This window comes from Arachis ipaensis, chromosome B9, assembly GCF_059453495.1.
Source record: "Arachis ipaensis isolate K30076 ecotype BB chromosome B9, ASM5945349v1, whole genome shotgun sequence".
Lineage (NCBI taxonomy): Eukaryota > Viridiplantae > Streptophyta > Magnoliopsida > Fabales > Fabaceae > Arachis > Arachis ipaensis.
Genome location: NC_142444.1, coordinates 136,902,020 through 137,046,198, shown reverse-complemented (window position 1 = coordinate 137,046,198; position 144,179 = coordinate 136,902,020). Strand labels below are relative to the sequence as shown.

The 144,179-nt window shown below is 36.7% G+C and overlaps 1 protein-coding gene and 5 pseudogenes across 1 annotated transcript; 2 read left to right on the top strand and 4 right to left on the bottom strand.

Moving 5' to 3' along the window:
• The first annotated feature begins 18,938 nt into the window (after positions 1–18,938).
• LOC148546496 (uncharacterized) lies at positions 18,939–20,315 on the top strand (annotated as a pseudogene).
• A 21,804-nt stretch (positions 20,316–42,119) lies between these two features.
• On the bottom strand, positions 42,120–42,662 carry LOC148546495 (uncharacterized). The gene is made up of 2 exons (XM_088499225.1): positions 42,540–42,662; positions 42,120–42,443 (listed from the first exon to the last, which is right to left on the bottom strand). The coding sequence occupies exons 1-2, from the start codon at positions 42,660–42,662 to the stop codon at positions 42,120–42,122; spliced, it is 447 nt and encodes a 148-aa protein (XP_088355351.1).
• A 20,333-nt stretch (positions 42,663–62,995) lies between these two features.
• Positions 62,996–80,260, bottom strand: LOC107616062 (protein DETOXIFICATION 14-like; annotated as a pseudogene).
• Positions 80,261–82,936: 2,676 nt separating this feature from the next.
• Positions 82,937–130,538, top strand: LOC148546493 (auxin-induced protein AUX28-like; annotated as a pseudogene).
• Positions 115,834–118,658, bottom strand: LOC148546494 (uncharacterized; annotated as a pseudogene).
• An 8,582-nt stretch (positions 130,539–139,120) lies between the features above and the next one.
• LOC148546492 (uncharacterized) lies at positions 139,121–139,660 on the bottom strand (annotated as a pseudogene).
• Positions 139,661–144,179: the final 4,519 nt, after the last annotated feature.

The window sequence follows — 144,179 nt, the reverse complement described above, 5'->3', positions numbered from 1 at the left end:
ACCAATCCAAACCACAATTGAATTGAGTTGTTAAAGATTATACAAACTTGCAAGAAAAGATGATCATAGGTGAAAACATGTAATTGAGCAATCGAACACTCACCAGATGTGTATACGCTCTATTCGCTCAAGTGTATAGGGTCGATCCACTCAATTCTCCTCTAATCATGCTTTCCAAGATTTATTTTTCTTCTAACAATCAACAATTATTTTATGCATGCATACAATTATCATGAGGTTTTTCCATAGGTTGTAATGGGGCTAGGGTAAAGGTAGGATGCATATGGTCAAGTGGACTTGAGATTTGAATCTTTGATCAACTTAAACTTTTCACCTAACCTATATAGCAACCTATACAAATTCAAAGCTAACCTAACTACCCATTCTTCACTTTTTCACATACTCATGCATTCTTCTTTTTTATCACAACTCATATGCATTGATTTTATTGAACTTCACTTTGGGGCATTTTTGTCCCCTTTTTATTGCTTTTCTTTTTTCTTTCTTTTTTTTTCATATACATTTTTTTCTTTTTATTTTCTCATTCTTTTTTTCTTTTCTTTTTGCAATCAAGCATATACAAGAGTTTCAATACACATGGTTTTACATTTGATTAACACATGAGTATGTACCCAATTCCTAATATTTTCAAACAAAAATATAACACACACCTTTTCCCAACCAATGTCCCAAGTTTCCCCACACTTGAATGATGCACACACTCACTAGCCTAAGCCACTTAAAGATCCAAATGAAGGATATTTATTATTTTTCGCTTTAAGGCTTGTAATGTGCTAAATTAAGAACAAGTGGGTTAATCGTAGGCTCAAAATTGGCTAACAATGGTTGATGAAGGGTAGGCTATTTGGGTAAGGGAGCTACATGAAATGATGGCCTCAATCATATATATGCATGTATACAAGGAATAATGGACATAAATAATCAAACAAATCAAGGATCACAATCATAGAAGGAGAACAATGCACACAAGAAGGAAGATAAGTGGTTTAAGATGTAACCACACCATTAAGGCTCAAAACTCACAAGCTTGTGTTCTTAACTCAAAACATGTTCCACAAGATATAATTCAAGCAAGTTCAATGAAAATTTTTTTACTCAAATCAATTGGGTCGCCTTATAGATAAATTATTGAAAATTTTTATTATTTTGACTAAGCTTATTATGTATACATATGCAAAATTAAGAAAATGAAACTAAAAATCCTAAAAGACCTAAAAATAAAATGCAAAAGTGTTGGGATTAGAAATTTGTCACCCAAAAGCACCGACTGGTCGGACGACCTCCCCACACTTAAAATTTTGCACCGTCCTCAGTGCGTTCAAAGATGAGCAAGGGGTACGGCGACTTGCCGGATTGCCACCTTCAGCTGGTAGATCAACTGGTTGCTGCGTGTTCTTTCTTCCGCTTCCATTTTAGCTGATAATGACTTATCCTGAAAATAGCAAACATGATAGTAAGAAAAGTAAATGCAAAAGCAAGGAAGCATACATTGTTGGAATGAGGTAATGATCACTAGAATCGAGTGAGTGAATTAGTGTGACATGGATAAAAGTAAGTGTGCATTCTAAAGTGCGCGCGGTTTAGAACACACTAGCATGGAAACTATGTCACAATTACATAAAAAGGAACATGCACTTCACTCATTCTAATGTGCTTGAGATGCTCTTAACTCGTAGGTATGACAACCGAACAAGCAATAAAGAAGCATGAAAGTATTCAAGCCAAAAATATATGGATGCATATGATCAAGAACTACAACGCATTAAGATAAATGCATAATATCCATCAAGAAATTTCCTAGTTAAAGAAAAGAATTCAAATCACATCGTGCAATTCAAAAAGATGTAGCATGCTTGAAGGCAGTGTTATTTACTTGGTGTTCATAAGCATAAAGTAATCCAACAACGAATAACAACAATGATTATGCTAAAATAGCATTCAAATAATAATAAGCAGCAATATATTGTAAACAAAATTAATAATCCAACACTTATTATGAAAGAGAGAAAATTAAACAAAATTTAAACCATCAAAATAGCTAACTAACTGAACTAACTAATGGTTGATGGTGCATGGTAGTGTAGGATGAGGTATAGGAGAAGGGAAGAAGAAAGGAGAAGAAAAAAATGGAAGGAGGAGAAGAAAAGAAGTGGAGTGAGACAAGGTGATCCACGCCTACGCGTGCATCGACGCGTGCGCATGGGGGTGATGCAATGGAGGCGACGCGTACGCGTCATGTGAAGTGAAGTGAAGGCAATTAACAAAAGCACTAAGAAGAGGATTGTGACCAAGCTACCAAGGACAACATTCAAGAGGAGGTCAAACACAAGCAATCCAACCCCTGGACCAATAGCAAGCAAGCTCAATCAAGCCATGTACAAAAGAAAGCTTGTTGAGAGGAAACCAAGACAGGGGGCAATAGCTGAATCTTCTCCTCTCTTGAAGTCATTCCTCTTAACAAACTGGAAGAAGAGGAAGAAAGTGAACAACATGCCAACCGTAGGTATAATTTCTCTTCTCTGCTTTGTTTTCGTTCTTTGTTTTGTTTAAATTCAATAAATTAGCTTATGATTACATTCTAAGTTTGGTGTTGCCCTGCAACAATTTGTTTTCAATCTCTTTGGATGATTGCATCAATTCTACATGGAAGTGTCACACTAAGACTCTAAGTTTGGTGTGCCACTTAATTTTCTATGCAATACATCCAGCAACATCACTTGTTTGCATAATCATAATGCCTTGCAGTGTTATCTTTCATTTAGTTAGACAATTTTAGTTTTCTTTTTTTTTGAGTCATTTTCTTGTTTTTAAATGCTTTCTTTTATTTACTGTGTTTGTTAATACACTACCAAGAGAGCTTTATTCATGATAGATTCTTGGCTTGGTGATTGTATTTAACATATAACAGTTTCTTTCGTCTAGTTTTATTTCAAATAAATTGACATGTGGTTGCATTCTAAGTTTGGTGTTGCTATGCAACAAAATTTGCTTCCAATCTTTACTAGATACTTGTATTGATTCCAGGTGAAAGTGTCACACTAAGTTTGGTGTGCCACTTATCTTTTATGCAATGTATTGTGCTCACCTTCTTATGTTTGCAATCACAATGTCTCTATTCCTCTGTGCCTTCATATCTTTAATTTTGCTTGCTTAAAACACATGTGCTACTAACATTTCATTGTATAAGACATTCATGATCCATCTTAGTCCCATAGCCATTGTTCTAATTGTTGCTTGAGGATGAGCAAGCATTCTGAGTTTGGCAAGGGAAGGAGGAAGAATAGAGGAAAAAGGACAACAATAATGAAGATGAACTACAAGGTTGTAGAGTTCCTTTTCTCCTCATTTGTTTCCAGCACTTAAAATGCATGATTGTCTTTATATTCTCTGTGTGCATGTGTGGTATGAATAAGCATAGCTTGAATACTGATTTGCAATATGGTGCTATGTCATTATGATTACCAACTTGAGTTTTGTGAATTCAAAAGTAATAAAGTATCATGATCATAAACAAACAAGGAATTAAAAAAGAATTTAGCATGTGCATACAAGTATTGGAAAGCTAGTATGATTAATTGTTGCTCAATTGCATTGGATTTTATTTAATTGAAGTTTTCATCTAGTACATTTTGTGAAATCTTTTGAAAATCATGAAAACCTTGAAGAAGCAAATACAATTAAAGCAAGAAAAGAAAAAGGGAAAGAATGAGAAAGCTGAAGGCTCTGAGTACCGATGGCAATTTATTTGCTAAGTACTTGTGGTGTTTATGTATCAAGCCAAATGCTTGAAAACAAAACATTTAGAAGTCAAGGTTAGGCTCAAAGTGCAAAAGCACTCCCTCAAAGCTCAAGGCTCTGAGCATCAATGATTAGAGAGTCAAGAAAAGAAAAGAAAAAATGAGCTTAATGAAGTCCTCTAATCAAATGCTTGTGGTGCTTATGTATCAAGTGGTAATACTTGAAAACAAAGCATTTAGAAGTCGTAGCTTTGTTATCAACTCATGGGGCAAAGCACCCAAAAGGAGAAGCTAATAAGAAAAGCAAAAAGCTTGTTTCAAGGAAGAAATATAAGGAAAAGATTTCATAAAATGAGCTAGATAGAAGCATCAATCATTTACATTTCTTTTGTAATTGTAGCATGCTTAGAAAACTAGCTTACCATGAACATTGAGTTGCTATTCTTCTTACCTTGGATTGTCAATCTTTATTGCATGATTCTTTTCTTGCTTGGGGACAAGCAAGTTTTAAGTTTGGTGTTGTGATGACATGTCATCATGTCATGTTTTTCTATGCTTTTTCCTTTGTTTTCAATAGGTTTTATGCACTTTCTTGAGCCATAAGTAAGCCAATTGGGTAGAATTTCATGTTTCCTTTGATTCAATCAACCTTGGATAAATTAATGCAATTTCATGAGATTTTGTGCTATAATTGTCATATATTATGAAAGAATAACAATCTCACGATTTTGAGCATAGCTTTGATGTGCTTGGTTGATTGATGATAGGTGAAAAGAGCTTTGAAGAAGGTTGAAGAAAGAAGAAATGGCAAGGAGCAAGAGAGAAAAAAAAGCTTGAGCAAAAGCTTGCCTCAAACTTTAGCTCAAACTTTTGGAAGAGTTGAATTCACCCTGGATGGAGCAAAAGCTTGCGCCAACGTTTGCCTCAAGCTTTTTGGCAAACGTTGGCACCAGAAAACAAACACCCTGGAGGAAAAAGCTTGCGCCAACGTTTGCCTCAAACTTTTTGGCAAACGTTGGCACCACACCAACATACCCAGGGGAGAAAAAGCTTGCGCCAACATTTGCCTCAAGCTTTTTGGCAAACGTTGGCGCCACAACATCCTGAAGGGGTATACTTCCAACAAGAATAACTTGAGCTACAGAGCTCCAAATGAGGTGATTCAAAAAGAAATGGAAAGTAGGAATCGAGAGCTTTCCAAGCATATATGGCACTGTATGGTGGACACTAAAATTGAGGGAGAAAACGGCCCCGCAATGTGCATAAACGAACATGGTGGCAACCTGCAGTGAGGCCAACTGACCTCTGCACCTTTGACGGAGTATAACTCGAGCTGTAGAGCTCCAAATGATGTGCTTCCAACGGTATTGGAAAGTAGACATTCAGGAATTTCCAACAATATATAATAGTATGGGGTGGACAATGCGTTTGAGCCTCCAGAACTGGCGTTTTCGACCACGTTTGAGGCAAACTTTTCCTCAAACGCTGCACACCAAAGCCAGCGACCCTGTCCTCTTCAAATGAGCATAACTTGAGTTGTAGACGTCCAATTGAGGTGATTCTAATTGGGTTAGAAAGCTGACATTCAGAGCTTTCTAACCATATATAATAGTCTATAGTGGGCATGAAATTGGCAACGTTGACAAGAGGACAAAGTAGCACCCCAAGAGGCATGCAAGAGGGATCCACGTTTGGCTCAAAGTTTGACCTCAAACTTTAGCTCAAACGTGGATGACAGCAAGGAAGGCTAGCTGATATGAAAAGCTTGAGCAAAAGTTTGCCTCAAACTTTTACTCAAGCTTTTCTAGTTCATGGCCCAGTTCACAAATGGGTTTCTCTCCAACTCCAAGAGCAATCAACAAAGGCTTTTGTCAGCCCAATTCCATCAAGAGCAAAGGCCCAATTCAAGGCTTGAAGATCATTTGAAGAGAGTGTATAAATAGCTTAGAATTTAAGTTTTTGAGGGAGCTTTTCCATTTTTAGTTTTTACGAAGTGATTTTGGGAGAGCTTTTGGTTAGGAGTTAATTGGAGATTTTGAGTTTTGGGGAAGGAGAATTGAATTCTCTTCCTCTTAGTTTTCTTATTTTTAATTTCATTTACTCTTTGTTTAAATCTTGGGTGTTGGAGAATTGAAGGAATTCTGTTTCAATCTCACCCTGAGATCTCTCTGTTTTATTTACTGCACTTTTTGAGAAACCAATATTTGAATTCCTTTCTTCTACTACTTGATCTTTACTTTTCTTGCAATTGAATTCTGAATTTGGATCTAGGAAGGCGTTGAGATCTAGACTTGGTTATCTAGTCTCTTGGGTCCTGAGATCTGGAGTTTTCATTTTAATTTCTCTGTTGGTTACCTTGAGATCTTTTGTTTGCTTTCTGCATAATTCTAGAATTTAAATTTCAATTCTGTCTACTGCTTCAAGTTCTCTTTTCTTCTGCAATTTACTTTTCCATTTTCAATTTGCAATTGTTCTTGTTGGATCAAGGAAAGATTTGAGATCTAGACTTGTTTTCTAGTCTCTTCCAACCTCTGAGATCTTCAACCTCTCATTTAGATTTTGCAATTGAGTTATATTTCTGTTTTGCTTCTTTAAGCAATTTTCCTTTTCTGTTGAGATCTATTGCATTTTACTACTTCCTCGGATTTATTGCTCTGCATATTTCCTTGTTTAATTGTGCATCCCAAATCCTAATTCCTTTTATTCTTCTTGCAATTTAACTTTCCAGTTACTTGATCTACTGCTTTCTTTTAATTTCCAGCACCCACTCCCCTTTACATTTAATGCAATTTTACTTTTCTTGCAATTTAAGATTTTTACAAATTTACATTTCTTGCTCTTTAAGTTACTTGCCAATTTACATTCTACAACTTTAAATTCATTGTCCTTTACTTTTTGTTGGTTACAATTTCACACAATTCACTTCAATGTTAGCTTGACTAAACTAATCACCCACTAAAGTTGCTTGATCCATCAATCCTCGTGGGATCGACCTCACTCACGTGAGTTTTACTACTTGATGCAACCCGGTATACTTGCTGGTTAGATTTTTGTGTTTGGAATTCGTTTCATTTTCCAAAAATACACATCAGTCATATGAAGGTGTTTGGTAAAAAGGGGCTTGTGAGTATGGTTGAGGGTTATGTTGAGGATAAGGTTCATAAGCATATGGTGGGCTTGTTGGTAACTACAAGGAGATCCATCATAGCTATTGGATTGATATGCATTAGGAGTGGAATTGTACCTATAAGAGACCGGGGGAGGTTGTTGCCAAGAAGGTTAAGCATATACTTGAGGATCCTCCCAACCTTGATTGTTCCACTCTTGATGCGCATTCTCATTGAAGCTTTCATTTTCTACAACATAATTGTGACTGCACTCATAGTCAAAGTGATGAGAATTCATGATAGCAAGAGAAAATAAAAACAAAGACTAATAAGAAATAAAGAGAACAAACTCCTACGACTACCAAAAACTAAAAAAGAAGCAAAAGGCAAACATATTCACAATATTCACATATATACAATAACCAATAACAAGCGCACATTTGCAATTCCCCGGCAACGGCGCCATTTTGATGAATGAATTTTTGATGGTATAGAACTTCACAATAAGTTCTCGTTGCAAGTATAGTTTCTAGACCAACAAATAATCCTTTCATTCAAAAATTTGGTTGTCACAAGTAACAAACCCCTAAACATAATAACCAAAGTATTCAAACCCTGGGTTGTCTCTCAAAGAAATTATAGGGAAGTGTTCTTGTTATTGGTTATGAGATGTATATTTTAGGGTTTTGAATAAGGAACAAGAAAAGTAAATTGTAAGAATAGCTAAGAAAGCTCTTGGCAAGGAATGAGAACTAGAAGTCCTATCCTCATTATCTTCCTCAATTGTGATATCAATTGTCCATTGCTCCCACTTAGTCAACCTCTATCTATGAAGGTAAGTCAAGTGGATAAATCAACATGAATCCTCAAGTCCTAGTCAACTCCTAAGCAAAGACTAGAGTTAGTGGAATTCAAATCAACTAGCAACTTTCAATTATCAATCAACAAAAGAGGTTGATAACTCAAGAGTATCCAATTACTCAACCAAAGCCAAGAGGAGAAAAATCTACTCTATAATCCAACCAAGCATTTTATCAAACACTTGGAAGGCATAAAAGTAAAGCAAGATAGAATTGCAAGAAAAATAGATCTATAACTACTAATTGCAAGGAATTAAACAACAACAATTCAAATCAACAATAAAGGAATCATGAATCATAAATTGCATTAAAGAAAAATAGAAAAACAAGAGTGCATCAACATAAAAGTAAAGAATTACAAGAAGTAAAGTACAAAACTAGAGAGAGGAAAGGTAGAGGAACAAGAATTAATAAAGGAAAAGTAAATCCAAGCATGAAATTAACCTAGATCTAAGAAATCCTAATCTAACCTAATCCTAATTCTAGAGAGAAGAGAGAGCTTCTCTCTCTAGAAACTAACTCTCACTAAACTAGAAACTAAAAGTGTCTAAAAGACGTCAAAAGATGATTTCTCCTTCAATCCTTGGTTCTTTTAAGCTTTTCACGCCAGAATTCCATTCAGAATTGGGCCTGAAAACCCTCGAAAATCGCTGGGCACATTTTCACTTAAAAAGGTCACGTGCGAGCATCAACGCGTACGCGTGGATCATGCGTACGCGTCGCCATGCGACCTCATCGTTTCACGCGTGCGCGTCTGCTGCGCGTGCGCGTGGAGTGAATTTCTCCCAATCCTTGATTTTCCATGATTTTTCCACTTTGCATGCTTTTCTCTTCATTTCTTTGATCCATTCCTAGCCTTTTTAACCTGAAATCACTAACACACACTTCAAGGCATCTAGGGGAATCAAAGGTGAATTAAAACTAACCAATTAAGGGCCTAGAAAGCATGTTTTCACTCTTAAATGCAAATTAGGGAGAATATATAAAACCATGCTATTTTAGTGGATAAATGTGGGAAAAGGGTGATAAAACTCCCTAAATTCAACATAGAATGCACCACCAAATAGTGGTGCATCAATGTGCTGAGCCGTTCGAAAATTTCTGAAAGGTTATCTCTAGATTGTTGTATTTTAGCTTCTCTTAATTTTCTCTTCAGAGTCCTTTCAGGTTCTGGATCTGCTTCCACAAGAATGTTCTTATCCTTGCTCCTGCTCATATGACAAAGAAGAAGGCACAGAAAAATAATAATAATGGAGATCCTTTATACCACAGTATAGGGATTCCTGTGTGAGTGGAAGAAGAGGGGGAGACAAAGAATGTAATATAATGGAAGAAACGCAACTGTGAGGATGGAAGAGAGGTGAAATGAGATGTTGGGATATGAATGAATAAATAGAATGAGATGGGGGAGGGATAATTTTCGAAAATTATTTTGAAAAAGAGTTAGTGATTTTCGAAAATGGTTTTTGAAAAATGTTAGTAATTTTCAAAAATTTTTGAAATCAAAAATAGAAAATAAAAATAATTAGTTAATTAAAAAGAAATTTTTGAAAAAGAGGGAAGATATTTTCGAAAATGAGAGAGAGAGAGTTAGTTAGGTGGTTTTGAAAAAGTTAAGAAACAAACAAAAAGTTAGTTAGTTAGTTGAAACAAATTTTGAAAAGATAGGAAGTTAGGAGGTTAGGAAAGATATTTTGAAAAGATATTTTTGAAAAAGATAAGATGAGAAGATATTTTTGAAAAGATATGATAGAAATTAGTTTTTGAAAAAGATTTGATTTTTAAAATCTCAATTAATGACTTGATTCATAAGAAATCACAAGATATGATTCTAGAACTCAAAGTTTGAATCTTTCTTAACAAGTAAGTAACAAACTTCAAATTTTTGAATCAAAACATTAATTGATTATGTTATTTTCGAAAATTTGGTATAAAAATAAGAAAAAGATTTTTGAAAAAGATTTTTGGAATTTTCGAAAATAACTAATAATTTTGAAAAAGATTTGATTTTTGAAAAAGATTTTGAAAAAGATAAGATTTTCAAATTGAAAATTTGATTTGACTCATGAGAAACAATTTGATTTTAAAAATTTTTGAAAAAGTCAATCCAAATTTTTGAATTTGATGAGAGAAAAAGGGAAAGATTTTTTTGATTTTTTTTTGAATTTTTATGATGAGAGAGAAAAACACAAAAAAAATGCAATGCATGAAATTTTTAGATCAAAACATGTGATGCATGCAAGAATGCGATGAATGTCAAGATGAACACCAAGAACACTTTGAATGTCATGATGAACATCAAGAACATATTTTTGAAAAATTTTTTTTAATGCAAAGAAAACATGCAAGACACCAAACTTAGAATTCTTTAATGCCTAGACACCAAGAATTTAAGAATGCATATGAAAAACATGAAAAGACACAAAACAAAAAATCATCAAGATCAAACAAGAAGACTTACCAAGAACAACTTGAAGATCATGAAGAACACCATGAATGCATGAGAATTTTCGAAAAATGCAAGATGCATATGCAAGTGACACCAAACTTATTATATGACTCAAGACTCAAACAAGAAACAGAAAAATATTTTTGATTTTTATGATTTTCTAATTTTTTTGTATTTTTTTTCGAAAATTAATTTGAAAAAGGAAAATAAGGATTCCAAAATTTTTAATATGAATTCCAGGAATCTTGCCATGTTAGTCTAAAGCTTCAGTCCAGGAATTAGACATGGCTCACTAGCCAGCCAAGCTTTCAATGAAAGCTCCAGTCCAAAACACTAGACATGGCCAATGGCCAGCCAAGCTTCAGCAAATATGGATACTTTTCAAGTATAGAACAACTAAGTGTGTGAGAATCTCTTCTTTTGTGATGGTAAGTTGAAACCCCAGTCCAAAAATTAGACATGGCTTATAGCCAGCCAGGCTTCAACAAATCATCATGAAACACTAGAATTCATTCTTAAAAATTCTGAATAAAATTTTTGAAAATATTTTTATATTATTATTATTTTTTTTTTCGAAAACAAAGGAGAAATTTTTGAAAGATTTTTTGAAAAATATTTTTTTTTTGAAAAGAAAACAAAAAGAAAATTACCTAATCTGAGCAACAAGATGAACCGTCAGTTGTCCAAACTCAAACAATCCCCGGCAACGGCGCCAAAAACTTGGTGCACGAAATTGTGATCTCCAGGCTCGAACAAATCCTGGTAATGGCTCCAAAGCTTGGTGCTCTGATCTTAATTCATGATTGTCACAACTTCGATACAACTAACCAGCAAGTGCACTGGGTCGTCCAAGTAATACCTTACGTGAGTAAGGGTCGAATCCCACGGAGATTGTTGGTATGAAGCAAGCTATGGTCACCTTGCAAATCTCAGTTAGGCAGATATAAATTGGTAATGGTGTTTTCGAATAATAAATAATAGAATAGGGATAGAGATACTTATGTAAATCATTGGTAGGAATTTCAGAAAAGCGAATGGAGATGCTTTCGTTCCTCTGAACCTCTGCTTTCCTGCTATCTTCATCCAATCAGTCTTACTCCTTTCCATGGCTGGCTTTATGCAAGGGCATCACCGTTGTCAGTGGCTACATCCCCTCCTCTCAGTGAATAATATGCTCACGCACCCTGTCATGGCACGGCTATTCATCTGTCGGTTCTCGATCATGCTGGAATAGGATTCACCCTCCTTTTGCGTCTGTCACTAACGCCCAGCACTCGCGAGTTTGAAGCTCGTCACAGTCATTCAATCATTGAATCCTACTCAGAATACCACAAACAAGGTTTAGACCTTCCGGATTCTCTTGAATGCCGCCATCATTCTAGCTTATGCCACGAAGATTCTGGTTAGGAGATCTAAGAGATACTCATTCTAGCTTAATTCATGTAGAACAGAAGTGTTTGTCAGGCACGCGTTCATAAGGGAGAAGGATGATGAGCGTCACACATAATCATCACCTTCATCACGTTCTTGGGTGCGAATGGATATCTTAGAAGCGAAATAAGAAGAATTGAATAGAAAACAGTAGTACTTTGCATTAATCTTTGAGGAACAGCAGAGCTCCACACCTTAATGTATGGAGTGTAGAAACTCTACCGTATGAAAATACATAAGTGAAGGTTCAGGCATGGCCGAGATGGCCAGCCCCCTAAAACGTGATCAAAGGATCATAAGGTAATCCAAAGATTGTCAAAAAGACTAGTAAAAGGTCCTATTTATAATAAACTAGCCACTAGGGTTTACATGAGTAAGTAATTGATGCATAAATCCACTTCCTGGGCCCACTTGGTATGTGTTTGGGCTGAGCCTGAGTGTTGCACATGCAGAGGCCATTTGTGGAGTTGAACGCCAGTATCTGTGCCAGTTTGGGCGTTCAACTCTGGTTTTGGATCCTTTTCTGGCGCTGGACGCCAGATTTGGGCAGAAGGCTGGCGTTGAACGCCACTTTACGTCGTCAATTCTTGGCCAAAGTATGGACTATTATATATTGCTGGAAATCCCTGGATGTCTACTTTCCAACGCAATTGGAAGCGCGCTATTTCGAGTTCTGTAGCTCCAGAAAATCCACTTTGAGTGCAGGGAGGTCAGAATCCAACAGCATCAGCAGTCCTTTTTCAACCTCTGAATCTGATTTCTGCTCAAGTCCCTCAATTTCAGCCAGAAAATACCTGAAATCACAGAAAAACACACAAACTCATAGTAAAGTCCAGAAATGTGAATTTAACATAAAAACTAATGAAAACATCCCTAAAAGTAACTAGATCCTACTAAAAACATACTAAAAACAGTGTCAAAAAGCGTATAAATTATCCGCTCATCAGTACACATATATAATCTTTGCAACCTTGGCTTCAGTGAAAAGTATCGCAAAACTTTTGTAGCTTCCTTCTTCATTTTCTTCTTAGGGATCCATCAAGATATACCGCAACACTGGCATGTATCTTGTAAGTTATCTGGATTGTCATCCAGATATAACATATAATCATTGGGGCAAACATCTATCTTAGTGTATTCCAGGCCAAGTTTGCAAATTACTTGCTTGGCCTTATAAAAACTAGAAGACAACTGTATTTGATCAAATGTATCTCTCAACGAATTCAAAATCATATTCATGGCCTTATCACTTACTCTACACAAGACCTTTATATAATACAATTTGAGTATAAACTCCAACTTTGTGCATTTACTGTTCTCGTGCAACTTTTCATTTCCGTCTCTTACAAATTCATTGAACTCGCTACCATTATCAACAGATGGCTCATGTAATATTTCATCCACGATGTCTTCATCTCCATTATGATTAACTGCATCATTCACTCCTGTTATACCTTCATCCCCAAGGTGGCCGAATACATCATTCATTAATGTTTCTAGCAGATTCTCTTGGTGTGGTGTCTCTTGCACTTCTATACTACTTGGCTCAGCAGGTTGTATTTCACCATGATGATTCCAAACAACATAGTTTTTGGGAAACGACTTTAACAGCAAGTGATCCTGAACTGTGTCTCTATTATGCCATTTTCCAAATGCACTTCGTGGACATGGGCAACATATTCTATTCAAAATGGCAGCTCTCGCGAAAGCTGTAACACCCTACTACATAGAGTTTTACGCTTAAGTCGTAGAACAGAGGTAGTGTGGTGTTACAGACCTCTAAACAGCATAATAATTACATAATAGAAAAGAGGGTAATATACTAGGAGCCTTGGAACAAGTCGGTAAGCAAAAATCGCGGAAACTTAAAAGCGCAACGCTCAACGGAAAGGATTACTTGCGTGCTAAGAAATCTAATAGAAACATGATAAAGACAAGCAAAAGAATAAATGACAGCCAAGGAAACAGCATAACTAGCCCCTGACTCAGCCTGCGAAGCTAAGGCTGGCCAGATGATATATATATATATATATATATATATATATATATATATATATATATATATATATATATATATATATATATATATATATATATATATACATAAGTGTCCCCAAAATACACCAACATATCAAAGTAAACTCCTAGCTCTCCCTCAACCTCTAAGATGAGCAGCATACATAAGTTACTTGGAGAGTAAGCTAAACTTATATATACATATGTACAACCAGAAACCAAAATACACCCAAGAACTACTTCGCTTTCCAGGATCCAGACGGCTAGCGAGGAGCCTCTCGACCTGCATCTGAAAAAAACCAATACAATATGGAATGAGACAGCATAACTAGCCCCTGACTCAGCCTGCGAAGCTAAGGCTGGCCAGAGGATATATGTATATATATATATAAACATACATAAGTGTCCCCAAAATACACTAACATATCAAAGTAAACTCCTAGCTCTCCCTCAACCTCTAAGATGAGCAGCATACATAAGTTACTTGGAGAGTAAGCTAAACTTATATATACATATGTACAACCAGAAACCAAAATACACCCAAGAACTACTTCGCTTTCCAGGTTCCAGACGCCTAGCGATGAGCCTCTCGACCTGCATCTGAAAAAAACCAATACAATATGGAATGAGAACTGGAGGTTCTCAACATGGTAAAAGTGCCACGCGTATAATAAATAAGGTCCTGAGAATGCCATAGGCAATCTTAGAACTCCGTTATTCAGTTATCCAACTTAAGTACTAACCAGAAGCCATAAGTAGAGGTAGGTGTTCTAGTTCTACCTAACTTACTCAAATTCAAACTTAACCTAACACGAAACTATTTTCTCCGTTCCCTCCATCCTTCCATCATTTAAAATGCAACAGAAACAGGAAACCAAATAAGTTCACGCACAAGTAGTGAGCAGATAGTACAAATAGCAAATAGAACAGATAGTAGGTGACATATAACAATTAGGCAAACCCAGGAAATGCATAGCAGTCAAACAAACAAATGCATATGATGCATGCCTGTCCTATGGCTGATGGGGCCCATCTGTCGGTTATCCAGCCAACCCGACAAGTCCGAAAACCTTAGACTGTCCCCCGTCGCGCATCCCCAAGAGTCTATGCATAGAGTTCACATTCATTTATCATATAATCACTCAATGGGGGCTATCTATACCCGGGAGTTTATACGTGCCCGGTCACCCTTACGACGTAGGGTCAACAGAGTATCGAGAATCGACCTGGAACACGTGGTGGCGAGCCACGGTTCTTACCCAGGAAAACTCGTGTCTCAGATATCTTTATTCATAAGCCAAATCATATTCATAATCATTCTTTAATCAGTCATTAAAGCCATTGCAGTTTAACCTCATTCATTAACAACTCCCTTTTTACACTTCTCCTCATTTTTACCTTTTTCTTCACTCCCAAGTTGCCCCAAACTCCCTAACTCTTGCTATTTACTAACTTACTAGTAGGGTCTAGGATTAACAAAGCAAAAGTAGGGGTTTTAGAGTTTAAAACAATGTTTAGAATAGAAAAATAAAGGTGCTGAAAAATAGGACGTGTGCATGCGCACGCACAGGTGTGTGCGTGCGCACGGCTGGAAAAAGAAAGCAGGACGTGTGCGTATGCACGTATGCGTGTGTGCGCACAGATTACTTGGTGTGCGAGTGCCCCACCTGTGCTGGCGCCACCAACAGAAGACTTGCCCTGGGGTGTGCGTGCGTATGTAAGAACCGCAACTAATCAACTGGTTAATTAAGTGATTAATTGCCCAAATTAGATTCTAAAAAGTTAGAGAGAGAATTTGGGGATTTAAAGGTGATTTTTGGACTCAGTGAGTCTTTCTGAGTCAGAAAATGTGCTTTCTACGAAAAACCGTGAAATATCGCGAACCGGCAGTTGAACCGGTTGAACCGGTTCAAGTCTGCCTGGTACCACACGAGAAAAGTGAAAACCGTCAAAAAACCTTACAAAAATATTAGAAATGGAAAACCGGGCTTTAATTTTAAAGATTTGGCCCGAAGTTAGGCCAAACGGGCTAAAAACGCTAACGGGTTGGACCGGGCCCAAGTTGGGCCCAAACCCAACATATAAATACACTTAAATGAACCCATTTCAGCCACTTTCACCCTCATAACCTAAACACAACAGCAGCTGAAGTGAGGAGAGAGGTGAGAGCTTTTCACCATTGTTACTATTCACTTCAAACTTCCCAAGCTCATATCTTGAGCTACGGAGCTCCGATCGTCACACCGTTTGCGGCTACGCGTTCCTTGTGAAGAGCTCTACAAAACCCACCCAAGAAACCCTCAAGGTAATCACGAAATTTTCCCTGTTTTTCTCTTCAAAATTTTGGGTTTTATTAGAGTTTTGGGTTAAATGGGTTTTTGTGATTTTGGATGTTTAGGTTTGCTCTAATCCTTGCTTAGCTTTGGATTTGTGTTATCAAATCTGTTGGAAAAGGTAAAAGCTCTTAAACCCTTGTGAGATTATGCTTATGTTGAACCCTAGGTTGATTTGTGGTGATTTATATGTATATAGTTTGATTATTGTGGCTTTGGGAGCTTTTGGAACTTATTTGTGCTTGTTGGAGTGGATTTGAAAGCTTGGATTGTGGTTGGAAGCTTGTTGGTGCTCATTTTGAGTTTGGGTGCATAAAGGGAATCGGCCAAGGTATGGTTTCGGTTTCCTCTATGTAGTATATAATATTCATGGACACTTAGGCTAGTTGACCCTAAGATAGGATTGAATGTTGTTGGTGTATGAATAATTATGTGTAAATTGATGTTAATTGTTGGTATCCTTGGAATATTATGATTAAGGATGATTATGGAGAATTGTCGGTAGTTAATGATTGATGATGAATAATGATGTTGTTGGAATTTAATGATTATACAGGTTGATGAGGGATGTATGATTTATTGTTGTTGATGAGGGTTTGTTGATGTAGTTGATAATGGATGATAAATATTGATATTTTTGGTAATTGAAGGTGAGTGTTGGGATTGTTGATAAATGGTTATATTGATGTTGATAGTATGATGTTGGAGTTTGATGTTGAAATTAATAATGATGATGGTTAGTAAGGCTATTATTATGTATTTGATAGTGAGAATTGATGATTATATATGGTGGAGTGGTAAATTGGATATGGAAAATGGTAAATTCTAATATGTGATAGAATTGATGTGGTTTTGGTTGGATTGGGTTATGAAAGTTGGTAAATTGAGATTCTTGTGAGTCTTGGTAAAAGTTGACTTTTGGTGAACTTTGTCTAATCATAACTTATGTCTTGGTTTTCAAAATCTATTGAAATTAGTTTAGCATTAAAGCTTATTGAAAACTGTTCGAATCGATATAAAGTTTGTAAAAAATTAGAATTTGGTAGAGGAAGTTATGATCATTCAAAGTTGGTGTTAAAAATCTGAAATTTTCCAAAGTTGCAGAATTTCATTACTTCTGATATGTGCGGGTGCACACGTCCTGTTTCTCAAAAATTTATTTGTTTTCAACTATTTTGCTTTTTCAACAAGGTTGTAAGCTTCTATAACATCATTTTAAGATGTTTGGGCCTAGTTTTGAGTATTAGAACATGGGATATAAATTAAGGGCTCTAGTACATGATTTTAAGGTAAATTAGAAAACGGAGGCCTAGGTTTCTGGCGTGCTGAGAATGGTTTGACGTTAGGTGAAGGATGATTGGTATATGAGATGAGGAATGATAGACTTTTGGTATTTGGAAACTGAGTTAAAAGGGACAGTGGTTGAGATGAGTCGGGGACTCGGATTAAAGTGATGGATCTATGTATGCTGAAAATACTTTTGAAAACCATTGAAATAATATTTTTACATGATATTTTAGGACGCTATGCGCTTGGCAGGGACGGTGGTTAATCCCGCCTATCGAGGTAGCGGCGGCAGCGTAAGGTCGGTGGTTAATCCCGCTTACGTTGAGATGTGAGGTCTGAGGCAAGAATATCCCGCTCACATCCCTTCGGATCTATAGGGCGAGCAGGCGCCGGTACTTGGACAGTGATCCGGGCACTATATCTCGGGGGTTCCCATATGAGAAATCCGAAGGGCGACGTCTCCATGGAGATGTGTCGGGTTGGCAGTTGAACCGACAATGTGATATCACAGCCAGTAGGGCAGGCATTCATCATATGCATTTCCTATCTGCTTGTATGCTTTGTCTACTTGTAATGGTTTGCCTAATTGAATAACATGCTTACTTGCTATCTGAATTATTTGCCATATATGCTACTACTTGTGCTTTACTTGCTTTGAACATTATCTGTGTTTTCTGCTGGGATTGAGGAGGTTCGGAAGGCGGTGGCGATGGGATCGCATGGAGGATCGGTTGGTGAAGACTGTGGGACAGCGGTGTTTGGTTAGAATAGAAATCCCTTAAGATAGATAACCTGGTTTATTTAAGTCAAGTTGGTATATTATGCTTAAATGTTTTAGAATGCTTTAAGTTGAATCTTGTGATTGATATGAAGCTTAGGATTGCCTTTGGCGTCCCGGGGTCTTATATCCTATATCACTGGGAACTGTTACCATACTGAGAACCGCCGGTTCTCATACCATATTGTTGTTGTGTTTTTCAGATGCAGGTCGCAACCCACCTCGGTGAGTTGCTTTGGTTGGTGACAGGAGCGGAGAATCTTGGATCATTTTGGAGTTCTTTTTGGTTTATTTTATTTATACATCTCTCCTTTTGTATTTTGTTTTGCCTAGAGGCATGTATTTGAGAGAACAAAACTTGTATAAGCTGTTTTCACTGTATGGTTTTGTATATCAGTATATGGCTAGCCGGCTTAAACTCCGCGAGTCGTGACTAGTTCCCTATGATATTATATACTTATCTTTTGTTATATCTTCTCTGTTTCTTATGCCTTAAGCTAGTAGCTCCGTTAGTACGTTTGTGCTTCGAAATTCTGTTTTTGAGCTATATCTTTCATCGGGCTTCTAGATTATACTATTCTTTCTATATATATATATATATATATATTATGTATGAGTTTAGAACTGTCGTAATCTCTGATTGACCTTGGCTTTACGACGCGAGGTAAGGCTTAGGCTAATTAGGGTGTTACATTTAGTGGTATCAGAGCGGTTCGTACTCGTGAGCCTGAGGGATGGACCGATTGTGCTTCATTGCATACTCTGTGTGTCTTTTCTTTGATGCTATTAGGTTATCGGTTTGATATATGCATAGCATGCTTGTTTGTGAGTGCCTGTTTGGGATAATTGAAGCACTAAACTTTTGATATTGAGACTGATCACCTTGATATCTATTGTTTGGTGTAGACAGGAATCCTACATGGCTACTCGCAGGCGAGGTTGAACGCGTACACGGGGAAGTAGGAATGAGCAACCAGCTAACAATCACGCCGAATTCATGGCGGCGATGGCGAATCTTGCTAACACCATGGAAGCTAATGCTGCTGCGACTCTGCAAGCAGTGCAGAGATTGGGCCAACCGACTGGAAATGGCAATGGAAATGGGAATGGGAATGGCGAAGGGAATACCAATGATAATGCTGAGGGTAACAGCGATAACACAGGAAGAGTTCTGATGACCCTGGCGACGTTCCTCAAGGTTCATTCGCCAACTTTTTGAGGATCCACAGATCCTATTGAAGTGGACCACTGGTTCCAGGCTATAGAGCGTGCTTTACAGGCGCAACATGTTCCTCTCAATCAATATGTAGAGTTTGCCGCTTATCAGCTAGCGGGAGAGGCCCAGCCCTGGTGGCAAGCTAAGTGTCGTTTGCTACAGCTTCAAAACGCCGACATTCCATGGGAGGTGTTCCAAACGGCTTTCTACAAGAAATACTTTCCTGAGTCTGCAAGGGAAGCAAAGGAGATGGAGCTAATGCAGCTGAAGCAAGGTTCCATGTCTGTGGCAGAGTACACCAACAAGTTCGAAGAGCTTTGTAGGTTTTCTTGGGTATGTCAGGGTGACCCGGAGACTTTCGAGAGCTGGAGGTGCATTAAGTACCAAAGGGGCTTAAAGGACAACATTATGATTGCTGTGGCTCCTATGGAGATCTGTGTCTTCTCCAACTTGGTGAACAAAGCAAGGGTAGTGGAGGAGTATGCCAAGACAGTGGCGGCATCTAAGGACACTCATGGAGGGAGCTCTAGTCGTGGGCGTGGCAAGTATTTTCATCCTAGAGGACAAAGCTTCAAAAGAAGGGGATATACTCCTCAAGGCCAAGGGGGCTTCAGAAAGAACAATCAGAATCAGTTTCAGTATACTAAAGGCAGAGGAAATCAGAGTAAGAGTTCTCCGGATTTAGCTTGTGATCGTTGTGGACGTTTTCACCCTTATGACTCATGTAAGATTGGTTTAGGTGGTTGCTTCAAGTGTGGGTTACCTGGCCACATTGCGAGGGATTGCCCTCGTGGGAGGAATCAGAATGCGGGCCAGAGTCAGCATTAAGGTCGAGTCTTTGCTGTGAATGCCAAGGATGCTTCCAAGGCGGATCCTTTGATGAAAGGTATATGTCTAATTGGTGATAAATCCTCAGTTGCATTATATGATACTGAAGCTTCGCATTCGTTTATTTCATTTGCTAAAGTTGAGGAATTAGGCTTGAAAGTATCAGAGTTACCTTTTGATCTACATGTACATACTCCGCATCAAACAGTTATGACTAGGTCAGGTTGTAGACAAGTAGGTTTCAAGCTTTAGGGTAGAGACTTTGTACACGATTTGATCTATTTACCAATGGTGGGGCTGGAGATGATTTTGGGGTTTGATTGGTTGTCGAAGAACCGGATTTTGTTGGATTGCTTTGAACGGACAATTCGGTTTATGCCGGAAGGAGAAAATGGAGCAGTGGTAGCTACGGGGTATTACCTGAACTCTGTAATGGTGCATTATAGTGGGGAGGAGTGTCAGGGTTATATTCTGTTGGCTGCTAATGCGTTGGGCGATGCCCAGAACTTAGATCAAATTCTGGTGGTTAGAGTTTTTCCAGAAGTGTTCCCGGAAGATATCCCTGAGTTCCCACCTCAAAGGGAAATTGAGTTTGCAATTGAATTGGTGCCGGGAGCTGGACCAGTATCGATTGCACCGTATAGAATGGCTCCTATAGAGCTGGCAGAGCTAAAGACTCAGTTGGAAGAGCTTCTGAATAAGAGGTTCATTCGACCAAGTGTATCACCGTGGGGAGTGCCAGTTTTATTGGTGAAGAAGAAAGATGGAGGGATGCGTTTGTGTGTGGATTACCGACAATTAAATAAAGTGACAGTAAAGAACAAGTACCCGCTGCCAAGGATAGATGACTTGATGGATCAATTGCAAGGACCTGGAGTGTTTTCCAAGATTGATTTGATATCCGGTTACCACCAGATAAGAGTGAAGGAAGATGGTATCCCTAAGACTGCCTTTAGAACACGCTATGGACACTACGAGTTTGCGGTAATGTCTTTTGGGTTAACGAATGCACCTGCTATTTTCATGGATTACATGAACAGAGTGTTTCGTCCCTTTTTGGACAAATTCGTGGTGGTTTTCATAGATGACATCTTAGTTTACTCTAAGACGGTAAAGGAGCATGAGGAACACTTGAGGATTGTACTGCAAATCTTAAAGGAGCAGAAGTTGTACGCTAAGTTGTCAAAGTGCGAGTTCTGGAAGGAGGAAGTAAAGTTCTTAGGCCACGTGGTGAGTAAGGGAGGAATAGCTGTAGATCCTTCTAAAGTAGAAGCGGTGATGGAATGGGAAAGACCGACGACTGTGACGGAAGTCAGAAGCTTTTTGGGTTTAGCCGGATATTACCGGAGATTTATCGAAGGATTTTCCCGGATTGCGCTACCAATGACAAAGTTGACAAGGAAAGAAGTGCCGTTCGAGTGGACGTCGGAGTGCGAAGAAAGTTTTCAAACGTTAAAGCAGAGATTAACTTCAGCACCTGTTCTAATCCTACCGGAACCGCGTGAACCATTTGAGGTATATTGTGATGCTTCTTTGAAGGGTTTGGGTTGTGTGTTGATGCAACATCGGAATGTAGTGGCTTACTGATGAGCGGATATTTTATACGCTTTTTGGGGTTAATTTCATATAGTTTTTAGTGTGTTTTAGTTAGTTTTTAGTTTATTTTCAGTAGCTTTTAGGAAAAATTCATATTTCTGGACTTTACTATGAGTTTGTGTGTTTTTCTGTGATTTCAGGTATTTTCTGGCTGAAATCGAGGGAGCTGAGCAAAAATTTGATTCAGGCTGAAAAAGGACTGCTGATGCTGTTGGATTCTGACCTCCCTGCACTCAAAGTGGATTTTCTGGAGCTACAGAACTCCAAATGGCGCGCTTCGAATTGTGTTGGAAAGTAGACATCCAGGGCTTTTCAGAAATATATAATAGTCCATACTTTTCTCAATAATAGATGACATAAACTGGCATTCAACGCCAGTTCTATGCTGCTATCTGGCGTCCAGCGCCAGAAACAAGTTAGGAGTTGGAGTTCAACGCCAGAATTGGATCCAAAGCTGGCGTTGAACACCCAAAACAGCCCTATACACGTGATTAGCTTAAGTCTCAGCCCCAGCACACACCAAGTGGGCCCCAGAAGTGGATTTCTGCACCATCCATCTCAGTTTACTCATTTTCTGTAAACCTAGTTTACTAGTGTAGTATTTAAACAACTTTTAGAGACTTGTTTTGTACCTCATGACATTTTAGATCTGAACTTTGTACCTTTTTATGGCATGAGTCTCTAAAATCCATTGTTGGGGGTGAGGAGCTCTGCTGTGTCTCAATAAATTAATGCAAGTAATTCTGTTTTCCATTCAAACATGCGTGTTCCTATCTAAGATATCCATTCACACTTCAATGTGAATATGATGAACGTGACAATCATCATCATTCTCCCACAAACGCGTGCCTGACAACCACTTCTGTTCCACTATAGAATGAATGAATATCTCTTGGATCTCTTAATCAGAATCCTCGTGGTATAAGCTAGATTGATGGCAGCATTCAAGAGAATCTGGAAAGTCTAAACCTTGTCTGTGGTATTCCGAGTAGGATTCAGGGATTGAATGACTGTGACGAGCTTCAAACTCGAGAGTGCTGGGCGTAGTGACAGACGCAAAAGGATAGTAAATCCTATTCCGGTACGATTGAGAACCTGCAGATGATTAGCCGTGCGGTGACAGCGCATTTGGACCCTTATCACTGGAAGGATGGATGGTAGCCATTGACAACGGTGATCTACCAACACACAGTTTTCCATAGGAGGACGTGCATGCGTGAATCAGAAAACAGAAGAAAGCAGAATTCCAGAAGACAAAGCATCTCCAAAACTCCAACATATTCTCCATCAGTGCATACAAGTATAATTTGTGTTCTGCCCCTTTTATTCCTTGCAATCAAAATTGATAAGTGAATTATTTTATTGTTTTCCTGACTAAGAGTTACAAGATAACCATAGATTACTTCAAGCCAACAATCTTCGTGGGATCGACCCTTACTCACGTAAGGTATTACTTGGACGACCCAGTGCACTTGCTGGTTAGTGGTACGAGTTGTAAAAAGTGTGATTTACAATTCGTGCACCAAGTTTTTGGCGCTGTTGCCGGGGATTGTTTGAGTTTGAACAACTGGCGGTGAATCTTGTTGCTTAGATTAGGAAATTTTTGTCTTTTGGGTCAGAGTCTTTTATTTTCTTTTCAAAAATTTTTCAAAAATAATTTTTCTATTAAATCTCGTGCCAAACTTTAAGTTTGGTGTTTTCTTGTTGGTTTTCCTTTGTTTTTCGAAAATTTTATTTTGATTTTCTAAAAATTTTAAGTTTGGTGTTCTTTCTTCATGTTCTTGTGTTCTTGTGAATCTTCAAAGTGTTCTTGAGTTTTCCTTGCGTCTTGATCTTAAAATTTTTAAGTTTGGTATTCCTTGGTGTTTTCCCTCCAAAATTTTCAAAAACAAGGAGCATTAGATCTAAAAATTTTAAATCTTGGGCTATCTTACCGTTTCTCTCTTTCCTCTTTAAATTCAAAAATATCTTTTCTCTCTATTTTTAAAAACAAATTTTCGAAAATTATTTTTAAAATTCAGATTTTTTTTTTCAAAAATTTAAAATCTTTTTCAAATCATATCTTTTTCAAAACTTCTTGATCACTTTCTCTCTCCTCATTTTTTCGAAAAATCTTCACCTATTTTTATTTATTTTGTTTTAATTTATTTTATTTTTGAAATAATTAAATAAATAAATAAATAAATAAATAAAAATAAAATTTTTATTTTACATCATCTCCCTTTCTCCATCATGGATCTAAGTGGAAATGAACAGTCCAGGAGGACTCTGGGGTCATATGCTAACCCCTCTACTGCTTCATATGGGAGTAGTATCTGCATACCCTCCATTGGAGTCAGTAGCTTTGAGTTGAATCCTCAGCTCATTATCATGGTGCAGCAAAGCTGCCAGTATTCCGGTCTTCCACAGGAAGAACCTACAGAGTTTCTGGCACAGTTTTTACAAATTGCTGACATAGTACATGATAAGGAGGTAGATCAGGATGTCTATAGATTATTACTATTTCCATTTGCTGTAAAAGATCAAGCCAAGAGGTGGTTAAATAACCAACCTAAGGCTAGCATAAGGACATGGAAACAGCTGACAGAAAAATTCATGAATCAATACTTTCCTCCAAAACGGATGACACAGCTAAGGCTGGACATCCAAGGCTTTAAACAAGGAGATAATGAATCTCTTTATGATGCCTGGGAGAGATACAAGAGAGCTCAAGATCTCTTTAGATTGCTCAGCTGGTGGATCTATCCACATGAGAAAGACAATTGAAGAAGCTCAAGAGCTCATTGATACAGTTGCTAGAAATCAGCATCTGTACTTAAGCAGTGACCCTTCCATGAAAGAAGAGGCTAAAACAGTAACTGCTGAACTCAGTCCTACAGAGCAAGCTGCTGAATTCAATCAGCAATTGGATTTTCTAACAAAGCATTTAGCTGAATTCAAGGATAAACTACAAGAGACAAGGATGGCTAATATAAACATGGAAGTATAATTAAAGCAAACAAGGCAGCAGCTGTCAAAACAAATAACAGAAGAATGCCAAGCAGTTCAACTAAGAAGTGGGAAAGCACTAAATACCCCACTTCAAAGCAGCAGGAAACCAAGAAATGAGCAAACCACCCAAAATCCATCTGAGGACAGTAAGAGCCCAGGGAAAAATAATTCTGGCGCTAAAACGCCAGAAGTTGGGTGGAAGGCTGGCGCTGAACACCCAGACCATGCTCAGGACTGGCATTCAACGCCAGAAACAAGCAAGGATCTGGCGTTGAACGCCCAAAAGAAGCACAGTTCTGGCGTTCAAACGCCAGGAACAGATGAGGAGCTAGCGTCTAACGTCACTCCAGCTTCTAACTCTGGTACTCAATTGCCAGTGAGGGATCAGACACACACAAGTGCTGATAACAACCCATCTAAAAAGGCTTCTTCAACCACTTCTGTAGGAAATAAACTTACAGCAACTAAGGTTGAGGAATATAAAGCCAAGATACCTTATCCTCAAAAACTCCGCCAAGAGGAGCAGGATAAGCAATTTGCTCGCTTTGCAGATTATCTCAGGACTCTTGAAATAAAGATTCCATTTGCAGAGGCACTTGAGCAAATACCTTCTTATGCCAAGTTCATGAAAGAGATCTTGAGTCATAAGAAGGATTGGAGAGAAACTGAAAGAGTTCTCCTCACTGAAGAATGCAGTGCGGTCATTCTGAAAAGCTTTCCTGAAAAGCTTAAAGACCCTGGGAGTTTTCTCATACCATGCACATTAGAAGGTAATTGCACCAAGACAGCTTTATGTGATCTTGGGGCAAGCATCAACCTAATACCTGCATCCACTATCAGAAAGCTTGGTTTAACTGAAGAAGTTAAACCAATCCGGATATGTCTCCAACTTGCTGATGGCTCCATTAAATACCCATTAGGCATGATTGAAGACATGATTGTCAGAGTTGAGCCATTCGCCTTTTCCACTGACTTTGTAGTGCTGGAAATGGAGGAGCACAAGAGTGCCACTCTCATTCTAGGAAGACCCTTCCTAGCAACTGGACGAACTCTCATTGATGTCCAACAGGGGGAAATAACCCTGAGAGTCAATGATGATGAGTTTAAGTTGAACGCTGTCAAAGCCATGCAGCATCCAGACACATCAAAAGACTACATAAAAGTTGATCTTATTGACTCCTTGGTAGAAGAGATCAACATGGCTGAGAGTCTCGAATCAGAGTTGGAAGACATCTTTAAAGATGTTCAGCCTGATTTGGAGGATTCAGAGGAAATGAAAGAGCCTCTGAGATTTCCTCAGACAGAGGAAAAACCTCCTAAACCCGAGCTCAAACCATTACCACTATCCCTGAAATATGCATTTCTAGGAGAAGGTGACACCTTTCCGGTGATCATAAGCTCTGCTTTAAATCCACAGGAAGAGGAAGCACTTATTCAAGTGCTAAGGACACACAAGACAGCTCTTGGGTGGTCCATAGGTGACCTTAAGGGCATAAGCCCAGCTAGATGTATGCACAAAATCTTATTAGAGGATAATGCTAAACCAGTGGTTCAACCACAAAGGTGGCTAAATCCAGCCATGAAGGAAGTGGTGCAGAAAGAGGTCACCAAATTACTGGAGGCTGGGATTATTTATCCTATTTCTGATAGCCCCTGGGTGAGCCCTGTTCAAGTTGTCCCCAAAAAGGGAGACATGACAATGGTTCATAATGAAAAGAATGAACTGGTTCCTACAAGAACAGTTACAGGGTGGCGCATGTGTATTGACTACAGAAGGCTCAATACAGCCACCAGAAAGGATCATTTTCCTTTACCATTCATAGACCAGATGCTAGAAAGACTGGCAAGTCATGATTATTACTGCTTTTTGGATGGCTACTTAGGCTATAACCAGATTGTAGTAGATTCCCAGGATCAAGAGAAAACAACATTCACATGTCCATCTGGAGTGTTTGCTTATAGAAGGATGCCATTTGGGCTATGTAATGCGCCTGCAACCTTCCAGAGATGCATGCTCTCTATTTTCTCTGATATGGTGGAAAAATTCCTGGAAGTCTTCATGGATGACTTCTCAGTATATGGAGACTCATTCAGCTCCTGTCTTGATCACCTGAAACTAGTTCTGAAAAGATGCCAAGAGACCAACCTGGTTTTAAACTGGGAAAAATGTCACTTTATGGTGACTGAAGGGATTCTCCTTGGGCATAAAATTTCAAACAAGGGAATAGAGGTGGATCAAGCAAAAATAGAGGTAATTGAAAAATTACCACCACCTGCCAATGTTAAGGCAATCAGAAGCTTTCTGGGACATGCAGGATTCTATAGGAGGTTTATAAAGGATTTTTCAAAAATCGCAAAACCTCTGAGCAATCTGCTAGCTGCTGACACGCCATTTGTATTTGACACAGAGTGTCTGCAGGCGTTTGAAACGCTGAAAGCCAAGCTGGTCACAGCACCAGTTATTTCTGCACCAGACTGGACATTACCATTTGAGCTAATGTGTGATGCTAGTGATCACACCATTGGTGCAGTACTGGGACAGAGGCATGACAAGCTTCTGCACGTCATTTGTTATGCTAGCCGCGTTTTAAATGATGTCCAGAAAAATTACACAACCACAGAAAAAGAATTGCTTGCAGTGGTTTATGCCATTGACAAGTTTAGATCATACTTAGTAGGATCAAAGGTGATTGTGTATACTGACCATGCTGCTCTTAAATATCTACTCACAAAGCAGGATTCAAAACCCAGGCTCATAAGATGGGTGTTGCTTCTGCAAGAGTTTGATATAGAAATAAGAGACAGAAAAGGGACAAAAAACCAAGTGGCTGATCATCTGTCCCGGATAGAGCCAGTAGAAGGGACGTCCCTCCCCTCTCTTGAGATCTCTGAGACTTTTCTGGATGAGCATTTATTTGCCATTCAGGAAGCACCATGGTTTGCAGACATTGCGAACTATAAAGCCGCAAGGTTCATACCCAAAGAGTATAACAGGCAACAAAAGAAAAAACTAATTACTGATGCAAAGTACTACTTGTGGGATGAACCCTATCTCTTTAAGAGATGTGCAGATGGAATAATCCGGAGATGTGTGCCTAGAGAAGAAGCACAGAGGATCCTATGGCATTGCCATGGATCACAATATGGAGGCCATTTCGGAGGTGAGCGGACAGCCACCAAAGTCCTCCAATGTAGTTTCTATTGGCCAACACTCTATAGAGATTCCCGAGAGTTTGTACGTAACTGTGACAGTTGCCAAAGAGCTGGTAATCTGCCCCATGGTTATGCCATACCTCAACAAGGGATCTTGGAGATTGAGTTGTTTGACGTATGGGGAATTGACTTCATGGGACCTTTCCCACCATCATACTCAAACACTTATATTCTGGTGGCAGTTGACTACGTATCAAAATGGGTAGAGGCCATTGCCACACCCACCAATGATACTAAAACAGTGCTGAAGTTCCTCCAGAAATATATCTTCAGCAAGTTTGGGGTCCCTAGAGTACTAATCAGTGATGGGGCACTCACTTCTGCAACAAACAGCTTTGCTCTACCATGGTCCGGTATGGGATTCGCCACAAGGTGGCGATTCCATATCATCCACAGACTAATGGGCAAGCTGAAGTCTCTAACAGAGAGCTAAAAAGAATCCTAGAACGGACTGTAAGTACCCGTAGAAAGGATTGGGCAAGAAGCTTGGATGATGCTCTGTGGGCATACAAAACAGCATTCAAGACTCCTATAGGGACCTCTCCATACCAACTTGTGTATGGTAAGGCATGTCACCTGCCCGTGGAACTGGAATATAAAGCCTACTGGGCAACCAGATTCCTAAACTTTGATGCCAAATTAGCTGGAGAAAAAAGATTGCTCCAGCTAAATGAGCTAGAGGAATTCAGATTCACTACTTTTGAAAATGCCAAGCTTTATAAAGAAAAATAAAAAAGTGGCATGACAGAAAGCTGTCATCTAGAATCTTTGAACCAGGACAAAAGGTTCTGTTGTTTAACTCTAGGCTCATGCTATTCCCCGGGAAACTGAAGTCCCGGTGGAGGGGACCATATGTGATTACAAGTGTATCACCATATGGTTATGTGGAGCTTCAAGATATTGATTCCGATAAGAAGTTCATTGTTAATGGACAGAGAATCAAGCACTATCTTGAAGGCAATATTGAGCAAGAGTGCTCAAGGCTGAAGCTAGATTAAAAGCTCAGCAAGGTCCAGCTAAAGACAATAAAGAAGCGCTTGCTGGGAGGCAACCCAGCCATGGGGCATCACTTCCTCTAAGCATTTTGCCCTATTCTTGATTTTTTTGTTTATATAAAGTTCACTGATACTAAGGTAAAGAGTCAATTGTATAAATTCACAGGGTTACAGAAGGATTCTGTACACAAAATAGAGAAAAAGAGCTCACTGGCAAGAAAATGCCAGTAAAAATCTGTTTTGGGCGTTCAACACCCAAAAGAGGCATCCACTGGGCGTTGAATGCCAGTAAGGATAGCCATCTGGGCGTTAAACGCCAGAAAGAAGCATCTTCTGGGCGTTGAACGCCAGAAAGAAGCTCCTTCTGGGCGTTTAACGCCAGATTTACAGCGTCCTGGGCGTTCAGAAAAATGTCCAGTGATAAAGGAGTTCCTGGCGTTCAACGCCAGAAAGAAGCAACAACTGGGCGTTGAACGCCCAGGAAAGGCAGCATTTGGGCGTTGAACGCCTAAAACATGCAGCGTTTGGGCGTTCAAACGCCAGGATGGTGGGGAGGAGGTAAATTCGTTTTTTCTTCATATTTTTCATTTTAATCCTAATTTTCATGTTTCAATTCATGATTTCTTGCATAAACATGTTAAGAACCCTGATTTCTAAAAACCCTTCTTTAAAAATATTAAATGTATCTTAATCCATAAGCATAAATCCTTTTTTTTTCAATCCAACTCAACTCTTTTTCAAAATTTTCAAAATAAATCTCTCTCTTTTCATTCAAAAATCTTTTCAACTAAGCAACATCTTTTTCAAATCTCCATACTATCTTTTTCAAAATTCCAAATCTATCTTTTTCAAATATCTTTCATATCTTTTCAATTTTAAATCATATCTTTTCTTATCATATTTTTTTCTAAAAATCATATCTTCTATCTTATCTTTCTTCCTATTTTCGAAAACCCACCCCCTCTCCCTTTAAATATGGGTTTGGCCTCCCTCCCCTCCCATCCACCATTGCACCTAGCTCTCCTTCTCTCCCTCTCCTTTCTTTTCTTTTTGCTTGAGGACAAGCAAACCTCTAAGTTTGGTGTGCTTATCCGTGATCACTAAGATCATGGCTCCTAAAGGAAAACAACCCACTCCAAGAGGCAAGAAAGAAAGCATTCCAAAACCACTTTGGAATCAAGGGAAGTTCTTAACTAAAGAACATTCAGACCATTATTACAAAATAATGGGTCTAAGATCAGTGATCCCGGAAGTTAGATTCGATCTGAAAGAAGACGAATATCTGGAGATCCAGGAGAAATTCGAATCAGGAACTGGGAGATCCTAGCTAATCCTGAAACGAAAGTGGGAAGGAATATGGTCCAGGAGTTCTATGCTAATATATGGCATACAGACAGGCAAAGACTATCTGGATCTGCTATCTATGACTATCGGACCTTGGTCAGAGGAAAGATTGTTCATACCCATCCTGACAAGATTAGGGAGATCTTAAAGCTGCCTCAGCTGAAAGATGATCCAGACTCCTTCAATAGGAGAATGATGAGAACAGACAAGGGCCTGGATAAGATTCTAGAGGATATATGTATCCCTGGAGCCAGTGGACCACCAGCACGAAGGGTGTCCCAATTCAACTCAAAAAAGAAGATCTCAAACCAGTCGCCAGAGGATGGCTGGACTTCATTGGGCATTCTCTGCTGCCCACTAGCAACCATTCTGAAGTCACTATTAGAAGAGCGGTGATGATCCATTGCATCATGATGGGAAAAGAAGTGGAAGTTCATCAACTGATTTCAACTGAATTCTACAAAATTGCAAACAAAAATTCCAAAGATGCCAAGTTGGCTTATCCAAGCTTGATTTTTATGCCCTGCAAAGACGCTGGAGTAAGGATGGGAATAACTGAGTATATCTCAGTTGAGCGGCCAATCACCAAAGCATCAATGGAAAAACAACAAATACAGGATGACCCCATCAAGAAGCGAACACAGGAAATTCTCCCAGAAATCCCTCAATCTGAATACTGGGAGTATCTGGAAACATCTATTACTAAGATGCAAGAAGCTATGGAACAAATACAGAAAGAACAGAAGGAACAAAGTAGCATTCTTTGCTATTTGCTTAAAGAACAGGAGGAGCAAGGGCGTGATCTAAGGGAATTGAAGCGCCAGAAATTATCTCTTGAAGGACTAAGCACCCCGCAGATTAAAGGAACATCCACCTCCCAGAACAAAGGTTGTTAAATTCTAATCTTAGCCTTAACTCTGTGACAACTGTTTTTATTAGTTTTACCTTAGAAGTCATATAGTAGTAATTAGTATCTATATTTTTGATTTTATCCCCAATTAAGCTATAATTTAATTTTATCATCATCATTAAACATGAATAAAATAGAAGAATTTCTTTAGAATAAGAGGCAATATTTTTTGAGTTTTTAAGATAAATTCTAATTATTTACATGTGGTGGCAATGCTTTCTGTCTTCTGAATGAATGCTTGAACAGTGCATATGTCTTTTGAATTTGATGTTTAAGACTGTTAAATATGTTGGCTCTTGAAAGAATGATGAACATGAGACATGTTATTGATAATTTGAAAAATCATAAAAATGATTCTTGAAGCAAGAAAAAGCAGCAAAGAACAAAGCTTGCAGGAAAAAAAAAGCAAGCAGAAAAAGCTAATAACCCTTAAAACCAAAAGGCAAGGGTAAATAAAAAGGATTCCAAGGCTTTAAGCATCAGTGGATAGGAGGGCCTAAAGGAATAAAATCCTGACCTAAGCGGCTAAACCAAGCTGTCCCTAACCATGTGCTTGTGGCGTGAAGGTGTCAAGTGAAAACTTGAGACTGAGCGGTTAAAGTCAAGGTCCAAAGCAAAAAGAAGAGTGTGCTTAAGAACCCTGGACACCTCTAATTGGGGACTTTAGCAAAGTTGAGTCACAATCTGAAAAGGTTCACCCAATTATGTGTCTGTGGCATTTATGTATCCAGTGGTAATACTGGAAAACAAAGTGCTTAGGGCCACGGCCAAGACTCATAAAGTAGCTGTGTTCAAGAATCAACATACTAAACTAGGAGAATCAACATCACTATTTGAATTCTGAGTTCCTATAGATGCCAATCACTCTGAGCTTCAATGGATAAAGTGAGGTGCCAAAACTGTTCAGAAGCAAAAAGCTACTAGTCCCGCTCATCTAATTAGAATCTGAGCTTCACTCTAAAAAAAAAAAACTCTGAGATATTGTTGCTTCTTAAAATTATTTGTATTCTATTTTATTTATCTAGTTGCTTGAGGACAAGCAACAGTTTAAGTTTGGTGTTGTGATGAGCGGATATTTTATACGCTTTTTGGGGTTAATTTCATATAGTTTTTAGTGTGTTTTAGTTAGTTTTTAGTTTATTTTCAGTAGATTTTAGGCAAAATTCATATTTCTGGACTTTACTATGAGTTTGTATGTTTTTTTGTGATTTCAAGTATTTTCTGGCTGAAATCGAGGGAGCTGAGCAAAAATCTTATTCAGGCTGAAAAAGGACTGCTGATGCTGTTGGATTCTGACCTCCCTGCACTCAAAGTGGATTTTCTGGATCTACAGAACTCCAAATGGTACGCTTCCAATTGCGTTGGAAAGTAGACATCCAGGGCTTTCCTGCAATATATAATAGTCTATACTTTTCTCAAGGATAGACGACGTAAACTGGCGTTCAACGCCAGTTCCATGCTGCTGTTTGGCGTCCAACGCCAGAAACAAGTTAGGAGTTGGAGTTCAACGCCAGAATTGGATCCAAAGCTGGCGTTGAACGCCTAAAACAGCCCTATGCACGTGATTAGCTTAAGTCTCAGCCCCATCACACACCAAGTGGGCCCCAGAAGTGGATTTCTGCACCATCCATCTCAGTTTACTCGTTTTCTGTAAACCTAGTTTACTAGTCTAGTATTTAAACAACTTTTAGAGACTTGTTTTGTACCTCATGACATTTTAGATTTGAACTTTGTACCTTTTGACGGCATGAGTCTCTAAACTCCATTGTTGGGGGTGAGGAGCTCTGCTGTGTCTCAATGAATTAATGCAAGTAATTCTGTTTTCCATTCAAACATGCGTGTTCCTATCTAAGATATCCATTCGCACTTCAATGTGAATATGATGAACGTGACAATCATCATCATTCCCCCACGAACGAGTGCCTGACAACCACTTCCGTTCCACTATAGAATGAATGAATATCTCTTGGATCTCTTAATCAGAATCCTCGTGGTATAAGCTAGATTGATGGCAGCATTCAAGAGAATCTGGAAAGTCTAAACCTTGTCTGTGGTATTCCGAGTAGGATTCAGGGATTGAATGACTGTAACGAACTTCAAACTCGAGAGTGCTGGGCGTAGTGACAGACGCAAAAGGATAGTAAATCCTATCCGGTACGATTGAGAACCTGCAGATGATTAGCCGTGCGGTGACAGCGCATTTGGACCCTTATCACTGGAAGAATGGATGGTAGCCATTGACAACGGTGATCCACCAACACACAGTTTGTCATAGGAGGACGTGCGTGCGTGAATCAGAAAATAGAGGAAAGCAGAATTCCAGAAGACAAAGCATCTCCAAAACTCCAACATATTCTCCATCAGTGCATACAAGTATAATTTGTGTTCTGCCCCTTTTATTCCTTGCAATCAAAATTGATAAGTGAATTATTTTATTGTTTTCCTGACTAAGAGTTACAATATAACCATAGATTACTTCAAGCCAACAATCTTCGTGGGATCGACCCTTACTCACGTAAGGTATTACTTGGACGACCCAGTGCGCTTGCTGGTTAGTGGTACGAGTTGTAAAAAGTGTGATTTACAATTCGTGCACCACTTACGCATCGCGTCAGCTGAGACCGCATGAGGTGAATTACCCCATTCATGACTTGGAATTAGCGGCAATTGTGTTTGCATTGAAGATTTGGAGACACCACTTATACGGAGTAAGGTTTAGCGTCTTTTCTGATCATAAGAGTCTCAAGTACATCTTTGATAAGAAAGAGCTAAATATGCGCCAGAGAAGGTGGATGGAGTTGCTTAAAGATTATGATTTCGAGTTGAGTTATCACCCTGGAAAGGCGAACGTGGTAGCTGACGCTTTGAGTCAAAAATCTTTAACAATTGCTTGGATGAGAATCAAGGAAGAAGAACTAGTGGATAAGTTTGTAGATCTTAAGCTGGATATTAGTGAAGTTGCCGGAAGAGCTTGTTTGAACCAGTTACAGATTTCAAGCACGTTTAAATTAGAAATACAAAGGGCGCAGCAAGATGAGCAGAAGTTTCAGTAATTGTTTCAACCAGTTGGTGATAAGAGACGCGAAGAATTCACTAAGGATGATGAAGGCTTATGGAGATACAAGGGAAGGATTTGCATACCAGATGTTGGGAGTTTGAGGCGAGACTTGCTGTTGGAGGCTCACAACAGTGGATTTTCTATTCATCCCGGGAGCACGAAGATGTATTATGACTTGAAGAAGATGTTCTGGTGGCCGGGGATGAAGGGTGATGTAGCTACAGTGGTATCCAAATGTTTGACCTGCCAGAAAGTGAAGATAGAGCATCAAAAACCGTCAGGAATGCTACAACCACTTGAGATTCCTCAGTGGAAGTGGGAAGGAATTGCTATGGATTTTGTTACCGGTTTACCGAGGACTAGGTCGGGGTTTGATGCGATTTGGGTGATCGTAGATCGCTTAACCAAATCCGCTCATTTTCTGCCTATCCGACTAAACTGTTCTATGGAGGAATTGGCAAGATTATACATCAAGGAGATAGTGAGGTTGCATGGTGTGCCGTCAAGCATAGTATCGGACCGTGATCCCTGATTCACATCAAGGTTTTGGGGAGCTTTCCAAAGAGCTTTCGGTACGAAGCTATGTCTTAGTACGGCGTATCATCCACAAACAGATGGACAATCGGAAAGGACTATTCAAACGTTGGAAGATATGCTGAGAGCATGTGTGTTGGATCAACCCGGGAGTTGGGATCGTTACATGCCATTGGTGGAGTTCGCATATAACAACAGCTTTCATGCAAGCATTGGGATGGCTCCGTATGAGGCTTTGTATGGACGAAAGTGTTAGTCTCCACTTTGTTGGTATGAATTTGGAGAAGTAAGTGTTTTGGGTCCAGATTTGATAGCAGAGACTAATGAGAACATTAAGAAGATTCGTGCAAGGATTTTAACTGCCCAAAGTCGACAGAAGAGTTATGCGGATCAGAGAAGGAAACCCTTAGAGTTTGAAGTGGGAGAACACGTATTCCTTAGGGTTACACCAACAACTGGGATTGGAAGAGCAATCAAGACCAAGAAGTTGAACCCAAGATATATAAGACCGTTTGAGGTTTTGAAGAGATTCGGGCCGGTGGCATATCAAGTAGCTTTGCCACCTCATCTGTCTAACTTGCATGACGTATTCCACGTGTCACAGCTCCGTAAATACACGTCGGATGCGGCTCATGTGTTGGAGCCTGAATCGGTCAAGTTGAAAGAGAACTTGACTCTCCAAGTGACACCAGTGAGGATCGATGACACTAGTGTGAAGAAGCTGCGAGGAAAGGATGTCCCATTGGTTAAAGTTGCTTGGGAGCGAGCAGGAGTAGAAGAGCACACTTGGGAATTGGAGTCTGAGATGCGAAAGGATTATCCCGAGCTTTTCTCAGGTAATTCAAATTTTGAGGGAAAATTTCTTATTTGGGGGGGGGGGAGAGAATGTAAGAACCGAAACTAATCAACCGGTTAATTAAGTGATTAATTTCCCAAATTAGATTCCAAAAAGTTAGAGAGAGAATTTGGGGATTTAAAGGTGATTTTTGGACTCAGTGAGTCTTTCTGAGTCAGAAAATGTGCTTTCTACGAAAAATTGTGAAAAATCGCGAACCGGCAGTTAAACTGGTTGAACTGGTTCAAGTCTGCCTGGTACCGCACGAGAAAAGTGAAAACCGTCAAAAAACCTTAGAAAAATATTAGAAATGGAAAACCGGGCTTTAATTTTAAAGATTTGGCCCGAAGTTAGGCCAAACGGGCTAAAAATGCTAACAGGTTGGACCGGGCCCAAGTTGGGCCCAAGCCCAACATATAAATACACTTAAATGAACCCATTTCAGCCACTTTCACCCTCATAACCTAAACACAACAGCAGCTGAAGTGAGGAGAGAGGTGAGAGCTTTTCACCATTGTTACTATTCACTTCAAACTTCCCAAGCTCATATCTTGAGCTACGGAGCTCCGATCGCCACACCGTTTGCGGCTACGCGTTCCTTGTGAAGAGCTCTACAAAACCCACCCAAGAAACCCTCAAGGTAATCACGAAATCTTCCCAGTTTCTCTCTTCAAAATTTCGGGTTTTATTAGAGTTTTGGGTTAAATGGGTTTTTGTGATTTTGGATGTTTAGGTTTGCTCTAATCCTTGCTTAGCTTTGGATTTGTGTTATCAAATCTGTTGGAAAAGGTAAAAGCTCTTAAACCCTTGTGAGATTATGCTTATGTTGAACCCTAGGTTGATTTGTGGTGATTTATATGTATATAGTTTGATTATTGTGGCTTTGGGAGCTTTTGGAACTTATTTGTGCTTGTTGGATTGGATTTGAAAGCTTGGATTGTGGTTGGAAGCTTGTTGGTGCTCATTTTGATTTTGGGTGCATAAAGGGAATCGGCCAAGGTATGGTTTCGGTTTCCTCTATGTAGTATATAATATTCATGGACACTTAGGCTAGTTGACCCTAAGATAGGATTGAATGTTGTTGGTGTATGAATAATTATGTGTAAATTGATGTTAATTGTTGGTATCCTTGGAATATTGTGATTAAGGATGATTATGGAGAATTGTTGGTAGTTAATGATTGATGATGAATAATGATGTTGTTGGAATTTAATGATTATACAGGTTGATGAGGGATGTATGATTTATTGTTGTTGATGAGGGTTTGTTGATGTAGTTGATAATGGATGATAAATATTGATATTTTTGGTAATTGAAGGTGAGTGTTGGGATTGTTGATAAATGGTTATATTGATGTTGATAGTATGATGTTGAAGTTTGATGTTGAAATTAATAATGATGATGGTTAGTAAGGCTATTATTATGTATTTGATAGTGAGAATTGATGATTATATATGGTGGAGTGGTAAATTGGATATGGAAAATGGTAAATTCTAATATGTGATAGAATTGATGTGGTTTTGGTTGGATTGGGTTATGAAAGTTGGTAAATTGAGATTCTTGTGAGTCTTGGTAAAAGTTGACTTTTGGTGAACTTTGTCTAATCATAACTTATGCCTTGGTTTTCAAAATCTATTGAAATTAGTTTAGCATTAAAGCTTATTGAAAACTGTTCGAATCGATATAAAGTTTGTAAAAAATTGGAATTTGGTAGAGGAAGTTATGATCATTCAAAGTTGGTGTTAAAAATCTGAAATTTTCCAAAGTTGCAGAATTTCATTACTTCTGATATGTGCGGGTCCACACGTCCTGTTTCTCAAAAATTTATTTGTTTTCAACTATTTTGCTTTTTCAACAAGGTTGTAAGCTTCTATAACAGCATTTTAAGACGTTTGGGCCTAGTTTTGAGTATTAGAACATGGGATATAAATTAAGGGCTCTAGTACATGATTTTAAGGTAAATTAGAAAACGGAGGCCTAGGTTTCTGGCGTGCTGAGAATGGTTTGATGTTAGGTGAAGGATGATTGGTATATGAGATGAGGAATGATAGACTTTTGGTATTTGGAAACTGAGTTATAAAGGGACAGTGGTTGAGATGAGTCGGGGACTCGGATTAAAGTGATGGATCTATGTATGCTGAAAATACTTTTGAAAACCATTGAAATAATATTTTTACATGATATTTTAAGACGCTATGCGCCTGGCAGGGACGGTGGTTAATCCCGCCTGTTGAGGTAGCGGCAGCGGCGTAAGGACGGTGGTTAATCCCGCTTACGTTGAGATGTGAGGTTTGAGGCAAGAATATCCCGCTCGCATCCCTTCGGATCTATAGGCCGAGCAGGCGCCGGTACCTGGACAGTGATCTGGGCACTATATCTCGGGGGTTCCCATATGAGAAATCCGAAGGGCGACGTCTCCATGGAGATGTGTCGGGTTGGCAGTTGAACCGACAATGTGATATCACAGCCAGTAGGGCAGGCATTCATCATATGCATTTCCTATCTGCTTGTATGCTTTGTCTACTTGTAATGGTTTGCCTAATTGAATAACATGCTTACTTGCTATCTGAATTATTTGCCATATATGCTACTACTTGTGCTTTACTTGCTTTGAACATTATCTGTGTTTTCTGCTGGGATTGAGGAGGTTCGGAAGGCGGTGGCGATGGGATCGCATGGAGGATCGGTTGGTGAAGGCTGTGGGACAGCGGTGTTTGGTTAGAATAGAAATCCCTTAAGATAGATAACCTGGTTTATTTAAGTCAAGTTGGTATATTATGCTTAAATGTTTTAGAATGCTTTAAGTTGAATCTTGTGATTGATATGAAGCTTAGGATTGCCTTTGGCATCCCGGGGTCTTATATCCTATATCACTGGGAACTGTTACCATACTGAGAACCGCCGGTTCTCATACCATATTGTTGTTGTGTTTTTCATATGCAGGTCGCAACCCACCTCGGTGAGTTGCTTTGGTTGGTGACAGGAGCGGAGAATCTTGGATCATTTTGGAGTTCTTTTTGGTTTATTTTGTTTATACATCTCTCCTTTTGTATTTTGTTTTGCCTAGAGGCATGTATTTGAGAGAACAAAACTTGTATAAGCTGTTTTCACTGTATGGTTTTATATATCAGTATATGGCTAGCCGGCTTAAACTCCGCGAGTCGTGACTAGTTCCCTATGATATTATATACTTATCTTTTGTTATATCTTCTCTGTTTCTTATGCCTTAAGCTAGTAGCTCCGTTAGTACGTTTGTGCTTCGAAATTCTGTTTTTGAGCTATATCTTTCATCGGGCTTCTAGTTTATATATATATATATATTATGTATGAGTTTAGAACTGTCGTAATCTCTGATTGACCTTGGCTTTACGACGCGAGGTAAGGCTTAGGCTAATTAGGGTGTTACAGCGTACGCACAAGTAGATTTTCGCTTCTATTGGGTGCGCACGCACAGCTGTGTGCGTGGGCACACATCAGGAAACCTGGTTCTGCTGTAACCTTTAAAATTTTAGTTTTTCACACCAACTTTCCGGCATCCATAACTTCCTCTACAAAATTCGGTTTTCCGCAAACTTTATATCAATTTCAAGCTTATAAAACACTCTTTAATTTAAGACAAACCTCATCATTATTCAAAATTTGTAGAGCAAGATATGGACTACCAAAGTTCATCAAAATTCACATTTTACCAAAAATACCCTAAACCCCATTTTTCACCAATTCTCATTCTCTACTCACAAAACCTACAAGTTTACAACACCACATTCATAATCCCTTGCTTATAAAACATGCATTTGTTAACATACCCATTCTCACCTCATCAACAATCATTTCAAGCTATCTTTAACCAATCCAATGAGCCAAAATCTCAACTTATTATTAGCATATATCACATGTATATACATTAACAACCCTTCACAAATACCATTCCATTTATGCAATATCAACCTTTCACACACAATATTCCATCACTCACATAACAACGCTTCAATAGCAAACACCAACCATAATCATCATTCTATATCAACACCAACACAACCCATTGATAAACCACTATTTTATGGTTTATCTTGTGTTTAATTGAGTGGTTTCACCAAGTCTTCACCCACTTATTCATACTAATTGCATGATTTTACATTTTCCTTCATAGTATTGTTTTATGGTTGAAAAATTGCTTCCCAACGATCTTTAATTTATATATTTTAATTCTCCTTTATACCATTCGATGCCGTGATCCGTGTGTTAAGTGTTTCAGGCTTTATAGGGCAGGAATGCCTTAGAGAATGGAGAGGAAGCTTGCAAAAATGGAAGGAACACAAGAAACTAAGGAGATGACCAGCGAACACTGACACGCGCGCATGGCTCACGCGAACGCGCGAAATGGAGAAAATCGCAGCGACGCGAACGCGTGCCTGACGCGTACGCGTGGATAGGAGTCTGCACGAATGACGCGAATGCGTGAACGATGCACTCGCGTGACAAGGAAAATCGCTGAATAACGTGAATGCGTGGACGACGCGTACGCGTGACCTGCGCGATCTACAGAATTAACAGAAAACGCTGAGGGCGATTTCGGGCCGCGTTTTAACCCAGTTTTCGGCCCAGAAACACAGAATAAAGCCATAGAATGTGCATAAACTCAACAAGTATCAACACACATTAAGATACATTCTTATTAGGATAGTTTTTAGTTTTTCTCTACATTCATAGTTAATTAGTTTTATGCTTTTGGATATTGAAGAAGTCATTACCTCCGTTGAAGATATCATTCTAGTTTGTTTACTCTGTCCCTTATTCTTCCATATCCTTATTTACTTTATTTAAGAGTTACAATTGGATTATTTTCATGAATTGTTAGTGGAGAGAATTACTTTTCCTTTTAATTAATTTTAAATCCTTATTTTATTTAATTTCATCATGTCTTCTTATATTTTTATGAGCGTTACATTCATGTCAATGGAGTAGATTCCATACTTGACATGGGGGTTGATTAAAAGGAGACACTTGAGTTGGAAGGCTTACGTGTTGATTAATCTGTACGTTGTTGGCTAGTTCTGTATTTACTAACGCTAGACCTTCTTAAGGGAGAGGACTAGGATTTGTGAATAAGGGTTAGCTTAATCACTTGACTTTCCTTTATTTAGTAAGGGTTAACTAAGTGAAAACAACCACCTCTTTAATACTGCACCTAAGAGATCCCAACAAGGATAGAACTTCCAGTTAATCATTCCCCCAGTCAAGGCTTTTTAATTAGAATATCAATAATTATTCTTAGTTTATTTTTATTGCTTCAATTTACAATTATTTGATTGTTCATTATTCAACTCTCAAAACTCTCAGAAAATTCCTAATTAATAAAATAGCATACTTTCTCGCAACTCGTTGGGAGACGACCTGGGATTCATACTCCCAGTATTTTTATTCTAAAATTTTTGTGACACCCTTTCTAAATTGGTGAGGTGAATTTTAGCTGGTTAAGAGCTATACTTGCAATGCTGCTCTCTTATTTGAAAATCTCTTAATTGGCCTAACTTCTGTCATGCACCACCCATCATAAGCAAGTCCAAGGGCATACAATTAATAGCCTCAATACCTCGTAAATCCAACATATGTTCATCAACAATTATACCAACAATAATGCAAAGCTACTCATTAAATGTCATTAACAAATTCAACTTATCCTAGGGTTCCTCTAACCTAAGTTTTCACAACACCGTAAATATTAAACGTGCAAAACTTAAACCATACCTTGGCCGATCACTTAATTCACCCAAGGCAGCCTCACAACTCAAAATTACAGCCCCTCCAAGCTCAATTAAAACAGCCCCCAAACCAAGCTTGATCACCAACAAGCCTCCATTTACTCCCAAGCCAATTCCAATGCTTATATACCCACTTAATCTACACCTAATACATATACATGCTCCAATTTCAGTTTTCCCATCATAAACACAAGATTGAGCTATGGTTAGGGTGTTCTTACCAAACCCATATACTCAATAGCTTGAGCCCACAAGTTCCGGAAGCTAACTTGAACCTAGAACACAAAAATTAGACAAGATTTACCACAGGTTTTCAAGTTTACCAAAGAAAGAGGGATAGAGATTCTAAACTCAATAGGAGGCTTACCAGAGAAATTTTTCGGATAGAAAGATAGAGCTCGACACGCTAAGCGCGTGGCCGTGAACGGTGCGGCGATCGGAGCCCAGATGGAGGATTATGGTAGTGAGAAGGAGAGGTGAGGGTTAGGTTTCTTCTCTTCTCCCCCTTGCTGTGTTTTTCATTGCTATGGTGAAATGGAGAAGATGAAGCTGCTGCTTCATTTATGTTATGGGCCCGATTGAACCCACGAGCCCGGTTTGGGCCTCAGTTCAACCGGTTCGGCCTTTCCGGTCCGATTTTGGGCCAAATTTTCAAAATTGGTATCAAAATTCTCGTTTCGACGAGCTCTATCTTATTTTGATATTAGTTTTGTATTTTTAGCTTTCCTAATAAAAATTCAATTTATTAACTAATAATTTATCAATTTTTTGTGGGGTTTACATCCTACCAACCTAATTAGGAATTTTGTCCTCAAAATTCAGATGGAGTTACCTGAAAAGAGGTATGGGTAGTCCTTCCGCATCTCTGATTCAAGCTCCCAGGTATGTTCTTCAATACCAGCCTGACTCCAAGCTACTTTCACTAAGGAAACCTCCTTTCCGCGTAGACGCTTAATGCTGGTATCATCAATCCTAACCGGAGTTACTGGAAGCGTCAGATCTTCTCTTACTTGGACTGATTCCAGTTCTAAGACATGGCTAGGATCAAAAGCGTATTTACGAAGCTGCGATACGTGGAACACGTCATGAAGGTTCGAAAGATGTGGTGGTAACGCGATCCTATACGCCACTGGTCTAATTCTCTTCAGGATTTCAAACAACCCAATGTAATGGGGACTTAACTTATTGGTTTTGATGGACCTCCCTATTCCAGTGGTCGGAGTAACCTTCAGGAAGACGTGCTCTCCTTCCTCAAATTCTAAAAGCTTCCGTCTTCGGTCAGCATAGCTCTTCTGACGGCTTTGAGCTTCAAGCATTCGAATCCGGATTCTTTTTATTTGCTCAGTGGTTTCACCTACCATTTTAGGTCCTATCAAACTCCTTTCTCCTACCTCATACCAACATAATGGAGACTGGCATTTTCTTCCATACAAAGCTTCATATGGAGCCATTCCAATACTTGCATGATAGCTATTGTTATACACAAATTCTACCAGAGGCATATATCAATCCCAGCTTGCCGGTTGATCCAAAACACAAGGTCTTAACATGTCTTCCAAGGTTTGGATTGTTCTTTCTGATTGGCCATCCGTCTGAGGATGATAGGCAGTGCTTAGACTTAATTGAGTGCCAAAAGCTCGCTGAAAAGCACCCCAGAACCGTGATGTAAAGCGAGGATCTCTATCCGATACAATGGTGGAAGGTACGCCATGTAACCTCACAATATCCTTTATATATAAGCGCGCCAAGTCCTCCATAGAACAACTTATCCGAATAGGCAGAAAATGAGCTGATTTCGTCAGTCGGTCTATAACTACCCAAATAACATCACAACCTGTCTGAGTCCTTGGTAAGCCCAACACAAAATCCATAGCAATACTCTCTCATTTCCATTGTGGAATTTCTAAAGGTTGAAGGGTCCCTGCTGGCCTTTGGTGTTCAATCTTAACTTTCTGACAAGTTAGGAATTTAGAAACATGTAACGCCACATCATATTTCATTCCTGGCCACCAGAACATCGTCTTTAAGTCTTGGTACATCTTAGTGCTTCCAGGATGAATGGAGAACCCGCTCTTGTGAGCTTCCTTCAATATGCTCTATCGCAAATCCCTGACATCTGGCACAATTATCCGGCCCTTGAACCTCCACAACCCATCTTTATCTTCTGACATTCTCCATTGCTTGCCTTTCTCAATTGCCGGCAAAATCTTATACAATTCTTGGTCATTCTGATGAGCCTTTATCAATTCGGCCTTGAAATCGCTTGAAATCTGTAACTGGCTTAGGCATAAAATCCCAAACTCCTCTCTGATTCCCAGTTTCAATCTTTGGAAGGCTCTCAACAATTCTTCCTCTCTTAGCATCATCCAAGCAGCACATAGGGATTTCCTACTTAAGGCATCCACCACAACATTCGCCTTTCCCGGATGGTAGTTTAGCTCGAAGTCATAATTCTTCAGGAGTTCCATCCACCTCCTCTGACGCATATTCAATTCTTTTTGCTCAAACATGTACTTTAGACTCTTATGGTCCGAGAAGACTTAAAATTTCACTCCATAGAGATAATGTCTCCAAATCTTCAAGGCAAAGACAATGGCTGCAAGTTCCAAATCATGAGTTGGATAGTTTCTTTCATGTGGCCTTAACTGACGTGAGGCATAAGCTACAACCTTATGATGCTGCATCAATACGCATCCTAAACCTTTCAAGGATGCATCACAGTACACCTTGAATGGTTCTCTCGGCTCAGGCAACACTAATACAGGGGCGGTAGTCAGTCTCTGCTTTAAGGCAAGGAAGCTCTCCTCGCACTCGGGAGTCCATTCAAAAGGGACATCCTTCCTGGTTAGCTTGGTCAAGGGCAAAGCGAGCTGTGAAAACCCTTTGATAAACCTTCGATAATAACCCTCCAAGCCTAAGAAACTCCTGATTTCCGTCACTGAAGTTGGCTGCTCCCAATTCATCATCGCCTCAACCTTAGCAGGATCCATTGCTATTCCTTGCTTACTCACTACATGACCAAGAAATTTTACTTCAGACTTCCAAAACTCACACTTGGATAGCTTGGCATATAGCTTCCTATCCTTCAGAATTTGTAGCACTGTTTGCAAGTGTTCTGCATGTTCATCCTCTGTCTTAGAATAGATAAGAATGTCGTCAATAAACACAACAACAAACTTATCCAAATATGGATGGAAAATTCTGTTCATGTAATCCATGAATATCGCCGGAGCATTAGTTAGTCCAAAGAACATCACGGTATATTCATAGTGACCATAGCGCGTTCTGAAGGCAGTTTTAGGGATATCCTCATCTCTGACCCTTATTTGGTGGTATCTGGATCGTAGATTGATGAGCAGATAATTTATATGCTTTTTGGCATTATTTTTAGTATGTTTTTAGTATATTTTAATTAGTTTTTATTATATTTTTATTAGTTTTTAAATAAAAGTCACTCTTCTGGACTTTACTATGAGTTTATGTGTTTCTCTATGATTTCAGGTATTTTCTGAAATTGAGGGACCTGAGCAAAAATCTGATTCAGAGGCTGAAAAAGGACTGCAGATGCTGTTGGATTCTGACCTCCCTGCACTCAAAGTGGATTTTCTGGAGCTACAGAAGCCCAAATGGCGCGCTCTCAATTGCGTTGGAAAGTAGACATCCTGGGCTTTCCAGAATTCCAGCAATATATAACAGTCCATACTTTGCCCGAGATTTGATAGCCCAAACAGGCATTCCAAGTCAGCTCAAGAATTCTGGCGTTTAACTCCAAAACTAGCACAAAAGCTGGAGTTAAACGGCCAAACTGGCACAAAAGTTGGCGTTTAACTCCAAGAAAAGTCTCTACACAAAAATGCTTCAATGCTCAGCTCAAGCACACACCAAGTGGGCCCGGAAGAAGATTTCTACATTAATTACTGATTTCTATAAACCCTAGGCTACTAGTTCTCTATAAATAGGACCTTTTGCTATTGTATTTTCATACTTTTGATATACTTTATCATACTTTTCACACAATTGATCACGTTTTGGGAGGCTGGCCTCGGCCATTCCTAGACCTTGTTCTTATGTATTTTCAACGGTGGAGTTTCTACACACCATAGATTAAGGTGTGGAGCTCTGCTATTCTTCATGAATTAATACAAAGTACTATTATTTTTCTATTCAACTCAAGTCTATTTCTTCTCCCAGATATTCATTCGTTCTTCAACTTGATGAATGTGATGATTCGTGACACTCATCATCATTCTCACCTATGAACATGTGCCTGACAACCACCTCTGTTCTAGTAGCAATGGCTTGAATGCGTATCTCTTGGGTTTCTGATCTAAGATTGGAACCTTCGTGGTATAGGCTAGAATTAATGGCAGCCATTCCTGAGATCCGGAAAGTCTAAACCTTATCTGTGGTATTCCAGGTAGGATCTGGGAAGGGGTGACTGTGACGAGCTTCAAACTCGTGAGTGTGGGGCGTGTGACAGACACAAAAGGATCAATGGATCCTATTCCGACATGATCAAGAACCGACAGCTGATTAGCCGATGTTGTGACAGAGCATCAGAACCATTTTCACTGAGAGGACGGGATGTAGCCATTGACAACGGTGATGCCCAACATAAAGCTTGCCATGGAAAGGAGTATGAATGATTGGAAGAAGGCAATAGGAAAGCAGAGGTTCAAGGGGAACAAAGCATCTTCATACGCTTATCTGAAATTCACCAATGAATTACATAAGTATCTCTATCTTTATTTTATGTTTATTTTCATCACCTTAAACTCCATAACCATTTGAATCCGCCTGACTGAGATTTACAAGATGACCATAGCTTGCTTCAAGCCGACAATCTCCGTGGGATCGACCCTTACTCACGTAAGGTTTATTACTTGGACGACCCAGTGCACTTGCTGGTTAGTTGTGCAGAATTGTGACAAAGTGTGATTCACGTTTGAGAGCTCCAAGTCTTTGGCGCCATTGTTGATGATCACAATTTCGTGCACCATAGATCAATCTTAGAGAACACACCGGCTCCTTGTAACTAGTCCATCAGGTCATCAATCCTTGGCAACGGGTATTTATTCTTCACTGTAACCTTATTCAGCTGCCTATGGTCAACACATAAGCGCATGCTTCCATCTTTCTTTTTCACTAGTAATACCGGTGCACCCTACGGAGATACACTTGGTCGGATAAAATTCTTACTCAACAGATCCTCCAGTTGAGACTTCAATTCGGCCATTTCTAGAGGCGACATCCTGTAAGGAGCACTCGAGATTGGTCCGACCCCAGGTACTAAATCAATAGCAAACTCAACTTCCCGTTTTGGTGGAAATTCATCAATATCATCAGGGAACACCTCCAGAAACTCACACACAACTGGGATTTGTTCCAGGTTCTGATCATCACCCGCAGCTAACAGCAATATCCCCTGACATTCAGCCCCAGAACAGTTCACCATCATGGAATTCAAGTAGTAGTTATTCACTACAACCGGCCCTTCAGTGCCTTCAGGCATGAAATACACTATTTTTGCCAAGAAATCTAGTAGAACGCGGTTCTTGGATAACTAGTCTAATCCCAAAATGAGATCAAGACCAATCATCAGTAAACAAATTAAGTTATGCACGAAATCGCGCCCTTGTACTCGAATCATCAGCCTTCTCAAATGCAATAAAAGTATGTGAAGCTCCAGAATCAAATAAAGCATTCAAAGTTTTACCTGCCATCTCACATTTACCTTGGATCAATGGCTCTGACCCTTCAGTGCCTATAGAAGAAGTGGTGTATACCCTTCCTGGTTGTTGCACCCTGCCTGTCTCATACCCCTTCTTCTCGGGGCAACTACTAGCCAAGTGTCCCGGCTGCCCACAGAAGTAACAGACTCCAATCCCAAACTTGCATGGTCCTGAGTGATACTTTCCACATCTGTGGCAACTCATATCCTGCTGTGGCTGCTTCCCCTGTCTCCTTCCCTGATTAGCACTAGTATTAGGCCTCCTGGAGCTGCCTTGCCCCTGATTGTTCTGAGGGACAAAGCCACCGTACTTGAACTGTCTGCCTCTGGGTGCAAAGTTCCTCCCTGTGGTCCTCTGGAATGGCATCCTCAAACTCCCTTTTTCTGCTGCGGCCCTTCTGCCACAATCCTCCGCCACCCTGCTCCTATTCACCAACTCAGAAAACACCCGAATATGCATAGGCACCACATAGCTCTGAATGTCACTCCTAAGGCCCTGATAAACCACTATTTTATGGTTTATCTTGTGTTTAATTGAGTGGTTTTTATCAAGTCTTCACCCACTTATTCATATGATTTGCAAGATTTTATAATCCCTTCCTAGTATTATTTTATGATTGAAAACTTGCTTCCTAGAGATCTTTAATTAGTATATTTTAATTCTCCTTTATACCATTCGATGCCGTGATCCGTGTGTTAAGTGTTTCAGGCTTTATAGGGCAGGAATGGCTTAGAAAATGGAGAGGAAGCTTGCAATAATGGAAGGAACACAAGAAACCAAGGAGATGACTAGCAAGTACCGACACGCACGCATGGCTCACGCGAGTGCGCGGAATGGAGAAAATTGCAGCGACGCGTGCGCGTGCCTGACGCGAACGTGTAACACCCTACCACACAGAGCCTTACGCTTAAGTCGTAAAGCAGAGGTAGCAAGGTATTACGACCTCTAAAAATTAAAATACATACTTATAATAGTAGAAAGAAGATAACAGACTAGGAGCCTTGAAAAATGGGTAAAACAAAATCGCAAAATGAAAAGCGCCACGCTCCGGAAACGGAACAACTTGCGTGTGAGGCAAACTATAACTATAAAACGTAAGACAATAAAAGTAGGAATCGAAAGCCATAGGTACAAAATAACAAGCTCCTAACTCAGTCTGCGAAGTCAAGGTTGGCCGGAGAATATTTACATATATATATATATATATATATATATACATATCCAAAACCCAAGATGTACATAAACAAAATCCTGCCTCTCCATAAATCTCTAAGAGGATCAAAAAGAATAAATTATGTGGAGAGAAAGCTAAGTACGTGTATATACATCACTGCACAACAAAATAACATAGTAACCACTTTGCTTCAGGTGTCCAGACGCCTAATGAGATACCTTTCGACCTGCATATGAAAAACAACAACATAGTATGGAATGAGAACTGGAGGTTCTCAGTATGGTAAAGGTGCCCACATAGTTAATATAAAAGGTCTCGGGAAAGCCAGAGGCATTCCTAGAACTCCGACACTCAAAATCATTCTTAAATAAAATAAACTAAACCAAAAGTTAGGTAAGTTATCTAAGGTATTCTAGTTCTGAATCTAACTTTAACTTAATACTTCACTTTCTGTCACCTCAAATCCTCTGAATCACTGGTGGAACAACCCTCTCCCCTCACACCTTCGTCAAGAGGGATTTCTCAAAAAACATACACATACAGTTCAAGCAAGGAAAACACAGATAGAGAAGCATTTACAGCAAGTAGAACAAGTAGCGGATAAGCAGAATTAAACAGTTAAACAAACCAAAACAATGCACACTCAAGCAAACAAACAAATGCATATGATGTATGCCTGTCCTATGGCTGATGAGTCTCATCTGTCGGTTATACAGCCAACCCGATATGTCCTGGTAGTTAACCATTAGACAGTCCCTCTGTGCGCGCATCCCCAAGCTCAATAATATTCCATGGAGTTAAACTCTAAGCTCAAATATAATATTCCATGGAGTCACACTCCAAGTTCAATAACATAGTATTCCATGGAGTTAAACTCCAAGCTCAATAGTATAGTATTCCATAGAGTCGAACTCCAAGCTCAATAATATTCCATGGAGTCAAACTCCAAGCTCAAATATAATATTCAATATTCATATATATATGCATGCCCATGGGGGAACCCGGGGAGTTAAAGTGCCCGGTCACATCTTGCGACAGAGGGTCAACAAATAGTCTCAAATACACAAGCCACATAATAATCTCTTTCCCTTTTAAAATAATACCTCAAATCAAAACTCCAATTCTTATAGAAATTTTGGCAATACCTCCTCTAAGACTCAAATTTCTGCCGCCCTTCAAGGGTCCCAACTATCAAATCAAACACCTCTCAGTCCTTCAAATCACTTCCAGTAACAAATTATTTCAAAATCAAACAAATACCAATATTAAATCTTTTTCCAAAATCAACCAACCTCAACAGCAAATTATTGACAACAGCTAAACCACACATTTTATACCATATACACAATCCATCAATTATTCTTTCAATTCATTCCTATCTTACGGTCTTCTAGCCTAAGTTTTCACGTGACATTAAACATTAACTACGAGAAACCAAAACCATACCTTCGTATGAAATCAAAATATTCAAAGCTCCGGAGAAGCTTTCTGAGTGAGCTATCGAAGAAGAAAACGTCCAGAATCGTCTGTGCCTCCTAAAACTCCCGTTGGCCAAACCCAAAGGAAAGAGAAGTTATGTCACTGTCAACTTCCACTAATAAAAAATGGTTCCAATGTGTAGAGGAGAAGGTTACGAATACTCTTACCGGATTAGATTTTTTATTGGAGTTACGGATTTCAAGAAATCGAAGCCGGAAGTTCGGAAGAGTTTACGTCGATCACTGATAAACCCATATTTCATGAGTACTTTTGTGCTTAATTTGAGTGATTTATACAATCCTTCACCTACTTATTCACATTAATTGCATGGTTTTACTTTTCCTTCCTTATTATGTGATGTAAATGAAAAACATGTTTCCTAAGCTTTAAAATCAATTAATTTAATTACCTTTATTTCCATTCAATGCCGTGATTAGTGTGTTGAGTAGTTTCAGATTTTCTAAGGCAGAATGACTTAAAGGACGGAAAAGAAAACATACAAAAATAGAAGAAGAAAGCAAAACGGAGCTTTAAGGAAATTGGTATCCACGCGATCGCATGGATAACGCGATCGCGTGCCAAGCATGAATTAGCAGCGACGCGGCCGCATGACTGACGCGGTCGCATGACTGACGCGACCGCGTGACAAGGAAAAGCTCCAAATGACGCGACCGCGTGACCCACGCGGACGCGTGACAGAGGCCACGTATCAGAATTTACAGAATACGCCCCCAGCAAATTCTGAAGCCCTTTTTGGCCCAGATCCAAGTACAGACAGCATAGACCATAGGTTATAAAGTGTGAGAATGCACCCATTCAAGAGAGAGCTCGCATATTTTTACTTTTCAATTATTTAGATTTAGTTGAGAGGGAGATCTTCTCTCTCTCTTTTAGGATTTAGGATTTCTTCTTGTTTTAAGAGTAACTCTGGATCCCAGGTTTAATGTTCTTTTATTTTAGTTTTACTTTTATTTATTTATTCCAACATTTGAATTGATTATTATAATTTGATCTATGAATTATTCCATGTCACAGATTGTTCTTTGAATTAATGATAATTGAGAAATTTTCAGTTTATGATTGTTCTCTTTGATTTAAGTTACCATTGCTTCCCATCTAAGGATATTTTTATTATTCTATCAATTTTACTTTTTCCCCTTTTGGTTCTGGTTAAGGATTCAGTAACTCAACAGTTATTAAACTCAACATAATTGATAATCATTATCTTGCTAATTGAGCTGAACTTAAGTAATCCCAACCTTTTCTTAGGAAATAAATAGGATTCAAAGGCCAGATTAATTAGTCCATTGACTTTTCTTTGCCCTAGTAGAGGTTGACCAAGTGGAGTCTAGATTCAACCTTCATTATAGTTGAGAGAGATAACTACATTGGACCTCCAACTTCTCTTACCTTGCCAAAAGTTTACAGTTATTATTTATTTTTAATTGCCATTTAATTCACTCGTCATTTAAATTACTTGCTTCCCACTTTCTAAACCCCGATTACAACCTTTATAACCAATAATAAGAACACACTTCCTCGCAGTTCCTTGAGAAGACGACCCGAGGTTTGAATACTCGGTTAACAATTTTTAAGGGGTTTGTTACTTGTGACACCCAAAACGTTTGTATGAAAGGACTTTTGAAGGTTTAGAAACTATACTTGCAACGAGGATTTATCCGCAAATTTCTAGACCACGCAAAAGTTCTCTCGTCAAAATGGCGCCGTTGCCGGGGAACTGCTAACGTGTTCCTTATTATTGGTTATTGTAAATATTTTTCTTTTGCTTGTTTATTTATTTTTGTTTTTCCTTTTTATCTTTATTTGCTACTATGAACTCTCACCCCTCTCGCTTTGAGTTTGGTTCTAATATTGTTAAAGGAAATAGAAGTTATAGCAGGAATGTGCATCAAGGTCAGACCAATCAAGGATGGATGGAACCAAGAGGATCTAATCAACCCTTTTGGCAGCAACACCCTCCGAGATATCCTGGACAAAGACCATTCTACCGTGCATACCCAGCTGAAAGACATGGTGGACAACCTTGTAACTACCAACAAGCCCCACCCCGTGCATATGAACCATCCTTTCAACATAACCCCGAACCACCACACTCACAAGCTTTTCTTCACCATTCGCCATCATATGATCCTTCCTTACCCCAATACCAATCCAATCGTTTCCAATCATCACCACTTTCCTTTGTATCATGTCCAAGTCCAGCAAACCGCGAAGCAGAGGATCGCCTAAAAGAAACAGTAATTAAATTTCAAAAAACCATTCAACAACTGGAGCAAGCACTAATTCAATGGGCCACTAGGCGCTCAAATATACAAGGATCAACCACAGCTCCGTGTGGACAGCCCGATGAAGAGCGTAGCATGAAAGAAATACTAGAGACTCCAGTGGACAAGACAGAGAATAAATTCGTACTAGAACAAGTGGAAGAAGCTGTCATTGTTCAAGAAGAAGAGTTGGTTGAAGATCTAGGAGATGCTGAACTTCCTTGGGAATCCAGAATTGAGGAAAACTCCGTCCAAGATGCTACAGTTGATGCTAAGGAGGATATCGTACAATCTCTAAGGCAAGTCGTTTACGAAGAATCAGACGAAATAATCCAAGAAGCAAATTTCCTTGATGATGATAGTCACAAGTCTAGTTCTCCTAATGATGAACTTGCATCCGTAAGTGAATTCTCTGAAATCGAAGAATTTTCTCCAAGTGAATATGAAGATGATGCGGAGGTAGATTTCTCTCAACCTCCAATCTATGACTCGAGTGATGAGGAAGACATAGAAGACTTTGACCAGGATACAGATACAATTGAAGATCTTTGCAAGGAAGTGGAAGAATTCACAGAAGAGCACAAGAAAATGGAACTTGCAGAACCACCAAAAACACCTATCCCAAGGCCATTACCACCTAATACAAGCTTCAAGTGGGTACAATCCTTAACTTATAATTTTACTTATTCACTTGAATATGGTTTGCTTGAAACAGATGGCCAGCTTAGAGCTCTTTGCAGCTTTAAGAGTAAGAGGGAATTGGCTCGTACTCAGAGCTGGTGCACCAGGTTCAATAAGGTTCCACGCTTCACCTCGAAGTACACGGATTGGTATCATGCTCAATTGCATGGATCACATAGAATGTTTGGTCACCACGGTGAGATTCTACTTTTTAACCCGCCCGAATGGAAACTTATAAATCAAAACTGAGGCGGATCTAAAAACACAGCTTGGGATCATGGATTATATTCTGACATTCGTCATCCCGGGAGGCTGAATATCGGTTTGAAGCTGCTTAGAAGCTTTACATGCCTAGTTTGGGACCCCGGAGGCTATCGGCATTCCAAGCACTGGTGGAGATTTTTAGACGAATTTAAACATAAGCCACCATAACAGGATACTCCTCCAATGTCCAACTTAAGGACTTTAACTAAAAGTGCTAGGTGGGAGACAACCCACCATGGTATGGTCGCTTCTTTTTCAATTTATTTCTTGTTAATTGCCTTCATTTTTTTCTTTTTCATTTTAATTTATTAAACCTGGAATCATGCATAGCATTCATGTTAATCATTGCATTCTGCATTTTTCATGCATTAAAAAAAAAGGGTTGCACGACGCGACCGCATGCCCCATGCGATCGCGTCATATCGCGAAAAACACCACCCATGCGACCGCGTGACCCACGCGGCCGCGTGATATATATATCGGCGTAAGGATCCAACGAACAGAAAGTTGGGCTGGAATCGTGCGGCTCTTGTGCGTTTTGCACAAATTGGCCCACGCGATCGCATGCCCCATGCGATCGCGTCACTTACCCAATACCAACCCCACGCGACCGCGTGAGTGACGCGATCGCGTCGCATGGATTGCATATCACCCCAAAAGGAGACAAAGAGTTGCGCTGAAACGGCGCTGGAGTCGTGCGTTTAGCACGAGTTCCAGCGACGCGATCGCGCGACCCACGTGATCGCGTCACCCCTCTTTCCCCTCTCTCATGCGATCGCACGACCCACGCAATCGCATCCCCCCCATTTTCACCCCAACCACGCGACCGCGTGCCCCACGCGGCCGCGTGGATTCGAAAATATAACCCCCCAGCCCGCGAACCTTATCAGTCGCGCAGTCCCCCACCCCAACCCTCTTCTCCCTCTCTGCCTCCTCTCCCTCCAACCACCACCCAGCCACCGCCGGCCAGCCACCACGCCACCACCCCGACGCCGCCGCCGCCCAGACGCCGCCACCGCAGCCCCCTCCCCTCCTTTCTTCTTCCTTCTTCCTCTCTCCTCCCCTCTCCACCACAACCACCTCCGCGAGCACCGCCCAGCCACCGCCGGCCATCCAGCCGCGCCCCCTCTCCGCCACCCACCCCTTTCAGCCAGCAACACCCACCGCCCTCCCTTCCCCTATCCTCTTCCTCTCTCACTAACCCTAATACCTCCCTCCGCCACTGCCCCCTCAGCCGCCACCGCGACGCCGTGCACTACCACCGCGCCGGACACCGCCGCAGCCACCTTCTTCCCTGTTCCACCCCTTCCGCTTACCAGGTTCCGCAACACGCAATCCTTTTTATCCGTTCGTCACTTTTCTGTATTTTTTATTCCGTCTATGTTCATGATTAGGATAGCTAGACTTGCATGTTGTAGTGGATTTTTATGTTGTTAGGTAGCTTAGGCTATGGTTAGTGGATCTAGGTCTGTTTACTTGCACTGTTCTTACTTCTGTTTTATCCTATGTGCAAATCTGTTGCTGCTATAATCATGATTCATATGTTGCTTTCTTGTATGTTGCTGCTGTTTACATTGAGTTTTTATGTTTATTTTATATCTCTGTACATGCAGCTTGATTTTTTTTAATTCATATGAACTGATATAATTGCTGTTTATTTTCCGGGACAATCCAATTTTAGTCGGAATGCTGCCCAAATTTTTTTTGAAAATTGTTTTCATTCTTGTTTTGGCTTGGCAACTCTGTTTTACTCTGCTTCCCCCAAACCATTTCATGAATGCTACGGCCACTTTCTTATCCTCTTTGATTTCCTGGTTCATAACCTGCAATTGTGATTCACTGATTCCAATTTCTGATTTCTTTATTTCTATTCGAATCAGCATCACCCTGTTTTCTTTATTCGATTATGAGTACTTCTATTCTTACCTGTGAATCCTTGTTATATGGAATTTTTTTTATGCCACTTACTTTCCTAACTCACTAATTTTAATTTACTAATTTCTTTTTACCATACTAACCCTCTTGATCTCTTTTCTGATTACTTTCACTTCCTCTAACTTTCTCACTATGGCATATTGATTTTTTTCTCTCTCCATTTAACATTAATTCAATCACATTTCAATTACTCATTTTCCTTATTCTATTTCTCCCTTACCGCTTTGGGTTTCCTTTGTTTAAATTGCCTATTTGCTTTTCTATTTTATCCATTTCCTAGTTTTCTGTTTTTCAGGATGTCTGCCTCACAAAGGAAAGGCAAAGGCAAGGCTACTGGCAAGCGCAAGAGAGGAGATTCCTCCCAGTCCATCATTGCTCTAATGCACGATTCCTCATGGCGGGAGAAGAACTTCACACAGCAGGAAAAAGCTGACCAGCTGCTCCCTTCGACTGATCCTATAAAATTTGCAAACCGGTACTGTGAGCTGAAGTACCCAACTTTTGCAAACTCCAGAAATCTATACCTGGAACGTACCTTGAAGATTCCAGAAGCCCTCCAGCAATACACCACTGAGCAAATCAAGCAAAGGGGCTGGTTCTTTCTGGAGAGACCACTGACAGAGGTCAATGCATCTTGGGTCTGGAAATTCTATTGCAACTACTACCTTACTACCCTAGATGCAGTGAACCTGAGGGGAAAGCAAATTCTAATCACTGAGGAGGCCATAGAGACCATTCTCCAGCTCCCAGCCAAGTCCGATCAGCCAGATGGTTATGCACAGGCTGAGGAGGACATGGGCCAGATGCGGTTTGATTGGCATGCTGTGAAGGCACGGATAGCTCTCGACCCTGCTGTTCCTTGGGAGATGGCTCAGGACACCACTATGCCTAGAGGGATCAAGAGAGTGTACTTGAATGATGAGGCTTAGCTATGGCATCAGATCTTGAGCAACTACGTGATGCCGAGTACTCATGAGACTGAGATTCCGGCTGCCATGATCACCCTCCTCTGGTGTGTGCTGGAGGGTAAGGACCTGTACTTGCCTCGTTTTATCCGGCATTTTATGGCCAGGGTCCACGTCTGAGGCACCCTCCCCTTTCCTTATCTGGTTACACGGCTAGGCCGTCAGGCTGATGTGCCTTGGGAGGATGCCGATGAGCAACCACCAGCAGCGGACTGCAGGAAGATCATCCCTCACAGCAGGAACTTCCTTGCTTTGGGCTACAGACCACCATCTGTCACTGCTACTGATGAGACAGCCCCTCCGTCTGCTGGACCCTCTTCATCCACAGCTGCTCCAGCTGCCCCTGCTGCCACCACTGCACCTCCACCCGCCTCTGAGCCGGTTTATTGCCTCGTGCACCGTCTATTCCGCCAGCTTGATCAGATGGAGTGCTGTAATAGCCGCCGGTATGAGAGATTGGAGCACCGCAGCAGGCGACGCTATTCCCATCTGAAGCTGATGATCAGACAGGGCGCCGACATCCCCTCCGAGCCCGACACACCATCAGAGCCATCAGAGGAGGAGGAGGATGAGCACGAGGAGGAGCCTCATCCCCAGGCGGAGACTCATCAGCAGGCAGGCACAGAGCACGCTACACCACAGTAGGAGGCCCCACATCAGCTTGAGGCTGCAGATCCAGAGATCCCGATCTAGTCAGTCCCCCCTCTACAGCAGCCAGACTCTCAGCCCACCACCGCCACAGAGACCCCAGCTACCATCCCTACCAGTAATGACACTCCTTCACACCCGGCTTGATTGAGCATCGGGGACGATGCTTTATTTTAAGTGTGGGGAGGTCGCCATCTCTGGCGTTTATTTTGGTGAACTACTACATGCTTTTTCTTTTATTTTGGATATTTTTCTGTATTTTTCTCTTTTTCTTTTATTGTTATTTTCTAAGTACTTATACATTGCTACTTGTGTATTTTACTCTATTTTTTGCATTTTGCAAATTTTGTTCATATTTTAGTTATTTAGTTCATTTTAGTTATTTAATTTAGTTTGCAATTCTAACTTATTAGTGGATCAATTAGTATAGTTTACCCTTTTTACATAAGATAGCTTAGTTATAGCTTAGTTTAAATTGACAAATATAAAAAAGAGCAAGCTAGGAACTTGAACATAATAGATTTAGATCCATAAAACCTTGTATATATAGCATTACATGATGTAGTTAAACTGACAACATTTCATCAAGGAGAAACATTAAAACTTCAAAGGCTACCCTAAATTACTTTTTAAGAGAATAATGAGAATTTTTAACTAAACCTGCATGACATACATAAGTGATAAATGATTTTTCAGCTAGAGAACACATAGCCTGTGAGTTTTGAGCTTAACTGTATGGTTACATTCAAACCATAATTTTTATTTCTGTGTGTTCCAACCTTCTTTCTTATTCTGATGTTCTTTACTTTGTTTTAGTCTATATGTCCGATTATAGAATATAGGTACATCTCAAAATAATGACTGAGGCCATCATTTGATTTTAGCTCACTTACCCCAAATTAGCCTACCTTTTACATCACCTTTGTTAGCCCCCTTTGAGCTTTTAAAAAAAACCCCTTATTCTATTTTAACCAAATTACTAGCCTTAAGCAGAAAAACAAAAGAAAACCCCAAGTGAATCCTTGGTTAGCTTAAGATAGAAAATTATAAATAGAGTAAAATATGAGAAACTTATTGGGAACATAGTTGATAAAGACAAAAGGTAGAAAATTTAAAAAGAATAAAGCAACTCAAAATTTTGGGGAGCAGGCTCATGAAAATTCAAATTAATTAAAAAAATTACCATGTGTATTCAAAAAAAAAAAGAGAAAAAGTTAGTTTTCAAGCATGTAAATAAGGGGATACAAAAAGAACTCCCCAATGCAAAATAAAAAGCAATGCACATGGGATAAAAAAACAAGAATTGAAACATGAGCATGTGACATCAAAAGCGAGAAAATAGGGAGAATAGGTAAAGAAGCATTGTTTTACTAAGTATGTATGTTAGGTGAGATCTTAGTCTAATTAAGGATTCACTTATTAGCTCACTTAGCCTTATACATATATCCTTACCCTTTGCCTTGGCCCCATTACAACCTTAATTAAAGACCTCATGAGTTTTGGTATAACTATGTTCTATAATTGTTGATTGGTTAGACGAAAAACAAGGTTATAGAAAGGAAGAATAAAAAGAAAAATAGAGTGGTTAACCCAATAAACACTGAGTGATTAGAGAGAAAACACAAAATCCAGTGAGGGTTCAAAAGCTCATTAACATTTATCTCTGATTGTCTTGCAAGTTTTTCTCTCATCTCATTTGCAAAAAGTGCTTTATTATTTGAGGGTTAGCTATATATGTATATATATCTCCTTGAGAATGTGAAATAATTTGACTACATGTAGGCTTTATATATGAGTGGATGAATTAGAATTGCATGACTCATTAGGTAGATGCATTTAGCATAGGTTGCATTTCATAACATTCCATCACTTTAACCTTAATTATTTACCTTGGATTTAGCATGAGGACATGCTAGTGTTTAAGTGTGGGGAGGTGATAAACCCATATTTCATGAGTTCTTTTGTGCTTAATTTGAGTGATTTATACAATCCTTCACCTACTTATTCACATTAATTGCATGGTTTTACTTTCCCTTCCTTATTATGTGATGTAAATGAAAAACATGTTTCCTAAGCTTTAAAATCAATTAATTTAATTACCTTTATTTCCATTCGATGCCGTGATTAGTGTGTTGAGTAGTTTCAGATTTTCTAAGGCAGAATGACTTAAAGGACGGAAAAGGAAACATACAAAAATGGAAGAAGAAAGCAAAACGGAGCTTTAAGGAAATTGGTATCCACGTGATCGCATGGATGATGCGATCGCGTGCCAAGCACGAATCAGCAGCGACGCGGCCGCATGACTGACGCGACCGCGTGACAAGGAAAAGCTCCAAATGACGCGACCGTGTGACCCACGCGGACGCGTGACAGAGGCCACGTATCAGAATTTACAGAATATGCCCCCAGCGAATTCTGAAGCCCTTGTTGGCCCAGATCCAAGTACAGACAGCATAGACCAGAGGTTATAAAGTGTGGGAATGCACCCATTCAAGAGAGAGCTCGCATATTTTTACTTTTCAATGATTTAGATTTAGTTGAGAGGGAGATCTTCTCTCTCTCTTTTAGGATTTAGGATTTCTTCTTGTTTTAAGAGTAACTCTGGATCCCAGGTTTAATGTTCTTTTATTTTAGTTTTACTTTTATTTATTTATTCCAACATTTGAATTGATTATTATAATTTGATCTATGAATTATTCCATGTCACAGATTGTTCTTTGAATTAATGATAATTGAGGAATTTTCAGTTTATGATTGTTCTCTTTGATTTAAATTACCATTGCTTCCCATCTAAGGATATTTTTATTATTCTATCAATTTTACTTTTTCCCCTTTTGGTTCTGGTTAAAGATTCAGTAACTCAACAGTTATTAAACTCAACATAATTGATAATCATTATCTTGCTAATTGAGCTGAACTTAAGTAATCCCAACCTTTTCTTAGGAAATAAATAGGATTCAAAGGCCAGATTAATTAGTCCATTGACTTTCCTTTGCCCTAGTAAAGGTTGACCAAGTGGAGTCTAGATTCAACCTTCATTATAGTTGAGAGAGATAACTACGTTGGACCTCCAACTTCTCTTACCTTACCAAAAGTTTACAGTTATTATTTATTTTTAATTGCCATTTAATTCACTCGTCATTTAAATTACTTGCTTCCCACTTTCTAAACCCCGATTACAACCTTTATAACCAATAATAAGAACACACTTCCTCGCAGTTCCTTGAGAAGACGACCCGAGGTTTGAATACTCGGTTAACAATTTTTAAGGGGTTTGTTACTTGTGACACCCAAAACGTTTGTATGAAAGGACTTTTGAAGGTTTAGAAACTATACTTACAACGAGGATTTATCCGCAAATTTCTAGACCACGCAAAAGTTCTCTCGTCAATCACGCTCTTCTCTCTCGCCATTTTCTTTCCTCTTTTCCTCTCGCATACGCTAATCATATATATATGTATGTTAAATACGCCGCCTTGGCTTTCTTTATAATATATATGGCTTACGATATATATATATATATATATATATATATGAAAAAAAGCTATGCATAGACTCATGGGGATGCACGTCGGGGGACAGTCCAATGGTTTAGCAAACCAGACTTGTCGGGTTGGCTGTATAACCGACCGATGAGCTCATTAGTCATAGGACAGGCATGCATCATATGCACTTGTATGCTTTTCTTGGGTTTGAATTTGTTTTAGTTTGCCTAATAGTTAAACTGTTCTTAACTGCTACCTGAACTATTTCCTATAACTGCTACCTAAACTTGTGCTTTCCTTGTCTGTTTTGCCTGTGTTTGACCTGGTGTGCTACTTTTGAGAATGAGCTTTGGTGATGAATTGATTATTGTGTTGATTGATTGCGTGGTTGGTTTCTGATTAAAATTTTCTTATAAGAAAAGAAAGGTTTCGGATTTCTGAAAGATTAAACATTGTTTCTTTGAAAAGATTTTTAATGATTAGTTATTGATTTTTAAAAGATTCATAAGGCAATGATAATCACTGGGCTTGAAAATAGTTTTCTTATTAAATATCTTCTTATGACAATTCTGAAACTCCGTGGTGAGACCGTGTGGTTAGGTTTTCACCCCCCTACAACTTTACCTTTTCAGGAATTGGATGAAGGAGCATTATGAAAAGTTATACTGCATTTTGGTTTATATGATATTGTATTAATTAGATAATTTTTCTTCCCTCGTCTTTGTTATTACAATTTTGTAAGAGGGATAGGAGTTATATGTTTTATATGTATATTACATTATAAGCTATTATGTAAGAAGTCCGGTATATGAATCTATGCCTGTTTGTTTTTTTTTAAAATAAAGCATTTATTTCCGGCTTAAAAAGAAATCAGCGATGCGGTGTCGAGTCAAAGGCTCCTATTTTAATATTAAGTATATAAAGTCGTCGTAACACTTCTTGCTATCAGAGTAGCGCAGCCGGAAGCATGACATTCTGATAGTGAGGGTGTTATATAAAACCTCCTCAAAAATTTCTTGTTTGAGTCCAATTTGCTTGATATTTAGGGCTTTCTTGCAAACCTTCTTGATTCGCATAGTTGGACTGTACTATTGTTTGCATATGCTGCCTGATTCAGCTCAGTTTTTCTGAACCTCTCCAATATGCTTCATTAGCAAAAAGCACTACCTCTAGTTCTCCAACTGTGATTCCATGCGGTCTTGTTAGCAGTGAGGTGAGCAAAGGTGCATATTCTTCAGTCAAGCTATGGAGCAGAGCATTGACATGATCACTCTCACTCACTGTCTCTCCTACTGACACTAATGCACCAATTGTGCCTTTTATCGACAACACATACTCATTTACTAACAGACCTATGTGAGTAGTGCTCAATTTGTTCCTTAATTGCATGATTCTAGCTTTGATTTGTGAAGCGAAATGAGTCTCTAACCTGTTCCAGATCTGATAGGTAAACATGCAGCCAACCATTCGAGTAATGTAGGGTTTTGTCATTGAAGCAAGAAGCCAAGACTTGAGTAAAGCATCTTGCCTTTTCCACCGTTGAAATTCTGGACTAACACCTCCATTTTCAAGAAACTGCAGCGGGATTCCAATTCCAGTGATGTGATTCAATAGATCATTACCTTCAATCATTGCCTCTACTTGATCCTTCCATTGCAGAAAACTATCACTGTCCAGCTTCATGTAGATGGGATTTGCAACAAATCCAGGTGCGCTCGCCGTTTGTGCTGAGCTATGAGTGTTCCCTTAAGCTGCCATGGCGTTGATCTCGTTTTCCATTGGAACCTAGCTCTGATACCATGAAAGGTATAAGAAACTAGTGAATGAGAGTGAAGAAGTTGAGAAAGACAGAGAGAACTCAGAGAAAGAGGGGGTGCGTGTTATTGCATCTTCGAAGTGAAAACTCAGTCTCACAATTGTACTACACTATTTATAGACATACATAGAAGCTTTTGGAGTATGTGAAACTATCTGTGCCAACTCAGCAAACTTAAACTAACTCTGTAACAAACTAACAAACTAAACAGCTTAATGAAGACTAACTAACTCCACTCTCCTCCTTTACTCTATCAAGTACTTTCGACTTTCAAGCACACATTTGACTATCTTCAAACTAATAATTTCAAGAATACTATTATAGATGATGTGAAGAGACGAAATGAACTATGAATGAAAATTTATATTCACAACAACTGTAAAACCCAGAACTTTTGAAAAAGGGCTACCATGAACAAATTTCAAATTCAGTATTTTTGTAGCTTTAATTTCAAAGATTCTTCATTAAAGAAAATTAAAGCAAGTTTTGATTTATTGAATTTGAAATAAGTTATAGTTATTATCCAATTTTACAATTATTGGATTATTTTCTATATTCAAATTATAAAGTTGGTAGTTGTGAAATAATAAAGATTTCCTATATGATTTGGACTAGATAAGTAATATTTCAAATATTAATACTGCTATTTTGGAAATTGAAGAAATTAAGTATATTATTTCTAATTATTTGATTTGGACCTTTTATTGAAAGTAATTTGTAAAATGGATGAGCAAATAGTATTTTTATATATACAATTAGTGTTGGATTTAATTTGGTTTTCAATTATTATATTATCCCTATTTTTAAGTGAAATTACTAAAATGCCCTTAACCCTAATTTTCAAAATAATGAAAACCCTAATTCCCAACCCAGCCGTCATATCCTATCTGTTTCCCTTCCTTCTCTCAGTAATGCAACACACACAGCAGCAACAGCTGCAACACGATGCAGAGGAAAGAAATGGGTAGGAGGAAAACGGGAAAGAGGAGAGGGGAGAGGGGAGGAGCGGCGCCCGCGAGGAGCTGCTATCGCCGCAGCCGCATCGTTGCTGAGTCTCGAAGGGAGACCGTGTCTGGAGCTGTCGTCGTCAAGTCACCACGAGCCGCCGATCGCACTCCAGTTCAGCCCGCCACCGCTGCACCGTTTGCGCCATCGCCAGGGAGAGCGGAACCGAGGGGAAGGTTGGTCCGCGAGTGATGGTTGTCGCGGGCTTGGGGGGCCGTCGCACCTTTATCGCCACCGCGCCCATGCCACATCGCCGCCGTCGAGCTCGCAAGCGTGGAGGAAGCACAGCGCCGCCGGCTTTATCGGATTTCCGCCGTCGAACCTGTCCCTACCGCCACTGCTGGCCATACGCACAGAGAGAGAGAGAATGTGCGAAAAAGGAGCTGCCGCGGGGTTGCCGTCGCCACCACGAGGCTGGGCTCGCCGCTGTGGAGGGTTGCCCCCTTTCCTCCACCGTCGCCGAAGATCCATCACCGGAGCTGCTGGGCTTTCCGTATGTTGTTGTGGTGTCGCCGGAGCTTCAGGCCACTGTGCCGGCCGCCGGAGACCGCAGATGAAGCCTCTGGCTTCATGGGTTCTGATTGTTGTAAGTTGCTCGGCTGTACGCCATTGTCGGAACCGAGCCAGATTTGCCGGTAACTGCTCTCTCCTTTCTTGAATCTGTTCCATTTCTATGTTTTCTTCGCTATTCTGATTTTGTTGGTAACCCTGCTGCCTTACCAAACAGAATGGTGTTACTGCAGCTAGGACGGTGCACAGGTCCCTGATTCTGTTATGTGTTACTCCATCGTTCTGTTTCCTATAGCTGCAGTAGGTATTCTAATCTTGATATCATTACCGCTATTATTTTTGCTGTGGATTAGTGAGAATTCTATGATATTGACGTGCTAGGGTTGAGTTTTGGTAATCGCATGGTTGGAATAAGAGCCGTTCCTGTTGTTGTGAAAGTAAATGGAACTGTGTATGCAGCTGCCGCGGAATGCGAACCGAAAGAGAAAGAGTTGTGTCGCGTAGTTAGATTGCATTTGAGGCAGGGGCGCTTTCCAAAAACTGTGTTTTATGTATTGGAATTATTACATATGGATACTTATGTGAGATATTGTGTATTTAGTGATTGTATCTGCCTTATGTATTATTTGATTGACTCGAATGATTATGGATGTTGATTTGGTTGAATTGTTGTGCGGCTTGTGAAATGTAATGTTTTGAAGTTGATTCTTTAAAGCTTTGAAATCGAGTTTAATCCGTTGAGGATTGATTTGAGTTAATTTTCTTGGGAATGTGAAAAATAGAATGTACTCTTGAATTCACCCTGGTTTACTTTAATTGACTTGGTTTTGGACAAATGATTTAGTGCTGAACCGATTCTTTAAAGCTTTGGAAATGAGTTAAATCGGTTGATATTGAGTTGATTTTGAAATGGTTTTCTTGAGATATGCCACTGAGGCGACTGTTGGATTTAGCTTGCCTTGAATTGATTTCTGGTTTTGAGCTGTTGAAAAGGAATGAGAAACGGTTTAGTTGGGACCTGAACCGGGTGGCAAAAGTCCAAGTTTTAGGGGAGGTGCTGTCGAAATTTCTACAAAATCATAGTCTTGTTTAAAAAGTTATTTAAAAAGGATTGGATTTGAGAAATTGTATTATTTGATTTATTAAGAGAATATTTATGTTTTCAAGCTTAATTTATTTAATGAACTTTATGCGTTGAGTTTGGCCCATTTAGAAATGAGCTATTTTTACCGTTTGAATCACTGAAGGAAAGAATGATGCTCTAATATTGATTTCAATATAAAAAGGGTCTTTTAGTGATTTCAAAGGAATCTAGACTTTTGATTGAGTAATTAAGTTTGAGGCATTTTGGAAGAGTTAGAAAAATGGGTTCCAAAAAGAAACCTGAAAGTGGTTTGATTCAAATGAACTGGTTCCTTTTCAAATGAGTTGATTTTTGGACCGGGTTGGAACTTGTGATTTTGTATGGCCGGTTTTATAGTAAATTCAGTTTTATTTACTTGAATCGAGAATCTATGATTTTAAGAGTTTCAATGAATTTTAAGGAATTGATATAGGTTGACCTTCCCTAAAGACTTGGGACTCTGCCGAGAAGCTTTTGTTATAAAATCCCATTGTTGGATGAGTGATTTTGAATACTTTGAAATAAATCCTTAACTTGCCATGGTTTTGGAAGTTTTGGAAAGAGAATGCCGAGAGTGGCTTTGTTTTCAAAAGGAGACTCACTTTGAGTAAATTTGGCTTATGAGCCTGAGATGATTTGAGAAAATGAGATATTTAAAGCCAAGGCTGAAAAGAGTTGAAATTTGATTTCAGAGTGAAACGGCTTGAGAACAGTAATTTATGGCTTAAATTCCGGTTTTATGAATTTAATGATGTTGAACGGTGGAAGTGCTGTTTTGTTATGGGCCGGAATGGCTGTGTATGATTATGAATATTGGCTGGTTTTGGATTGAACCGTGAGCCGGAATGACTGTGTATGATATTGATTTATGGCTGAATGCCGAATGAGTTATGGGCCGTATGGCTGACTATGAATTTTGAATTTAAGCCGGATGGCTGAGATGGATGTTAATCCATGGCTGGAACTGAATGAATATATGTTTGAGATACCTGGGTAGTAGCAAGGGTTGTGGTTCGTCCCACTTGCTCCAGGTCAGACTGTGACGCCTGGGTAGTAGCGGTAGTAGTGGTGATTCCACTCGCTCCAGGTTGAGCTGTTAAACACCCGCCTGGGTAGTAGCCGCAGTAGTGGTTATTCCACTGGCTCTGGGTTGAGCGGGTAGTAGCAATGGGGTTGTAGCTCAAACCTACTTGCTCTGCGATGGGTGTTTCTGTCCATGGTTAGCTACCAGGACGTGTCGGGTTGGCTATATAACCGACAGATGATATCATCAGCTACTAGGGACAGGCATGCATCATATGCATCTATGTGACATTGTTTGGGTGTGCATATTGTACTTGGTTTGCCTTTGTGATTAACTGCTAATTGTTCTACTTGTTGTAACTGTTTGTTTGTGCTTGAACTTTCTATCTGTGTTTGCAATTGGGACTCTGTTGGATTGTGGTGATTTGGTTGATGGTTGGATTGTTTGGGCCTAGGGCCGTGGTTGGATTGAGATGGACCGATGGTTGGTTTCGGTTTTGTGTTTCTGATTTGGAAAAAAAATGAAAGACTATTTTGGTTCAGCATAGATAAACCTTTTTGAAAGGCTTTTGGTGTTTTTGAGAATTGAATGGTTCCTCTTTTAGAAAAGATTTCCGACTTTACTTTTATTGTAAACCGATGTTTTTGAAAAGAGGCATGAGACGGTTATTAATCACTGGTACAGTTTATCTTCCAGTATCCTATTACAGTAATTCCCAAAAACCCTCTACTGAGAACCCTTTCGAGGATGATGTTCTCACCCCCCTACATTTTTCCCCTTTCAGGATATGGGCGCAGAAGTTACGAAGAGCTTATTTAATTGTTGTTGTGATGCTCTGTATTGTTTTAGTTATGATTTACTGCACCCTCGCCTTTATCTTGATATAATCTATAAGAGGGATAGGAATTGTATTGGATTATGTTTGTAATATTATTTATATATATTTATGTATATATATGGATGTACTCTTTATGAGTTGTTGTAAGTTGAATGGTATTTATGGAGGTACGTTATTGAACGAAAGTATTTTTGGGAGCGGTATTGTGGTTTAAAGTTTTAAACAGGCTCATATTTTAGTATTAAGTAGTATAAGTGTCGTCGTAATGTCCGAGCTATCAGAGTCGCGCAGCCGGAAGTGTGAACTTTGGTAGTTAGGGTGTTACAACAACCAATGGTAAGAACAAAAAAAATGGTAAGCACAATGGTAATTCATATTGACAACAACAAGATAATTGAAGAATTTTCTTAATTATAACTTTGAATATACACACATAACAATTCTCTCACACTAATACATATTCAAAATAAATATCATCACACATAACAATTCTCTCACACTAATACATATTCAAAATAAATATCATCTTAAATATTTAAATCTAATCTCTCACACTAATGCATGTTTTATAGAAGATCTTTCTTCAAATATCTTTTCTTTTGTCTTTATTTCCTGCAATTCAAAAAAAAATATAGCATGAAGTAACAACTAAAATATGTTTTTTCCAGCATTTTAAATAATAGAAAAGAAACCAATCAACTAAATAGACTCTAAAAACTAGAAAAATAAGGACAAAGCTGTTTTTTTTTTCCAATTTGTACTTATTATAATGAGAGAAAGCAAAATTACTTTGCAAAAAGTACCATTTATTATTCCAATCCACAAACCTTTAACTCTCAACTGCACACAAAAACCCAATATAATAGCAACTGAAATTCCCAAAATATAATAAGCTCCAAGGTTCACATATGTTCCTAACTTTTACCAACCACATCCTATAGCAATACCTATATATTAACATGACTAAGTGTTACACTTCATAGAAAGACATAAATTCTACATTAAATAATAATGCTAAGAGAAAAAAAATTACCAACCTAAATAGAGAAGTGGGAGAGATCCAATCGAATGAGCATTATGATCATGAAACGCTCAATTCCTGAGGCATTTTGGGCTCAATTACTGAGAATTAAGATGTCGAACAGTTCCTGAAAGATAATGAAAAATTCTTTACTAAGAATGAAAAGGCGGAAGCAAGTAGTCTTTTGAGCAAACTTGTCTCCATGAGTTATAAAGGTGAAGAGAACATAAGAGAGTACATTATGGAAATGTCTAATCTTGCTTCAAAAATTGAAAGCACTAAAGTAGAGTTATCTGAAGATTTACTCGTACATTTGGTCCTTAAATGAGCTTATATCTCACTGTGTGCAAGAAGAAGAGAGGCTACAGCAAGATAAGACTGAAAGTGCTCACATGGCTTCATCTTCTTAGTATAAAAGAAAGGATGATACTACTACGATGTGCTTCTCAACAGACTGGGGGTCTTTTTTTAATATTATTTTTATTAATAGTTAAGGGTAATTTGGTCAAAAAAATATAATTGAAGTAGAAAAGGACGATTTTATAACGTTTTGTAACATTGGGGATGATTTTAATAACAAAAAAGGATGGGGACGATTTTTATTTTTACCTCAGACCTTAGGGACGAAAAAAGTACTTAATCCATATTTAAATTAGCATCACAATTTAATCTAACCGAATTTATAGCAAAACTCAAAAAAAAAAAAAAAACAAACAGAAAGAAGGTGAAAATAATCAAATTGGAGTATTGAATTATTTTATAAGGAGATATCTATTCCTAAACTGATTATTTCTTAACTTAGTGAACTCAAATTTAAGATAATTAATAAAAAAAAGTAAATAATAAATATATGTCATAATATTCATAGTTTTTATAAATCTAAACATAGATATAGACATTAACAAAATATATTAAGAATCTCAATTCATTTTTTAATTATTTTTTTAATTTTAAATAAAACATTGCATTTTTTATCTTTTCATTAAAAACTAACTTATATATTTAAATTCTAAATATTAGAATATAGGGTAAAGATACTTTTTGTTCCTATGAAATTGTTGTTGAATCGGTCTTAAATTTTTTGAAAAAATTAGCCGTTAGGGATATATTTGATGCAAATCAAAAAATTTGGGGACAAAATTAAAACAAAATAAAATTTAAGAATATTTTTAAAATTTTATCAAATTTTAGAGACAAAAAATATACTTTATCTAGAATATAAATTACGCCTCCTAACCAAATAATGAAGAAAAAAAACATTGTGTGCCTAGTGAGTAGTGACACATGTGCGTGATGGAACTAGAGCCTTTTAGATGTTAAAAGAAGATAAAGAACGAGATCAGAGGCCCAAAATTTAATTTCTTTGTTGGAAAAAACATTTTCAGAGAAGGTAATATATAGGGTGGTGGATTGCTTGGCCAGAATAGGTGGAGAAATTGGACTAGGATTGAGATTTTGAAATGTGCCACTACAAGAAGTAGGAAGAGTTGTGATTGAAGATGAGAGGGGCGTTCTTTTACCCCGTATAGCTATGCTTTAATTTTCTTTTTTTTTTATGGGACTTTGGCCCCTACTATCACCAAAAAAAAAAAACATTGCCCCTAATTGCTTGTTTGCTTCCCTCTATGCCCAATTCTATTATACATGTAAATATGTAATTCCTCACTAATTCACTATTATATTATGTTCTATCAATGCACCTTCTTTTCAGATGTCTTAGTTTCAAGCAACCACAATTATACAAATTAACCAAAGAATAATAATAATAATAGGATGTGTAATAAAAATACTATGTACTTACAAAAAATTCGTCATCAAATTAGTTATTATTTATTTATATATAATACATAAATTATTTAGTTAATTTTTAATTTATATTTTATATTTTAAGATATATTTTATACGAATAATTGATTTAGTAACTAAATTTTATGTATATTTAACATAATTGTAGTAATAATATATAAAAAGGTGCATAAACTGACAGAACAGATGTAGATAAAGCTGGCGGAAGAAAGCATAGACAAAACTGCCAGTAAAAAACGCAGGCAAAATTGCCGCAAAGAAGCGCAGACGAAACTGCCGCAAGAAAAACGCAGACAAAACTGCCACAAGGAAAGCGCAGACAAAACTACCAAAAAAAATGGCGAACTGTCCGAAATCTGCCGAAATTATGGCAAACTGCAAAGAGATGATAAAATGTCGAAGGATAACGAACTGGTGACGAAAAATATATAATTTCTCTTTGAGAATAAGTAAGTAATGGATAACAGTAGTGTTCGATTCATTATACTCAAAAAAATATAAGGCAAAAAAGATAGGCGAATCAGTAATGTAAAAAAAACATCAAAGGAGTGAAAAAAGAAAAGTAAAATTGACATAAGAAAAAAAATGTAAAAAATACCTGATTTTATCAACAAAAAAAAAAAGTAGTCTATTTTTTTTAAAAAAGATACTATAATTTTGATTTTATGTTAGAAGAGATAAGAGATAATACTAAAAAAATTTTTTTATATATATTCAATTTATATAAAATAATATAATATAAAAAATATGTATAAGTCTTAAAAAAATTAAGATAATAAAATATAATATTTTATAATAAATATTCATATATATTAAATATTAATTGATTCTAAAATGTTCCATGCTGTTTAAACTCTAAAAACGAGAGCAGTCGAAATTGAATAACAAGAAAAGACTAAAAAAAAAAAAAAAAAACAATGCATTCAATATAACACATTAATTGAGGTTCGGGCATCTTAGTACCAAACCAATCTTGCGCTGAGAACAAACGGCACAAGAAATTAACGAAAATTTTAGCTTATATAATTTACAGTTTATGGCGGCAAACAAAGCTAACGCTCAAATATAGGAAAAAAAAGATTATGACAGAAAAAATCATAAAATTAAACTCAAACCCAAAATTCAAATTGTGGGAGAACAAAGTGCATCCAAATTTCCAGGTTTTCAACTCAAAAATTTAATAGAAATAATAAAAAAAATTATGATGCGTTCAAAATTAAATGGTTACAAATTCTTATAAATAAGAATGTTGATGATCATAATGACAATAAAAGAGAAAGAACACTTTTATGAGATGTGAAGCCCTAGCTATTAATGGGAGGGTGTGCCTCTGTTTACTGAAATTAGCTTTTTGATTTTATTTAGTATTTCTCTTTTATTATTTGTTGTAATTTTAATATCTAGTAGAGTATTAAGCACTGCATAAAATAAAATAAGAATTTGTAAATTAAAATTAATGTCTTAATAATAAAATAATATATAAAATATATATTTATATTTAACCACAAAAAATGACTATATATATATATATATATATTAATTAATAAATTGATGAATTGCCCCTTAACTTGATGTTACTAGCTAGGACTTTGAGTTTAATTATATTTTGTGCAATTTTATTGCCAAATATGCATATACTAGACACAAATTATAGCTACTAATTTACACAGTTATATATACATCGTTTTGGGTAAATACATAAATATCGTTTTAGACAAATGTATAAATCTAAAGTTAACTCATTTATACATATATACATACATAAGCCATACATATATGGATATAACAAATGGACGTTAGGTCCAAATTAAAGAGTAACGCCAACAAGAATGGCCAACAGAGCCTATGAAAACATTATATATATGTCAAATGAGTCATCACTCTTTCTATAATGATAAATTAATACCACTGAGAAAATACGCATCTAACTAGCTAGCAACTCTTCCATAATAAGAACAACAATGAGTACCATTTAGTTTAATTTATTAGTTTGTTCACTACTTTTGTTCATTATTGACAACAATGTCTTAGACCTTGCTATTTAATTAACCTTTTGAAAAAAGAACAAATTAGTTAAAGTGGGAATCAAATTATGAGAATGGAGTTAATTATTAGAAAAGGACTATGAAAGACACATTAGGTAAATCTGTGTCTCTCTAACTTTAATTTATTTAATTTTTATTTATCAATTACTTTGATGATATACTTTAGGGTATAATATTATGAATGATATGAAGAGACGAAATGAATTATGAATGAAAATTCATATTAACAACAACCAATGATAAATACAAGAAAAATGGTAAGCACAATGGTAATTCATATTGAGAATAACAAGATAATTAAAGATTTTTTTTAATTATAACTTTGAATATACACACATAACAATTCTCTCACACTAATACATATTCATAATAAATATTATTTTAAACATTTAAATTTAATCTCACACTAATGCATATTCTATAGAAAATCTTCCTTCAAATGTTTTTTCTCTTGCCTCTATTGCCTGGAATTCATATATATAGAGCATGAAGTAACAACTAAAATATGTTTTTTTTAATATTTTAAATAATAAAAAAAAGTCAATTAATTAAATAGACTCTAAAAACTAGAAAAATGAGGACAAACTTATTTTTTTCAATTTGTACTTATTGTAATGAGAGAAAGCAAAATTATTTTGCAAAAAATATCACTTATTATTCCAATCCACAAACTTTTAACTCAACTGTACCCAAAAATCCAATATAATAGCAACTGGAATTCTCAAAATATAATAAACTCCAAGGTTCACATATGTTCCTAACTTTTGCCAACCACATCCTATAGCAATACTTATATATTAACATGACTAAGTGTTATATTTCATAGAAAGATATAAATTGTGCATTAAATAATAATGCTAAGGGAAAAAAAATTACCAACCTAAAAAAGTACCATGTAAAGTGTCTAATATAATAGAGACACATTATGGGAATCATATTTATGACATAATCCAACACATCTTGTTCATAACTAAAAAAATAGCTTAAAATATTTTGGCATTCAAAAATATTTGAGCTCACTAGAAGAGCTTGTGAGTCCGAAAGAGTTATGGCAGCTATGAAGGTGAATAAAGGTGAATGAGACACGTACAAATGCTGAGAAATGCTATCAGACGCTGCACAGGTGTTGCAGAGGTGTTTGGTGAAGGCTGTAACACCCTAACTACCAAAGCTCACGCTTCCGGCTGCGCAACTCTGATAGCTCGGACATTACGACGACTCTTATACTATTTAATACTAAAATATGAGCCTGTTTAAATCTTTAAACCGCAATACCGATCCAAAAATACTTTGCTATACAACGTACATCCATAGGTATCATACAACTTACAAAAACTCATAAAGATTATATATATATATATATATATATATATATATATATATATTACAAGCATTAACCAATACAATTCCTATCCCTCTTACAGAATATAACAAAATAAAGGCGAGGGTAGAATAAATAATAATCTAAAGCAATACAGAGCATTTCAACAACTAAATAAACCCTTCGTGACTTCTGCGCCCATATCCTGAAAGGGGAAAAATGTAGGGGGGTGAGAACATCATCCTCGAAAGGGTTCTCAGTAGAGGGTTTTTGGGAATTACTGTAATAGGATACATGAAGATAAACCGTACCAGTGATTAATAACCGTCTTATGCCTCTTTTCAAAAACAACGGTTTACAATAAAAGTAAAGTTGGAAATCTTTTCTGAAAGAGAAACCGTTCAACTCTCAAAAACTCAAAAGCCGTTCAAAAGGTTTATCTATGTTGAACCAAAATAGCTTTTCATATTCTTCCAAACCAGAAACACAAAACTGAAACCAACCATCGGTCCATCTCATTTCAACCACGGCCCTAGGCCCAAATAAATCCAACCAGCAACCAATCACCACAGTCCAACAGAATCTCAGTCGCAAACACAAATAGGAAGATTCAAGCACAACCAAATAGTTATTGCAAGTAGAACAATTAACAATTAATCACAAGTAGTCACAAAGGCAAACCAAATACAAAATGCACACCCAAACAATGTCATATAGATGCATATGATGCATGCCTGCCCTAGTGGCTGATGATATCATCTGTCGGTTATAAAACCAGCCCGACAAGTCCTGGTAGCTAACCACTAGACTGTCCCTTTGTCGCGCATCCCCAACTCGAGTTATACTCAACATAATCGTGATCATAATCATGATCCATATCCAACACCCTCACTAATGTATATTCACGGGGGCGAGCTCATCTGGGGCTTTCACAGTACCCTGCCACACTTACGACATAGGGTCAGCAGAGTATCAAGTCTCAACCTGGAGCACGTGGTGGCTAGCCACTGCTACTACCCAGGAAAACTCATATCTCAGATAGTGGAAGTGCAAAATCACAATTATCAATATCTCAGCATATATGCATTCATTCTCAGCCATGTATCAACATCCATCTCAGTCATACCGGCTCACGGTTCAATCCAGAACCAGCCAATATTTATAATCATACACAGCCATTCCGGCCCATAACAAAATAGCACTTCCACCATTCAACATCATCAAATTAATGAAATCGGCATCTAAGCCATAAATCACTTTTTCTCAATTCATTTCACTTTGAAATCAATTTTCAACTCTTTTCAACCTTGGCTTTAAAGATCTCAGTTCTCAAATCATCTCAGGCTCATAAGCCTCTTTTACTCAAGGTAAGTTCCCCTTTGAAAACAATGCCACTCTCGGCATCCTCTTTCCAAAACTTCCATAACCATGTCAAGTTAAAGATTTATTTTGAAATATTCAAAATCATCCATCCAACAATGGGATTTTATAACAAAGGTTCCCTGGCAGAGTCCCAAGTCTTTAGGGGAGATTAACATAACTCATTTCCTCAAATTCACTTAAAATCATTAAAACCTTGACTTCCTGATTTGAAAAACAAAATAGGATCTAAGCCAAACCGAGTCACATAACCAATTACTCTTTTCAAAGCCGTTTCCTTTACTTAAACAAAAACCAGCTTCAACCCCATGGGAAATTCTAAAGCGTTTCAACGGCTCAAAAATTATTTTAGTCTTGCAAAAACTCAGAACTCAAGAGTACTTAAGATTTTTCCCAAAACATTTTAGAATGAAACTTGTCAATAGACGTTCAGGTTCTTTCAAAGTCACTGAAAATTCTCTGATTGAAATCCTCAAGCCAAATTCAAAGGCATAAACCCTTTTCACATTTAAAACAGCCTTAAAGCATAAGTTTCATCTAAATAACTTGTTCACAAGGGTAATATAATACTTTTCTTAAGAAACAAGACTAAATCACAATTTCCTTTTTAATAATTCATTTCAAAAGCATAAGTCATCCCTTTTTTAATAATTCAGATAAAATAGTAGAAGCCATTAACTCACAAGTTTCCGAATAACATTTCAGTAAAGTCCTGAATTCTACCGGAAATTTCGGCAGCACCTCTTCTAAAACTTAGACTTTGTCACCCGGTTCGGGTCCCAACAAAACAGTCCACAATCCTTTTCAACAGCCCAAAATCCAAAATCAGTTCAAGGCAAGCCCAATCCAACAGTCATCTCAATTCCATATTTCAAGAAAACCGTTTCAAAATCAAATTATTATCAGCCGAATAAACCCATTTCTAAAGCTTTAAAGAAACGGTCAACAACCATCATTTATCAAGCCAGATCATTTAAAGCAAACCAGGCTGAATTCAAGAGTGTATTCTATTTTTCACATCCCCCAGAAAATTAACTCAAATCAATTCTCAACGGATTAAACTCGATTTCAAAGCTTTAAAAGAATCAACTTCAAAAGCATTTCATTTCACAAAGCCACACAACAATCCATTCATCAAAACCAAATAATAATCCATTCAAACATATAATTACATTCATCCAAAACAATCAACATCACATGAGGCTTATACAATCACCAAATGTACATTGTCTCACATCAGTATCCATATGTAATAATTCCAATATATAAAATATAGTTTTCGGAAAGCACCCCTACCTCAAAACGCAAATCCATAACCCAAACGTCTCACAGAGTCCTTTCTACGCCTCAGCTCAAAATCACCGGCAACCCAAAACCTCGGCTCCAAGCCACTTCGCAATAAACATAGCAACACTAATCGCAACATACAATAATCAGAACTCGACCCCACGTTATCAAAACTCATATTCAATAATCGAACACAACAAAATACTAACGCGAGGCTTTCCGAAACATAAATACTTACTGAACTAGCGAAACAAAGCAGCTGCGATTTCGAACAGGCCCGGCAACAGCTCCGGTGGATCAACTATAAAAACCACGCAGCATTAAAACCTTCTCGAAATCCAAAAAGGCAGAAACCTCAATTAAAACCCTTACCGGCAGAGTTCTTCCGGCGACGGCAGCAGGGTTCTCCGATGGCAGAGGCAGCTTCGCCCCCTTTTCACCCATAATCAGCCACGTCAGAGGTAAAGCTGGTAGCGACGGCGGCGGTTCCGACGGAGGCGACGTGAACGGCGGCTGGTTGCGGTGGTTGGACCCCCAGCTCGGCCTCAGCTCTCTCTGTCTCTCCTGCTCGGTGTGACTGGACGGCCTTCCTCCCAACGGCACGGCGGCGGCAAACCCTAGCAGTGGCGGCGGCGGCTCAACAGGGACGAGTTCCTCCGGCTCGTGTAGCGGCGCCGTTGGAGGACACAAAAACAGCGGCAGTCTTCCCTGGACGACAGTGGCGGCGCGACAAACCGGAGCAACGCGGCGGCAGCGAGCCTCGATCGCGGCAAGGGACGGCGCCGTTCTCCTCCATTTTCACGCAGCTCCCTTCCTCAAAGCTCGCCTCGATCTCTCTCTCACTCAGGCTAGATCGGCGGCTTCACGGTGGCGGCAACGGCAGGACGCATTGGCGGTGGTTCCAGGTCGGCAGTAGCGCGCGATGGAGGTGGCGGCAAAAGCCCCTCCCCTCCTTCTCCTCTGATCTCCTCTACTCCCCCTCAGATCTCTCTTTCTTTCTTTGTTTCTATCGTTCAGGGAAAACAAGGAAACTGCGTGTGTGTGTTGCTACGCTGAGGGAGGGTGAGGCTGCTGCCTGATTCCTTTTCCCTACTGCTGCTGCGCGTGACTGGAGAAAGGGGGGAAGAGGTGCGTTGCTGCTGCTGGGTGTGAGTGAAGAGGGAACCGGGTCGGGTATAGAGTTACTAGGTTAGGGTTTTTATTATTTTGAAAATTAGGGTTAAGGATATTTTTGTAATTTTAAATAAAATTGGGAATAATATAATAATTGAAACTCAAATTAAATTCAACACTAATTATATATAGAAAATACTATTTATTCATCAATTTTACAAATTATTTTTAATAAAATGTCCAAAACTAAAAATTAGAAATAATATAATTAATTTTTCTATTTTTCAAAACAGCTGTATTAATATATTAAAATATTAATTATTTAGTCCAAGTCATATAAAATCCTTATTATTTCATAAATATCAACTTTATAATTTAAATATAGAAAATAATCTAATAATTATAAAATTGGATAATAATCATAACTTATTTCAAATTCAATAAATCAAAACTTGCCTTAATTATTTTTAATAAAATAATTTCTGAAATTAAGGCTGTAAATAACTATATGATTTGAGACTTGATCATAATAAGACTTTTCAAAGGTTTTTGGTCTTACAAAAGTTTGTTTGCGACTTTGTGCTGATCTAACGGGACATAGAACTTATAACATGAGATGGGGTGTATGGGTTGATAGTTGTGTGGGCTTTTTAATCGTTGGTTATGTGTGGATTGTTAGGTGAGTGCATGAAAAATTATTAGTTGGGTAATGCATTATGACTATGAAGGTCCATGAATTAATTGTAACATACTAGTGTTTTAAAAACAAATCAATAGGGTAATTTAATATTCTTAAAATCAAAATTAAATTTCTAATTTATAATACAGTCGAAAATTCTTAATTAATACTATAATGGTAGTTTTGCCTTTTTAAATTAATGTCAAATGACATTTTAGTCTTTTTAATCTTTTTTAAATTAATTTTCTAATATTATTTTACTCTTTTATAAATTAATTATAGGAGTATTTTAGTCTTTTTAAAAATTAAAATTTACAATTTTTAATATAGTTAGATAATTTTTATTCTAAAAGCATATTTTAATCATTTTAAGATTAATTCTAAAAATTTATTTAAGTCTTTTAGTAAGGGTAGTTTAGTTTGTCTACTATTTAGTTAAATTTTTTATTTCTAATACAGTTAAACAATCTTAATTAATTTTATAAGCATAATTTAATATTTTAAAATTAATGTTTAAAGAGTATTTCAATATTTTAAATAAAAACTTGAAGGGTATTTTTATCTTTTTAAAAATAATTTTTAAAGGTCTTTTAGTCTCTTAAATAAATTCTACAAAAATAAATTCTTATTTAAAATAATACTGTTTAAATGATATTTTGTATGCTATTTTTTTCAATCAATTAAATGCATGAATTTTACAAAATTTACGCAAAAATCTTATTTAAATAATTTTTTATTTTTTCAAATTGATTATGGTATATAATCTTATAATTGCTGAAAAATATTTGTTTATTATTTTTATGGTTGTTTTACAAATTAATATATTGTAGTTCTCACATAATAAATGCATGTGAATATTTTTTATATAAGTAATTAATATCTTGTAACGATTTTTATAATACTTAGCAGTAAGATGTCCTATATTATTAAAATCTCTTAAAAATATTAATGTCCTCTTAACTATTCATATTTTTTAAAACATGTAATTTATATGCATATAGACGCTCTGTGCAATATTATTTGAAGTCATAATAATAATGACAAATGTTATAAAATGTTAAAATCTCTCAAAAGAGTGGTGCTAAAAAGAATGAGTTATAAAATCAGTAATGGAAAGCATTACATGCTATAACAAATTTAAAATGAGAGAATAAAAAAATATTATATAAAATTATTAGCAAAAATACGTAAAAATCCACATTTAAAAAAATTATATTAAAAGTAATAATTGCTAACTTCAGTTAAAAAAAATTTTTAAGAAAAAAGCATCAACCGATTTATCTAATTAAAACTAATTATCTACTAAGTAAAATCTACATAGTCAAAATTAATTATCTAATTACAATTTAATAAGTAATTGACAACTCCAATAAAAAAATTAAAAAAAAAACATCAACCAATTTATAAATGTTACTCAATGTGACTGATTTAAAAATTATCAAAGAGGTAAAAATTGTTATATATAGACCCATAAAAATTATAAACTAGTGTTGTGTACATATGCTTAGAACTTAGAAGACTGATAATGTATCTACCAATACAAAGGTTGGCAACCAGTGTGATTTTTAAAAGTTTATTTTTATGTATATTCTTAAAAACTAAGATCATATTATTTATTTTTTATTTTTATCTTTTAAAAAAACAAAACCAAAAAAATGCAAAATTTATTGGTTCAAAGTGTAAAAAAAATTAAAAAAACTCAACATTTTAATGTATTTTATGCCTAATCCCAAAGTGAAAGTGAATGGTATAACAAAAAAAACGAAAACTAAAATAACTAATAAAAAGAAAACACAAAATACATATGATATAATTTAAATCATTGTTTAAAAATAATTATGCAAATAAAAAAAATACATACGAAAAATTAGTAATCTATGTGTAAGTTTTATTTTATAACATCAAAAAAAATTAATTCAACTGATTTATGAAATTGTTAATACAGGTATATATCAAATAATAAAGTATGAAAAAAGATTTATATGTTTTATTTACTTATTAAAATAAACATCTTCAAACGTCATTTCATGTTTTTAAATATTTTAAATGTGTCTTTATTATTTTAATTTAATAATATTTTTACCAATACTTAAAAATCTTTTAATAATATTTTTATCAATAATTATTCTAATTTCAATTGAGATTGTAGAACATAAAAATTTCTCTCATTTTCAATGATCAAGTCCTACTTACTATATGGACAAAACTGAAACTTTAAGCTCTGGATTTGGTAGAAGCTCAGAAAGCAAAGTAAGCAGCTCAAATGACCACCATTCAAAGCTGCATTGATCATCAAACACAATAGAAACAAATAAGCATGCGTGCATATGCATGTATGTATATAGTAAGATCAAATTCTAAAGGAAGAAACTAACCAAATCATTCTAGCAGATGGAACGGCATAGCACAAGAACTTTCCAAGGCCATGGAATAATTCCATGGAGATTGGAGCACGAGTCCTTTCACACTGAGCAGAGAATTTCATATATAGTCCAAGCAAAATCACATTCAACTAATATGAAATGCCAATAGAAAATGCTGTTCCTAAGTTACCTAGTTGGAACTGAAAAACAAGTATCCAACAGAAAGCTATGTGAAAACAAAAAGTGACACAAGAACTCATAACAAGAAGAAAGATCAAACTTTGCATCAAAAAGTAGCGAATGAGAGCTAGTGTGAAGTGTAGCATAAGCAAATAAAGCAGAAATAAGGCACACAGCAAATTTTCCAACTTCTTGTAAAATCAAAGGATCTTGATTCTTGACCACACAAAATCATTATTTTTCCCAAGCATATCCATAAAAGAGAGAGAGGAACACAAGCTAGACTCAAAGCTACAATAGCAGTACGTGTAGACTAGAACACAAAATCTTCTATATTGTCTTGCTCCATAGATTTGGCCACCTAGAATTTTCAATGCACATGACATTTCAAACTGTTTGATAAAACAAAATAATAAAACACAGTTAATTTTGAAACAAAAATTTGAAGACTATGATATGAGATAAGAGAAAAAATACTTACAATAACACTGAAGCCAGAAACAACACAAAGAGAAGTAGCAATAGCTGTGCTGGAGAGAGCAAATTTTTCTATATGACCAACCATCATGATGAAAATTATTTGAAGAAAATAAGTTGACAAATTAATGGTTATCAAGAGCAAATTTTTCTATATGACCAACCATCATGATGAAAATTATTTAAAGAAAATAAGTTGACAAATTAATGGTTATCATAGGAAGTGCTAAATAACCAACACTTTTAATCTTTTTTGCCACCATATTCCATTTTATAGTTTCTGAAAAACCACTACCTTCTGGCAACAAAAGACCCACTTCCATGTCTTAAAGAAGGTTCTTGAAATACCAAAAAACACATACTTTGGCTTTTTTGTATGGCTGTTTTCGTCGAAAAGATTTTGAATATACACAGAGATTAAACTATTTATAGCATGCAGCAAAGTGTTAGTGTTTCACTTGATCATTGTTTCATTTAAATAACATTAATTTTTGTCACATGCTATTGGTAAATAACTTAATTATTTGTTTATTTGAAAATAATAGATCACAGGTGTCCATGAAAATGAAAAAAATTGAAAAGCATAACAACGTTTATGTAATTGGTAATTGCTATGAGACAGATAAAAAAAATTTAAATGGGCTAACTCATTAATTATGAAAAGAAGAACTCTTATTACACTTAATTTAAAGTATTTTATTTTTTATAAAGTCTATCCACTTTACTCTATTTTTTATTAATATTTAAATTCCTACGTACTAAAATAACTAGCTTTTACAAAATATAACATACATAATTTTGATTACAAACAAAAATTAAGAGTTTACCATTATTTTCTATTAATTTTTAAATAAATTTTTAAGCTCATTACAAACATATTTGTAAGTTAAAAATATTATGTACATACAAAAAAAATTAAATATTAAGATAATTATTATGTATTAAAGTAATACGTAACAACATAATTATGTTATATTTTGGAGAAGACTAAAAATTAATTTTATAAAAAAAAAATTAAATAAAAATTTATACATAATTTGTTAAAAAAATTAAGAGGGAAATTACGGATTTTTTATTTATATAAATTAAATAAATATTTTATTTATTTAAATAAATAATTTTAAAAATTATTACAAAAATACGTCATCTACTCTTATTTCGTTTACAATAATAATATTTTTAAAATCGCTTTTTTTTTATTATATAGAACTGTCTATCTTTCTTATTATTTGAAATGTTTCATTTTTAATAGTTTGTTCCAATTTAAATTATTAATATTTTTTATTATTTTTAAAAAATATATTTTTATATTTACAAATACATATATCCTATTTCTGTAAACGAGATATATAAAAATTGAAAAAATATACATATCTCATTTACAGTATAAACGAGATACATTAAAAATTATTACTATAAACGAAATAAGAATAGGTGACGTATTTTCGTAATAATTTTTAAAATTATTTATTTTAATAAATAAAATATTTATTTAATTTATATAAATAAAAAATCCAGGGCATTACCCTTCTTCCCTTACACAAAATTTTGTCTTTGTTTATACCTATTAATTTACATATTTTTAATTAAATAATTACTATTAAAATAATTAAACTTAATATAATAGAATAATTAAATACGTAATAAACAAATAATTTAATTATTTTATAGTAGTATAATGAAAATTTTTATAAAAATCAAATGATATTTTTATACACAATAATTAAATTTTTTTATATACATTGCATTGTTATTGTTGTGAGACTGTTCAAACAGAAAAAAAAGAAAAAAAAAATAGCTAGGTTTCATTACTTTAATTTTCACATATAGAAAATTATAATACACTTTTTTTTTAGAAATCAATGAACTTGATTATTATATTAGCATTGTGTAAAGTTAATCAATTAAGTTGTTAGGTCTCTATGGGTGTTTCATTATTCCCTAAATACACACACCTATTAATTAATTAGTATTGTGTAAAGTTAACTAATTAAGTTGTTAGGTCTCTATGGGTGTTTCATTATTCCCTAAATACACACACCTATTAATTAACTAGTATTGTGTAATTAAGTTGTTAGGTCTCTATGTGTATGTGTTTTATTATTCCCTAAATACACACATCTACTACTACTAGCTATATAGAGACATATATATGTTGTATATTATTATGAATATGATAAAGATACTAACTACTTAAGATGGCAGTGGGTTGGTGAGGCATACCTAATTTGATTCTACTTTAATTTGCTTAAATATTTCTATTTCTAAGAACAACATACATATATTTCTAATTAAAGTGATTTGTACAAAAAACTAATGAAGTCTCTCATTATTATTATTATTATTATTATTATTATTATTATTATTATTATTATTATTATTATTATTATTATAGTGAGAACAAAATGGTAAATAGTGAGATAGAAATAAAATTGACAAATAATAAAATTAAAGTATGAATGACTATACACCAATTTTTATATCTTTTGAGATAGAATAAATTACATATTTTTAGTGTTTTCTCCACTTTTTTATAATCCAACTAATAGTTGGTTGTATGTTGATACCTAATTAATTATCCTTTTTCACCCGCAGAACACACTCCACCGATAAGGTCATTGTTGGTAGTCATCTATCCCTTTTTATCACTCAACTCGCACACTCTTTTTCAAAACGATATCATTCACTTTTTCATGCATTGTTGATATGAATATAATTGTATCTAAAAGAACAGTGGCGTTAAGTGTGATCTTATAGTTATTACTCTCTAGCCACGTATATATAATAGACAGTTATCCATATTATTATGTATGTATATGTATTGTTATCATTGACCATTGACCCTTGATATTGGTAAATGCAAGCAAGAGGCAGCTGAAGTAAGTTTAATTAAGTGAATAATGGAGAGTAACTAAGAGCAGACAACATGTACGGGGTTGTCGAATCCCACTACACATGAAAAAGACAAAACAGACCTCCGTGCATGCGTCCTTGTATTAATGCTTAGAGATATATATACACACATAATTCAGAGACCCTTTTCTGAAACTGAGATTCAGCAGACTAATGTGGATTTGATGCTTAATCTGTCTTCCAAGAAGACACATCCAACTCATAAATTCAAAGCCCTTCTCCCCGAAAATCCTGCCAAACCTCCACCCAAGTAAGTAATCATTTTCGTTATCAGATACCTGCTTTTCCATACAATTTCTATTATTTATAATCTTAAATATCGGTCGATTCACTTTTTTATTATTAAATTCTATTTTTTATATATGCTCGGTCACTACGTTTTATTTTATATATATAGTTTTTCTCTTGATTTTAAAGTTGAATTAACTTGCTTGATGATCTAAAAACAACTTATATCTATATGTGATCTATTTTATATATAAAATTACACAGTAAAAATTTAAGTATATAAACGAAACGAATTAATGAAAGAGATTAGATTATGCAATATCGAAAGTAATGATGTAGAAACTAAAAAAAAGTAGTATATGTTTGTTTCTACAATTATACAATAGAAAGATGCAATTAAATTCATATAAAATTGATAATTAAAAGTTGTTAAATGAGTTTAATTAAATTGTCATATGATAATTTTTAACTATCAATTTTTAACTATCAACTTCACATTAAATTAACTGTAACTGAATTTTTACCTTATATATAGAATGAGCGAATACAATTACATGCGTAAAATGTTTTCTACTACATGCCTAACTAGCTAACAATAATTTAATACTTTAAATTTGTTTGTTCCAATTTTTATGAGAGAACAGCAAAAATTAAATTATACTTTTTTCTTATCCTAATTAATTATAGCAAAGCATCTTCTTCTAAATTTAAGCAGGTAAAATTCTACCAAATAGTAATTTAATAAATAAAGTAAAACAGTTTTTTGTTAATATATGACTATGACCTATTAATTAAATAATTTTTATAATTAAAAAATCTAAAATATTATTCCGACCCATAGAACACAAGTGGTAGGTTGGCTATTAGTGAGATCATACCGGAAGAATATGGTGACAGTTCAACAAAAGAGTAATGCAAAAGAAAGTGAAAAGAATTAAAGTTTCGTGAAATAAAGTGAACATGGATGGAGCACCTTACTTCCGAAAAAGTAGACTTGAACATGTTCAACAATTACCTTATAAAATAAGCAAATATAATTACGTGCGTAAAATTTGTTCTACTACATGCCTAGTTAGCTAGCAATAATTCAATACTCTAAATTTATTTGTTCGAATTTTTATGAGAATAACAGAAAATATTCAATTACACTCTTTTCTTATCCTAATCAATTATAGCAAAGCATCTTTTTCTGTATCTAAACTGGTAAAAGTTTATCCAATAAAAATTTAATAAATGAAGCAAAACAATTATTTACTAATATATGACTCCTTCGTATGAATTAATTAATTAATTCTTATAATTAAAAACTTAAAATATTACCCCGCCCATAGAGCAGAAGTGATAGGTTGGCCATCAATAAATTTGTATCGGAAAAATATGGTGGCAGTTTAACAAAAAAGCAGTGTAGAAGAAAGTGAGGAAAAGAATGAAAGCTTTGTAAAAGTGAGCATGGATGGAGCACCTTACCTCCAAAAAGTCGAACATGTTCAACAGTTACCAATAGTTACCTTATAAAATAAGCGAGTATAATTACATGCGTAAAATGTGTTCTACTAGCTACATGCTTAACTAGTTAGCAATAATTCAATACTCTAAAGTTATTTGTTCGAATTTTTATGAGAGTAACAGAAAATATTCAATTACTCTTTTTTTTATCCTAATCAATTATAGCAAAGCATCTATTTCTACATCTAAGCAGGTAAAATTTTACCCAATAAAAATTTAATAAATAAAGTAAAATAATTATTTACTAATATATTACTTTAACCTATTAATTAATTAATTCTTGTAATTGAGAAACTTAAAATGTTATCCTGTTTATAGAGCACAAGTGAAAAGAGCGGTGCATGAAAAAGTGAAAAGAATGGAAGCTTCGTAAAAGTGAGCATGGATAGAGCACCTTGCTGACGTTGGGATTTTTGCTGGTAAAGAATTTATAAAAATAGTCGCGTTGTAGATATAGTTTCTAAACCAACAGAAATCTCTTCGTACAAACGTTTTGGTTGTCACAAGTAACAAACCCCTAAATAAATTGATAACCGAAGTATTCAAACCTCGGGACGTCTTCTCAAGGAACTGCAGGGAAGTACGTTCTTATTATTGGTTATGAAGATTGTAAATTGGGGTTTTGAAGATGAGGAACAAGTAATTTAAATTGCAATTAAAGTAAGTAAAAGACTGTAATTTAAATAAATAACTGTAAAACACACTTTTGGCAAGGTATGAGAAATTAGAAGTCCTATCCTAGTTATCTGGTGCACGAATTGTGAATCACACTTTTCACAACGCGTACCACTAACCAGCAAGTGCACTGGGTCATCCAAGTAATACCTCACGTGAGTAAGGGTCGAATCCCACGGAGATTGTTGGTTTGAAGCAATCTATGGTTATCTTGTAAATCTTAGTCAGGAAGTCAATTATGTTTATCAGTTGAATTGTGAATAACCAAGAGAGCATAAATTAAAGGTTACTTGTTGTGCAGTAATGGAGAATATGTTGGAGTTTTGGAGATGCTTTGTCTTCTGAATCTCTGCTTTCCTCTGTCTTCTTGTTCACGCACGCACGTCCTTCTATGGAAAGCTGTGTGTTGGTGGATCACCGTTGTCAATGGCTACCTTCCATCCTTCCAGTGAAAACTACGCTCACGCGCTCTGTCACAGCACGGCTAATCACCGGTTGGTTCTTGATCCGGTTGGAATAGGATTTACTATCCTTTTGCATCTGTCACTAACGCCCAACCTTCAGGAGTTTGAAACTCGTCACAGTCATTCAATCCTTGAATCCTACTCGGAATACCACAGACAAGGTTTAGACTTTTCGGATTCTCATGAATGCCGCCATCAATTCTAGCTTATACCACGGAGATTCTGATTAAGGAATCTAAGAGATACTCATTCAATCGTATATAGAACGGAGGTGGTTGTCAGGCACACGTTCATAATTTGAGGAGGGTGATGAGTGTCACAGATCATCACCTCCATCACAGTTAAGCGCGAGTGAACATCTTAGATAGGAACAAGCGTGTTTGAATGAAAAACAGAAATACTTGCATTAATTCATCGAGACACAGCAGAGCTCCTCACCCCCAACAATGGGGTTTAGAGACTCATGCCGTCAGAGAATACAAAGTTTAGATATGAAATGTCATGAGATCCAAAATAAGTCTCTAAAAGTTGTTTAAATACTAAACTAGTAGCCTAGGGTTACAAAATTTGGATAAACTATGATGGATGATGCAGAGATCCACTTCTGGGGCCCACTTGGTGTGTGCTGGGGCCCACTTGGTGTGTGCTGGGGCTGAGACTTAAGCAATTCACGTGCAGAGGCCATTTGTGGAGTTGAACGCCAGTTTTTATGCCAGTTTGGGCGTTCAACTCCAGCTTTTGATCCTTTTCTGGCGCTGGACGCCAGAATTAGGCAGAGAACTGGCGTTGAACACCAGTTTACGTCGTCTATCCTTGTGAAAAGTATGGACTATTATATATTGCTGGAAAGCCCTAGATGTCTACTTTCCAATGCAATTGGAAGCATGCCATTTCGAGTTCTGTAGCTCCAGAAAATCCACTTTGAGTGCAGGGAGGTCAGAATCCAACAGCATCAGCAGTCCTTTTTCAGCCTGAATCAGATTTTTGCTCAGCTCCTTCAATTTCAGCCAGAAAAATACCTGAAATTACAGAAAAACACACAACTCATAGTAAAGTCCAGAAATATGAATTTTTCCTAAAAACTACTAGAAATAGACTAAAAACTAACTAAAACATACTCTAAACTATATGAAATTATCCCCAAAAAGCGTATAAAATATCCGCTCATCACAACACCAAACTTAAACTGTTGCTTGTCCTCAAGCAACTAGACAAATAAAATAGAAGACTAGTAGGTTGAGAAGCAATAATATCTCAGAGTTTTTTTGCATGAAGCTCAGATTCTAATTAGATGAGCGGGGCTAGTAGCTTTTTGCTTCCGAACAGTTTTGGCATCTCACTTTATCCATTGAAGCTCAGAGTGATTGGCATCTATAGAAACTTAGAATTCAGATGGTGTTATTGAGTATCCTATTTCAGTATGATGATTCTTGAACACAGCTATTTTATGAGTCTTGGCCGTGGCCCTAAGCACTTTGTTTTCCAGTATTACCACCGGATACATAAATGCCACAGACACTTAATTGGGTGAACCTTTTAGATTGTGACTCAGCTTTGCTAAAGTCCCCAATTAGAGGTGTCCAGAGTTCTTAAGCACACTCTTCTTTTTGCTTTGGACCTTGACTTTAACCGTTCAGTCTCAAGTTTTCACTTGACACCTTCACGCCACAAGCACATGGTTAGGGACAGCTTGATTTAGCCGCTTAGGCCAGGATTTTATTCCTTTTTGGCCCTCCTATCCACTGATGCTCAAAGCCTTGGGATTCTTTTTATTACCCTTGCCTTTTGGTTTTAAGGGCTTTGGCTTTTTGCTCTTGCCTTTTGGTTTTAAGAGCTTTGGCTTTTTCTGCTTGCTTTCTCTTTTTTTTTCTTTCTTTTTTTTTTTTCTGCAAGCTTTGTTCTTTGCTGCTTTTTCTTGCTTCAAGAATCATTTTTATGATTTTTCAGATTCTCAATAACATGTCTCATGTTCATCATTCTTTCAAGAGCCAACATATTTAACAGTCTTAAACAACAAATTCAAAAGATATATGCACTGTTCAAGCATTCATTCAGAAGACAGAAAGCATTGCCACCACATTTAACTAATTAGAATTTCTCTTATTAAAACTCGAAATTTTATTGCTTCTTATTCAAAAGATCTACTACTTTATTCATGTTTGCTGATGATGAGAAAAATAAACTATAGCTTAATTGGAGATAAAATCAAAATAGATACTAATTACTACTATATGACTCCTAAGGTAAAATTAAAATAAGAACAGTTATCACAGAGTTAAGGCTAAGATTAGAACTCAACAACCTTGAGGTTTGGGAAGTGGATGTTCCTCTAGTCTGTGAGGTGCTTGGTCCTTCAATAGAGAATTTCTGGCGCTTCAGTTCCTTTAAATCACGCCCTTGCTCCTCTTGGAGTGGGTTGTTTTCCTTTAGGGGCCATGATCTTAGTGATCACGGATAAACACACCAAACTTAGAGCTTTGCTTGTCCTCAAGCAAAAGAAAAAGAAGGAGATGGGTAGAAGGAGAGCTCCTCCCCACCATCCTGGCGTTTGAACGCCCAAACACTGCCTGTTTTGGGCGTTCAACGCCCAAATGCTGCTTTCCTGGGCGTTCAACGCCCAGTTGTTGCCCTTTTCTGGCGTTGAACGCCAGATAGCTATCCTTACTGGCGTTCAGCACCCACTGGATGCCCATTTTGGGCGCTGAACGCCCAAAATGGCCTTCACTGGCGTTTTCTTGCCAGTAAGCTCCATATCTCTGTTTTGTGTGTAGATTCCTTCTGTAACCCTGTAAACTTATGCAAATGATTCTTTACCTTAGTGTCAGTGAACTTTATATAAACAAATAAAAATAAAAATAGGGCAAAATGCTTAGAGGATTGTTGCCCCATAGCTGGGTTGCCTCCCAGCAAGCGCTTCTTTATTGTCTTTAGCTGGACCTTGCTGAGCTTTTAATCTAGCTTCAGCCTTGAGCATTCTTGCTCAATGTTGCCCTCAAGATAATGCTTGATTCTCTGTCCATTGACAATGAACTTCTTATCAGAATCAATATCTTGAAGCTCCACATAACCATATGGTGATACACTTGTAATCACGTATGGTCCCCTCCACCGGGATTTCAGTTTCCCGGGGAATAGCCTGAGTCTAGAGTTAAACAACAGAACCTTCTGTCCTGGTTCAAAGATTCTAGATGACAGCTTTCTGTCATGCCATTTTTTTTATTTTTCTTTATAAAGCTTGGCATTTTCGAAAGCTGTGAATCTGAATTCCTCTAGCTCATTTAGCTGGAGCAATCGTTTTTCTCCTGCTAATTTGGCATCAAAGTTTAGGAATCTGGTTGCCCAGTAGGCCTTATGTTCCAGTTCAACGGGCAAGTGACATGCCTTACCATACACGAGTTGGTATGGGGAGGTCCCTATAGGGGTCTTGAATGCTGTTCTGTAAGCCCACAGAGCATCATCCAAGCTCCTTGCCCAATCCTTTCTACGGGTATTTACTGTCCGTTCCAGGATTCTCTTTAATTCTCTGTTAGAGACTTCAGCTTGCCCATTGGTTTGTGGATGATATGGTGTGGCCACTTTGTGGCGAATTCCATACCGAACCATGGCAGAGTAAAGCTGTTTATTGCAGAAGTGAGTGCCCCCATCACTGATTAACACTCTAGGGACACCAAACCTGCTAAAGATATGTTTCTGGAGGAACTTCAGCACTGTTTTAGTATCATTGGTGGGTGTGGCAATAGCCTCAACCCATTTTGATACATAGTCAACTGCCACCAGAATATAAGTGTTTGAGTATGATGGTGGGAAAGGTCCCATGAAGTCAATTCCCCATACATCAAACAACTCTATTTCCAAGATTCCTTGTTGAGGCATGGCGTAACCATGAGGCAGATTACCAGCTCTTTGGCAACTGTCACAATTACGTACAAACTCTCGGGAATCTTTATAGAGTGTGGGCCAATAGAAGCCACATTGGAGGACCTTGGTGGCTGTTCGCTCACCTCCGAAATGGCCTCCATATTGAGATCCGTGGCAATGCCATAGGATTCTCTGTGCTTCCTCTCTGGGGACACACCTACGGATAATTCCGTCTGCACATCTCTTAAAGAGATAGGGTTCATCCCACAAGTAGTACTTTGCATCAGTGACTAATTTCTTCTTTTGTATTCTATTGTACTCCTTGGGTATGAACCGTGCAGCTTTATAGTTTGCAATATCGGCAAACCATGGTGCTTCCTGAATGGCAAATAGATGCTCATCAGGGAACGTCTCAGAGATCTCAAGAAAAGGGGGGGACGTCCCTTCCACTGGCTCTATCCGGGACAGATGATCAGCCACTTGGTTCTCTGTTCCTTTTCTGTCTCTTATTTCTATATCAAACTCTTGCAGAAGCAATACCCATTTGATGAGCCTGGGTTTTGAATCCTGCTTTGTGAGTAGATATTTAAGAGCAGCATGGTCAGTATACACAATCACTTTTGATCCTACTAAGTATGATCTGAACTTGTCAATGGCGTAAACGACTGCAAGTAGTTCTTTTTCTGTGGTTGTGTAATTTTTCTGGGCATCATTTAGAACGCGACTGGCATAATAAATGACATGCAGAAGCTTGTCATGCCTCTGTCCCAATATTGCACCAATGGCATGATCACTGGCATCACACATTAACTCAAATGGCAATGTCCAGTCTGGTGCATAAATGACTGGTGCTGTGACCAGCTTAGCTTTCAGCGTTTCAAACGCCTGTAGGCACTCTGTGTCAAACACAAATGGCGTGTCAGCAGCTAGCAGATTGCTTAGAGGTTTTGCGATTTTTGAAAAATCCTTTATAAACCTCCTATAGAATCCTGCATGCCCCAGAAAGCTTCTGATTGCCTTAACATTGGCAGGTGGTGGTAATTTTTCAATTACCTCTATTTTTGTCTGATCCACCTCTATTCCCTTGTTTGAGATTTTATGCCCAAGAACAATTCCTTCAGTCACCATGAAGTGACACTTTTCCCAGTTTAAAACTAGGTTGGTTTCTTGGCATTTTTTCAGAACAAGTTTCAGGTGATCAAGACAGGAGCTGAATGAATCTCCATATACTGAGAAGTCATCCATGAAGACTTCCAGAAATTTTTCCACCATGTCAGAGAAAATAGAGAGCATGCATCTCTGGAAGGTTGCAGGCGCATTGCATAGCCCAAAGGGCATCCTTCTATAAGCAAACACTCCAGATGGACATGTGAATGCTGTTTTCTCTTGATCCTGGGGATCCACTGCAATCTGGTTATAGCCTGAATAGCCATCCAAAAAGCAGTAATAATCATGACCTGCTAGTCTCTCTAGCATCTTGTCTTTGAATGGTAAAGGAAAATGATCCTTTCTGGTGGCTGTATTGAGCCTTCTGTAGTCAATACACATGCGCCATCCTGTAACTGTTCTTGTAGGAACCAGTTCATTTTTTTCATTATGAATCACTGTCATGCCTCCCTTTTTGGGGACGACTTGAACAGGGCTCACCCAGGGGCTGTCAGAAATAGGATAAATAATCCCAGCCTCTAGTAACTTGGTGACCTCTTTCTGCACCACTTCCTTCATGGCTGGATTTAGTCGCCTCTGTGGTTGAACCACTGGTTTGGCATTATCCTCCAATAGGATTTTGTGCATGCATCTAGCTGGGCTTATGCCCTTAAGGTCACCTATGGACCACCCAAGAGTTGTCTTGTGTGTCCTTAGCACTTGAATAAGTGCTTCCTCTTCCTGTGAATTTAAAGCAGAGCTTATGATCACTGGAAAAGTGTCACCTTCTCCCAGAAATGCATATTTCAAGGATGGTGGTAGTGGCTTGAGCTCGGGTTTAGGAGGTTTTTCCTCTTTCAGAAGAAAGTTCAGAGGCTCTTTCATGTCCTCTGAATCCTCCAAATCAGGCTGAACATCTTTAAAGATGTTTTCCAACTCTGATTCGAGACTCTCAGCCATGTTGATCTCTTCTACCAAAGAGTCAATGAGATCAACTTTCATGCAGTCTGTTGATGTGTCTGGATGCTGCATGGCTTTGACAGCGTTCAACTTAAACTCATCATCATTGACTCTCAGGGTTATTTCCCCCTGTTGGACATCAATGAGGGATCGTCCAGTTGCTAGGAAGGGTCTTCCTAGAATGAGAGTAGCACTCTTGTGCTCCTCTATTTCCAGCACAACAAAGTTAGTGGGAAAGGCGAATGGCCCAACTCTGACAATCATGTCCTCAATCACGCCTGATGGGTATTTAGTGGAACCATCAGCAAGTTGGAGACATATCCGGGTTGGTTTAACTTCTTCAGTTAAGCCAAGTTTCCTGATAGTGGATGCAGGTATTAGGTTGATGCTTGCCCCAAGATCGCATAAAGCTGTCTTGGTGCAATCACCTTCTAATATGCATGGTATCAAAAAACTCCCAGGGTCTTTAAGCTTTTCAGGAAAGCTTTTCAGAATGACTGCACTGCATTCTTCAGTGAGGAGAACTCTTTCTGTTTCTCTCCACTCCTTTTTATGACTCAAGATCTCTTTCATGAACTTGGCATAAGAAGGTATTTTCTCAAGTGCCTCTGCAAATGGAATCTTTATTTCAAGAGTCCTTAGATAATCTGCAAAGCGAGCAAATTGCTTATCCTGCTCCTCTTGGTGGAGTTTTTGAGGATAAGGTATCTTGGCTTTATATTCCTCAACCTTAGTGGTTAAAGAAGCCTTTTTAGAGGGGTTGTTATCAGCACTTGTATGTGTCTGATCCCTCACTGGCAACTGAGTGCCAGAGTCAGAAGCTGGAGTGACGTTAGACGCCAGTTCACTGTCTGTTCCTGGCGCCTGAACGCCAGAAATGTACCCATTTTGGGCGTTCAACGCTGGATTCTGCCCCATTTGGGCGTTCAACGCCAGATTCTTGCCCATTTCTGGCGTTGAACGCCAATCCTGCCTTGTTTCTGGCGCTGAACGCCAGTTTTGGGCATGGTCTGGGCGTTCAGCGCCAGCCTTCCACCCATTTTCTGGTGTTTTAGTGCCAGAATTATTTTTCCCTGGGCTCTTACTGTCCTTAGGTGAATCTTTGGTGGGTTGCTCATTTCTTGAATTTTTGATGCTTTGAGGTGGGGTATTTAATATTTTCCCACTTCTTAATTGAACTGCTTGGCATTCTTCTGCTATTTGCCTTGATAGCTGCTGCTTTGTTTGCTTAAACTGTTCGTCCATATGTATATTAGCTATCCTTGTCTCCTGTAGCCTGTCCTTGAATTCAGCTAGCTGCTTTGTTAGAAAATCCAATTGCTGATTGAATTCAGCAGCTTGTTTTGCAGTACTGAATTCAGCAGTTACTGTTTTAACCTCTTCATTCATGGAAGGGTTGCTGCTTAGATACAGATGCTGATTCCTGGCAACTGTATCAATGAGCTCTTGAGCCTCTTCAATTGTCTTTCTCATATGGATAGATCCACCAGCTGAGTAATCTAAAGACATCTGAGCTCCTTCTGCAAGCCCATAGTAGAAGATGTCTAACTGAACCCACTCTGAAAACATTTCAAAGGGGCATTTTCGTAGCATCTCTCTGTATCTCTCCCAGGCATCATAAAGAGATTCATTATCTCCTTGTTTAAAGCCTTGGATGTCCAGCCTTAGCTGTGTCATCCTTTTTGGAGGGAAATATTGATTCAGGAATTTTTCTGTCAGCTGTTTCCACGTCCTTATGCTGGCCTTAGGTTGGTTATTTAACCACCTCTTAGCTTGATCTTTTACAGCAAATGGAAATAGTAATAGTCTGTAGACATCCTGATCTATTTCTTTATCATGTACTGTGTCAGCAATCTGTAGAAACTGTGCCAGAAACTCTGTAGGTTCTTCCTGTGGAAGACTGGAATACTGGCAACTTTGCTGCACCATGATAATGAGCTGAGGATTCAACTCAAAGCTACTAACTCCAATGGAGGGTATGCATATGCTACTCCCATATGAAGCAGTAGAGGGGTTAGAATATGACCCCAGAGTCCTCCTGGACTGTTCATTTCCACTTATGTCCATGATGGATATATGGATATAACTTGGACTGATTTATCTTTTTATTTATTTTATTTTATAAGAAGTAAATACTTAAATAAAATAAAATAACTAAAAAGAATTTGAATTTCGAAATTAAAAAAATATTTTTTTTTAGAAAAAGATAAAAATAATTAGTTAATAAAAAAGAAATTTTTGAAAAAGAGGGGAGATATTTTCGAAAATTAGAGAGAGAGAGAGTTAGTTGGGTAGTTTTGAAAAAGTTAAGAAACAAACAAAAAGTTAGTTAGTTAGTTGAAACAAATTTTTGAAAAGATAAGAAGTTAGGAAGTTAGAAAAGATATTTTGAAAAGATATTTTTGAATTTAGTGAGGAGAGAGAAAAACAATAAGATAGTACAAGATTTAAAATTTTTAGATCTAATGCTCCTTGTTTTTGAAAATTTTGGAGGGAAAACACCAAGGAACACCAAACTTAAAAATTTTAAGATCAAGACACAAGGAAAACTCAAGAACACTTTGAAGACTCACAAGAACACAAGAACATGAAGAAAGAACACCAAACTTAAAATTTTTAGAAAACCAAACCAAAATTTTTGAAAACCAAAGGGAAATCAACAAGAAAACACCAAACTTAAAGTTTGGCACAAAATTTAATAGAGAAAATATTATTTATGAAAAAGAAGGTTTTGAAAAGAGTATAAAAGATTCTAACCCAATTACCAAGAACACAGATTAACGCTCTAGCCAAATGAGTTATGGAACTTTCGAAAATTTTAAGAAAGATTATTTTTGAAAACACCAAACTTAAAGTTTGGCACAGGATTTAACAGAAAAATTATTTTTGAAAAAGGTTTTAAAAAATTATGATAGCCAATTACCATGAACATGAACACCACGTTCTAACTAACTGAGTTATCAATTTAAAGTGTTTTAACAAGGAATAAATAATAAAAGACTCTAAACCAAAAAGAAAGATTTTTTTCCAAATCTAAGCAACGAAATAATCCGTCAGTTGTTCAAACATGAACAATCCCCGGCAACGGCGCCTAAAACTTGGTGCACGAATTGTGAATCACACTTTTCACAACGCGTACCACTAACCAGCAAGTGCACTGGGTCGTCCAAGTAATACCTCACGTGAGTAAGGGTCGAATCCCACGGAGATTGTTGGTTTGAAGCAATCTATGGTTATCTTGTAAATCTTAGTCAGGAAGTCAATTATGTTTATCAGTTGAATTGTGAATAACCAAGAGAGCATAAATTAAAGGTTACTTGTTGTGCAGTAATGGAGAATATGTTGGAGTTTTGGAGATGCTTTGTCTTCTGAATCTCTGCTTTCCTCTGTCTTCTTGTTCACGCACGCACGTCCTTCTATGGCAAGCTTTGTGTTGGTGGATCACCGTTGTCAATGGCTACCTTCCATCCTTCCAGTGAAAACTACGCTCACGCGCTCTGTCACAGCACGGCTAATCACCGATTGGTTCTCGATCCGGTTGGAATAGGATTTACTATCCTTTTGCATCTGTCACTAACGCCCAACCTTCAGGAGTTTGAAGCTCGTCACAGTCATTCAATCCTTGAATCCTACTCGGAATACCACAGACAAGGTTTAGACTTTCCGGATTCTCATGAATGCCGCCATCAATTCTAGCTTATACCACGGAGATTCTGATTAAGGAATCTAAGAGATACTCATTCAATCGTATATAGAACGGAGGTGGTTGTCAGGCACACGTTCATGATTTGAGGAGGGTGATGAGTGTCACAGATCATCACCTCCATCACAGTTAAGCGCGAGGGAACATCTTAGATAGGAACAAGCGTGTTTGAATGGAAAACAGAAATACTTGCATTAATTCATCGAGACACAGCAGAGCTCCTCACCCCCAACAATGGGGTTTAGAGACTCATGCCGTCAGAGAATACAAAGTTTAGATCTGAAATGTCATGAGATCCAAAATAAGTCTCTAAAAGTTGTTTAAATACTAAACTAGTAGCCTAGGGTTACAAAATTTGGATAAACTATGATGGATGATGCAGAGATCCACTTCTGGGGCCCACTTGGTGTGTGCTGGGGCCCACTTGGTGTGTGTTGGGGCTGAGACTTAAGCAATTCACGTGCAGAGGCCATTTTTAGAGTTGAACGCCAGTTTTTATGCCAGTTTGGGCGTTCAACTCCAGCTTTTGATCCTTTTCTGGCGCTGGACGCCAGAATTGGGCAGAGAACTGGCGTTGAACGCCAGTTTACGTCATCTATCCTTGTGCAAAGTATGGACTATTATATATTGCTAGAAATCCCTGGATGTCTACTTTCCAATGCAATTGGAAGCATGCCATTTCGAGTTCTGTAGCTCCAGAAAATCCACTTTGAGTGCAGGGAGGTCAGAATTCAACAGCATCAGCAGTCCTTTTTCAGCCTGAATCAGATTTTTGCTCAGCTCCTTCAATTTCAGCCAGAAAAATACCTGAAATTACAGAAAAACACACAACTCATAGTAAAGTCCAGAAATATGAATTTTTCCTAAAAACTACTAGAAATAGACTAAAAACTAACTAAAACATACTCTAAACTATATGAAATTATCCCCAAAAAGCGTATAAAATATCCGCTCATCATTATCCTTATCAATGATGATGAAAATTGAATCTTAATTCTACTTAGTTAACCTTTGCTAGGGCAAGGGAAAGTCAAGTGACTAATTAGTTAGATCCTCAAATCCTAGTTAATCCCTAAGGAAAGATTGGGATTATTGAAGTTCAATTCAATTAGCAAAGAGAACGATTATCAATCATGTTGAGTTTGATAACTCCTGAGTTACTGATTTCTTAATCAAGACCAAAAGGGGAAAAATAAATCTACTGGAATAAAAAAGTCTTCAGATTGGGGATAAAAGTAACATAATTAAAAGAAAGCAATTGTAAACTGAAATACCTCAAATAACATTAATTTAAAGAGTAGTCTGTAACATAGAATAATTCATAAATTAAATTGAGAAAATAATAAAAAGGAATGTTGAACCTGATAGAAAGAGATAATCCTGAAAGCGATTAAAATCCTAAATCTAAATCCTAAAAGAGAGAGGAGAGAGCCTCTCCCTCAAAACTACATCTAAATCATGAATAGTAACTAAATTGGAGACTCTCCTCTTGAATGGATGCATTCCCCCACTTCATAACCTCTGATCTGTGCCTTCTGGACTTGGATTTGGGCCAAAAAGGGCTTCAGAAATCGCTGGGAGCGTTTTCTGTAATTTCTGGTGCGTGGCCTCTATCACGCGGCCGCGTGGGTCACGCGGTCGCGTCATTGGGAGTTTTTCCTTGTCACACGGTCACAACAGTCATGTGTCCGCGTCATATGCGTGTCGCTCAAGGCGCGCGATCGCGTCAAGCACGCGGTCGCGTCGCTGTTAATTCGCGCTGGCATGCGGCCGCGTCGTCCATGCGATCGCGTCATTGCCAGTTTCTTCAAAAACTCCGTTTTATGCTTTCCTTCCAATTTTGTATGTTTCCTTTCCATCATTTAAGTCATTCCTACCTTAGAAGATCTGAAACTACTCAACACACGAATCACGGCATCAAATGGAAATAAAGGGTAATCAAAATAATTATTTTTAAGCATAGAAAACATGTTTTTCACATACATCACATAATAAGGAAGGGAAAGTAAAACCATGCAATTAATATGAATAAGTGGGTGAAGGATTGAATAAATCACTCAAATTAGGCACAGAATATATCATAAAATATGGGTTTATCACTTGCCTCTAAAAAGTCGACTTGAACATGTTCAACAATGACCAACAGTTATTTTATTGTACAAGATGTCTTTGGTACGGGTTGAGAGATGGATCAGGAGCCTGCGGGTCAAGGCGAATGCCGAACTATTTGTCCAGAGCAATGGGGGGAGGTACCTGCAAAGACACTCCGATGCTCAAGTCAGAATGGATCTAAGAGGTGTAAGGTGTTAGGAGTGAATGAATACCTGGAGGGACCTGGGTCCTCTATTTATAGGTGATGGTAGCTATCTTATCTTATCTTGTTTAGCTAAGATAAGGGAGACGTTTGAATTTGAAAGTTGGTTAAGAGCTCTAGAGGACTAGCTTCGGGCTTTCTGGAAGGGCGATGCGGGTCGGACTCGGGTAACCGGGTTAGGGTTTAATCCCGGATCATGGATCCGTGGGCCAGATCCGTAACAGTTGCCCCCGCAGCGGGAGAGCGAGCAAGGTCGGTCTGTCACTGGGAGATGTGGTTTTGACCGTGGGCTAGGTCTTTAGTTTTTCTCGGATAGTCGTTTGATTCCTTTTGAGGGGAAGTCGGTGCGTCGGCCCTGATCTTGATGGTCGTGCCGAAGATTCGTCTGGTCGTTTTGGTCCGACGCGACTCTTCCGTGTCCAATGCGCCTGTTGCGTTTTTCGATGCGTGCTTTATTGGTTTCTTTTCCCTAGGGGGCATTTATTGCGAGGGGACGTTTTTTGGGTGTCTTTCCTTTATTGCCCCTATGCGCCCTTTTATCATTTTAAGGCTATTTGCGTCTTTTTCTGCCCCTTTTGAAACCGTTTTGGCTTTCCTCCTTACTTCCTTCGTTCATTTCCTTTTTCTTTCGTTCTCTCTTCTGAAAAATTCTTCTTCTCTTTGTGGCGTTTCTGGTGTCTCTTCGAGGTTGCTTCTCAGCTTTCTCCAGGCTTGTTTTCTGCATTATCAGGTTGGTATGCCTCTGTTCTTTCTTGCTTTCATTTTTGTTATGTTTGTTCTGTGTTTGCCATGCGTTATTCTGCCATTTTCTTTTTGTGTTGCGTTTTGTGTTTTTTGGGTGGTGGTATTCGTGTTTTGAAGGGGCTGAGCACCGCCGTGTTGGTTTAATAGTGGGCAGTAGGTTTTTGCCTTCCTTGCTTCTGTGTAGGGTTAGTAGGCTGATGGTGGTGTGGTGCACGAAAATTACTTCACACTATGTAATTCCGTACAACTAACCAGCAAGTGCACTGGGTCGTCCAAGTAATACCTTACGTGAGTAAGGGTCGAATCCCACGGAGATTGTTGGCTTGAAGCAATCTATGGTTATCTTGTAACTCTTAGTCACTAAAACAATTCACTTATCAAATTGAATTACGAAAAATAAGAGAGTATGAAATAAATACTTATTATGCAGTAATGGAGAATATGTTGGGGTTTTGGAGATGCTTTGTCTTCTGAATTTCAGCTTTTCTCTTGTATTCCTCTTCCCTCATGCATGCAAAAGTGCAAAGTTCCTTCCATGGCAAGCTCTATGTAAGGTGTCACCGTTGTCAATGGCTACTTCCCATCTCCTCAGTGAAAATGGTCCAAATGCTCTGTCACAGCACGGCTAATCATCTAGAGGTTCTCGATCATACTGGAATAAGATTTACTATCCTTTTGCGTCTGTCACTATGCCCAGCACTCGCGAGTTTGAAGCCCGTCACATCCAATCCCAAAATCCTACTCGGAATACCACAGACAAGGTTTAGACTTTCCGGATTCTCCTGAATGACCCCATCAATCCTAGCTTATACCACGAAGATTCTGATTATGGAATCTAAGAGATACTCATTCAATCTAATATAGAACGGAGGTGGTTGTCATGCACACGTTCATGGGTTGAGGAAGGTGATGAGTGTCACGGATCATCACCTTCTCCATAATTAAGCGCGAATGAATATCTTAGATAGGAACACGCATGTTTGAATGGAAAATAGAAGTACTTGCATTAATTCATAGAGACGCTGCAGAGCTCCTCACCCCCAACAATGGGGTTTAGAGACTCATGCTGCCAAAAGGTACAAATTTCAGATCTAAAATATCATGAGATACAAAATAAAATCTCTAAAAATTGTTTAAATACTAAACTAGTAACCTAGGTTTACAGAAAATGAGTAAACTATGATAGATAGTGCAGAAATCCACTTCTGGGGCCCACTTGGTGTGTGCTGGGGCTGAGACTAAAGCTTCTCACGTTCCTGGGCTGTTTTGGGCGTTCAACGCCAGGTTGTAACCTATTTCTGGCGTTGAACTCCAACTTGTAACCTGTTTCTGGCGCTGGATGCCAGATTGCAACATGGAACTGGCGTTGAACACCAGTTTACGTCGTTTATCCTTGAGCAAAGTATGGACTATTATATATTTCTGGAAAGCCCTGGATGTCTACTTTCCAACGCAATTGGAAGCGTGCCAATTGAACTCCTGTAGCTCCAGAAAATCCATTCCAAGTGCAGAGAGGTCAGAATCCAACAGCATCAGCAATTCTTTTTCAGCCCGAATCAGATTTTTGCTCAGCTCCCTCAATTTCAGCCAGAAAATACCTGAAATTACAGAAAAGCAGACAAACTCATAGTAAAGTCCAGAAATATGAATTTTTCCTAGAAACTAATGAAAATATACTAAAAACTTAACTAAAATATCCTAAAAACTATATGAAATTAACCCCAAAAAGCGTATAAAATATCCGTTCATCACAACACCAAACTTAAACTGTTGCTTGTCCCCAAGCAACTAGACAAATAAAATAGAATACAAATAAGTCATGAAGCAATAATATCTCAGAGTTTTTGAGTGAAGCTCAGATTCTAATTAGATGAGCGGGACTAGTAGCTTTTTGCTTCTGAACAGTTTTGGCATCTCACTTTATCCATTGAAGCTCAGAATGATTGGCATCTATAGGAACTTAGAATTCAGATAGTGTTATTGATTCTCCTAGTTCAGTATGTTGATTCTTGAACACAGCTACTTTATGAGTCTTGGCCGTGGCCCTAAGCACTTTGTTTTCCAGTATTACCACCGGATACATAAATGCCACAGACACATAATTGGGTGAACCTTTCCAGATTGTGACTCAACTTTGCTAAAGTCCCCAATTAGAGGTGTCCAGGGTTCTTAAGCACACTCTTCTTTTTGCTTTGGACCTTGACTTTAACCGCTCAGTCTCAAGTTTTCACTTGACACCTTCACGCCACAAGCACATGGTTAGGGACAGCTTGGTTTAGCCGCTTAGACCAGGATTTGGCTTCCTCAGGCCCTCCTATCCACTGATGCTCAAAGTCTTAGATCCTTTTTATTACCCTTGCCTTTTGATTTTAAGGGCTATTGGCTTTTTCTGCTTGCTTTTTTTTTTGCAAGCTTTGTATTCACTGCTTTTTCTTGCTTCAAGAATCATTTTTATGATTTTTCAGATTACCAATAACATGTCTCATGTTCATCATTCTTTCAAGAGCCAACATATTTAACATTCAAGAACATCAAATTCCAAAGACATATGCATTATTCAAGCATTCATTCAGAAGGCAGAAAGCATTGCCACCACATGTAAACAATTAGAATTTGTTTTATTAAAAACTCGAAAATTATTGCCTCCTTATTCTAAAAAAATCTTCTATTTTATTCATGTTTAATGATGATGAGAAAAATAAATTATAGCTTAATTGGAGATAAAATCACTACTAATTACTACTATAACTTTTAAAGTAAAACTCAAATAAGAACAATGATCACAGAGTTAAGGCTAAGATTAGAACTCAACAACCTTGAGTTTGGGATGTGGATGTTCCTCTAGTCTGTGGGGTGCTTGGTCCTTCCACAGATAACTTCTGATGCTTTAGTTCCTTTAAGTCACGCCCTTACTCTTCTTGTTCCCTGAGCAGTTTGCAGAGCATACTGTTTTGATTTTGCTGTTCTTCCTTTATTTGGTTCATAGATTCTTGCAACTTGGTGACAGATGCTTCAAGCTATTCCCAATATTCAAATTGAGGGACTTCCGGGAGGAATTCTTGCGCCCTCCTCTTGATGGGGTCATCCTGCATTTGTTGTTTTTCCATTGTGGTTTTAGTGATTGGTTGCTCCACTGAGATGTACTCCGTTATTCCCATCCTTACTCCAGCATCTTTGCAGAGCATAGAGATTAGGCTTGGATAAGCCAACCTGGCATCTTTGGAGTTCTTGTTTGCAAGTATGTAAAATTCAGATGGAATCAATTGATGAACTTCCACTTCTTTTCCCAACATAATGCAATGGATCATCACTGCTCTTTTGACGGTGACTTCAGAACGGTTGCTAGTGGGCAATATAGAATGCCCAATGAAGTCCAGCCATCCTCTGGCGACTGGTTTGAGATCTTCTCTTTTGAGTTGATTTGGGACACCCTTGCTGCTGGTGGTCCACCTGGCTCCAAGGATGCATATATCCTCTAGAATCTTATCCAGGCCCTTGTTTGTTCTCATCATTCTCCTATTGAAGGAGTCTGGGTCATCTTTCAGCTGAGGTAGCTTAAAGATCTCCCTGATTTTGTCAGGGTGGATGTGAACAATCTTTCCTCTGACCATAGTCCGATAGTCATAGAGGGCAGTTCCAGATATTCTCTGTCTGTCTGTTTGCCACAGATTAGCATAGAATTCCTGAACCATATTCCTTCCCACTTTCGTTTCAGGATTAGCTAGGACTTCCCAGTTCCTGTTTCGAATCTGCTCTTGGATCTCCGGATATTCATCTTCTTTCAGATCGAACTTGACTTCCGGGATCACTGATCTTAGACCCATTATTTTGTAGTAATGGTCTGAATGTTCTTTGGTTAAGAACCTCTCTTGATTCCAAAGTGGTTTTGGAATACTCTCTTTCTTGCCTCTTGGAGTGGGTTGGTTTCCTTTAGGAGCCATGATCTTAGTGGGTATGGTTTAGTGATCACGGATAAACACACCAAACTTAGAGGTTTGCTTGTCCTCAAGCAAAAGAAAAGAAAGGAGATGGGTAGAAGGAGAGCTTGTGTCGAATGGTGGATGAGAGGAGGGAGGCCGAATGTGGTTTTAAAAGGGAGGGGGATGGGATTTTCGAAAATATTAAAAAGATAAGATAAAAGATATGATTTAAAAAAAAGTATGATATGAAAAGATGTGAATTAAGATTGAAAAGATAAGAAAGATATTTGAAAAAGATAAATTTGGATTTTGAAAAAGATAATGTGGAGATTTGAAAAAGATATTGATGAGTTGAAAAGATTTTAGAAGGAAAAGAGATAGATTTGTTTTGGAAAATTTGAAAAAAAGTTGGATTGGATTGAAAAAGAATTTGTGTTTATGGATTAAGATACATTTAATATTTTTAAAGTAGGGTTTTTAGAAATTAGGGTTCTTAGAAATTAGGGTTTGTAACATGTTTATGCAAGAAATCATGAATTGAAACATGAAAATCAAAATTAAAATGAAAAATATGAAAAAAAAAACGAATTTACCTCCTCCCCACCATCCTGGCGTTAAAGGCCAAATGCTGCATGTTTTGGGCGTTTAACGCCCAATTGCTGCTTCTCCTGGGCATTCAACGCCCAGCTGTTGCATCTTTCTGGCGTTGAACGCCAGGAACTCCTTTGTCACTGGGCGTTTTTCTGAATGCCCAGGACGCTGTAAATCTGGCGTTAAACGCCCAGAAGGAGCTTCTTTCTGGCGTTTAACGCCCAGATAGCTATCCTTACTGGCGTTCAACACCCAGTGGATGCTTCTTTTGGGCGTTGAACGCCCAATTGTGCCTCTTACTGGCGTTTTCTTGCCAGTGAGCTTTTTCTCTCTATTTTGCGTGCTGAATCCTTCTGTAACTCTGTGAACTTATGCAATGGACTCTTTACCTTATTAACAATGAACTTTATATAAACAAATAAAATTAAGAATAGGGCAAAATGCCAGAGAAAGTGATGCCAATGGCTGGGTTGCCTCCCAGCAAGCGCTTCTTTATTGTCTTTAGCTGGACCTTGCTGAGCTTTTTAATCTAGCCTCAGCCTTGAGCACTCTTGCTCAACATTACCTTCAAGATAGTGCTTGATTCTCTGTCCATTAACAATGAACTTCCTATCAGAGTCAATGTCTTGAAGCTCCACATAACCATATGGTGATACACTTGTAATCATATATGGTCCCCTCCACTAGGATTTCAGTTTCCCGGGAAATAGCCTGAGCCTAGAGTTAAACAACAGAACCTTTTGTCTTGGTTCAAATATTCTAGATGACAGCTTTCTGTCATGCCACCTTTTAGATTTCTCTTTATAAAGCTTGGCATTTTCGAAAGCAGTGAATCTGAATTCCTCTAGCTCATTCAGCTGGTGCAATCTTTTTTCTCCAGCTAGTTTGGCATCAAAGTTTAGGAATCTGGTTGCCCAGTAGGCCTTATGTTCCAGTTCCACGGGCAGGTGACAAGCCTTACCATACACAAGTTGGTACGGAGAGGTCCCTATAGGAGTCTTGAATGCTGTTCTGTAAGCCCACAGAGCATCATCCAAGCTTCGTGCCCAATCCTTTCTACGGGTACTTACAGTCCGTTCCAGGATTCTTTTCAGTTCTCTGTTAGAAACTTCAGCTTGCCCATTTGTCTGTGGATGATATGGAGTCGCCACCTTGTGGCGAATCCCATACCGGACCAAGGCAGAGTAAAGCTGTTTGTTACAGAAGTGAGTGCCCCCATCACTGATTAGTACCCTAGGGACACCAAACCTATTGAATATGTGTTTCTGGAGGAACTTCAGCACTGTTTTAGTATCATTGGTGGGTGTGGCAATGGCCTCTACCCATTTTGATACATAGTCAACTGCCACCAGAATATAAGTGTTTGAGTATGATGGTGGGAAAGGCCCCATGAAATCAATTCCCCATACATCAAACAACTCAATCTCTAAGATTCCTTGTTGAGACATGGCATAACTATGAGGCAAATTACCAGCTCTCTGGCAACTGTCAAAGTTACGTACAAACTCTCGGGAATCTCTGTAGAGTGTAGGCCAGTAGAAACCACATTGGAGGACCTTGGTGGCTGTTCGCTCACCTCCGAAATGACCTCCATATTGTGACCCATGGAAATGCCAAAAGATGCTCTGTGCTTCTTCTCTAGGCACACACCTACGGATTATTCCGTCTGCACATCTCTTAAAGAGATAGGGTTCATCCCACAAGTAGTACTTTGCATCAGAAATTAATTTTTTCTTTTGTTGCCTGCTGTACGCCTTGGGTATGAACCTTGCAGCTTTATAGTTTGCAATGTCTGCAAACCATGGTGTTTCCTGAATGGCGAACAAATGCTCATCCAGAAAGGTTTCAGAGATCTCAATAGAAGGAGAGGGCGCCCCCTCTACGGGCTCTATTCAGGATAGATGATCAGCCACTTGGTTTTCTGTCCCTTTTCTGTCTCTTATTTCTATATCAAACTCTTGCAGAAGCAATACCCATCTTATAAGCCTGGGTTTTGAATCCTGCTTTGTAAGTAGATATTTAAGAGCAGCATGGTCAGTGTACACAATCACTTTTGATCCTACTAAGTATGATCTAAACTTGTCAATGGCATAGACCACTGCAAGCAATTCCTTTTCTGTGGTTGTGTAATTTTTCTGGGCATCATTTAAAACACAGCTAGCATAATAAATGACATGCAGAAGTTTGTCATGCCTCTGCCCCAGTACTGCACCAATGGCGTGATCACTGGTATCACACATTAATTCGAATGGTAAAGTCCAGTCTGGTGCAGAGATAACTGGTGCTGTGACCAGCTTAGCTTTCAGAGTTTCAAACGCCTGCAGGCACTCTGTGTCAAAAAAAAATGGTGTGTCAGCAGCTAGCAGGTTGCTTAGAGGTTTTGCAATTTTTGAAAAATCCTTTATAAACCTCCTATAGAATCCTGCATGCCCCAGAAAGCTTCTGATTGCCTTAACATTGGCAGGTGGTGGTAATTTTTCAATTACCTCTATTTTAGCTTGATCCACCTCTATTCCCTTGTTTGAAATTTTATGCCCAAGGACAATCCCTTCAGTCACCATAAAGTGACATTTTTCCCAGTTTAAAACCAGGTTGGTCTCTTGCCATCTTTTCAAAACCAGTGTCAGGTGATCAAGACAGGAGCTGAATGAGTCTCCATATATTGAGAAGTCATCCATGAAGACTTCCAAAAATTTTTCCACCATATCAGAGAAAATAGAGAGCATGCATCTCTTAAAGGTTGCAGGTGCATTACACAACCCAAATGGCATCCTTCTGTAAGCAAATACTCCAGATGGACATGTGAATGCTATTTTCTCTTGATCCTGGGGATCTACTGCAATTTGGTTGTAGCCTGAATAGACGTCCAAAAAGCAGTAATAATCATGACCTGCTAGTCTCTCTAGCATCTGGTCTATGAATGGTAAAGGAAAGTGATCCTTCCTGGTGGCTGTATTGAGCCTTCTGTAGTCAATACACATGCGCCACCCTGTAACTGTTCTTGTAGGAACCAGTTTATTTTTTTCATTATGAACCACTGTCATGCCTCCCTTTTTGGGGACAACTTGAACAGGGCTCACCCAGGGGCTATCAGAAATAGGATAAATAATCCCAGCCTCTAGTAATTTGGTAACCTCTTTCTGCACCACTTCCTTCATTACAGGATTTAGCCGCCTCTGTGGTTGAACCACTGGCTTAGCATTGTCCTCCAATAAGATCTTGTGCATGCATCTAGCTGGGCTTATGCCCTTAAGGTCACTTATGGACCACCCAAGAGCTGTCTTGTGTGTCCTTAGCACTTGAATTAGTGCTTCCTCTTCCTGTGGATTTAAAGCAGAGCTTATGATCACTGGAAAAGTATCACCTTCTCCCAGAAATGCATATTTCAGGGATGGTGGTAATGGTTTGAGCTCGGGTTTAGGAGGTTTTTCCTCTCCCTGAGGAAATTTCAGAGGCTCTTTCAATTTCTCTGAATCCTCTAGATCATGTGGAACATCTTTAAAAATGTTTTCCAGCTCTGATTGGAGACTCTCAGCCATTTTGATCTCCTCCACCAGAGAGTCAATAAGATCAGCTTTCATGCAGTCTTTTGGTGTGTCTGGATGCTGCATGGCATTGACAGCATTCAACTTAAACTCATCCTCATTGACTCTCAGGGTTATTTTCCCCTGTTGGACGTCAATGAGAGTTCGTCCAGTTGCTAGGAAAGGTCTTCCTTGAATGAGAGTAGCACTCTTGTGCTCCTCCATTTCCAGCACTACAAAGTCAGTGGGAAAGGCGAATGGCCCAACCCTAACAATCATGTCCTCAATCACGCCTGATGGGTATTTAATGGAGCCATCAGCAAGTTGGAGACATATCCGGGTCGGTTTAACTTCTTCTGTTAAACCAAGCTTTCTGATGGTGGATGCAAGTATTAGGTTGATGCTTGCCCCAAGATCGCATAGAGCTGTCCTAGTGCAATTACCCTCTAATGTGCATGGTATCAGAAAGCTTCCGGGATCTTTAAGCTTTTCTGGGAAATTTTTCAGAATGACTGCACTGCATTCTTCAGTGAGGAGAACTCTTTCAGTTTCTCTCCAATCCTTCTTATGACTCAAGATCTCTTTGATGAACTTGGCATAAGAAGGTATTTGCTCAAGTGCTTCTACAAACGGAATCTTTATTTTAAGAGTCCTGAGATAATCTACAAAGCGAGCAAATTGCTTATCCTGCTCCTCTTGGTGGAGTTTTTGAGGATAAGGTATCTTGGCTTTATATTCCTCAACTTTGGTTGCTGCAGGTTTATTTCCTACAGAAGTGGTTGAAGAAGCCCTTTTAGAGGGGTTGTCATCAGCACTTGTGTGTGTCTGATCCCTCACTGGCAATTGAGTGCCAGGGTTGGAAGCTGGAGTGACGTTAGACGCCAACTCCTCATCTGTTCTTGCCGTCTGAACGCCAGAACTGTGCTTCCTTTGGGCGTTCAACGCCAGTTCCTTGCTTGTTTCTGGCGTTGAACGCTAGTCCTGAGCATGGTTTGGGCGTTCAGTGCCAGCCTTCCACCCAATTTCTGGCGTTTTAGCACCAGAATTATTTTTCCCCGGGCTCTTACTATCCTCAGATGGAATTTGGGTAGTTTTCTCATTTCTTGGCTTCCTGCTGCCTTGAGGTGGGGTATTTAATATTTTCCCAGTTCTTAATTGAACTGCTTGGCATTCTTCTGTTATTTGTTTTGACAGCTGCTACTTTGTTTGCTTTAATTGTTCTTCCATATTTATATTAGCCATCCTTGTCTCTTGTAGTCTCTCCTTGAATTCGGCTAACTGTTTTGTTAGAAAATCCAATTGCTGATTGAATTCAGTAGCTTGTTCAGCAGGACTGAGTTCAGTAGCCACTGTTTTAGCCTCTTCTTTCATGGAAGGTTCGCTGCTTAAGTACAGATGCTGATTTCTGGCAACTATATCAATGAGCTCTTGAGCTTCTTCAATTGTCTTCTTTATGTGGATAGATCCACCAGCTGAGTAGTCTAGAGACATCTGAGCTCTTTCTGTAAGCCCATAATAGAAGATGTCTAGCTGAACCCACTCTGAAAACATTTCAGAGGGGCATTTTCTTAGCATCTCTCTGTATCTCTCCCAGGCATCATAAAGAGATTCATTATCTCCTTGTTTAAAGCCTTGGATGTCCAGCCTTAGCTGTGTCATCCGTTTTGGAGGAAAGTATTGATTCAGGAATTTTTCTGTCAGCTGTTTCCATGTCTTTATGCTAGCCTTAGGTTGGTTATTTAACCACCTCTTAGCTTGGTCTTTTACAGCAAATGGGAACAGTAATAATCTGTAGACATCTTGATCTACTTCCTTATCATGTACTGTGTCAGTAATTTGTAAAAACTGTGCTAGAAACTCTGTAGGTTCTTCCTGTGGAAGACCGGAATACTGGCAACTTTGCTGCACCATGATAATGAGCTGAGGATTCAACTCAAAGCTACTGACTCCAATGGAGGGTATACTGATACTACTCCCATATGAAGCAGTGGTGGGGTTAGCATATGACCCCAGAGTCCTTCTGGACTGTTCATTTCCACTTAGATCCATGATGGAGAAAGGGAGATGATGTGGCTTTATTTTATTTATTTTATTATATTAAAAAAATTCGAAATAATAAAATAAAATTAAAATAAAAACTATAATAAAAAAATTGAAAATATTTTATGAGGATTTTCGAAAAAATGAAGAGAGAGAATAAGTGGTTAGGAGGTTTTGAAAAAGATATGATTTTTTTTAAAAAAAAAACTTGACAACTAAGATATGATAAGATAAAATTTTTGAAATTGAAATCTGAATTTTTATGAAGAATTTCGAAATATTAGCTTAAAATAGTTAGAAAAGATATTTTTTTTGAATTTAATAAGGAAAGAGAAAAACAATAAAATAGCACAAGATTAAAATTTTTTTAGATCTAATGCTCCTTGTTTTCGAAAATTTTGGAGGGAAAACACCAAGGAACACCAAACTTAAAAATTTTAAAATCAAGACACAAGGAAAACTCAAGAACACTTTGAAGAATCACAAGAACCACAAGAACATGAAGGTAGAACACCAAACTTAAAATTTTTAGCAAACCAAACTAAAATTTTCGAAAATTATAGAAAGATTAACAAGAAAACACCAAACTTAAAGTTTGGCACAATATTTAATCAAAGAAAAATTATTTTTCAAAAAAAAGATTTTAACAAGATACCCAATTACCAAGAACATAGACCAACGCTCTAGCCAATTGGGCAGTAAATGTAACACTTGTTTTGAAGAAGTATTTTTAATAACTAAAAAATTTTTTTGAAAATTTAAAAAAAAAAGAAAATAAGGATTTTAAAAAGAAAATTTCAACCAAAAACAATAATAGAAGACTCTAAACCAAAAAGAAAAAATTTTCCTAATCTAAGCAACAAAATAAACCGTCAGTTGTCCAAACTCGAACAATCCCCGGCAACGGCGCCAAAAACTTGGTGTACGAAAATTACTTCACACTATGTAATTCCGTACAACTAACCAGTAAGTGCACTGGGTCGTCCAAGTAATACCTTACGTGAGTAAGGGTCGAATCCCACGGAGATTGTTGGCTTGAAGCAATCTATGGTTATCTTGTAACTCCTAGTCAGGAAAACAATTCACTTATCAAATTGAATTACGAAAAATAAGAGAGTATGAAATAAATACTTATTATGCAGTAATGGAGAATATGTTGGGGTTTTGGAGATGCTTTGTCTTCTGAATTTCAGCTTTTCTCTTGTATTCCTCTTCCCTCATGCATGCAAAAGTGCAAAGTTCCTTCCATGGCAAGCTCTATGTAAGGTGTCACCGTTGTCAATGGCTACTTCCCATCTGCTCAGTGAAAATGGTCCAAATACTCTGTCACAGCACGGCTAATCATCTAGAGGTTCTCAATCATACTAGAATAGGATTTACTATCCTTTTGCGTCTGTCACTACGCCTAGCACTCGCGAGTTTGAAGCCCGTCACAGTCATCCAATCCCAAAATCCTACTCGGAATACCACAGACAAGGTTTAGACTTTTGCGGATTCTCCTGAATGACGCCATCAATCCTAGCTTATACCATGAAGATTCTGATTATGGAATCTAAGAGATACTCATTCAATCTAATATAGAACGGAGGTGGTTGTCATGCACACGTTCATGGGTTGAGAAAGGTGATGAGTGTCACGGATCATCACCTTCTCCATAATTAAGCGCGAATGAATATCTTAGATAGGAACACGCATGTTTGAATGGAAAATAGAAGTACTTGCATTAATTCATAGAGACACTGCAGAGCTCCTCACCCCCAACAATGGGGTTTAGAGACTCATGCTGCCAAAAGGTACAAATTTTAGATCTAAAATGTCATGAGATACAAAATAAAATCTCTAAAAGTTGTTTAAATACTAAACTAGTAACCTAGGTTTACAGAAAATGAGTAAACTATGATAGATAGTGCAAAAATCCACTTCTGGGGCCCACTTGGTGTGTGCTGGGCTGAGACTAAAGCTTCTCACGTGCCTGGGCTGTTTTGGGCGTTCAACGCCAGGTTGTAACCTGTTTCTGGCGTTGAACTCCAACTTGTAACCTGTTTCTGGCGCTGGATGCCAGACTGCAACATGGAACTGGCGTTGAACGCCAGTTTACATCGTCTATCCTTGAGCAAAGTATGGACTATTATATATTGCTGGAAAGCCCTGGATGTCTACTTTCCAACGCAATTAAAAGCGTGCCAATTGGACTCCTGTAGCTCCAGAAAATCTATTCCGAGTGCAGAGAGGTCAGAATCCAACAGCATCAGCAATTCTTTTTCAGCCCGAATCAGATTTATGCTCAGCTCCCTTAATTTCAGCCAGAAAATATCTGAAATTACAGAAAAGCACACAAACTCATAGTAAAGTCCAGAAATATGAATTTTTCCTAGAAACTAATGAAAATATACTAAAAACTTAACTAAAACATCCTAAAAACTACATGAAATTAACCCCAAAAAGCTTATAAAATATCTGCTCATCATGGTGCTCCTCCCTGTTTTAGGTATGCATCGGCAGAGGAGTGAGGGTGTGGGTACTCCGATAGCCCTTTCCAGGGGTGTCCCTGCTCGCTATACTTGGGTGACTTGCGATGTGTGGGGCGTTCCGTCTCGGATGACGGAGGCTGATCTTCAAAGGCTCCATGATCAGGGGGCGATTGTGGTGGCAGCGACGTGGAGTGGCAGTATGAGCTTGCCCTCCCGGATGCCGATGAGAATGTTTGCTATCTGAATCTCGATTCGCCCACTGTACCGGACTGGATGTGGGTTTATGAGTCGATGTTTACTCGGCTCGGCGTGCGGCTTCCTTTTTCGCCGTTTGTTCAAGATTTGCTGAGTCGGTGTTTCGTGGCACCGTCTCAGCTTCACCCGAATAGCTGGGCCGCCGTTCGTTCTTTTCAGCTGGTGTGTCAGTACCTCGATCTTCCGGTTTCTGTTTCTGTTTTCCTCTTTCTTTTCTTATGCACTCTTCCGACTAAGGAGGGGAAGCATAAGAAAGGGTATATGTCATTCCGGGCTCAGCCTCATCGCCGCATTTTTGGTTTGTTTGAGGATTCTTTTCATGGTTTTAAAAGGGAGTATTTTAAGGTGCGCCCTGTCCAGGGGCATCATCCGTTTTGGTTGACGTTAGAGGGCGAGCGACGGTTTCCGACTTATTGGAATTTTCGTGCTGGGCCGTCGGTTTTGACTAAGGTTAGCTATGATGGTTTGTCTTCGGAGGATAGGGATATTGCTAGTGTTCTGTGGCATTTGTTCGGGGAGCGCCCATTAAATCCTCGAGACGTCATGGGGGATCCTGTGGCCTGTCGGACGTATATTGGTGTGTGGCTTGTTTCTTTTCCTCTGTTTTCACGCTTGTTTTTCGATTTTGTAACTTGATGTTTTTCTTTGGTTTCTTTCAGTTGAGATGGCTGGTGGTTTGACTTCTCTGGCGCAGCTGAAGGCAGTGATGGATCGGGAGGAGGGGTCATCGGCGTCTCCTACTACCCCTGCCTCTAATCCTGCTGCGGATTCTCGAGCTGTTTCTCAGGAGGTGGTTTCATCTGGGGTGAGGGTTGATGCTCGGGCTTCACCTGGTCCTGTGAACTCGACTGAAGTCGTTGTGGTTACGGCTGCTGAGGCTTCTCAGAAGAGAAAGAGGCCTGAGGAGCCTAGCAGTGAGAGCTTCGGGGAGGAGGGTGTTGTGCCCACTGTGATGGATCGACGTTTTGATGCTTCGGGGTTCATAAATTAGCACTTGATGCCTGGCACAGAGCCATTTTTTGATGATTGTGATGTTTCCTTTCAAGCAAAGTCGGTGTATCGCGCCCTCCTCCGGTCTGCTGTTATTGTCTGGAAGGCTGAGCCTGTGATGGCTCAGGTCAGTTTGTTGGACAAGAAGCTCCGTCATTCCCAAGCTGAGGTGGCTAAGTTGAAAGAGCAGCTCAAAGCCACCGAGGTAGCGAGAGAGAAGGCAGTGAAGTCTTCCGAGGAAGCTGGGGCAGAGATCCTCCGTCTTTTCGAAGTCGAGACTTCGCTTCTTTCTCAGCTCGGTGCAGAGCGGTAACGGACTTCCGACGCGGGTTCTCAGGCTGCCGTACTTCTTGGCGAGCTGGAGGTTTTGAAGGCCGAAGTCACTGCTCTGAAGAAGGAGAAGGTGGAGTTGTTGGCTGATGCGAAGGGTGCGATCGTGGCCACCGAGGAAACGATGAGGGCTCAGGCTTCGATGTTGGCTCCGGGTGTGGACGTGTCTGTAATGGGGGCTTTCAAGACCGTCCGTGATGGCTGAATCGTTGACCTTGAGTAGTTTTATTATATCTTGTTATTTTAGTTTGTTTAAACTTGGTTTTATTTTGGATATTTGGTTGGTCGTGGGCTGTGTATTTGATATGTTTTGAACTCTGGGTTGTGCCATCGTGGCCGCTTATAACTCGCTTTCTTTTGATGACTCGTGTGGTCATTCGGGCTTTTATATTTTATTTTGAGCCGTTATATGTTTAAGCCGTTGTGACTTAGGACCTTTGGTAGGCCGCTAGTGTTTGGGGATATCCGTTTGTTAGGCCCCGAGGGTGATCAGTTCTCGGTGTTGTGGCTGTGTCTTTATTCCGTTTTGGGAGGTAGAAGGGGAAAGGGTAAAACATAGTGGAACTTTATTTAGCCCTCGTTAAAACCCTCCGTTATGGCGGGAAAGAGTACCCGTGCTTAATACTTTAAATTATAAAAGGGGAAAACAAATGTAGTAAAGAAGGGAAATGAGTGAAATCTGATACAAAATAAAATTAGAAAGATAATGGAGGACCTAAGGTGGTCAATCTAAGTGTAGTAGCATCGTAAGTTGGCAGCGTTCCATGTCCTCGGAATTTCATCGCCGTTAAGTCGTTCGAGCTTGTATGCTCCCTTTCCGATTGTGGCTTTAATTCTGTATGGTCCTTCCCAATTGGGGGTGAGTTCCCTTCCCCTGGGGTCGGGGTTCCGATGTCATTTTGCCGTAGGACGAGGTCGTCGGGTGCGAATTCTCGTTTGATGATGCCGTGGTTGTACCTTAAGCTGATTCTTTGTTTTAGGGCTAGCTCTCTGACATGGGCTATGCTTCTTTCTTCGTCGATGAGGTCTCGTTCTGCTTCCTCGTCATTACCTCCGACCGTTTTCCTTGGGCTAGGGTCTCCTATCTCCACTAGGATGACGGCCTCCACACCGTATGTAAATCGGAAAGGGGTTTCCCCTGTGGTCGTTTGGGGGGTTGTTCGGTATGACCATAGGACCGATCCAAGTTCGTCGGCCCATAGTCTTTTGGCTTCGTTGAGCCGTTTCTTGAGTCTTTTGATGATTATTTTGTTTGCGGATTCCACCTGTCCGTTTGGTTGGGGGTGTTCTACCGAGCTGAAACGGTGGGATATGCGTAGTCTTTCTAGGAATTCTCTGAATTTTCTGTCAGCGAATTGGGTTCTGTTGTTCGAGATGACGATCTCGGGGATCCTGAATCAGGGGATGATCTGTTACCAAAGGAATTTTTGGCATTGGGTTGCTGTGATGGAGGCCAGGGGCTCGGCCTCGATCCACTTAGTGTAATAATCTATGGCGACGATGAGATATCGGAGTTGACCGGGTGCCGTAGGAAAGGGCCCGACAAGGTCGATCCCCCAGGTGCCGAATGGCCGCTCTGCCGATATGATGCTGAGCTGGTGCGGGGCGGCCTGGTGGGTATTGGCGTGCCTTTGGCATTTATTGCATTTTTTTACTAATTGCATGGAGTCCCGGATAACCGTGGGCCAGAAGTAACCGGCCCGGATGACTCTTTGGGCTAGGGTTTTACCTCCGATGTGGTGGCCGCGACAACCTTCATGGATTTCGCGGAGTATGTACTCCGTGTCCCCGGGTTCGACGCATTTGAGCAGGGGTTGCAAGAATTCGTGTTTGTATAGTTGTCCTGCGACAACTGTGTAATTGGCGGCTTCCCTTTTTGTCCGTTTTTCCTCTTTGGGGTCTTCTGGTAGTGTTCCGTCGAGGAGGTATTGTAGGATAGGGTAGGTCCATGATCCTCGGCCGGAGAGTGTCAGATAAGCGTTAGTCGTTGTCGATATGGACGGTGACTTAACGACTTCCTGAATCAGCGATTTGTTGCCGTGTCCTGGTTTGGTGCTGGCTAGCTTGGAGAGGAGATCTGCTCTGGCATTTTGTGCTATATGGTTACGTGATTGAACCCTTCTTTCAGTTCGTTTACCTTAGCGAGGTATTGTTGGAGTAAGGGGTCTCGCGTTTGGTAGTCTCCGTTGATTTGGGTACTGACTACCTGTGAATCAGTGTTTACTTCTAGGACTTTTGCTCCGACGTCCTTGGCTAGGGCTAGGCCTGCCAGGAGAGCCTCATATTCTGCTTGATTATTTGACACTGAAAACTCTATCGTATTGACTGTTCGATTATGACCCCGTTTTGACTTTCAAGTATGACTCCGGCACCTCCAGAAGTGATATTTGACGAGCCGTCGACGTATAGCTTCCATGATTCGGGGTTGGGGTTTCCCAGTGTCATCTCGGCGATAAAATCGGCCATGGCTTGTGCTTTGATTGTATTTCGGGGTTTGAACTTGATCTGGAACTGAGACAGTTCGATAGACCATGCTAGCATTCTTCCCGCTAGGTCGGGTTTTTGTAGTACCTGTTTAACCGCTTGGTCGGTCCGAACCGTCAGGGGGTAGGCCTGAAAATATTGTCGCAGGCGCCGGGAGGCCGTGAGGAGCGCAAAGGCTAACTTTTCTAGTCGCGAGTAGCGAGTTTCTGTGTCTTGTAGGACCTTGCTTATGAAGTATATGGGTTTTTGTTCTTTTTTCTCATTTTCGCGGATGAGTGCTGCTGCGAGTGCTTCTTCCGTTATGGAGAGGTATAGGTAGAGGGTCTTCCCTGTTTGTGGTTTGGCGGGAACTGGCGGTTCTGCTAGGACTCTTTTGAAGTGTTGGAAAGCCTCTTCGCATGTTGCTTCCCATTTGAAGGGGGCTCCTTTCTTCATCAGTTTGAAGAAGGGGGTTGCTTTTTGTGCTGATGCTCCGAGGAAGCGGGATAGTGCGGTGAGCCGGCCGGTGAGCTTTTGGATGTCTTTAAGGTTTTTTAGACTTGTCATCTCAAGGACGGCACGACATTTCTCTGGGTTAGCTTCGACTCCGCGTTGCGTGATTATAAAGACGAGGAACTTTCCTGCCTCCATTCCGAAAGCGCATTTTGTTGGGTTGAGTCACATTTGATGCTTTCGTAGGGTGTTCATTATGAGCGTGAGGTCGCTGATGAGTTGCACGCCGGATTGGGTCTTGGCGAGCATGTCGTCTATGTAGACTTCTAGTTTGGTTCCAGACAGGTTCTAGAATATCTTGTTGACAAGCCTTTGGTAGGTGGCTCCGGCATTCTTCAGGCCGAAGGGCATGACTATGTAGCAGTACGTCCCGTTGGGGGTGATGAAGGCTGTTTTTTCCTCATCCGGTTGGTGCATAGGTATTTGGTTATAGCCGGAGTATGCGTCCATAAAGCTGAGGTATCGATGGCCGGATGCGGCGTCTACCAATCTGTCGATGTTTGGCAGGGGAAAAGCGTCTTTTGAACAGGCTCTGTTGAGGTCCGTGTAGTCGACGCACATTCGCCATTTCCCATTGGACTTTTTTAGTAGTGCAACATTTGCCAACCATGTCGTGTAGGGTAGTTCCCTGATGAAGTTTGCTTTGAGTAGGGCGTTTACTTGTCTTTTGACCTCGGCTGCTCGGTCTGGGGATATTTTTCGTCTTCTTTGTGCCACTGGTTTGGCTTTGGGGTCTACGGCTAGCCGGTGGGACATTAGGTCTGGGTCTACTCCAGGCATGTCGGCTGGTGTGAAAGCGAACAAGTCTCGGTTCTGTTTCAAGAGTCGAGAGAGATCCTCTTTAAGGTCGTACGGGAGGTTCCTGTTGATGAAAGTGTATTCATCTTTGGTTTGCTCTACTTGTAATTTTTCCATGTCGCCTTCTAGTTCTGGCCTAGGCTGGCCCTCTTGTCGGGCATCCAGGTCGGCTAGGAATATCCCAGCCGCATCGCGAGACTTCTTCCATAAAGCTAGGCTGGTGTTGTTGCACTCTGCTGCGACTTCCCGGTCTCCGTGGATAGTACCGATGGAGCCATCTTCCATTATGAATTTCATAAGGAGGTATTTGGTAAAGATGATGGCAGAGAAGTCGTTGATTGTTTTCCTTCCGAGGATGACGTTGTAGGCGGTGGAGTCTTTTAGGACCACAAATTCGGATAGAATTATCTTCTTTTGGTTGCTTGTCCCTATGGTGAGGGGGAGGGTGATGGAACCGTCTGGTTTGAGGAAGTTGTCTCCGAGTCCTGTGACACCGTTGCGGTGTGTTTGGAGATTGTCGTTGCGGAGCCCAAGTTTGTCGAAGGCTCCTCGGAAGAGGATGTTGGAGTCTGCGCCGGTGTCCACCAGTATTCTTCGAACTAGTCCTGTTCCGATTCTTGCCGAGATGGCGAAAGGTGCGTCTTCCACCGAGGTGCCGTTCTGGCAGTCCTCGGGTAGGAAGGTTACCGTTTGGTCGGCAGTGGTGGTTGGTGTTTGGTTTCTGACGGCAAGGACTTTGAGGTCCTTTTTTAGTGTGGTTTTTGACTTGCCTGTGACGTCTTTGCCTGTGATAACGTTTACTATTATAGTCGGGTCGTCTTCTGGGCTTTCCCTGGGAGGTTGTTTTTGCATTCTCGGGTTGCGTCCTTCTCTTTCTGGCGACCTGTCTCTTTCTAAGCGTTTTGGTTCTCTTATGATTTTGGCGAACTCTGGGAGCTTGCCGTCTCTTATTGCTTGTTCGAGGGCGTCTTTAAGGTCGAAACAGTCTTGTGTCCTATGCCCGTAACCTCGGTGGTAGTCGCAATAAAGGGTTTTGTTGCCGCCTGTTCTTTCTTTGAGTTACCGGGCTTTTGGGATAATACCTCGGTCCGCTATTTGGTGGTATATCTCGGTAATCGGGGCTGTTAGGAGTGTGTAATTAGAGAATTTACCGATTCTGGGTGGTCAGTTTGTGCTTGTTGGCTTAGGGTGGTCCCTCTGATTTTCTCTGGATGGTGGGTTATGCCTGGGCACCGAGTTGCCGTTTTGGGCATTGTTGTGTTGCCGTTTATTGGCAGCGACAACCTGGCTGACCTCCTCGTCGTTGATGTAATCTCTGGCGACGTTCTGGATATCATGCATGGTCCATACTGGTTTGGTGGTAAGGTGTTTGCGAAAATCTTCGTTCATGAGCCCGTTGGTTAAGCAGAGACTTGCGACGGAATCCGTGAGTCCGTCAACCGTTAGGCATTCATCATTGAAGCGGTCGAGGTATTTTCTCATGGATTCATCTTGTTTCTGTGTGACCTCTAGTAGGCTGATGGGGTGTTTGGCTTTAGTGATTCTGGTTGTAAATTGGGCCATGAACTTTCGTGAGATGTCATGGAAACTGGTTATGGATCCGTTAGGGAGGGCGTTAAAACACTTGATTGCCGGCCCCGCTAGGGTCACCGGAAAAGCTCTGCATCGGACTGCGTCAGCTGTGCCTTCTAGATTCATCCTGGCTTCGAAAGCCGTTAGATGTTCCTAGGGATCTTTGGTTCCATCATACTTCATGTCCGTGGGTTTATCGAAACCTTTGGGGAGTTTTGCTTTTAGGATCCTTTCCGTGAAGGGAGTAGCTCCCATTATCGTGTGGTCGTTTCTCGTGCGCTTGGTATCTCGGTGTCGTCGATCGTCATCTGTGTGGATGGGATCGCGGGAGATGCTGCGGTCATACCTTTTGCTGTGTCGCCATTCTGGTGATCTGTCAAGTCTTCGGTCACGTGAGGTGCTTTTATCATGCCTCTTGGCGTGTCGCCGTTCTGGTGATCTGCCGTGTCGGGACCTGGATCTGGAGGTCGCGTGACTTCCGTTTCCGGTGTTGTGCTTTTCCTTGGTGGCAACCCTGCCTTCGAGTTCCTGTACTCGGTGGCAGAGTTCCTGGATTATTTGGGCTGACCTATCTTCTGGCTTCTCGGGATGCCGCGTTTTTGTGACGGCGGTGTCGTCTCCTTTGTTATGGATGGCGCTTGCTATCCTTCCGTGGTTGATGTCTTCTTGCTGTTCAGGGTAGGGTTTCGCGTTCTGGAGTCGTCTTGGTGGCTGCTGGAATGCTCTTCAAATCCGTCCGCCATTTCGACTCAACCGGCGTTGGTTCCCCACAGACGGCGCCAATGTACAAGATGTCTTTGGTACGGGTTGAGAGATGGATCGGGAGCCTGCGGGTCAAGGCGGATGCCGGACTATTTGACTGGAGCAATGGGGGAGGTACCTGCAAAGACACTCCGACGCTCAAGTCAGAATGGATCTAAGAGGTGTAAGGTGTTAGGAGTGAATGAATACTTGGAGGGACCTGTGTCCTCTATTTATTGGTGATGGTAGCTATCTTATCTTATCTTGTTTGGCTAAGATAAGGGAGACGTTTGAATTCGAAAATTGGTTAGGAGCTCTAGAGGGCCGGCTTCGGGCCTTCTGGAAGGGCGAAGCGGGTCGGACCTGGGTAACCGGGTTAGGGTTTAATCCCGGGTCATAGATCCGTGGGCCGGATCTGTAACACTTATAAAATAAACAGGTATAATTACGTGCGTAAAATGTGTTCTACTACATGTCTAGCTAGCTAGCAATAATTTAATATTCTAAATTTGTTTGTTCGAATTTTTATGAGAGTAATAAAAATTATTCAATTACATTTTTTTTATCCTAATCAATTATAGTAAAGCATCTTTTTCTACATCTAAACGGATAAAATTTTACTCTAATTTAATAAATAAAGCAAAACAATTATTTGTTAATATATGACTCAGATCTATTAATTAATTAATTTTTGTATTTAAAAAATTTAAAATATTATCGGTCCATAAAGCACAAGTGATAGATTGGTCATCATTAAAATTGTCGTACGGAAAGAACATGGTGGTAGTTCAATAAAAGAGAGCACTGCAGAAGAAAGTGAAAAAAATGAAAACTTTATAAAAATGAGCATGGATGGAGCACCTTACCTCCAAAAAGTCGACTTGAATATGTTCAATAGTTACCAACACCTCTCTCCTTTGGCAACTTGTTCTGTTCATTCACCATTGGTAACAAATCGCACTTTATTTTCTTTTTTTGCATGCAGTGAAATACGATTGTTAATTGGTGATATTTTGTGGTGTTGATATTATGATGGGTAAGGAAATTGTGTATCCCAAGGGAATGAAGGACTTCATGAAAGAGTAAGTTGATGGATTTTTATTGAACGGCTTTGATTATGTCCCAACCAATGAAGACAAGGATGGTGACTGGATGCTTGTCGGTGATGTTCCATGGAAGTAAGTTTTTAATTAAATTCAAACAAGAATAACCATTAGTACTAATTTAACTGTGTTATAAAACAACAGCAATAACAATAACTCTATGCATATATATATACATGCTTGTTTCGGTAGGATTCGGAGTCTTTTATCAAAGCAGCAGCTTTAGTAGAAAGTGATAGCTAGGTTTATTTCTAATTAACATGAAATAATGTTTTCATTATATATATAGAAAAAAGTGATGTGCATATCACATTGCTTGTCATATAACATAGTTTTAATTTCCTTTATCTCAATTAACCTTAGCTTACCACCAGAATATTTGTGAAATCATGCAAGCGTTTGCACATCATAAAAGAAGAAGAGGCTATTGGTCATGGTTAGTATATATCTTAATCTTTATATTATTATTTACATATGATATACTAATTAATTAATTAATATACAATGATTTAATTTCTTTCAAGTATAATTAGATATAATCTAATTACAGTGTATGCTATATATATTATAGCACATTTTTTAATAACAATAATAAAACTTGTTTGATGTTCTTTCTTCATTAGCACCTTATCAAGAGCCATGGAAAAATGCAAGAGAAGTTAGACTATATATAGTAGCTAGTTAGTGTGTGTTTGGATTATAGTTTGTAAACGGGAGTTTGTATAAAATTAATTTTGCAAACTTGATTTTGATAAAAAGTAAGTTTGTGTTAAAGTGATTTATGTTTGGTAATTTTTGTATCAAAATTGATTATAGTAAAATAAATGTTGTTTGGCTTGTACCATTTAAAATCACTTTTAGATAAAAAATTACTAAAATAGACGTCAACTTAAATAATTTTTTTATATTATCCTATAATTTTAATTTAGATATTTAAATAAATCTTATTAGTTAATTTTATAATAAAATTAATATTTACTTACTAAAATAAAAATAACATATAAAAATAGATAAAATATATTTTTAAATAAAAATAAAACAATATAAATTTTATAAATATATAAATGAATATTTAATCAAATGTGTTACATTTTTTTAAGTATTAACTAAGAATGTTATTTTAGTATTTTTTTTACATCGTACTCTTATTCTAGTACTCTCAATAATCTTATTCTTAATATTAATTTGGAATCCAACGTTTATGATTTTATTATTATCTATAATTAATTTTTTATTTAATTTTTTTTAATAGAATCATAATCTATATTATAAAAAATTACACTAAAATATAGTATATGAGAATTACAATTATAAAAGAGAGTACTAAAAATAATAAAAAAATTAAATATTTACTTTATAGTAATTGAAACAAATCTAAAAATTCTTGATGATCTTTTTATATAGTATATTTTTAGTATTTTTAGTACTCTTTTTTTAGTATGCTATAATTTATTATTATTATTATTATTATTATTATTATTATTATTATTTACAGTTAATTTTTTGTTTAATTTACTTTACCTAATAGAATCAATAAATCATATTATAAAAAGATAATAACAAACATAATACACAAAAATCACAATTATAAAAGTGTATAATATCAAATAAACAGTTGAAAAAAATAAAAAAATAATAAATAATAAAAAAATAGAGCTCATATAAATAGAAATAACAAGAATTTTATAAATAATATAATAACATACATAAAGGATAAAGTTGGTAAAAGATAAATAAATGGTTAGTATCATGGCTAAAAAGCTCGTTACGAAAACGCAAAAGTTGAAGCTTTCAAGAAGTCTAAACGTACTTCTTTCCTTTCAACGAGTTCCCAAACACACCCTTAGTAGTTACCAACCACCGTTGACCTCCTCCATTCTTTATTAGGAATGAAATGGTAGACTGATAAATTATTATATATATGTTACTATTTCTAGTTAATTATGTATTTATGTATCATTGTAGTTTGTAATATAATATAAATATTTTAAACAAATTAAAACAGTAAAATGTTTAAGTATCAATAATTTAATATTCTAAATTTGTTTGTTCGTTTGTATGATTGTAACAAAAAAATTTAGTTACACTTTTTTTTATTCTAATCTATTATAGTAAAATATCTTTTTTTTTGGAGAACATGCTAGCGAAATAAAGTCATACCAGAAGAATATGCCAGTTAGTGGCGAAATTTGAAAAAAATTTTGGAGAGGCTAAAAATTTTAACAAAAACATAATATCTCCTTCCAAATCCCATCTTTTAAGAGTAAATAGCTACCTTCTACAATAACAACTTTGTGCCTAGATAAATAAAAAAAATAAAAGAATCATTTTATGCAATAAATTTTATTTTAGCTTAACTAAAATAAGTAAACAGTTTAATAAATAGCAACAACTTAAAAATAGGTTACCATGATTTTTTTTTGCAAGATTTTAAAAAATAAAAACCTAGAACATTCTAATTTTATGTTACCTCTAAAAACAGGTTATTTTTTTAAAAAGCCTTATATTTTCTCCTTTTTGAAGAACATATTAGCATTTGCCCTCTCATAATTGATTACACAAAAAACAAAAAACAGAAGCTTATTCTATCACGATTTAAAAGGATATACTTTAGTATCATTTGATGAGTTGTGAACTTGTGATTTTCAATCAACTTGGCTTATTTATTTTATTTTATCTAATACAAAATTAATATTGTTTATCTTGATGTCTTCTCGTTTTATGAGAGATTCTGTGGCATCTAAGTTTTGCTGTTTTCCGATAAAACAATTAAGTACATAAGATCTGAGCTAAACCACACACTCACAGTCTCACATGCCCTTGTCTTGAAAAACTGAACCCAATTTCAGAGTTGAAACTATTATTTCCATAGATATTTACGGACAATCTTTGCTAAGGACCTAAGGTTAGTTAGCTTGAAATTAGCTATATATAATTACTGTTGCTTTCTTTATAGAATATTATAGTTGTAAAAAACGTTGCAATTTAATTTGAGAACAACAAAAGTAAACGCTCGTTTGTCAACTACTTCATCTATTTTTGTATTTTTGAGGGATATGATATAAACATATTAATAAGGTACAAACAAAATAAGGAGGCCACTCAGATAAATACGCCTAAAACGTCTTTTTTTAAAGATGTCTTTATGTTGTGTTTTAATTGGTTTTGGTATAATTTATTCGGTGTTCCTCATCACATATTATTAAATTCCTCAAAAGATTTTCTTTCCAAAAACAATAAAAAATATTTAATTTGGACTAAAACAAAAAAGGAATAGATTAACTATTAGATTTTTTTTTAAAAGATTATTTACATAAAAAAATATATCACATTCATCAAAATATATATATATATAAAACAAGCTCAAGCGTTTAAAAATTTTTATAAATAAAAAAAATAATTAATTTATATTCGTACAATATATAAAATAATTACTATATTATTATTATATTATAGATTAAGATTCACTAATTTAATTTTTTTTATTTTTAATATAAGTATTAGAAATAAATAAAATTTTTATAATTAAATGTAGTGTAACAAAATATATATAATATTAATTAGTTCTTAAAAATTTTAAAAAAATAGTTTCTCATTTTAGTAAAATAACTATTTATTAAAGTAGACAAATTAATTATTTTTTTTCTCATATACGGTTTTTTTAAGGCATAAAAGCAATTAATTAGGACATTGGTTAAGAACTTAAGATAATTAAAGTCGCTATTTCATTAAATTTTTAATTTAAAGAAAAATCCTAGTTAATTTTGGTATAGAAATTTCGAATTTAAAAACATTGATAAAAATTATGTTGAATTTTGATTTATTTGATTTTCATTTAAATTAATCACTACATAAGTTAAAGTTCTGTTTTGAAGTTATATTCGAGCTTTAATCTGATTTTTAAAGTTTCAATTTACTTAGTTTGATTTTTTAACTTAGGTATCCGTGACTCATATTAGGGTTTTAAGTGTTTAGTTGAAAATAAAAAATAAGGTAAAAAAATTTCAATTGTCACATCAAATAGTCGCTAGAATGTATAATGTAGCAGTCGTTAGTCCATTTCAGCATGTCGTTAACGATTTTGTGAGACAGTGACAAAAATAAGAATAGGAACCAATGTGAGTCATAACTATTAAGTTGGGAGACATAATTGTTAGAACTGATTAGGAACCAATTGGGAGACATAATTTGTTGTTACTTGATTAGGAACCAATTGTGAGTCATAACTATTAAATTGAGTAAATCGAAATTTTTGAAATTAGATTGAAATATAATTGTTAGAACTGAACCAGTGATCGAACCGATCAAGTTACTGGTTCACTGGTTTATTAGTTCAACTGATAAATCACTGGTTGAACCGATAAAACTAGTCTCACGTAAATATAAAATATAAAATAGTTAAAAACTTAAAATTAAAATTTGAAATGCATATCTTCACTAACATTTTATGAAGAATCAAGTCTCAACTTCTAAAAATAACTAATATAAAAAAAATCATAAAATTTTAATACTACAATAGTATCTTATTTTGACACAATAAAAAAATAATTAATTCACAAAGCCTATCATCTAACTATAATATCAGTAGATTTTAACACTAACATCAAAACAAATAACCTTAATCACAATACTAGCAATAAAATAGATCAAGTAAATTAATAAATTTTTAGTGAAATTTATATTTATATTAATAATGGTATATAATTAAAATATAATTAATTTTAAAAATAGAAAAAACAAAAATTAAATTAAATTAGATATTTATGTATACTATATAATTAGTATTTGTCAAATATAGTACTTAGGAGTGTAATGGCTAAGTGGCAAGTAGAGGTTACTTTTGCTCCAAGGTTCTTGGTTCGAGACCTTGTGGAGACATTTTAAAAATTTTTTCAAGCAGACCAGTTTGCACCGATTCTTACCAATTCACACCGATTTTATTCCTTAAACGGTCCAAAGAGTAAATTGAACTGGACTATAATCCAGTTCTAGTCCGGTTCACTAGTTTTTTGGTCGAACCAACCGATCCAGTTCGATTTTTACAACTATTGGTCGAACCAACCGATCCAGTTCGGTTTTTACAACTATGGATATAATAATGGTAATTAAGTTGACCATTCAGTTGTTTTAATGGTAATTAAAATCTAATAATAGTTTATAATAAAAGAAACATTCTTTTGCAACAATGAACCTATAGTAATAGTTAGGGGTGTTCATAGATTAGATCATATCCATATAAATCCACAGTATTTATCCGTATCTGATCTGTAATTTGAGAATATGATCTGATCTGTAAGATGATCGGATTGGATCGAATCGGATCCACACTCTAATCAGATAGAAGTAAATATGTTTAAAAAAGTAAACAAAAAAAATTATTGACTTTTTTTTATAAAAATAAAATTTTTTTATATTTTTTATTTTATGGATATATTTGATATCTAATCCAAACATAAAAAGTGCGAATATCGAATTTGATCTAATGAGTTTAGTGCGGATTGGATCGAAATTTCAGCCATATCCCATCTGTAAACACCCCTAGCAATAATAACTAAAAAATTATAATGATTATATTTTTAACTAAGAGGAAGTGAAAAAAAAAAGTACTAAATACAAGAACATTTAATCAAATATTAAAAAAAATTTTACTTTAAAACATACAGTTGGACTTTTTTTGCTCATATATAATAATAATAATAATAATAATAATAATAATAATATGATAATTGCTTTGTATATCACACAAATATAAACATTTTTTTTTCTATGATCTTAAGAAAGGTTTTGTAAGTCTCTAACTTTGTTGTCGATTTTTGTAGTGTTAGCTCTCATATTATCAATTTGATTCATATATAATTCGGATGATAAATTATTTGGTGACGTGCTTTCTTTTTTACTGTGATATACTTGTTTTATTATTATTATTATTATTATTATTATTATTATTATTATTATTATTATTATTATTATTATGTACATTAAAAATAACAGGCCAAATTATTGCCATAACATAATAGAAGTATGGAAGTTTATCATTCTTCTCTAACGGAGGAAACAGAATTCTTTTCAATAATTTATTTAACGTTTAGTAGAATAAAAATAAATTTTATTAGAATAAATTTTAGTATGAGTTTAATATTTTTATTCATCATAAAATATTTATAGAATTACTCGTAGATAAATTTTGAAAAAAAGAAAAAAAACATGATTTTTAATTTTATTTTTAAATAAACTTTATTTTTAATTTTAAAATAAATTTTATTTTTATTTTTTAATAATATTAATTTTTTACCGTATATAATTATTCAATTATTTTTTAATCATATATAAATAAATTACTCTTAATAAGACTTTTTTGTGTTATTCAATTATCTTTTTTTAAAAAATAATTAATTATTAAAATAATTAAAATTTTCACAACAAAAATAATAAAAAATTATGAATGAAAAAAATTAACCATCTTGATACTTTTTTGTATTTTTATTCATATTTTAATTATAAACATAAATATAATTTAATTATATTATTTATGAAATGTGACTATAGATGTAGATAAAATTTAGTTATATTACTTATATATAGTTTCATTGTATTGTATTGCTTATAAAGTTAGATTATAATTATGACAATAGAATTGTTTTTGTATTTTTATATGTGTGACTAATTGGTGGTGTTAAAACATTACTCTTAATTATAAATAAGGTTTATAATTTAAAAAATCAAAGACTCAATTAAAAAGATACGAAAAAATGATGTTAAAATATTCTAACTCTTTAAAATAAAAATATTCGAAATTTAATTAAAAATTATTTAAAATTTAAACTCAATAAAAATTTATATTCAATGTATTTTGTATTAAATATATTTAATAACCTATTATATCATATTATATCATATTGGTTGAAATTAGTTTTTATAATGTTAATTTTTTAATAACACTTTATTAGAAAAAACCAGCTTTTCAGAATTTTTTAAAAACTAATTAATATTATATATATTTTATTACAATATATCTTGTTATAAAAAAATTATTTATTTTTAATGCTTATATTAAAAATAAAAACAAAATTTAAATTAGTAAATTTTAATCTATAATATAATAATAATATAGTAATTATTTTATATATTATACGAATAAAAATTAATTATTTTTTTATTTATAAAATTTTTTAAGAGCTTATATATATATATATATATATATATATATATATATATATTTTTTTTTTGATGAATGTGATATATTTTTTTATGTAAATAATCTTTTAAAAAAAAATCTAATAGTTAATCTATTACCTTTTTTGTTTTAGTTCAAATTAAATGTTTTTTATTATTTTTGGAAAGAAAATCTTTTGAGGAATTTAATAATATGTGATGAGGAACACCGAATAAATTATACCAAAACCAATTAAAACACAACATAAAGACATCTTTAAAAAAAGACGTTTTAGGCGTATTTATCTGAGTAGCCTCCACAAAATAATGGTGAACAAATAAAGAATACAGCAAAGTGTATTATAACTCATGTTTGGATTAGTATATTAGAAATTTTTAATTTAAAAAAAGGTTATTAATTAGAATGAATATTGTTTGGTTAAGTTAATAATAATAAATTCAAAATTCCCTTTGAATGTATAATTACTAAAATTGACCATTTTAATACAGTATTATACCTTTAGTGTATTTTTATTTCTAAAATATGTGAATAAATTATACTAGTATTGTTATAAACAAACTGTATAAACTTTTACGTGTGTTACATAAATATTATAAGCTAGCAAAAAAAAAAATTAAAAAAATTCTTTGTAGAATTTCTTAAGCCTTTCTTAAACTCATAAATTGCACTGTTTCATTTAAGAAAACTTATTTTCTTTGATTTTAGTGATCACATATGGAAACTAAAATTGAGAAGTTCTCTTTTAGTTAAATAATTTGACAAATTTTATTAAATTATCATCGGACAATTTTTAACTATCAGCTTTCAGCTATCAACTTTACATTAAATTAACTGTTCTTAAATTTTTACTTTATAGAATAAGCAAGTATAATTACGTGTGTAAAATGTGTTTTATACTTATTAGGGGTGGCAAAGCGGGCCGTCCCGCCCCGCTTTATGGCAGATTGGCGGCCTAACCCGTTTCTTTTTTTTTTAAATAAAATTCATTAAAATAAACCAAAAAATAATAATTAAAAAATCAAATACAAATAAAAAATAGTCAAATTATAATATAATTTTTTTACTATTTTTAAAAAATTTTTAACTTCAATAAAATTGTTTAAAATAATATTTGTCAATAGAATCATCTTTATTTTAAAAAATAAGTCACATAATTTGAGCATATATATGAAATTGTAAAATAAAATAAATAAAGTTAATAACTAAAAAAAGAATAAAAACAAAAAATGAAAAAAAAGTGTTTAAAAATTCTATAATTATTAATTTTATAATAGTAATCACTCTTTTATTTAATAAAAAAAGAAAAATAAAAATCTTCGGCCCGGCGGACCGGCCCGCCCCGCCCTGTCAAAACTCGCCATTTTGGCGGTGCGGATTTGGCGGGCTCCAAATCCTAGCCCGACCCACCTTTTTTAGCGGATTTAGCGAATCGGCCCGACGAACTCGACCCGTTTTGTCATCCCTAACTTCTACTACATGCCTAACTAACTAGTAATAATTCAATACTCTAAATTTGTTTGTTTGAATTTTTATGAGAATAATAAAAAATATTCAATTACATTTTTTGTTTGTCCTAATCAATTATAATAAAGCATTTTTTTTAAACCGGTAAAATTATATCCAATAAAAATATAATAAATAAAACAAAATAATTATTTACTAATATATGACTCTGATCTATTAATTAATTAGTTCTTGTAATTAAGAAACTTAAAATATTAAGTCGTAGTGGAAGAACATGATAGCAGTTCAACAAAAAAGCAATGCAAAAAAAAGTGAAAAGGATAGAAGTTTCATGAAAGTAAACATGGATAGAGCACCTTACTTCCGAAAAAGTCTACTTGAACATGTTCAACAGTTAACAACACCTCTCGCACTCCTTAGGCAACATGTTCTATTACTTCACCATTGGTAACAATTCACACTTTTTTTTCTTTTTTTGCATGCAGTGAAATACGATTGTTAATTGGTGATATTTTGTGGTGTTGATAATTGTGGATCCCAAGGAATGAAAGACTTCATGAATGAGAGTAAGCTGATGGAATTATTGAACGGCTCTGATTATGTCCCAACCTATGAAGACAAGGATGGTGACTGGATGCTTGTCGGTGATGTTCCATCGGAGTAAGTTTTCAATTAAATTCAAACAAGAATAACCATTAGTACTAATTTAACTGTGTTATAAAACAACAACTCTATGATATATATATATATATATATATATATATATATATATATATGCTTGTTTGAGTTGTTTCGGTAGGATCGGAGTCTTTATCAAAGCAGCACCTTTAGTAGAAAGTGATAGGTTTTCTTCATAGTTAACATGAAATAATGTTTTCATTATATATATATAGAAAAAAGTGATGTGCATAAAACATAGTTTTAATTTTCTTTATCTCAATTAACCTTACCACCAGGATGTTTGTGAAATCATGCAAGCGTAAGAGGCTATTGATCTTGGTTAGTATATATCTTAATCTTTATATTACTATTTACATGTGATTGATATACTAATTAATTAATTAATATGTAATGATTTAATTTTTTTCAAGTATAATTAGATATGGCTTGGTTTGATAAAGTTTTTTGAAAAGGTGTTTGTACTTTTTAAAAGTTCAAACTCCTCATTTCGTGTTTGGTAAATAAAAAAGATCACGTGCTTGTGTTTGGAGCTTTTAAAAAATAGGGATACTTTTGAAATCACCTAAGATAGAACTTTCCAAAGTTGACTTGTACTTTTTCAATATTTAAAAGTCTAATATAACCTCATATGTTAACTAATTTTTAAATTTATTGCTTGCATTTATGTCTATTATAGTATTTTTAAATTTTAAAAGCTATTTTACCAAATGCAATTCTTGTTGCTTGTGTTTATTAAAAGTTATTTTTAATTTGATTTACCAAACATAAATACTACAACTTTTAAAAAGTCATCTTTTAAAAATTAGCCTTTATAAGCTACTTTTGAAAATAACTTTTGTAAAAATGAAATAGCAGAAATTGTAGTATTTATATTTGGTAAATCAAATAAAAAATAGCTTTTAATAAAAACAAGTAACATCAATTGTGTTTGGTAAAATAGCTTTTAAAATTTAAAAATACTATAATAGACATAAATACAAGCATTAAATTTGAAAATTAGTTAACATATGAGGTTATATCATACTTTTAAATATTGAAAAGCACAAGCTAACTTTGGAAAACTCTATCTTAAATGCTTTTAAAAGTATCCCGATATGAACTTTTAAAAAGTACAAGCACCTCTTCGAAAAGTTTTACCAAACCAAGCCTATATATAGTAGCTACCAACCACCAGTTCATGATGACCAGTTCCATTCTTTATTATGAATGAAATAGCAGGTTATTGATTTATTATATACATGTTACTATTTTTAGTTATTAATCAGTATTTGTGTATCATTGTGGTTTGTAATATACTATAAATATTTCAAACAAGTAAGATACCTAAGTATCAATTATATGAACAGAAAAATAATTCTAAAAGGCACTATACAAGTCGGAATCGAATTATGAAAATAGAATTAATTATTAGAAAAGGACTATGAAAGGCACATTATTAGATAGGGTAATGTTAGGGAGACAAAAAAAAAAACAGCCACAATTTGTCTTATTTAGCATTTATTAATTGTCGCAACAATTAATGAATGCTAAATAAGATAAGTTATGGCTGTTTTTGACTAATTTTCATTGGTTACCAAACATTTTCGATTAGGTAACTATGTGTCTCTCTAACTTTATTTAATTTTTAATTTTGTCAACCACTTTAATAATATACTTTATAGTTGTGAATGAATGATACGTACGACGTATCATAACTTTATACACAATGAATGCGTTTGTTTATGTTTATTTTTTTAGAATTACATGTATTTTTAGTGCAAAAAGTACTAAGATTTTGAATCTTTTCTATGTATCCTTTCAATTAAGAGCCATCCAAATTATTGAAGATACATTCAAAGTCAGCATATTTAATATCAATATTTAAATTAGCATCACAATTTAATCTAACCGAATTTATAGCAAAACTCAAAAAAAAAAAAAAAAAAACAAAGAGAAGGTGAAAATAATCAAATTGGAATATCGAATTAATTTGTAAGGAGATATTTATTCCTAAACTATTATTTCTTAACTTGGTGAACTCAAATTTAAGATAATTAATCAAAAAATTAAAAATAAATAATAAATATATGTCATAATATTCATAGTTTTTATAAACCTAAACAGATATAGACATTAACAAAAAAATGATTAAGAATCTCAATTCATTTTTTAATTTTTTTTATTTTAAATAAAAAATTAAATCTTTTATCTTTTTATTAAAAACTAACCTATATATTTAAATTCTAAATATTAGAATATGAATTACGCCTCTTAATAAGTAATTGTAACAGCCCAGACCACCCGCTAGCATGATATTGTCCGCTTTGGCACACAAGGCCTCACGATTTTGCCTTTGACGATAGGGATGATAGCCGAAGCCCCCCACACTCACTCGTCAAAACGCGTCATGCTATGGAGAGGTATCCACACCCTTATAAGGCATGCTTCGTTCCCCTCCCCAACCGATGTGGGACCTTACAATCCACCCCCTAAGAGAGTCCAGCGCCCTCGCTGGTACATCGATCCGGGTTCTGGCTCTAATACCATAATGTAACACCCTAACTTTTAGCACGTCATGATCGTAGCAAAAGTAGGAGTTACTAACTTATTTTCTTTTATTATCTACTTAATATTGAGCCTTTATGTCGATATCGGGTTTCAGTTTTTGAGAAAATTCCAAAAGAAAATCTTTTTTGTTAATAATCAGAATCATTCATCAAAGAATACCAAATAATAATAATCACATAATTAGTAATAGTAATAAATATTACACAAAAGCGACTCAACACATAAACTTAACTCAAATAAGACTAATAATCGTCCACAGCTTCGAACTGAGTCTTCGAACCTGTGTCACTGAAAGGGTGGAAGATTTTGGGGTGAGAACAAACCACGCGTTCTCAGTAGGGAATGGGAATGCCGTAAGAGTAATGAAATAAATTGCAAATAATTAACTTTACTCAATAAAACTATATTTTTATCAAACCTTTTGAAAATACTTTTTACTATTACTTTATATAATTAATTACCTTCTTTAAATTCCGAACTCAAGACAAATCTCAATCACAACCTCAGTTCTTAGTCACCTCAATACACAAACTAATAGCACAAGAAACAGATCAACACACAAACAAATAGCAATAAGACAAATAGCACAATCACAGAGAGACAAGATAAGCAAACACAATCAAATGCAAATGTGCAAACAATGATGATGCATGTCTAGTCCTATCGCAGGTAATGAGCTCATTTGTCGGTTTCGACCCGCACCCGACGCAATCCGACTCGCAAGTCAGATAAGGCATTCCAGCGGCATAACCTCTGCAAGTTTCTACTTCTTGCAGGCGCTGATTCTCCAGCTGAAGTATGCCGAACATGACCTCTGCAAGTACTTGCAGGCGCTGATTCTCCAGCTGAAGCATGTACCACTTTCTCCTAGAAGCCATTTCATACACACGGGCGTCCCCGCACAATTATTCACATATAAAGCCCACAGCTTAACATTATCCCATTGGCACCAAAACCATTTACTTTCCGTCACCCTCTCGTGACCTTTTAAACATTTCATAATCACACGTGCCATGTTCTTTTCTCATTCTTTCTTTTTCTTAACAAACCAAATTCATATCATAACTTAAAACAAAATCTCTTCTCAAAAGAGTGAATTTAAAAGATTATAATTTTCTTAATAAATCGGATTGAACATAACTCTTTCCGTAATAATTCAAAAATCAAACAATATTCATAAATCAGATTGGCAATTTTCAATACAAAATACGTTTCTCAATATGAGTAAATATGTAAATAAAATGTTTTTCACTATAAAATCATGTTTCAAAATAAATTTATAAATCAGATTTTCGAAATAATACCACGTTTTCGGTTACTTTTACATAAAATTGCGCATAATCCCTCTTAAAAATTGGACTTCACCACCCATACGGGCTCCCTCAAATTCATCACTTTTCAAACCAGACTCAAATCCAACTCCATTCAACAATTATCAATACGATAATTTCTTCAATAATTAACTCATCATATTACAATTTAACAAGTAACACTAATTTAATCACCTTTTACAGCCACAACTCAACCAATTCATCATAATCACATAAAATCAGAATTTCAAAAACTCCATCAAAATCAGAAAACCAATATCAATCACAAAATCAATATCAATCATAGCTTCAATTCAAACTCATCATTCAGTCATTCCAAACAATCATAAATTATTTGCAAATATCCACTAGACTTCCGTGACATTCATAATTTAAAACAGTTAATTTCAAAATAAAATTTCCCACCTTCGTATGAAATCAAAATCATCGAAAGCTCCGGAGAAACTTTCTGACTGGGTTGCTGAAGGAGAAAGCGTCAGAAATCGTCTGTGCTTCCTAGAACTCCAGTTAGCCGAACTCAAAAGAAAGAGAAGTTACGTCACCGTCAACTTCTACTGGACAAAAGTAACGCCATCATGTAGAAGAGGAGGATACAAACACTTTTACCGAATTAAATTTTTTATTAGAGTTATGAATCACAAGAAATCAAGACCGAAAGATCAAAGGAGCTTCGGTTCTCTTTCTTTTTCTCTCGGTCAGTTTTCTTTCTCTTCTTTGCCGTAACAAGTATGAATGAATGAAAAAGATGAGTGTTATGATTAATGGAAGTTTGTGGTATAAATTTTATTAGGTGGCATGCTCAATTAATGAAAGCAAGTATGTGTCATGTACATATATATGCACTAAGCCACGTTTCCTAATCTTCTTTTCCTTTGGTTATATATATATATATATATATATATATATATGCATAGTAAACAATATACACACACATGCATAGTAAGCCACGTTCTATCTCTTTCTTCGTTCTCTCAATGGCTTCGGCCAATCTTTTCTTTTTTTTTTTAACTTTAATAATAATAATAATAATAATAATAACTAAATTAAATTTTATTTTATTAAATTAATTTTCAAAAACTTGGATCTTACAGTAATAACTATTACTCCCGAGTCCTAACTAAATAATGAAGGAAAGAAATATTGTGGGCCTAGTGAGTTAAGTGACATACGTCGTAATGGAACTAGAGTCTTTTAAATGTTAAAAGAAGATAGGGAACGAGATCAGAGGCCCAAAATTTAATTTCTTTGTAGGCAAAAACATTGCTCCTAATTACTTGCTTGCTTGCTTCTCTCCATGTCCAATTCTATTATACATACAAATATGTAATTCCTCACTATTATGTTCTATCAATACGCCTTTTTTCAGATGTCTTAATTTTAACATTAGAGCAACTACAATTGTACAAATTAACCAAAGAATAATAATAGAATGTGTAATAAAAATACTATATCTTTATAAAAAATAATCATCAAATTAGTTATTATTTATTTATATATAATACATAAATTATTTAGTTAATTTTTAATTTATATTTTATATTTTAAAATATATTTTATACCAATAATTAACTTAATAATTAAATTTTATATATACCTAACATAATTATAATAATATATAAAAAGATAGTATGATTTATCATCTTATAATTAAGTTGATAAGAACGAAAGAAAAGTGTTTATTAGTAACACTTAATTGGCACTATATTTTTTTTTATGGTTCTTATATTTATTTTCGTAAATGGTAATTGTGGCGGAAAAATGCTTTTGTCAAAGAGGTGCTGAGTTTGATCACATCATGAAAAAGCTAAGCCTTGATGCCTTTCTGCTTCATATGTCCCTATTACTACTACGCAATCTATCAGATGTTTAATCATCCTGCTTAAGATCAAGTTATCTGAAAATAAAATTTAATGATCAATTATAAGCTAGATGTTCACATTAAATAAGTCAATTATTTTAACTTTGCCGTGCTTGCGATGAAAAATAAATATATCTATGTATAACCAACCATGTTACGCGTATTTAAAAATCAACTACTAATATAAAATATACATTAAAATATTAAATATATATTAAAAATAAATTAAATAATACACATATATTTATATGCAATGCAAATACATAGTAATTAATTTAGTGATTTTTTTTAATGTGCAAATTGTCTTTTATATCTAAGTCATGGATAAAGGCAATAAGTTAATGACAACATTATTTGACTTTAATTTCTCCCAATAGGTTTTATGATGATGCAAACTAAATTGTTGCTCTCTTTTTTTACATATATCTAAGTCTATTATTTTTACGTCTTTGTATTCATCGTAAATGTGCAATTGCATCAGAGATTAATGTTTTAATTTAGTATAATATAATTTAATAATAAATTCAACTAGACAACCAACTATTTTTTTATTACTATTAACAAAATTTAAAACTCTAAATTTTAAATTTAAATATTAAACCTTAATCCTCCAAAAAATAAAACTTAAAAAATAATTTTAAAATAAAAATATCTAATTAAAATTAATTAATTAATTAAAAGTTAACTTTTCTATATTTAATCTTTACGATACACATTACAGTTGCTCAATGCGATGATCACTTGTTCTTCTTCATGGTTGATTTATTCATTTTTTTTACTCTCCCCTTTTAAATTGTAATAATGTTAATAATTAAATTTAAGATACATATATAATACAAATGAAGAAAATAAAAAGATTAAGAGAGTAATGCGGGGTGCCCTAGAGGGCGCACATGGAATAGGGTTAGAGAGTTATATAAAAACCATATTTATCAGATAAATATTTTTTGGGGTGCCCTAGTAACTTGCTACCATAAAAAGAAACGCAATGCAATCATCTTTAAAATTGAAATAGTATAGAAACTTAAATTTATTGCTATATTTATTAATAAAAAAATTTGGAAAAGAAATTTGGCCAAAGATGATGTCCGTCAATTTTCATGAACCATTGACGATGACATATGTCTACTATAGATCCCCACATATTGATGACATTTTTCTTTCATTAGTATAGAAAGTGATTATTATATATATGTTAGACTATATATAGTAGTTACCAACCACCAGTTCATGATGACCTGTTCCATTCTTTATCAGGAATGAAATAGTAGGGTGTTGAATTTACTATCATGTATTTGTATATCACTGTAGTTTGTAATATAATATAAATATTTTAAATAAATTAAAACAGTGAGATGTCTAAGTATCAATAATTCAATGCTCTAAATTTGTTTGAGTTTGTAAGAATGTAGCAAAAAAATTCAGTTACACTTTTTTCTTATCTTAATCTATTATAGTAAAGCATCTTTTATTGGAGAACATGCTGGCCACCAATTACAATTACAAGTGGTAGGCTGGCCACCAAGAAAGTCATACTAGAAGAATATGCTGGCCAATGACAGAGCTTAAAAGAAATTTTTGGAGGGACTAAAAATTTTAACAAAAACATGATATTTCCTTCCAAACCCCATCTTTCAAGAGCAAATAGTTACCTTAGCTTCTACAATAACAACTTTGTGCCTAGATAAATGAAGAAAACGAAAAAAATCATTTCATGCAGTAACTTTTATTTGAGCTTAACTAAAATAAGCAGATAGTTTAACAAATAGCAACAACTTAAAAATAGGTTACCATGATTTGAAAAATAGAGTTCATTAAAGATAAGCAAAGGGTTTAGGAAGATATCAAAATAGAATACCTTAGTGGCATCATTTACAAATTTCACAGTTATGTAATAAACAACAGAAATGATGACTACCAAGCTTAAACAGTCCTTATTAAACATGTATAATATCACCATAAAGTTCTATTAGAGTTATTACATGTATAACATACGATAATAATGCTATGAGAGAAAAAAATTGCCACAAAAATGTCAACATTTAAACAAAATTAGCACAACTAGTATGGAATGGATATGAATATGAATATTGGACTATGAGTAATAATTTCAATTGAGATTGTAAAACATAAAAATCTCTCTCATTCTCAATGACCAAGTCTTACTTACCATATGGACAGAACTGAAGCTTCAAGCTCTGGATTTGGTAGAAGCCCAGAAAGCAAAGTGAGCAGCTCAAATGACCACTATTCGAGGCTGCATTGATCATCAAACACAATAGAAACAAATTAAGGTTGATAAGCGTGCATGCACACGCATGTGTGTATATAATAAGATCATATTCTAGAGGAAGAAACTAACCAAATCATCCCATCAGATGGAACGGCGTAGCACAAGAACTCTCCAAGCCCATAGAATAGTTCCATCAAGATTGGAGCATGAGTCTTTTCACACTGAGTAGAGAATTTCACAGGAACACAAGCTAGACTCAAAGTTACAATACAAGTGTAGATTTGAACACCAAATCTGGTATATTGCTTTGCTCCATAGGCTTGGCCGCCTAGAATTTCCAATGCACGACATTCCAAACTTGAAGCCAGAGACAGCACAAAGAGAGGTAGCAATAGTTGTGCTAGAGAGAGCAAGCTTTCCCAAATGACCAACTATCATCATGGAAATTATCTGAAGAAAATAGGTTGATAGTTGACAGTTATCATAGGCAGCGCTATATAACCAACGCCCTTAATCTCTTTTGCCAACACACTCCATGTTATGGTTCCTAAAAAACCACCACCTTCTCCATTTTCTTCTCTTTTTGGCCCTTAATCTCTTCCATTGGAGAATCCAAAAAGAGAAGAAAATGGAGAAGTGGTGGTTTTTCAGGAACCATAACATGGAGTGTAGTGACAAAAGAGATTATGGGTGTTAGTTATTTAGCACTGCCTATGATAACTAGGGGTGTTCATGGATCAGATCCGATCCGCATATCCGCGGCGTTTATCCGAATCCGATCCGAAAATTGCGGATATGGATCCGATCCACAAATCGGATCGGATCAGATCTGCACACTAATCGGATCGGATTGCAGATTTTGTATTGGTATCCGCATATCGGATTCGCATATTCGTGTATTCGCAAAAATAAAGAAATAAATAAGTAAATATTCTTTTTATATTTTATTTCAACTAATAATTATCATATATGTTGTATTATTTTAATTTATTTTATTTAAGAAAAATATGTTTAATATTATTTTAAGAGTAAATATATTTAAAATAGAAAAATTGAATTTTATTGATATGTTTTTAACAAAAATAAGCTTTTAAAAATATTTTTTGTGTTTTGCGGATATATCTGATATCCATTCCGACCCGCAAATGTGCGGATCGGATCCAACATAAAAAACTGCGAATATTGGATCCGATCCGACCCGATGATTTTAGTGCGAATCAGATAGAAATTTTGGCCATATCCGATCCGATCCGATCCGCGTTCACCCCTACTATCATATCACACTTAACGCCACTGTTCTTTTAGATACAATTATATTCATATCAACAATGCATGAAAAAGTGAATGATATCGTTTTGAAAAAGAGTGTGTGAGTTGAGTGATAAAAAGGGATAGATGACCACCAACAATGACCTCATCGCAGGTGCAGTGTGTTCTGAGAATGAAAAAAGATAATCTAATGTGAATGCTTTTATTAAGTGACAAGTAGTCAGAATGCAAATCTCAACCATTAAATCAGAATAAACAGCTGATGAGATTAAATTTTTAAAAATCCGTGCCCTCTTAAATTAATTTGTCCTCTGTAACGACCCAATTCCCAGTAAGTCATGATCATACCAGAAATCAAGGGTCACCAACTTGTTTACATGAAACCTTTACTATGTATTATTAAGCCTGTAATCGGGTTAGCGTACTATCGAGTTTTGGCAAAAATTTTATAAGAAAACTTGCAAGGACAACTAATTAAACATACACAAGCCGACATTATATACAATCACAACACATAGCATAGGCCACGCATAAGCATACAAGTACTGTCGTATATATATGTATATATATATATATATATATATATCCTGAGTTAGCATACAACCCTTCAGAAATACTACTATGCACAACCCAACACTCCGGGCCCTGGTCCATATAGAAAACCCCTAAACTGGCGCCCGAACTAGCCTAGGCCACTATGTACACCCTACTCTCTCAGTGAGTCTGACCAAAAGTGAGAGATTAACACAAAGGCTAGGCTAACAAAAAAAAACTAGCAAAAAGCACAACCGCAGCTCCCAGGACTCAGCTGTCATCGTCAGAAGAGATCACAACCACATCAGAACACTCCTCAGGATCCTCGTCCTCGTCATCGGAAATCTCTATAATCTCGGGAGGGGCACTGGCACTCGTGCTACTGATCTGACCAGCACTCGCCGGTCCACTAATAGAGGCGGTGAGCGGCTCCTCAGAAGATGGCTCAGAAGAAGATACTGAGATCTACTCCACGGGGATGTCCTCCTCTGGTACAGGCTCTGGAAAATGCTCCTCCATGGGCTCAGGCTCAGGGTCCGCCTGATCCGCAGGCTGATCGGGATGCTGGTGAGGCACCGGCCCATCATGAAACGGGTGAAATGGAGCATCCGGGTGGAGCCACTGCAGTGGGAACTCATAGGGCATGTCGGGGTTAAACTGTGGAGTGTCAATCGGGTGATGGAAATGATGATCACGCAGAATGTACATACGATTCCTAATCTCCGCAGCTACTACATAAAACCTATGCTGTACAATATCCTCGTATATATAGGGAGGGTCCATCTCGTAAAATATAACTCCGATCTCCATCTGAAGGGGAGGAAGAGAAGGGGTAAGAACTGGGGGGTTCTTAGTAGGGTCGAGGGTGGTTAGTTTAGTCAGGATTACCACAATTCAAGTAATTCACAACGAAATATACAAGTGTCACAAAGAAATATCTAGTCACCACTATTCAGAATAACATTAAGGAATGTATAAACACAAGAAGACAATCACAAACAATTTCACAATGTCAAGTAAAATGTAAATGCGCAACAAGAATGATGCATGTCTATTCCTAACGCAGACCATGAGCTCATGTGTCGATTGCCTACCCGCTCCCGACATTACCCGGGTACAAGTCCCAGATATGGCTTTCCAGATGCATACAGTGTGCTTATAAGTCGTACGGCTAGGCCGCATACAATGTGACTTTCCAAATCAATAAGCGTACATCTGGAAAATAGTTCTCAGTGTGTGGGCGTCCCCACTTTACATTTGGCACTAAGGCCCAAACAATGTCACATCTGCTCTCCTGTGGTAGTAATTTTGAATAAAAACTCAAAATAGCATTTTCCTTTCAAAACTTAGTTTATAATGATAAACATAACCTCAGTCTTTTTATAAAAATATAATGACATCCTTTAAAATAAAATTTCCAAACTAATATCTTGTCCTTCAACGAGACCGAAAACCTGTTTTATTTTGATCAAAATATTAACTTAAAAATTTATCCATTCTCGAGCTGACTAAACACAACTTCATCAAAATATCAATATACCAACAAAATTCAACAGGAAATGCAATCAAATTTCAATAACACTCAATCCAAACATCAATTTACTTTCAAATATCATTTAGTCGGTGAAAATTTATCAAAACCCTACCTTCGTACGTAATCGAAATACTCGAAACTCTAGAGAAACTTTCTGACCGTGCTGCTGAAAGGAAAAACGTCTGGAATCCTTCGTGGCTCCTAGAACTCCAATTGGCCAAGTTCAAGAGGTAAGGGAGCTACGTCACCGTCGATTTTCACTGGACAAAAGTAACGCCAACACGTAGAGGAGGAAGATACGAACACTTTTACCGGATTAGATTTTTTATTGGGGTTACAAATCATAAGAAATCGAACTCAGAAGAGGTAAGGTTCCATGGTTTCTGATTCCTCTCACTCACGGCTTACTCTCTCTTTTCTTTCAAAGTTGGTTCGGTGATGCATGAAGGAAAAGAAAGTATGATTAGTGATGAAGGTGATTAAAAAGGATTTGTGGTAATAAGGTTTATTAGGTGTCATTGGGAATTAAATGAATGTAACAGGTGTCATGGTTGCATAGATATATGTATACATATAAGCCACGACCCTTTGTTTCTCTTTTTCTTTCTAAAGGGTTCGGCTATAATGAATAAAAGTAATAAAAGAAAATGATGCTAATGAATGATAGTTTGTAGTGTAAAAGTATTATTAGGTGTCATAAGTTCATATAAGTATAATAGCATGCAAGCCACGTTCTTTTCTTTCTTAGTCCCTTAATGGCATTAGTTATATATATATATATATATGCACATACTTGTAAATGAGCCACATTTGGCTTTTCTTTATACATGTTTTCTTAATGGCTTCGGCCAAAAGAAAGAAGTAACTAATAATAATAATAATAATAATAATAATAATAATAATAATAATAATAATAATAATAAAAGATTAACTTAATTTTTGTCTATCAAAATAGTTTTTAATAAATAGTTCAAACTAATAAAATAAATTATAATTAAATTAAACTTCGATAATCATAAAATTTTATTTAATTATCTTTGTTAAAAAAAATAGATTTCTTAAAAACAAAATCTCAATATAATATAATAACTCATAAATAACTAATTACTTAATTTTCAAAAACAAAAAAACTGAGATGTTATATCCTCACTTTCTATATTACTATCATATCTTCTTTCGTCTTTTTGTATTAGTTCCTCTTTCTAATTTTATGAATGTCATTTTAAATTCTTAATTTGCTTCCTGTTGATGTTTACCACTACCTCTAACATTAATCAACTCTCGTGGGTTGTGTGAGTAGATTGCTATCTAGAGGAAAGAGGAGATGAATTCCCAGTTAAGTGAAAGAGAGAGACAAATACAACACTTTAATTTTTAAAATATTAAATATATCTAAACTGTTTTTTCTAATTCAATTCTGTTAGATAATTAATTAAGATACCAGCTAATTATAACCAACTATTAGTGTGTTATAAAAAAGTTGAGAAAATACTAAAAACATGTGATTTATTTCAAAAATTAATTTTATTATCAAATAAAACTGAGAATCAAAAGATATAATAAAATAAAAAGAGTACTCTTATGTATATAAAAAAATAATGCGCACATAAAAAATTAATTATTAAATTAAATCAGCCATTATATATCTATTTATATATAAATATATGTGATGTTTAACTTATTTTTAATGTGTATTTATTTACTTAATATTTTAATATATTTTATATTAGTAGTTAATTTTAAAATACACTTAATATAGTTATACATGCTATATGGTAATATTTATTTTTCATCGCAAATTACACGGCAAAGTTAAGATAATTAACTTATTTAATGTGAACGTATAGCTTATAATTGATCACTAAATTTTATTTCCAGATAATTTGATCTTAATCAGGATGATTAAATATTTGATAGATTGTAGTAGTAATAGAGACAACTGAAGCAGAAAGGCATCGAGGCTTAACTTTTTCATGATGTGATCAAAGTATCAAACTCACCAAAGAAAGTGATAAGAATCATCAAAGAAAGGGTCACACTACACCATGGTACAAATGAAGTTTATAAAGATATTCAGAGATTATTCTTGATCCTTGTGTCATTTTCTTGCACGTGTGTTGCTTATCTTCCTTTAGGGGTGTAGCACAAGCATGATAGATGCCTTTCTCGGCTTGGCTCTTTTTTTGAGCTGTATGCAATTTTTGTAACAGAATTAATATGAATTGGGCTTCCGTTGTTATTAGAAGTGGGCCGAACAATTTTTATGTATTTTTTCTTTTTAAGTTGTGACTTCAGCTAAGTATTTATGTGTGTCTTGGAGTTGGATTTTTAGTTATAAATTGTACTACATGTATTTTTTTCTGAGACTTTTTTGTATTTCTGTTTTTCTCTTTTTCAAAATGGGGAGAAAAAGAAAAAATATTTTTAAAACAAAATTATTTTACTGTACCATACAATCAATGTTTCAGAAAATTAACATTTTTTTCTCGTACACATTTATATGCAACACATATACACTCAATTTATTGTTATTTTATTTTCCACCCTGTTAAACAAACTTATATAATATATTAATGATTATTTATATCAAAAATATTATTTATACACTAAAATTAATCACTACCAATAGTCGTTATATTAGTTTAATTTAATTTTTAATATATATTTTATATTTCAATATACATTCTACAATAATAATTATTTTTTGTGGCTATTTTTAATATACACCTAATATAATTGTATTTATACACTATGTCTTTTCACTCTAGGTGATGTAATTTTATTTTTTTGGTTATTAAGACTTTAGGTAAGAAGAACTTAATGTTGGATTAGAAGCAATCCCATGAGAGAAACATGTTTTGTATAACTAATTTTTTTTTATTTTATAGGTATTTTCTTTTAGTTGAGTTATAATACATTCTTAGTTGAAATCTTTTACAAATATATAGTTATTGTAATCATATTTTTATCCCCGAATACCTCGTAGATCTGGACTTTTTTTCTCCTCTAATGAGAGAACAGATTTGTTTGGAGCGCCGATGGAAGGAGCGCCAAAGCAGAGGTTGGAAGCGCGATGAAGTTCTGGGGTTAGGGTTTAAGGTGCGACGAAACTCTGGCATTAGGGTTCGAGGCACGACCAAACTATCTGGGGTTATGGTTACGTTGGAGGCACAATGAAGAAGTAGGGTTAGGGTTGGAGGCACAATATGATGAAGAAGTTCTGGTATGATGAAGAGTAATGAAAAACATTTAAGTGTAGGTGTTAATAGTGAAGTGTTTTTGCTTAGTATATTAAGCATACTCTATTGACAGCTTTACAATTGTTACCATATGACTACTCTATTGCTTATGTTATTTGTGGATGAATCTCTGACTACAAGATTTATCTATTAGAGTAAGTCTACTATATTCATAAATTAAGGGTTCGTTTGGGTGAATTTACTTAAGAAAATTTTTTTTTTTTGCTTATCTTTAGTCGAAAAATCGTTTCAAAAAATAAAAATAATTTTATACGTGAATATTTAATTTAAAATAATTTTTTATCATTTATATTTAAGTATAATATCTCTTAAAAGTATTTTTTTATTTATTTTTTATGTGAAATATATTTCTTTAAGTAAAAAAAAAAGTATTTTTTTAATGAAAAATATTTTTGACCCAAAAAATTCTTTATATTTAGAGATTGTTTTTTCTTCTACTTTGCGAGACTCATCTCATCTTAGGATGCAACCCCGTAAGCTGTTTTATTTCATTTTTAAATTCATTGGTGAATGATGAAAACAATTACTAATATTA

Bases quoted from the DNA above. Each gene is read 5' to 3' on its own strand.
- LOC148546495 (XM_088499225.1), bottom strand. From the start codon at position 42,662: ATGGTAGGTGAAACCACTGAGCAAATAAAAAGAATCCGGATTCGAATG. The intron at 42,444-42,539 runs GTCTTCCTGAAG...GAAATCCTGAAG, and splicing joins AATTTGAGGAAGGAGAGCAC to AGAATTAGACCAGTGGCGTA.